This window comes from Acanthochromis polyacanthus, chromosome 2 (genome assembly GCF_021347895.1).
Source record: "Acanthochromis polyacanthus isolate Apoly-LR-REF ecotype Palm Island chromosome 2, KAUST_Apoly_ChrSc, whole genome shotgun sequence".
Taxonomy (NCBI): domain Eukaryota; kingdom Metazoa; phylum Chordata; class Actinopteri; family Pomacentridae; genus Acanthochromis; species Acanthochromis polyacanthus.
Window position 1 is genome coordinate 1,900,931 of NC_067114.1, and position 138,775 is coordinate 2,039,705.

The 138,775-nt window shown below is 40.1% G+C and overlaps 3 protein-coding genes across 3 annotated transcripts in view; 1 reads left to right on the forward strand and 2 right to left on the reverse strand.

Moving 5' to 3' along the window:
• Positions 1-32,667, reverse strand: part of LOC110956566 (A disintegrin and metalloproteinase with thrombospondin motifs 7) — a 147,151-nt gene extending 114,484 nt beyond the window's left edge. Inside the window, exons 1-5 of the mRNA XM_051936592.1 lie at positions 32,223-32,667; positions 27,530-27,897; positions 12,938-13,121; positions 9,607-9,806; positions 763-846 (exon numbers count right to left, since the gene is read on the reverse strand). Coding sequence (XP_051792552.1) covers positions 763-846; positions 9,607-9,806; positions 12,938-13,121; positions 27,530-27,897; positions 32,223-32,334 — 948 coding nt within the window. The 5' untranslated portion in view covers positions 32,335-32,667. The remainder of the gene's footprint in view (positions 1-762; positions 847-9,606; positions 9,807-12,937; positions 13,122-27,529; positions 27,898-32,222) is intronic.
• A 1,065-nt stretch (positions 32,668-33,732) lies between these two features.
• rxfp3.3a2 (relaxin family peptide receptor 3.3a2) lies at positions 33,733-35,435 on the forward strand. Its single transcript, XM_022217366.2, has one exon. The coding sequence runs from the start codon at positions 33,854-33,856 to the stop codon at positions 34,997-34,999; it is 1,146 nt and encodes a 381-aa protein (XP_022073058.1). The 5' UTR covers positions 33,733-33,853; the 3' UTR covers positions 35,000-35,435.
• A 6,569-nt stretch (positions 35,436-42,004) lies between these two features.
• Positions 42,005-119,614, reverse strand: itga11a (integrin, alpha 11a). The gene is made up of 30 exons (XM_051937005.1): positions 119,394-119,614; positions 110,456-110,570; positions 91,162-91,274; positions 89,448-89,539; positions 89,086-89,200; positions 88,854-88,981; positions 87,915-88,063; positions 87,689-87,833; positions 86,997-87,162; positions 85,749-85,819; positions 77,802-77,946; positions 76,774-76,922; positions 74,029-74,172; positions 67,455-67,658; positions 65,428-65,558; positions 64,871-65,037; positions 62,033-62,172; positions 58,782-58,892; positions 58,587-58,672; positions 56,263-56,473; positions 56,035-56,133; positions 50,978-51,054; positions 50,760-50,843; positions 50,425-50,515; positions 50,233-50,346; positions 46,097-46,180; positions 45,889-45,999; positions 45,647-45,742; positions 44,792-44,905; positions 42,005-43,244 (listed from the first exon to the last, which is right to left on the reverse strand). The coding sequence occupies exons 1-30, from the start codon at positions 119,464-119,466 to the stop codon at positions 43,167-43,169; spliced, it is 3,603 nt and encodes a 1,200-aa protein (XP_051792965.1). The 5' UTR covers positions 119,467-119,614; the 3' UTR covers positions 42,005-43,166.
• Between the last annotated feature and the right edge of the window lie 19,161 nt (positions 119,615-138,775).

Below are 138,775 nucleotides of genomic sequence, written 5' to 3' on the forward strand. Positions count from 1 at the left end.
TTTTTATGTGAAAGTTCTTAAAGAAAATTTTAGAAGATTTACTGATATATATGGAATCACTTTAGATATTTTTAGGTTTTTTTTGGAAGATTTTTACTCATTTTGCCAAATTTCGGGGATTTAAAAAATAAAAAAAATAAAACTTTAAAGGAATTATTGGAATTTTCTTCCCAAAAATTTCGCACATTTTCAGAAATTTGGGGAATTTTTTTGCTGAATTTTTGGATTTTTTCAGACAAGGAAATTATATTTTTTGGTGCCTGTTAATGAGGACAACTGGAGGGTTAACTAATTCTAGGTAACATCTCATATCTCCTGTGGTGGAATTAACACATCGTGCCTCATTTTACTGTGACGCCCCATTGGATGCATTCTGAGATGAAAAAGGCTTTCAGATGGAAACATTGTCTGTGCAGAATAAGAAAACTACCTCAACTTAAGATAAGGAAAAAAATGCCTTTAAAAACATTGTCTCAAGCAACAGTTCACACTCTTTCTCTCTCTCCTTTAATGAGTAAATGAAGGTGAAATACAGGCATTCTTTTATTGGTTTTCACGACAAGCAAAAAAAAAAAAAAAAAGATCACGATATTGACCGATATTACATCTTTATGTCAATATCAGGTTGATATTATTGGACATCCCAAATAATCTGTCAGTTTGAAACATTCATTTCAAGCTAAATTCACATTATTACTGCATCAGGAAATCAACCCTTTTCCTTTTTTAATCTCACGTAATTTAAAATCAAGCCCGTTTTACCTCGTCCTGCTCCAGTAGGATGAGTCGAACAACCACAATGTTGATTGCATTTCCAATACTGGCATCTCTGAACACCCCCGCCACCTGAAAGACAAATCCATCAATCCATTAAACCCTGTTCTGTGCAGATACGGTGTCATTTTACTGAAACAAAGCAAGGCCACGAGTCACAGGTGGTAAATACACCAGAAAACACACACTGTCCAAAAGCATTTAAAAAGACCATTAAAGCTGCATTTTTCAGCCACACTGTGAAGCTTAGAGGGTTTTTCTTTGTGTTTCTGGTGTCTAATCATTCTATTTTGAGCCTCCTCATCTCCTCTGTCCTCCATTCTCCCGCCTGCAAAATAAATCTTAATGATTCTCTCAGGTTTCATAATTCAAAAGATGTATCTGGAGGGGATCAGACGGAAGGGAGAACATGCAAACTCAAAGATCCCAGGTCCAGGACATGAACCGAGGAACTTCTAGCTGCAGGGCAACAGTGCTAACCACCGAGCCACTGGGCAACTGTCATCTGAAATAATAAAATACAGCAGTAGGCGGTAACAAAACAGTGAACGGGTGATGTAACACGTCGTATTTCACTCTCACTCTGCCAGCTCCCTGATTGCTGATCAGTCTGCACATTTGTTATTCATGTGTTTATGAGCTCAGTGGTATAATAACCTGAGTTCTTCATCCACTGATTTCCAGATTGCTGCGTAGATCACAATCCTTGCATTTTGCATTCCACATTATTATTTACAATTCTACAATTTCATTTAGCAGACGCTTTTGTCCAAAGCGACGTACAACACAAGCAAGAATTCAGACATAAGGAAAAACCTGTAGTAAGTGCAAAAGTGCTTCAAGTGTGATTGGTCAAAGGTGTTGCCATCAAGTTGCAGAAGAATTGCCATCCCCCCCCCCCCCCCCCCCGTCAGCATAACAGTGGTAGGAGAAGCCATGGGAGCGGATCACTGCACCAAGTGAGGTGGTGTACAGAGAGAAGAGTAAGGGACCAAGCACTGAGCCCTGAGGAACCCCAGTTGATAGGTCATGTGACCTTGACAGCTCCCCTCGCCATGACACTCTGAAGGATCTGCCTGTGAGGTAGGACTTGAACCACAACAGGACAGAACTTGAGAATTAATGCCTACTTGCTTCCTTGCTTGTTTTCCTGACTCCTAATAAGTCATTTTTCCACTGTGACAGTTTGTCTACCACCTCCTTCTCTCAAACAGTTTGCTCTTTGAACGGTTTATCACAAATGCATCGACTACTTTGGTATTTGACGTAAGTTACTTGACTGTTGGATTTTGATTCAAGGCCAGCACAAACATTTCAGCAGAACATTCATGAATAAATTCAAATATTATACAATGAAGGAAATATATTCCTGTTCAGAAACATCTTATCTCCGGTTTTGTATTTCAAATTCTTCCATTATTTTTTTCATACATCAGATCAGAAGTTATTCAGAGGATTAGACTCAAGTTTATTTAAGAATTTAACCTCTCAGCGTCAAAGCTTTTACAGCTTATTGTCAAATGTTCCGAGTGCCTCAGCAATAAAAATCTATGATTATAGTCTGTATATGAGTTTAAAATATAGCAGTTTTCTGTGCCAGTATATCGAATTTGCATCAGTAAAACATAACTATAAGTTTCTCGCTCATGAAATTGGCACCCTTACAAACTCCTTATTTCAAAAGACGGTGGCTTCCTTCAAATCTAATGCAGACGAGGGTGAATGGAGTGCAAAAATGAGCTGCTTTAAATAGGTCAATAGCTTTCACAGCAGCTTCTTGTCCTGATCCGAGGCGGCGTGTGAACGGGGAAAGATGGAGGTCGATTGATTTGAGAAATGAGAAGTGAGAACCGTGAAACAAAGGTTGGAGGTGAAAGGAGCTCAGACCGTTGAGACAGAAGCCTGTCAGCATCATTATCGACACGTTTGACCACAGAGCCACCAACAACCTTTGCTGCTGATCAGCTTTTATAGAGGTTGTAATATTTTCATCAGAAAGTATGCAGGGATTTAACTCTTTTTGCCAATACGATGTTGAGATACGGTACGATACGATAAGACTTTATAAATCCAACATTGGGGAAATTTAGTGTTGCAGCAGTAAAAGATGGTGCAGACATTTAGGAAATGTAGTACAAAAATAAAAATTAACCAAAGCAAACCAAAATATACATAAGTACCAATTACAGAAATAACAGTACTGCATATGTCAGTGGTATTGCACAGATTGTTTCATGAATAGAAATACTAACAGAAGTATTAACCCTTAAAAAGCCAGGACCGAGTATACTTGGTTCACGCTTACTCGTACACACAGCCGAAACTGAACATTCTCGGCTCAACACATGTGACTTGTTTATGATTGCTAACTAACATAAAATATGCACACACCCGTATGTTTGGTAAGATATAAGCATTGGCCCCAAATTTGCTTATTTCAAACGATAAAGCTGTATGACCCGTTATAACGAAGCTGCAATAACGAAGCTCTTATTGGGGCCGCGTACCGGCCGAAATTCAATATGGCGAACGTCTACGACAATGCGACCTCGCAAGACTTGATCGATATTTTTATGGATTAGGTGGTTTTAGTATATGTTTTAGTATATGCACTTCTCCAGAAACATGGCCTTGTAAGGGTTAAGATTGCAAATTTTTGTCTATACTGATCAGATTGGTTAGTCCCAAGTCCTCGCAGGCCTAACCATCAGTCTGAAGAAGGAGCAGAATACAGAGGAACCGCCAACCATCACCAGTGACGACTTTGAGCTCGACGTACTTCACCAGTTGACGTACCTTGGCTCCACCATCACCAACAGCCTCTCCTTGGACATTGAGATTGACAAGAGGATCGGGAAGGCGACTACAACACTTGCTCGTCTCACTTCACGAGTGTGGACCAACTCCAAGCTGACAGTGAAGACCAAGACGGCACCGTACAACGCCTGTGTCATCAGCACTCTGCTGTACGGCAGCGAGACATGGACCACATATACCACACAGAAGAGAAGACTCAACGCCTTCCATTTTAAAAAGCATCTGTTGTTTCCTGGGCAAACCCTGGTAAGACACAGTGTCTAACGCCGAGGTCCTACCCCGAGACAACCGGGCTTGGCCATGGAGGATGGTCGTATTCCAAAAGACATCCTCTATGGATCTAGGAGGAGAACCCAAGACCATCCTCTGCTGTGCTACAAGGACATCTGCAAGAGAGACATGAAGGCACTCGACATCAATGCCTAGTCCTGGGAGAACCTCGCAGCCAACTGTATGAGGTGGAGAACAACCCCGAATCAACACCTTAGGTCTGGAGAAGAGAAACTGACTAACGCAGAAGCAGAAAGGAGTGCAACAACCCAAACAGACCAGAGAACACACACAAATGCGACTTCTGCGACAGAGACTGTCATTCCCGTATCGGACTCCTTAACCACAAGCGACGCCGCAACAGCCGAACAGAAACCCATGATCAACCCTGATCGACGGAGGACGACTACCGATCAGATTGAAAAACACCCATTTAGCACATGTTCTACTGTATGTAGAAAAAACTGATACTGCACAGGATTTTAAAAGTACAGAATATTAATCATTCACAGAATTTGCCTGTATTGTATGGAGAGAAGCATGACAGTTTCCTGAGTTTTTTTGTTGCTGTACAGTCTACTGGAAGCAGTGCTGGTTGTAAAGTCTGTCGTTCTTTGTTTTTGTGACCCTTTTTACGACTTTTCATTCACCAAGTGCAACTTCACCGCCGGCTTTGAGAAAAGACTGTCCAAGAGCACCCTAATCCTCATTTGTACAAAAATCCAAGCGTGCCGCTGCCTACAAAGACCAATTTTTCACCCTGTCTTCGAGTTCAGCTGATTGGATCAACTAGAAACATGTCAGACCTTTCATATGAGATTATTGATTCCAAGTCTACTTTAATTCTGGCAGCAGAAAATGTAGAAATTACAACGCAGACTCGTGTTTGAAAACCACAGTCCAAAAAAACCCCACAATGGAACCCCAATATCTCAGCTGAAATGCACTTCTTGGACATGCTGTCACACTTATGGTATATTTTCTCTTCATCCTTCATTTCCTGTCATCTACAGGGGTGCTTTAAAGGCTGCAATCCCTTCAGAATTTTCCTAGTATCTGCAGAAATACGACCGAAGCATCATCATATTTCCAAACAAGTCCTACAAATAGATAAATGGAATACAATGTGCCAAAAACATTACACTTGGTCATCTATTTATTGAGGAAAATGATGATTTGTGAGTGTATAAATGCAGGTGAACCTCCCGGATAAACATTTAATTTAATTGATGGGAGGACAAACAGGTGTTTAAAGAACAGTAATCTAGCAAAGTCTGATCTTTACAACACGTTTGTCACAGTGTATGATGCCGCAAACACAGGAGATTTCTGAGGATATAAATCTGTTTGGACTGCACCAGTCCACAGCCAGACAGACGGAGTACAAACAGAGGAAACTCAAGACCTTTGTTATCCTCCCCAGGAGCAGTCGACCAACAAAGATCACCCCAAGAGCAAACAAGAGCAAACTCAGAGGAACTCCTGAACAACTAAATGTTAGCCGATGTTTGTGTCACAATCAGGAGAACACCAAAGAACAACGTTGAGCATCGCAGGACAGCAAGAAGAAAAACTGCTGTCCAAAAACATCTATTCTGTCTGGCAAAACATCACACGAGCAACAAAGAAGGGTTTGTTGAAAGCGTTTTCAGATGAGAAACGCTGTATCTGGAGCAATCAATACTGCATTCCAGCTTCAGAACCTCATCCCATCTGTGAAGCATGGTGGTGGTAGTATCATGCATAGGGACAGGCTGGTTTGGCATCACTGATGGAAGAATGAATTTTAAAGGAAAATGTCAGGCTGTCTGTCTGTGAACTGGCTCTCCAGAGAAAGTGGGTCACGTAGCAAGACCTGAAGCAAGAACACAAGTCCTTCTGCAGAAGTCGATGTTTTGGAAAGACCAAGTCAAAGAAGTCGACCTCAATCCAGCAAACGTTGCTGTCAGACCTGAAGAAAGGAAACCCACAACATCCCAGAGCTAAAGATAATACTTTAATGATCCTTCAAGGGTTAAAATAGACAGGAATAGGCAGGACTGATTTATTATAGTAGTTATTGTTACACAGCAGGTCACACCAGACACTGGAAGCAAAGGTTCATACTGTTTTTGTGTTGTATTGGTTTGAGTTGTCTCAAAAAAATCACTGAGTCTTCATCTGCTTTTAGGACTTGCTAGAAAAATGGATGCTGTTTACGGTCATATTAATACAGAAAAATATAACATTCACTATAAAATAAAATACCGTTTTATAGCTCGATTCCATACAACAAACAACAGGTCAAAGACTCTTATTTTCACAGTCATTCATGTGTTATGCACGTCTTGTTCAAGGCGCAAAACACATTTCACAGGCCAAAAAGTGAAAGTAATTGTTTAGAAAGTGACTATGAATTTCAAATATCCACTCAGAAAACTGCAGCAGTTTGATGGCGAGGAGGAAGAGAGAAAAGGCTTTTTCTGCAACACAAACAAGTGCATTTATAAACGACCGCCTGAGTCTGACGGCAGCAGAGTTACAGAAGCAGCAAATAACACTGAACTCTCTGTACAAACGATGAAACTGAGACACATCAGACACACAAAACAACTGTTCATAGCCTCATAGTCGTACTCATTCAGTAATATTATTACTGCAGATATGAAAATAAGACTGGAACAGTTTTGGGGGGAAAATGCATCTGTAACATCATCTACACTGTAAAAAAAACCCTTTAAGGGTGCCAGAAAAATAAAATAAAATAAGAGTATTTTTTCTTATATAGTTTAAAAGTAAATTAATACTTTTGGGTGATTTTACTAGATAGTATTTGTAATTAAACAAAACGATAAAAATCTGACAAATAACTTAAAAATTATTGACCGTTTTTCAAACCATAAAATACAAAATGCTTCTTTTAAATATGTCAAAAAAATCTGTAAAATAATATTTTAGCTGACTAGTTGTTTACTCTTTTTTTAATAGAACTGAGAAAATCTGTAAATGACAGTTTTTAAAAAATGATTTATCATTTTTAAGCCTAATATTTATTTCAAATAAGAACAGTGTGATAAAATAATGATATTTTTGCAGAATTAAATACGATTTGCACAAATGAATTATCATTTTTTTAAGGGATTTGATGCCATTTACAGTTCTGACCTGTTGTAATCTATTTTTCCTCAGATTTTACGAGTATCTGTATTAATGAAACTGAGAAAATCTGTAAAATGACAGTTTAAAAAAATTATTTATTATTTTCTAAGCCTAATAATTCTTTCAGATAAGGACTGTGCACAAAATAATGTTTTTTTTCGGAAATAAATACGATTTGTACAAATGAATTATCATTTTTGATGGATTTTTTTTTACCTTATTTACAGTTTTGACCCGTTGTATATGTCTACTTTTTTTCCTCAGTTATTAGTTACTATCTGTAATATTTCATTGAATGGAAAGATGAGCAAAGTAGCAGTAAATTGTTCAAAATAAGATGGTTAAAAGCTGTGTAAAAAGCAGGTATCTTATACGGTGTGTGTGTTTTGTCTGTCTTTATCCATTTTCCTCCATTGTTTAGGTTGTGAATGGAAACAGAGCTGCGGCTATTTAAAGCTGCTGAGGTTACATCCGCTGAAGCCACCGACTGAGCATCTGAGGTTAAACAGTGTTTACTGAAGTCCCACTGTTTCTGTCTTCACATTCTGTCTGTGTGATAATAAATACCCCAGAGAAGCTACAGTAATTCCCCATCAGATCCTGATGTGACAGGAAGCCGGGAGCTGTTTTGGTGGAAGTGAGTCCAGCTTCTTTCTGCTGAGTTTGGTCCTGGTTGCTGCATGTGTGTAAATCATTCCACTGTGTTCATACACAGCAGCAAAAACACGAAGCTCTTGTGAAGCCGACGACTTCAAGACCTCGTCGCCGATGAGACAATGGAGCGCCCGGCGGCTGAGGAAGATGAGGACATGGCTTATTGTTCGGACACGACTGAGAGGCTGCTTCCCTTGAAGCTCCGCAAGATTGTTTTCACCAAACCGACTTGTTTGGGGCTCTAAAGTTCAAAGCTGCAGCGTAAAGAAGCGAAAAAAAGAACCACGAGAGGATGTGGGGAATAATGGCTGCTTCCTCTGTGTATTATTGTCTGCTAAGTCGGTTAGTCCTTGTCCTACTCTGTCAGAGAATTTCCTTTCCTGATATTCTGTCCTCTGGTAGTAGTCGCAACCTTCTCTTATGTGCGAATCAATAACAGACGAGGAGTCAGTTTGCTTAACCTCCAGCTGGCAGTGAGTAATAACACTAATTGTGGAAGAAAAGAGAATCATGCTGGAAGAAAGGATAACAGATGACGAGAGGCTATCTGACACACAAGAAGATGGAAAAACTGAAAACTGTCATCCAAAACATCTGGAAAGTCGGGTCAACATCCTGCCTTCAAAACATCTAGAAGGATTCTTTTATTTGTGCGGTTTTAATGTGAAATTTTCAAACCGCTGTGTATTGTTAGCCTCATCTGTCAACAATTACGTAATTAAATGTAAGCCATAATAACAGACATTTAACAGATGATTTAAAAAAGGCTAAGAATATTGCGTTATAGAGCTATAATGAACATTTCTGACAAAATATTCTCAGCTCATACATTCATTTGTTCACTGTTTTGCTACACGGATTTCAAAGATCATTTTCTGAACACATCTACATGTCAATCATTCAGGTGCACTACCGGTCAAAAGTTTAGAACGCCACAATTTTTTTTAAGTGAAATTCAAGTATTTCAAGTCCAATTAAAAGCTTGAAATGGTCCAAAGGTAAGTGGTGAACTGTCAGAGGTTAAAAAACAAGGTAAGGTTACCCAAAACTGAAAATATGGCGACAATCCCACGCTGGCACAGCGGTAATGTTTCACATCAACCAGCAACAGATTGGTTTGCCAGAGCAGAAGAGAGAAGCTGCCGTAGCCACAGACAGAGGAGAGTATTTAGGAGAACAGTGGAGACTATGGGAAGCTTCCAAGAAAGGTTTTTGATGCTCCAGATTAGGGCTGGGCGATATGGCCAAAAAATAGAACCTTGATTTTTTAGTCATCTTGGACGATTACGATTTTAATTGTTGTTTCTTTGCGGTCTGTTAGCTATGGCTAGTGCTAGCCATGCCGCACTCCCGTAGCTGCAGCACTCTTCCCATTCTTTAGGATGCCTCTGCTGGAGGTGCTGAAAGAGGTTAGTTGTGCTGCTACTCTTCGTTTTCACAGTACTTTTGCAAACCTTGCACATGACTGTAGTTTGCTCTGTGTCAGTCTTGTCAAAGCCGAACCACTTCCATATAATCGATGTAACATGAGGCCCTTTTCTCGCCACCAACTCTTCGTCTGCTGTTCTGTCCGCCATGACGGGGGTGTGAGTGTTTTGGTGGAAGGAGATGAGAGGCGGAAGCAAACTCCAGTGTACAAGTCGTGAAAGGCAGAAGAAGAATCTGCATTGTTATATATTTAAGCTCACCTCGATTTTATGATTTGGCAAATTTTCAAATCGTCAGGTTTTAAAAAGGCGAATGAATCGAATTAATTCGATTTATCGCCCAGCCCTACTCCAGATAAAAAAAAGAAACTCAGCCTTTTAGAAAAGATCACAGGCTAAAACAGAAAGCGATCAAACAGCAAATCATCTGTCATAACCCTGCATCAGCTGTGTTTGTGTCATTACTCTCAGTGCCAGAAGGGGGAGACAAAAGCTCCACGCCGCAAGTTTAACGTCAAATACTTACAATGTTCATGACAGCCAGGACGTAGCTTTCCACAGCTTTGCTCCCGTGATGGTCGACCATTTTGGGGTCGGCCACCACCAGCGTTTCCACCCACTTCTCTTTGCTGATGGAGCGTTGGCGGATCCTCCTCCTCCTCCTCTGCTGCCGGAGCTCCCATCGCTCTCGCTGCCGCTCGACGTCTTCTAAACTTCGATGGGAGTCTGGAGACGCGAGAACAGAAATAGAGCCTTAAGACTCTAAACTCACTGAGGCACAGTGTGTGTCAACAAACCACAACTAAAAAAGACGTAAATGTGGTGCAAACATTCCATCTACAGCTGTGTCACCTGCTCGTGGCCACGCTGCTATTCCAATTGCTCTTCCAACGACAAATAAACCTGAATCTATTTGTTTGCTTATATTTTTTTTAATTACACACATTGTCTGTCACAACAACAGCAATCTCTTGGAACAATCTGCCTGAAAATCAAAGCACCATACTTTTTTTTTTGCAAATTATAGTGGCTATTACTTGATTTCAGCATGATATGTCTATTAATGTGATGAATTTTCTTGATTTCTGTAGCGTTTTTTTCATTGGATTAAACAAAAACAAGCTTAAACTGGTATTTGCTGCACAAACACACACATTTCTCACATTTTTAAACAAATATCTTTAGAGTTTCACTTGAGAAACGAAGAACAGATCTCTCTCAATGGCAATAACAAGGCTTTGACTGTCAAACTTGGACCAGTGATAATGTGATGACGCTACTCTGCTGCAACCACCTGAGTGAACTTAACTGACTTTAGACATTCAATACAAATTACACTGTGAGTGGTTAGCTTGGAGAAAAGCTAAAGCACAGTTTCTATTCTTCGGCTCATCGAAAAAGGCTCAATCTTCCACGTTTCACAGTCTGATAGATCGTCAAAAAGTTCATCCATGGAGGGTTGGTGACTGAAAGCAGAGCGTGAACATTCAGACCCAATGAGGCCGGCTGCAGATCGAACCACATAATTACGAGGAAAATCATTAAAGCAGAGACGCAGCAGCAAAATATCCTTTGGAGATCAATGACAATTACTAGATACAGCTCAGTTCACAGTCTGTTCCTGACAAAAAGTATTAATACAGAGGGAGACGGACAGCGAGGAAAGCATTCAAAACCCAAAGAATAAGACAGCTACGGTTACATTTATGAAAGAACAGAAGCACAGAGAGTCCAAATTCAACCTACATGGATGTGATGGAAGAAAGTCCACAATAGGGCTGGACCCGAATATCCGAATATTCGGTCGCTACGGCGGTAGTGCCCCCCCGTCGGACATTACCGGGCGGAACGAATATTCGGCGTCACCGTCTTCCCTCCGCCTTCGGCCCACATCGGCTCATCCCGCCATGTTCGGCTCATCTCGACTCTGACGTCACGCTTCACTTCGTTGCATAAACACAAGACAAGACGCTGAAGACCTCCGCTGTTTGGGAATTCTTCAGTTTAACTGAAGACACAACGAAGGCAAAATTTGGACCCGGGAGACCAGACGAACGGATCCGAATATTCGGGCCGTCTCCGCCACAAGCCCCCCGACTAGTCGGACGTTACGCTGCGGAACGAATATTTGGATATTCGTCTTTAATAGGCCCGAATATTCAGAGGCTAGAAACCACTATTCGGGCCAGCCCTAGTCCACAAGCAGAACTCCAAACAGAACACACTAAGAGGACAGCACAGCTTGTTTCTTCTATAGAGGTTTAGGTGAAAACTGTATTGAGGAATCCTGAATGCAAACTTAAAGAGCAGTTTCAGTAAAACTAGTCTCAAAAAGCCAGACTTATCTGAACAGTACCAGAGAATGGTCTGACTACACCCGTTAACAAAAATGCTTTATCTTGTTTGGTTGGACAGTCATAGTCTGGGATCGTTTTATTACTGTGATGTGAGTCAAACTGTGTTAACTAACTGAATAATGAAGTGTATAAAGGAATGCTGGATGCTAACCTAAAGAAATCGCCAGTTTTCGAACTTGAACCTCACATACTGTCCCAGGCAAACTTGCATTTTTGGAACATGTTTGGAAATTTGGACTTTTTCCATAACCTGTGGGCAAACATCTCCTGTCCCGGTTGTAAAGCCACACAAAGAACATGTTTACTTCAGTGTTTACCCTCCAAGTAAGCGCTGTAAACACTGTCTTTGTGTAGCTTTACAATGATCCAACAAAACAACCGAGCAGACCTGCTTCAATGCACAATTCAAACCTTTGTCAAAACTTGTCGCTTTCAACACAGATTGCTGCTCAGAGGTTCTTGTGGTTGTTGTTTCCCGCAGTAAAGGGGAAAACGGTAACATGGAGACAGTGGAAAGGAAAGTCACGGCCCATGACAGGCTTTTATCCACAGACTACCTCCGGTGAGTCACAACAATCCAAAACATGAACAGAGTGTGTTTTCTTCTGACTGCCCTCCCAGACTTAAATCACACATAACATCTATAGGATGCCATGGAGGCAGAAACAACAACTCAACTGGAGCTCACATGAAGAGGAACTGAAAGCTTTGTTGGCTGAAACTTTCTCCAGTTATTAAAGAAAGCAGTGAACTCTGTGTTCAGACCTTGTCAAGCTGTTCTGCTCACTAAAGAATAATAAACTGAAAAGTCAAACACTGCAGCTGTGAAGCCACTCGTGTGTTTCCTAATACATTTTTTTTCACTTCACTTTAAACTGTTTACTTCTTGTTTTACCATTCAAAACACAACTCAGACTTGTTTTGTTGAATATTTTGCTAGAGAAGTGTGTCCTTGTGCTGTCATTTTCAAAAATAAATGCCAAGAGCTTTGCCTTTTTGTAAATGCCAAAAAAAAAAAATCACAGCTCAAGTGTAGTTTTTATCTCTCCAGATAGAAACAAAAAGTGAGTCTGATCGACCATTTAAAAAGAGCTACAACTACCACGTAGTCACACACCAGTAGAACTGATGCCAGAAAAAGGTTTGTTTTTGTGTAGCTTCCTAATGATATACACTGTCTGCACAATTACTAGGCAAGTGATTATTTTGACCTTATCATCGTTTTCATGCATATTTTCTAACTACAAGCTATATACACCCCCTGTCAAAAGTTTTAGGACACTTTCACGTTCAAATAAAGTAGAACCTGTCCTACAACTTTTGGGTGAATGCAGACTCATGAGAGAGACGAGGAATTTTAACAAGTCATCGTCTTCTTTCTTATCACTCAGCGTCTTATTTTCGGGCAGTGGATAAATCTACTTGTGTGTCAGCTGACTGCACAGTTTCACCAAACAAATAAGAAGCTTTTCAGAATGTAAATGAAGAAGAGCGACTTACTTTGATTTCCACAAGTACCGTTGCGAGCTTGTTTCCCTGAGATGGGCTGCACGACTGGACTCCAGGGGGGAGGAGAGGCGTGGCGTTTGTAGACGGCGTGAGCCTGTGGAGCCGAGGTGTCGACGCTCTGCTTCTCCAGAGGCTGAATGAAGAACTCCTCGTCAGACAGCTTGAAGAGCCCCGTCTGCAGAAACAAAAGGATGAAGGTCACTTTTTCTTCGTCTCGTTAAACATTTAATCGTCTCTTTCAGTCAGACACAAATGATTTAATGTTTTGACACCGTTAGGATGCTGCTATGAGGCGACACATCAGGATAAAGCAGCAAAACGTAGTAAATTTATACATTTTCTTTTTGAAAGATAAATAATCTGGAACTATTTTGATCACCAGTGAAAATTTTAAGAATTTAGAATGGTAAAATGGAGCGCTCGCTGCTCGCTGGAGGTGAGGATTTTCCACTTTTACTCGCCGTAAATATGTCAGCTTGTGCTCCAGGATATTGTGATTGAAGCTGCTCTTTTTTAATGTCTTATCGTTTGCATTTCGCTGCACATAAATGAGCAATGTGACAAACACAACTCTGGAACTGAAATAAAATTAAACTTGATAAGATTTTCAGCATTAACAGGTTCTTTTTAATTAGTGATACAGAATTGTATTTTTTGCACATCAAGTTCCAGTTAAATATGTTTCCATGAGACTGCAGTGTGAAGAATATAATCACATTGTGCAAGTTCTGATTATTTTCAAGGCTGATTGATTTGTCAGTTTTTCTCTCGATAAACCGGTATTTTGTTGTGTCAATGAAATGTCAGAAAACGGTGCAGAATTGATTCGTGTTTCCAAAAGCCCAAAGACACTCAGTTTACTGTCCTAAAGGAGGCAAAAAACCTGAAAATATTCACATTTAAGAAGCTGCAATGAAGAGAATTTTCACTTATTATTCTGAACAAATCACTCAAACCGAGTAATTATCAGAAAAGGTGGCGTTTAATTTAATAGTTGACGGCTAAATGTTAAATCGCTGCAGCTCTTCCTGCACAGTTTGAAGCAAAGACAAACAGATTAGTGTTGAATCCATAGACTGTATATAAAGATGGACGTAGCATCTGGCTCCAGAATTGAAGCCAACCCGGAAGTGTCAAAAACTTGCAATATCACGCCGTCCGCTAGGGTTGGCTCCAAAAAGCTTTTTTCTCCATAGACCCCAGTTCATTTTTGGAAAAAATAAAATTTGATAGACTGATGTTCTACAGCTCAGGATTTTTTTCCCGTTAGTTTTCATGGTCAAAATGAGAGATCAGGTGGCCGATCTTAAAATAAATCAATACTGAATTTTAAATAAATCGTTAAAGTTGGCGGAGCCAGGGGGCGTGGCTATACTTGATAGACAGCAACAGAAGCCTCTGTGGTAAAATGTGGGCGGGATAAGAGAGTCCTCAGCCAATCCTGCCCCTAGTTTCTCTCCGGTCCAGTCTGTTTGATGACGCTTTTACGTCACTGGCTCCAAAAAAATCCAAAACGGCGACCAGGAAGTAGCAAAATCCGGGCTTCATTTTCAAAAAAAAAAATTAAACAATCCGGGCTTCATTTTCTCGGCGTTGAAACCAACGGGTGACGTCACGGTTAGTTCACGCCTGGTTGGATCGCTGCAGGCAGGGTTGAGTCCTCATTACTTCAGGAAGCTAAATGTTTGTTGGCATTAATGTAGAAAGTTTTATTTAGGCCTTTTTGTGTTTTTTAGGTAGATTTACATTCAGATAAACAAAAAGCTTTTCCATTCCGCAGCTGTCTTAGCAAAGAAACTTGAAATCTATTGTCCAGAGAGAAACTGAAAATGATACAAAAACTTTCCATTTTTTTGTTTCGAATAAGGGCTGCACAGTGGAGTAGCGGTTAGCACTTTCGCCTTGCAGCAAGAAGATCCCAGTGAGCCTGCAGTGAAGCAGCAGAAACAGGCCAGTGTCTCAGGTTTACCATGCAGGGCAACAGAGGGAAAGATCAAATGTCTGCTCAGTTACTGCACCCTAAATCATGCAGGCACCGTGCCAAAACCAGATTCCAGTAGCTGTAGCAGCACCCCTCCTCCTCCATCCCTGCCTTTATTTAATTCTTGTCCACCTTCTGCTCTGGTTCACTTTCCTTCAGCTGTTACAGAGTCTGAAGCTCAGACAGGATGGCTGAAGAAAGAGTTCCTCCCATCTGACAGGACCAAAGATCGATCGTGTTTAAAGAGCGGATGTTGCTGCGTCTGACATGAAGGATGTGTGTCAAAAAACAGACAGACTTCTGCTGATGTTTACAACTGACAAAGCCAAACTTTTAGGTAGCGCTTCTTTGTCTTTGCCTTTTCCTGAATCCAGCTGATTCAGTGCGTTCAGCCGGGTCCTTAACCAGATAAATGCTTGCAAATAAACCAAAAGTTTTGCCTCAAGCACAAAATATGGGGTCAGAAAGCAGGGCGAATAACTAATAAAGAACCTTAAAATATGAACTGAGTTAGAAAATAACAAGTACATAATATCTCATATTTAGCCTCCAGCAGAGTGTGTAGAAACAGACAACAGGCCTCTTAGATAATAAAGAACCTTAAAATGGAAGCTGAGCTGGACAATGACCCGCAGGATCGAATATTCAGCACCTCGTCATTTTATTTGGCATGTTTTGGATTCTTTTGTCGTTTGTCGTCGTAAATAAAACCACAGTTGAGTGAAAAACTGCATGAGCAGCAAGCGGATGAATGCAGCGAACCACCGAGGAATAAAATCAGCTGAACGAAGGAGATTTTTCTGTGTGCTCGTGTGGCATTTGGATTTCTGCACAATTTCACAATATCTGCAAAACCACATGCTTCAGCAATCTGACAATAGCTCTGACATAAAAACACAACAAAAGATGCAGATAAAACCCTATCATCACATCTCACAGCTACACATACATGAGTGTGATGTAGATCCAGTGTTTAAAGCGCATTAGAACAAAACTTTGCTCTCCGTTCTGTCCTCTCTGCTCTGTAAATAACATCAGGCTTGTTTATGTGTGCTGTGAATCTTTGCAAATGTCACGTCGTCTCTGCACCGCCGACAACAACATTTATTTTACCGGTGACACTGCATTTAGCTCTGAGATCATTGTATTTTTAGTGGGACCCACAGTTTGCATGAATCTGGCACCTCACCCTCTTTTCTAGGAATAAAGTCACATTTGCAGGCAGGAGGAAACAAAATATGGTTTATTTTTAAGGCGAAAGCTTCGACAGAGACGCTCACTTTCACTCTGTGGTTCAGGAATGTGAACACAGTAATAAAACCCTCCGGCTGACACTGAATGGAAACTTATTACTGCATGTTATTTTATTAACACTAAACCGTATCTGCAAGAAAAAGGTATTTTCTATTACACCAAAGGTGGCCAACATGCGGCCCACAGGCCCAAACCGGCCCACCAGAGGCTCCAATCTGGCCCGTGGGACGCTCTGTTGTTTTGTGTGTCGTTTCTGTCGTGGGTTTTTTTTTGGTCATTTTTTGTCTCATTTGTGTCATTTTATAATCTTGTTTTTGACCATTTTTTGTCGAGTTTAACTTTGTCTAATTTTTTTGTCTATTTTTTGATTAGTTTCGTTTCGTTTGTCTAATTTGTTGTCATTATGCGTCTCATTTTTGTCATTTTGTGTCTCATTTTGGTTATATTTTGTCTTGTTTTTTGTCATTTGTTGTCTTATTTTTGTCATTTGTCTCACGTTTTTGTTGTTTTGCGTTTCCTTTTTGTCTCACTTGTGTTGTTTATTTTGTGATATTGTGTTTTGCGTGTCGTTTTTGTCATTTTTTGTCTCATTTGTATCATATTTTGTCTTGTTTTTGACCATTTTTGTTGCTGTGTAACTTCTTTGTCAAATTTTTTGTCTACTTTTTGTTTTGTTTCATGTTGTTTGTCTAATTGTTTTGTCATTTTGCATCTCATTTGTCATATTTTGTCTCAGTTTTGTTGTTTTTGTCAGACTTTTGTCATATTGACTATAATATAAAACCCTCTGTGGTTCAGTTCCAGGTGACTAAATGTTGTGTTCCTTTGTAGACACTCTGTGGTCTGGAAGTTGTAATGTGGAAATGATAAACTGAGGATGAATGTGGATGAAACTGAACTTATTTTTCTTCATAAATTTCAAGTTGTTCACGATGTTTTGTAAAAAGACAAATCCTTAAATGTGATCATTTTCAGAATGTACTTTTTGCACTAAAACAAAGGAAACATTTGGAGTTGTGGTTATTTGCAGGTTATTATGTTGTGAGATCAGACTGGGCTGAATGTGGAACCTGAACTAAGATGACTTTGACAGCCCTGTATAACAGAAAATGTTATGCAACTGAGATCAACATGCTCTGTCTGGTCGGTGCAAGAAAGAATAACAACAGCAGCTGCAGTTTAACCAAATAAACCTGCACATGCACGCCTGAAAGCAAAAAGAGCCGCTGAGCATCCAAACAGGGTTCTGGACATTCATTCTCTGCTGCATAAAAACTGATTCTTGCTGTTCGCCATCGCTGAGGACACTTGAAATGTACTGACGATAATTACAGGTTGTTGAACATCAGGTAGTTCGCGCTTATTAAAATGAAGCAGTTTTGGCTTTGTTATAGCGGTATGCAAATTAGGAGAAAAGCACAACGATGCAAAACTATAACAAATAAAACACTAATTTGGTCATCAGGGGTTTATAATTTCGGTTTGTAGGTGGCTAATTACGAGAAATGCTCACAGCTAGATGGAAAAACTAATCAGTGTTTATCAATCCTCAGCTCCTCACGGTGAGGCCGAATGATGAGGTTGTGTGTCTGTGAAGCGGCAGCGAATCGCACATCGTGTCTGATAAGGAGACACGCAAACAACAGATGCTTCCATACACACTCTGATGTCAGGAGCGTCGATGCTGAAAAACTTTTTTTAAAGCAAGTAACTGTACGTTGACGCCATACACACGGGACACACCGAACAACAACATCTGGATCTGTACACTGAATTTAAGGTTGTAAATCTGCACTATGAAGCAGGATTTGTGATTAGTGAGGCGACTTCTGGTTTAACTCTGAGTTTTTATGGCTAGAATGGTGTTTCACCGGTTATGGAAGAAGCGTCTCCCTTTAAACAAATTGTTTCCTAAAGGTTATTTGGGTCTGTATATAACTGCTGTTGCTGTTTTCAGGCTTAAAACCAACATGGCCGCCTATAACCAAACACCACATGGTGTTTTAGAGAAAGATTCTTCTAAATATTATATATATATATATATATATATATATATATATATATATATATATATAATTGAGTAAACTTAAAATGTGAAGTTATTTCTCGAGATATTGTAGTAAACCTGTTGACTACTTTATATTAAATAAGTCAGAAAGCCTTGGAGTCTGAAATGATGCAGGGAACAACTGATTAAATTGTGGTGTGTTTCTGAGTCCCATCAATTCCTGCCATCCGCTACATATTTAGGTCACGTGATCCGGTATCAGTACACATGCAGAACACACGCCTGTGCTCAGGTCATTTTGTTTGTGTGTACATCTATATTAAATGGTGCCGTGATGTTTGATCATCCATAAAAATGCTGCATTTCTGACATAAGGGGGAATGAGCAGCCTTGGAGGAGGACTGCGCTCTCTGAGTGCTTTTCTTGTTTGTAGCATTTTCAAAGAATTTAAATTGGTAAAGGCCTCCTTATTTCTGGTATCATGACTGATGTAGTTTTGATCAAAAATACTAATCTGCGGGAAAAAACATGAGTGCTTTTAACTACATTTGAGCAATCTGAACAGATTAACAGAAACCTGTCAAATAATGTTAAACGTGTGCCGGATAAATCTGATTATTCTTCCACATACATGTTTAATAGGGTCTCCATTTATAGGAAACTAAACTGCTGGGCAAAGACCCTAAAAGGCTGAGTAATGGTGCTGTGGTCATAGTGGATGGATGGAACATAAAAGCAGAAAGCTTAAGATGATTTACTCGACATTAACCTTCATTTTTATACTCCAAGTAGAAAACATTACTCTGACTTTTTCCAACACTTATTCTTTGTGTGCGTTTTTACGCATGAAGCGGCAAACAGTTCAAGAAGAGCTGCTTGAAAATTAATTTAACACTCAACATGATCTTTAAGTACACAGACAGAGCTCTTTACGGTGCGCTCTCACGCTCAAGTGCTGCTTCAGAAGATGAAAGTAGGAATCGTCTTACATCACTCTGGAGAAGCAGAAGACGTGAGAATATAAGTACTTCTTGTTCTGGCTCCATAATAGCCACCTTTATTTCTTTTTGTTTGTTAAAATTTGTTCAGAGGGACTTTATTCGTTTTGTTGTGATGGTTTGACACTGTCCGGTTTATTTTGGTGTGACACCGGAAGTGATGCTGCCGACCACTTCCTGTCTAACGGCAGACAACGGCGAAGCTTCTTTTGTACCTGTCACTGTGTTTTAAGCCAGCACAGTCTGTAAGTTACTGGAATGATATGTTCTGCAAGCGTAAGCTTAGTACTAACTGCTAGGAGTGGTATAAGATGTTTCATGCCCGTAATTTATCCAAAATAATATGTTTTACAAGACGTTAGCATAGACGCTAATTAGCCGTTCGCTAGCGCTAGCCTGTTAGCCCATTAGCCTTTTTTTAGATGTACTCTGTTGTGTATAGTAGTCAGCAGACTTTATGATTTATTCTTTACATATCAGCTTATACACAATATTCTGTTTCTTGTTTACAGTTTTACCATTCACTCGTTCATCAAAAATCCATGCCATGCATCCAGCAAATAAATCAGCGACAAAAGAAACAACTGTGTGTTTTTTCTGAGGTGATGGTTATCTGCCTGCCCAGCAAAGTGCGAGGGCAGGACACTTCTGTTGTAATAGAAGAAAATGTCTTGAAGCGAGATAGTTGATAGAGATAGCTGCTTGTTGTGAAAACGCTGATTTTAAGGATAAAGCAGATGGAGATCGGTGCTGCTGTTTGATGGCACACACTGAAACACCTGCTTTAACGTCAGCCTGCAGCTCCACACAGGAACTACTGTCAAAGAAATACTTTCCAAGAACAGAAAAATCTGGGACATGTCGACAACAATACAAGAAATCTGCACCCGTCTCACTTTTCATCTGCCAAGAGCATGTATTACTCCTCCATCACAAAGTCCTATCAGCTCTAAAATGTCTAACATCAGCATCACATCTGCCAGAAGTTTACATCATTTCTGCTGCATGTTGGAAGAAAAAAATGGATTTGAAGCCAAAGTGCTGACGTTCCCTTTCTGGGGGTTGAAAATAATATCTTGGTTTTTTTTTATGTCACGGCTAAACATGGTCTTTGGGGAGAATCAGGAGGTTTGAGCAGCAGCTGGCAGTCTGAGCTCTGGCAGCAGAACAAGAGACAGAGTCAACAAACTTGGAGCTTACAAGTCATCGCCAGACTTTGGCCTGTTGGCACAGAGCGAGGACCACACCAGCATCCAAACACACCGAGGAGGAAATCTGCGAGTGTGTTTACGTGCTGTTTAATGTGCAGCAGCTGACCGGTAAAAGCAGCGCACTTTCTCCAAGGTGAATGTTCGTTTTAAGGCCTAATTAACACGATAAGGTGCAGAAAAAAAACACAAAGATTCTTTTAAGCAAGTGAGATAAGAACGAGACGGGGCAGGAAATATAACGTTTAAGTGATTTGACTGGCTGAGAGGACATTAGTTCTCTCTTCTCTTCATTGACGTATTCCAAAAAATGCCTGCAAAGGTACAAGGGACCATCAGAATACAAATACTGAACACATATGCGGTCAGTTAGGCCATTTTTTCCAGCTGGAATTCAAGAGTAATTGAGTAACATTGGTGAAAAGTGTAAATTTTATTACTCTGAAATGTCCCATAAATTAAGAACTATGTCAAGAAAAAGCCATCGAAGAGTCTTTCAGGGACAAACAGAAGATTGGTTGTAAGTGTCCACATCAGTCATCTGACCTCAATCCAGCTGATCATGTGTGTCACTCTGTGTAAACCGGACAAAAGGAGGAAAAAAACAAGCAAAGAGTGAAGCTGACTGCTTTTAGATCTGGCTGAGCAGCACCAATGTGGAAACCATGTGTCTGCTGATGTGTGCAGCTTTGAAGCCTTCAGAACGTCTGCAATGGATTAGCAATTAGTTATGAAATAAAATGCTGTTTCAGCTTCTCTTTGTGTGTCAGATTGCTTTTAGTATGTTCTAAAACTGAGACTAGAGTGTGGATTTGTGCTTAAGTAGTAGATTGCACAGTAATTACTAGACATAGATGGACAACATCTATATTCATCCACTTAGGGAAACTCAAGGCATCTCGATGCGTTTAAGGAGGGATGGTGAGGCTGAGGGAGGATGCATTTACAAAAAATAAGGAAACGACGCAGGCAAGAACGTGCAATTAAGATGCAAACCGTGCTGGTCGAAGAATAAAGGTTCAAAAATTGCTGGTATTTTCAAAAAAAAGGTGCATAATATCTGGTATTTACCATAGATATTATAAAGTCTATGTACAGTACACCTCTGGTTCTATCTGTCCCATCACCTCTGAAAGCTGCTGCACTAACTGATTCTCAAGAAACCTGGTTCAGACTCCAACAACTTCAATAACCTTCATCCCATTTCCAACTTGCAATTCCTGCACAAAACAATTGCATCTCTAATCCACTCTCACCTCTCCAATAACAATCTGTTATGGACAGTTCCAGTCTGGTTTCTGTCCATCACAACACAGAAACAGCTCTACTCAAAATAACCTAAAACCTCCTGATTCAGATTCATGGCTGCAGACTCCGGACTCTTATCCATCCTCATCCTTCTGGACCTGAGTGCAGCTTATGACACCATCTCCCACTCTGGCATCCATTGGTTTATCATGCACACCCTTGGACTGGTTCTCATCATATGTCTCTCACTGCACTCAGTACATTCAGTTAAACACTAGTGCTACTACCGCATCAACTGTCCATTTGTGCATGTGCGACCGTAAGTCTACTTGGATAAACTGCCCGAAATGCGTTGTCAGAGACGTTTCAGTGATTCGGAATCATTCTGTGCTGCAGATGGGTTAATTCCGTTAAAAATTTTTTTTTATCAGATTAATCATGACGACAGATTAATCCGCTTTAATGCGTTAATTTTGACAGCAATCTTAAAGACATTCACATCCCAGCCGTCTCCGTTCTAATACGGTGTTCCCCAAGGCTCTGTTCTCGGTCCCATCCTCTATTTATTTATCTTCTCCTATTTATCTTCTCTCTTCTGACTTTTTGTAAGTCAACAGAGAAATAAACATGGTGGATGTAAAAAAAACAAAACAAAAAACCTCTAAAAACAAATTTAGGAAATGTTTGGTGGACTTGAAGATATACGCAGCAACTTGTAGTGACTAAAACTGAATGTAAACGCTGCTTTAAAGACGTTCTGAAGCAATAAGACTTGAGATGTCATCGACTATTATGCCTTATTAGCAAATTATTAGTTTGCTTAGATAAAATACACAGATTTCATGCGATGAAGTTCTACTTGACAACAGGTTAAAATGGTCAAGAGCGTTCCAAAATCACAGTGCATTATATTTTTACACCCTGCTGCAGGGAATCAAGTCACAGCTGCTTCATTTAGTGGTATTTATGACATATCTGTGTACATGCTCAGGACATTCAGTTATTATCCAGCTAAACACCAGAGCTGGGAATGAGCAATCCAAGGCTCTATTTGGACACTAATGGGGCGAGATTGATGCAAAATGTTCCAGCAGCAGCTTTTGTTTTGAAATCTTTGCACATTACAATATTTACAGCTCACAGAGAAGGATCCAATGAGCAAATACATGCAGCCACTGATTCTGTTGCTCGGTGTGAAGCTGCCATGCACGTGGAAGCTCATATGAAGAGTGTTCCAGCAGTGGAGAGCTGAAGAGGCTCTCTGAGCATGTATGACCTGAAAGGAAAGCTGAATGAGCAGCAGGAGACAAAGATTCAATCAGCTCCTGACAGCTAAGATGGAAAAACGTGACAGCAGAAAAAGAAAGTGATGTGAAACCTCATGGACAGACGAGTGAGCCGACATGAATCCATGGATGATGTGAAGGTAGCAGCACGTGTCCTGCAGTGATGAAAGCTTTTTCACATCAAACTCCACTGAAAATGAAACTTCGCACTATTTGTTGGATGTATTTCTGCGACAAAAACTTTCCTATTGTCAAACCTTTTCTATTCTTCACATATTTATGAAGGAGAAAGTCATTTCTAATTTGGAAAACGGAATTCAGCTTGGAGGAATAAAAGCAAACTACTTCTGCCTTGGTGACGGCATTGTTTGTTCTCTTGATTTTGAGTGGATGGCATTAATTAAAATTCCCACCAGGTGAATGTGTTCCAGCACACAGATCACAAACAGGAGCTAAAACAGGTCTCTGAGGGAGCTGCAGAAAAGAAATGTTCTCCTGAAAAAGTTCTTGAATGGTTCCACTGCACATGTGGCAAAAGTTGTGCAAAATGTTTTCTGAAATCTGATAATCTGATGACTATAAAGTGCTACAAGATGCATTGTGGGTAACGTAGGCGTCTGGTTGGAGGTGGATACGAGCACACTGACTTTAAAAAAATAAAAATAAATACAATAAAAGAAAAAAAGAGATCTCTGTGTCTACTGAAACAATCCTATGCCTGCTTTTTTAAGGTCAGATAATGTTACAGGTATGGAGCCAAAACACTGACAATAAAGTTTGGCTTAAAATATACAATCTGGTATTGGAAAAAAAAAAAAAAAAACTGAACTGAAAAAGCAACAATAGGAATTGAAATATTTGAAATTAAACAAGTTGTTGTTGCATTAAAAAATGTCACTGAAGAAGTGTCACTCAAACTAAAATGCAGATTTTTCTGCTTTTAAATGAAAATTTTAAATTTTTTTTTCATGTCTTTGTTTTTGAAGTGAATATTCTTTTTTACACTCAGCTTCAATATTTTTAGTTTCAACTTTGTCTTCCAGTTGTGGCTTGGAGGGAAAGTGATGCAGATGAGGGCCAAAGAATGCCTGATTTACATAGAATTCACTGATTACATCTGCAGTCAGTCATTCTAATCCAACACACTTTGTGCCAAATCGTGGTCCTTTAGCGGTCTGTTCTGTGTGCTGAAAGAAAAACTATCATTCACAGTCCTGCTTCTGTAGATTGAAAAGCGGGGTCAGACCGAGCAATAAAACACGATGCAACGGTTCCCTGTGCATGGTTGTGTTCAAGTTAGGTGGGTCTGCACGGGTACGGCAACACAAATATCCACTGAAGTCAATGAGGCAGACATCTGTATGAAACCGAACATATGTGACCGCTTAGACTGTGTGATTTGGCCCTTAATCGATCTGACGTCTCTTCTCTCTTCTGCAATAAATTTGGGAAAAGTAACTGTTGCTGAACATTCGTTTGCTTTTTCTCCAACATGATCCGATCAGTTTCTGCCCTCACTTGTTCAAATATATGTAGAAACTTAACAGTGAATAGAAAAAAACACCAGTTATAATGTGACACAGACGCACAAATATAAATGTCTGCAACAGTTTACTAGACTGTGGGCTCTGTGGAGATTCATCGCAGAAGGATCGGTCAGGTTTTAGGCTAGACGGGTTGCACAAGTCAGAAGTCACCTTTTCTATCTTTAATAGAGAGTGCAAGTCAAGAAAAAGAGAGGAAATGAGCAAATATAGAGAAAGAGGGAGACAGGATGACATGCAACAAAGCTAAGTTATTCTCACAGCAGATATTCTGTTACTGAAAATGAAAAGTTGCTCTGTTGCATTCAAATGTCCCAGGAAAGCTGACAGTGTGTCAGGATGCACAACACCGAGGCTTTCCTACCGAAACATCTAAATGGAAATCAGTCATCTGTGGAAAAAGCCTACAGACCATCTTAAGCACGGCGTTAAACTGCTTCGAGCTTGTCCCATTAAATAAGCACTTTCCTTTAAATAAAAAAGAAACAATCAGAATAAACAAAATGACAGAGCAGGTTGTAATATGATGCATGAATCAAACAGCAGACACGTGTGTGTTCAGCAAATGCTTCACTGCTTGCAAAGCACTGTAGATGTGTTTTTAAATCATTCATCTTGCGTGCATCTGACAGAACAGATCAGCTTCCACGAAAAAACCCACACAAAGTGAAGCGCCACACGCATAATACAATTTAATCTATGCATTATATTTGTTGGGTATGTAGGTAGAGTATGTCAAAGTGTTTAAAAAGTAGCATTTGAAGTTAAAAGTGAGAAAAATGTGGTTTCAGCAAATTGTCAGACTGCTTCCATCTTTTACAGAGTTCAAAATGCAGATAACTTCAGACTAGTGATGACCTGATCAAGTTTTAATCCCCCAGTCCGATCAGATCATGAAATATTTAGCATCTGCCAATACCGAGTCCGAATCCGACATCATTTTAACACAAACTTCAAGTACTGTGAAATTATTAGAATCGATCCAGTGAATGTGCTGGACAGCTGGATCACTCTGCAGTGGATTAAGAAAACTGCTGACGTTTCAAAATAGTACAATCCTGGATTCTCATGCGTGACAGAACACATACTGTGGATCAGCTGTAGTACCTGGTTGCACCACCAGGTGGAGCCTCTTACTGTTACACACTGTAGTTTCACAGGATGTAAGGGGAGGGTAGAAGCACGTCATTGGCCGATCATTTCAGTCGGTTTATTCGTATCGATCCATTTATAAAATCCACTTCACTACAGGAAACAACTACAACCTGTGTGCAGAAACCTGCCGCACTGAAAACAGCAAATTCTGCCGAGGATTTGGATCACACAGGAAATGAGTCTTGCTGGTATTCCTCCCATTCTAATCACAGAACTTTTTATCCTACATGTAAGTGTACCTCTGAAACAATTCCACCCAAGACTGTTACTGAAGCTGCATCCTTTGCTTAGCTCCGCCCACAAAGACTGTAATTGGTCTTTGTGAGAAAGAAATACAAATGAGTGTTAACCGCTACAGGAGAATGAACCGAGGTGCAGCCAGACCCATATGCTCTGCAGAACTGTCTGGTTTAGTGAGACTAACGCTGTAGGAGGCGGCCACCCAGACTACGGGCAGCTCCATGTTGGCAAGCAGAGAGCATTGTGGGAGTTTGGCAGCGACAGGCGCCATGACAGAGACGTTTATGACACATCCGGCCGGAACTGTTGCGTTATTAATAATCCATCCCAATGCAGCTCTGGCTCTCCCATTCTGTGTGACGGAAGTTTGAAAGTAAAAATCTGGTTTAGAGAAGAGCTGATGTTGACAAATTAAAAACTGCTGTGATAGTGCTGAGCAGGGCTTTGATCAGAGAGCTTATTTCTTCATTTTATGTTCAGATTTTGTAACACTTTTACTCAAACTCTGTGCGGTTTGTCTCCAGCGGCCTCTAAGCTGGTGTGAATCTGCTCTCCCATATAAACTGTTGCTGCAGAAATGCTTCATCTTGTGATCCTGATCCCTGACATCAGCTCTGAACATCTACTTCACACACTTTAGACCAGGAGTGTCCAACATGAGGCCCGTGGTCCAAAAGTGGTCCTCCAGAGGGTCCAACATTAACTGCAGATTGTAAATTAGTAAAACTATAAATTTAAAATCATTTCTAGACCATGACAAGTTGTTTAGATCAGAAAGTAAAACACTAGATTGTTCTTTTGTCACTGTGCCTCTTTTTTGTAATATTTTGTCTTTATTTGTTGTTTTTTGTCATTTGTTTCTCGTTTTGGGTTTCCTTTTTGTCTAACTTGTGCATTTTGCCTCATATTTGTCATTTTGTGTTTTGCTTTATTCATTTTGTGTATCTTTTTTGACGTTTTGTTTCACACTTTTGTCATTTTTTGGCTCGTTTTTGTTGTTTGTCCATTTTTTTGTCACTTTGTAACTTTTTTGTCAAATTTGTGTCTCTTTTTTGTTTTGTTTCATGTAATTTTTTGTTATTTTGTGTCTCACTTTTGTCGTTTTGTCTCATTTTTGTAATATTTTGTCTGGTTTTATTGTTTTTTTGTCTTTTCTAAAGTACAATCCTCCATGGTTCAGGTCCAGGTGACTAAATGTTGTGTTCCTTTGTAGACTCTCTGTGATCTGGAAGTTGTAATGTGGAAATGATAAACTGAGGATGAATGTTGATGAAATGTAATTTTTCTTAATAATTTTCTGGTTGTTTATGATGTTTAGTAAAAAGATCATTCCTTAAACGTGAATATTTTCAGAAAGTCCTTTTTTGCACAAAGGAACCATGAGGAGTTGTGGTTATTTACAGGTTATTATTCTGTGGTTTTACTGGTCTGGATCACTGGAGATCAGATTGGGCTGAATGTGGAACCTGGACTAAGATGAGTTTGACAGCCGTGCTTTAGACATGTAGAAGTTGCTCCCCACTCACACAGGTTTGAGCTTTACCTCTTATCACACACACTGAACTCAGCTCTGAATCCAACCCTCCACTGCTGTCAGCATCTGTTAAAAGATTTGAATTCAACTTTCAAAATGACTCTAAACCATTTGCTCATCCACTCACCAGTCCGTCACAGGCGCTTATAGCTGCACTTCCTCTAACAACGGCCTCGTCCCACACCTCTCCTAAGAAATGGCACCGGAAGGCTCCAGGAGGAAGGATGTGGGCTCCGTCCAGGCCGCCGTACCTCCTCTCCGTCAGGAAGCCCGGGGCCAGCAGGTGTCTGTTCAGGGTGAGGTTAAAGTGCAAGATGTGGCCGCCGTGCCAGAACTGGTAGAAAACCCGGTCCACATCCGGCGGTTCCTCTGCGGCGTCCCGGCGCTGAACACGGCGAGCGTGGTGAGACAGGAAGTTGGACAGGAAGTGACCTCTGGCATCCACTCTGGTGGGGTGAACCACTTCATACTGAGGCAGGTCCTGCAGAGACCCGTCTGTGGTGGGAAGAGAGGACGGGCATTAAATCATGGGAAAGAGGAGGGCAATTACATAACTCAGCGGCTGCAAAGCTGTAAACAAAACTGAGGAAGTTTTAAACAAACCCATATGGCTGTCAAACGTATGTTGTATGTCTGAACACAGAAACAGTCCATGCATGTAGCACAGGGGAGTCAAACTCATCATCACTAAATATAAAATCACTTATTCCTACAGAACATCATCTTAATGTACAACAGTTGGATTATAACTGATGTATTTCAAACATCTTCATGTACAGTCAAAAACAAATGCAGACAGTCACCTTCCTGTTTTTATACACTCAGGTTTGTGCTCTCACATTTAGATGTGTGTGAAACAAAAGCCGGCAAACAGTGAAACACCAGCTGTGATGCAGAGCAATGAAGCTGCCGCTACATCCTGTGAGTTTCTCCATTTATTCTGAGCCATCTCCACCACAAGCATGAAAACATACACGCATGGCACAACACTACAGAGCAAATATCTAGAAACAGAAATCACTTATTATCCAGAAAATATCACCTTAATGTGCAACAGCTGGATTGTTACTGACGCATTTCGAACACGTCTTCATGTACACTTGAAAACAAAACAGTCATTTTAATTGACTCAGACTTCACTCACTAAACCTTCTGCTCCCAGATTTGTGCTTTCACACTCAGATCTTTGTCAAACCAGTCTGTGAAAAGGCCTCCACCAACAGAACTCCAGTAAAACTGTCGCTGCTTCCTGCAAGTTTCTCCACTTACTTGGAACTATCTCCACCACATGCATGAAAACATTCCTGCATCACAGAACATCATCTTCATGTGCAACAGGTGGATCGTCCCTGATGCTTCTTCATCACACCTCCGTGCAGGATAAGAACGTTTCTTTTCCATCTCTAAACACTCACACCGCTTCTGTGCTCACAAAAACCTCTGCTCTCACACTCAATCAGTTTTGACCGATTTGAGGTCCGTATTTTTTTACATCATTAGCTCCATATTATAGCAGCTTGATTGCACAATGGCTCACGGTCACGCCACTTTTGGAAAATATTAGGTCATTTCGGTTTTCTACAGCGGAATCTCTGGGCGATCTCTGCTAGCATGATTCACCCAAATCAAGTGAGATATTTATTTGAATAGTGACATAACCTTCTTCAGTTTTAATTGCTACAGGCATTTTTGTGCCATAGAAATGCACCCATGACAGTATCCGTGACTTGCAAGTGTGAATTAGGCTTAATAATGTGAACCCTAACTGTTACAAGACAACAATATGGACAGTGTCTCTTGTCCTGTCTCTGAAGCAAGAAGGCAGCAATGACTTCACTGATTGATTGCTGAGAGGGTTGTTTTACAAAGATGTGAGAACACAAAGAAGAGAGCAGAAGTGTTGAGAGCCCAGAGAAGCAGCCAGAGCAGAAGCACTCCAACTGAAGCACAGGACATTTGTGCAGCAGCAGATCTGCACCAAAGCAGAGGCTATTTGAGAGAAAGGGAAGGTTTTTCAGCAGCACAAAATTTGAATATAAAGTGCAGAAATGTTGCTTTCAAACTGAAAACCAGCGGAAGGACAGCGACTCGGATGCAGATGTGTCGAAAAAGCTTCAGGAATAATCCAACCACTGCGCATTCAGGTGATGTTCCGTGGATAAAAATATATTATTTCTGGACATGTGCACTACCAGGTTGTGTCATTTGTCGACTTTTTCATGAATGTGGTGGAGCTTGTTCCAAATAAAGACAGAAACCTGCAGAGTGTGGAGGAGGTTTGAACATAAAGCGTTAGATCTGCATCAACAGTAACATCCACGGTAACATGTGGACTTTGGAAGAGGAAGATACAGTGACAGCAAACAGGGGCGACATAACAAAGTTATCCGAGCACATTTTCCCAAGCAGAATGCAAGGAGAGCTGGAAACAGCAACGAGAAGAGACAATCTAAAGAAAACAAACACTTTGTCTACTGCTGCAGCTAATAATAGTAATTTTCCGTGTTCTGTTACATCATAATAACACATAATGGGGTTTATGAGCAGCTTCGAGTTAAGAGCAGGTACAGTACTAACAAATGTGGTTAATCTGCTTCAGTAAAAGAGGATCATCGTAATTATCGTTGTCACAGCAACACAATCTGCTCCACCGGGTTATTCTGTGCAGCTCGTAGTACAAATAAGGCTTCATACTTTTTGTACACACTGCTGCTGATGAATGTAGATCGTCTGTTGGGGGACAAAGATCTGCTACTGAACCTTCAAAAGTCAGCGATCGGCTTTGTGTCCTCCAGGTGAAACGAGCAGAATGCAAACGATGGTTCCACACAGCCTCGAGAAGAGTTCTCAGCGTCGCTTTGGATCATCAACACACATATTTGTAAGAATACATCAGCGCACACGGATCCAACTTACAAGGTTTTTGGCAACTAGCCGTTTGGAATGTCTCACTAAATGAGGAGTTCTTACTTTTTTCATGCCACTTGCAGTATTTACAGTATGTTTACTTCACTGAATGTGTTCTGTCTGTCAGCTACGCTCCTTTAAATCACACTTTGCTTCAAATTATGCAACATCAACCTCGTGCAAATATTCCTGCAAAGATTTTATCGCCGGTCGCCTTGAGCAATCAGCAGGACTGTCTCTCATTATGTGTCTTACTGATGAAAATCTGCACCAGATTTTCAAAATATTTGTTAAAGAAATGTCTCAGTCTCTGTGTTATCTGTGAAGGTCGGCAGTTCCCTGGATGACTTGAATGTGAAAACTCTTTTTTTTTTTTAAGTAGAATGAAGCAGATGAGGGATTTCCTCCTTTTTATGCAGCGTCTTAATTAAGAAAATATGCCCAATACAATTTGCAAATTTAAACGGCAGCTTTTCATCAAGCAGCTGTGGCCTCTGGACCGGCTCGACGAGCAATTATGGGCCATGAAAATAAGGAAGGGAAAATCAATTAAAAACTTTTTTGTAGTTATCCGTGGTGATCAGAAACAGACACACTGTTGAAATGAGGACACTGACTGTGGAGGCGGTTCTGCTGAAAATGAAGGGTGTGGGCGCAAGAGATGCTGATTTAACCCCAAGAACTGTTTTATGCAGGAAAATAAACCCTTCTAGACTTAAAAATAACTCTTGCTGCAGCTCGAGCACACCAGCTCCCCTAAAATCAACTCAAACACTGTGAAACTGCTTTAAACTACACAACGGCAACGTGTCATAATGGAGGAATTCAACTTTCTGTGTTGAAACTAAAATCTAATTCTAAAGAAGACTAATGATGCAGACATTTGGTTTTGAAAAAAACCAAATGTCACCAAACACACCAAAAAAGTGTGTTTTGGGATTTCCATCATTGTGCTGCAGCTCCAGGGTAGAAATGCTCCCTTGGTAGCTTATTTGGTCATAATTTGTCATCTAGAATTTAAAAAAAAAAAAACACCATATAGGCATGCTAACAAGACAAAAAACTTGCTTTTAACCAGAGGTCCTATCATGTTCCTTTTAATTCACTCTAAACCAAAATGAGTCTATTATGAGAATGACTCTTCCCTTTTACTACTTGACCCTCTGCAGCTATAACAAATACCATTATGCATTCATGTTCCAAGACAGAATAAAAACCGTCTCATTTAGAGGCGGACTGCGTCCCAGTGCTCCACTTTCAGGTTTTGTTAGACTTTAAAAATAAACTTTCGCCCCCCCAGAGCCAACAGCTAACACCTGAAATCGTTACTGTCTGAGAGTTTCTCCCCCTCAGCGACACATCAGCGTCTAGACTCCTGAACGGCTGACAGTAGTTGGCTTCTTCTCTCCGGGGCACACAGCCTGTTTGGACAGGATGAGGCACACTTCTGGTTGCTTTAATCTCAGGAGACTCTCGACTTTTAGCATCCAAACCACAAACTGGAGGAAGGGGGAGAGACTGAGGGGGATGAAAGTACTGGGAGAGGAGGGGGAGGATTAATTCTCTGATGTGATGATATCCAGTGGGGCAGCCAATACACTGAGTTTCCTGTGTGTTTTACTGGAGAGGTCAGAGGTTGGAGCTGCACTGGGCTTCTGTTTCTTTTTTTTTTTTAATAGATGGTGTGTAAAGCCTCCTACGATTCAGCTCTCTGTGCAGCTCCCACACTGAGCTGCTCTACCCTGGGCTTCATTGTCATGTTCAGCCCCAAACACTGCAAACACCACTCACAGCTGGCCTCCATCTGCCGCGAATCAGACGCACTAGTGGAACAAATGCGCACAAAAGCACCAGAGAACGCAGCGGGATCAGAAGTCAGTGCGTCTTTTCTTAGGGTGTACAGGCTCACTAACCTGGTTCATGTGACAGTCCCAGAGTTTTGCAGCTTTCCAGGACCATCAGCAGCGCGATGAAGCAGTGAATGGGAGCCGCTCTTTGTCCAAAAGCGTGAAGCCCGCAGCGCATGTTGTCAGGACGGTGGGAGCAAGTACTTCACAAACATTTACTGCCTTTCCTCACGGCGCGGTCGGCTGTCAATTCAAATGATTTCCATCTGGAGCTGCACTTTCGTTCGCTTTTGCTGCGACCCTGCTTTAATCTGTGACAGTCTCATAAAACTCCTCCGGCTCAGGCCTGGACATCGTCTGTCTCCACGGGGCGTTTTTGTTGCATTCTCTCCCTGTTTTTATTGTGTTTTCAGCGTGTTTGTGCGTCGCTCCCTGCTCCTTCTGTCCTCCATCAGCCTCCTCCCGACAGCCAGTGACAGCTTGAAACTTTTCCTGCAAACTTTCGCAGAGCCACCCCCACAGATGGGTGGACTTAAGACAATGGGCTATCTTTCAGGAGGGCTTAAAGGGGAATGCTACTCCAAGAAATCGGATACAGTGAAACAGGTCCAATTGGCAGTTAGTCCAAACAAAAAAAGTGAGGTCCTTCGGGTTCTCGGTGGGTCAGATGAGGACCGGTTTCCAGACGGTTGCTTTCACTTGTAATCAGACAAATAATTACAGATCAGGAGCTTCACTTTGTTATTTAAGAATAAACATTTTCCAGTGGGAACTCTTTCCCGAAACATCCATAAAATGATGAAGGGAAAGCAAAAAGTTCAGGGAGGATCCTGATCTGAAAAACCTTAACTCATGACTTAAACTTCGGATACATTTGAATTTATAGCGGAGAAAATGTCACGACGGGATTTTCATGCTGTGGATCAAATTTAGACACACATGGAAAGTTTATATTGAAACGAATTCATATGGCCTCTAAACTATGTGTCATTTAGTGGAAGTGTTCGTGTCTCCAAGCTTAGTGCGCCCTCTAGTGGACCAATAGAGGCACTATGGACCGCTGGAGCAGGGATGGTACTTCTGCATTTACAGTATGTTTGAAATGTTACACATGACTTCTGATGTTATTTTAAAACTTTTACATTAATCAAAATGCAGACATTTTAATGGATCACTGATGCACCAACGCTCACACTCAACCTGTGGATAACTCTGGGAAGGGCTGAACTTTGTGCATCAACAGGTGGCAATAGATGAAAATATAATTATGTCCCTATTTTGACATTTTAGTGCACACATTACTAATACTGCTTAAGCATTACAGTAGATTGTTCTTTTCCCATGGCTTCAACAGTTCGTGCCCATTTTACGCACGGGCCAGGCGCATTCCATCACAGGTCTAATGAGCTGACAGGAGTAGAAGATAAATTCCAAACAATAAAAACTCCCCCCTCGTTCTCTGCTGGATTCATGATGCTTTCTGCACATCTGCTACCAGCTCCTCTCGCATCCCAGTCGACCAATCGTGTCTGAGCAGCGCAGCGACACACCTGTATAAAAGCAGCGTCAGGCCAGCTGCCAGTCAGAGAGGTGAAGAAGACCAAAACACACTGAATGGAGAGGAGGAGGAGAGGGGATTCTTTCACATGGACTGTGCCTTAAAATCCGGCTGTGAGTCCTGAGTCCTGGTTTAAGACATGGATGAGATATTTAACCACAGCGGAGCTCCAAACCGGAGTTTCTCCGGTGATGAGAGGTTCGGCTTTGAAGACATCGATGTGAGCGCAGACGGGACTCCCATCCTGAGGATCCTCATCTCTGTGGTTTACTCTGTAGTTTGCGCGGTGGGTTTGGTGGGGAACCTGCTCGTGTTTTTCCTCATGAGGTTAAGACAAGGCAGAAAGAGGTCCACGATTAACTTCTTCATCATCAACTTGGCGGTGACGGACTTCCAGTTCGTCCTCACGCTGCCCTTCTGGGCCGTGGACACCGCGCTGGACTTCAGCTGGCCGTTTGGAGACGCCATGTGCAAAATCATCCTGTCGGTCACCGTCATGAACATGTACGCCAGCGTCTTCTTCCTCACCGCCATGAGCGTGACCCGCTACCTGGCCGTGGCCTCGGCCCTGAAGAAGAAAGCTCACCGGAGCCCCCGGTGCGTGAAGTGGGTGTGCGCGGTGCTGTGGGTGGCGGCGACGGCGGCGACGGCTCCGACAGCCATCTTCTCCACCGTGACCGTGGTGGCCGGAGAGAAACTCTGCCTCCTCAAGTTCCCCGAAGGATACGACTGGCTCGCCCTCTACCACATCCAGAAGATCCTCATAGCCTTCATCATCCCGATGCTCATCGTGTCCGTCAACTACCTGATGCTGCTGCGCTTCGTGAGGCAGCGGAGCATGGACGGCAGCAACCCCAAACGGAGGTCCAGAGTCACCAAATCAGTCGCTATCGTGGTTTTGTCTTTCTTCTTCTGCTGGATGCCAAACCACGCCATCACCTTCTGGGGCGTCTTGGTCAAATTCAACGCGGTCAACTGGGACACTTCCTACTACATGGTGCACACCTACGTGTTTCCGGTCACCGTGTGTCTGGCGCACGCAAACAGCTGCTTGAACCCGGTGCTTTACTGCCTGATGAGGCCGGAGATCAGGAAGATGCTCAGCGGGTTGTTCTGGAAAGTCTCCAGTCCGTCCGCCAGCAAAGTCTGTGCCACGCGCTCCGTTACGCAGGGCGAGCTCCAGGGAGTCGTTCCCCTCCAGATCATGGACAACGCGGAGTATTCGCTGCCCATCATCGACCGGAAAGGTTTATCCAGATCCAAAATCATCCCATACAGCCGCTGAGCGTCCTCCTCTGCTCTGGTGGATCAGCTGGAGCTGTCGTGCGTAATTCTCTCGCCTCTGTTCCAGTTTGAACATTTTACTGAGCAGGTTCACAGATCATCACGCGTTTTTATCCAGACTGAATGTGACAGGTGACTCATTCTCCAAAGTGCTCTCTGATTCCATTCATGGAAAAAAAAACAAATAAGCTTTGAATTTGTGTTTCTTCTTTGCACTCCATTAAAATGCAGCTTTTCTTATTGTGAGAAGAAAGACGAGAAAAGAGAGTCTGGGACAAACAGCCTGGAATGGAATCAAATGCTGGACATTGAGGGACACCAGAGTCTCAGCTCCATGGGATCCTATAAAATGATCTATAATGAACATGGCTATGGTTGCAGTGTTTTCCATTCATGTTGTAAAACCTGTCTGTAAATAAACGGCTTTTTCCATCTCAGGGAGTAGATGTTTGTTTTTCCCCCATTAAGTCCATTTGTTTCTGACTCCCTGCTGTTATTTGCAAAACCATGCAATGATCTCCAGCTCTGAGGTGGTCGAATCTGTCTTCCAGCCTCTATTATAGACTGTGAACATAAATAACATGCTGTGTTTTACCACAACAGAACAAAACAGAACATACAGTGTATTTTCTCACTGCAGGTTTCTCTCACATCATTTGTCCTGTAAATCAGAGCAGGTGCTTTTCTACAGGCAGATCCTCTTCTTTCATTATTAAAATAAATCAGTTGTTTTTTTTCTCTGAGAACAGCCCATACATGTTAGATTTAAGAAAAATAAGGAAAGTAATGTGCAAAGAAACATGCAAATAACATGCAAACGAGGCTGGTCAAAGAAGTAAGGTGTAAAAAAATGCTGACATTTACATTTTTTAAAAAAAGAGCATAAAGTGTCAATTTTGCACTCAAAAAATCTCTTTGACTGAATGTAAAAATGGAACATATTTCCACACATTTAAATGGCTTTAATCAGCATTAAGCATCTCTGTTGAACCAACCTGATGTATTTCAGTGAATCGGCTCCATATTTTAGAGTAAGTTTAAATATTCAAAGATTAGCTCAATCTGATTAAAACAAGTCAACCAAGTCCTTGAAAATAAGTTGAATTAAGTTCTGATGCACACATACAACTGTGGTAATATTTTGAAGATGCAGCTAAGGCAGCATCAATCAGCAGCATCATGGGACAACTTTTAAACATTAAGTTGGATCATCAGACTGTCTGAATGCCGTAAGAAAACTACTTTATGTGGAAATCCTTTAAATTTATGTTCATTCCAGAGTTACTTTTTGATCCTGGCATGAATGAATCCAGTGAATGTTTTGGGATTTTGTGCAAAATTAACCTCAGAAACATGAAGCTGTGCTGCAGAACGCCCATCAGTAAATGCATCAGGCAGCCATTCTCCTTCTTGATTGCTGGAAACGGCCACAGAACGGTTCAGAGAAGACGTTTCATGCATAATTCATGTTGGACAAACTCCTTCTCATCACGTGCAGCCTGTTTGCTGATTGTGGAGCATTCAGCAGACACACGGTGGAGATGTCAGCAGCAGCAGCTCCAGAGGTTCCAGCAGACACTTGGCATTCGACGGCGGCACGGATCCTACTCAGATCACTGATCAGACGAAACACAGGACGGCTCCGGGCGGAGGGAGTCTCCTGGCTGCAGGCGGCGTCCACTGCTGCCAGCTGTCTGGTTAGTGAGAGTCTGACCTTCCTCCATCCTCCTGCTGCTGCTTTGTTCTCTGTCCATGATGCTGCAGGGAGCTGAATGATCACAAAGGGTCCAAATTTTCTCCTGAAGCAACAAGTGGATCAGGCCACATTGTTTGTCTCTGATTCCTCCAGTCCAGTAGAACTAAAGTCATTTTAGCCCAAAGCACAAACGGCTCCTCAAAGGGTTTCACAACCTGCAGTCTGAGACCTTCAGCCCCATGAAAATAAAACACCTTTAACAGCAAAGAAAGAGAAGGAACCCCAGGAAGAAAAACACTGAGGATTATTTCAATACAGAACCATCACTAAAAGAGGAAATAGTTGATGCATGACCTATAGTTTCTCTAAATTCTGCTGATTTGAAAGTCCGATTACTTATTTTGACCCCCCAGAATTACAGGTTCTGAAAATAATCACTAGAAGAATTTAAGTTTTTCTTGTTTGATCCTAGACTCTACACTGTTACACGCAAATGAATGAATCGCTTGATATTGCAGCAGGTGAGGCACCAGAAAAATAGAGAAAATATATCACTACTATTATTATTAATAAAGCAATTTTCCAAAAATTAAGTAGAGTTTCTCATTTTAACTACACATGAAATCAGATGTATTTTTAGATGGTTAATTAAGCACATTCATATCTTGTGAAAAACTCTCAAATTCCCAATAAACACGGTTGAATAAAGTCACAATACAAATAATTAGGCGTAATTTTGTAGAAAAATGCTGCTATTAATTCACTTTTATTACATAATTCTATGTAAAAATAAATTAAAATGCTAAAAATGTCAAAAATACTTTTGTAAGATTAGTAAATCTGTTTCAAAGTGCAAGAATCTATGATAAATTATAGATCACATGAAGTGTAATCTGAGTTCTACATGTGGCGGACATAAAAATCTGAATTGAATGGATCTGTCACGTTAAAAATGTATTTCCAGCATTAAAATGAACCTTTAAGAGATCATCAGAGCGGTGGAAAAGAAATAACACAGATGGTCTGTTTGATTTTTCAAAATAAAAGCTAAAAATCTGACCTTTGTAACCTGCCCATGATGCATTATTCCCACCTTCAGTGCAGTGTTTTTTTTTTAAAAAACTTACTTTACTACCGTTAAGACACACACACAGTACATTTACAGCATGATATCTATAAAACACACACGCTGCATAACCTTCCATATACAGAAATCTTGTTTATTCAGTGATAATCTGACAAAATCCTTAACATTAATTCTGAGCGATTATGCTTACAGTCCATATAAATCAATACACAGCAGCTTTGCATCCTGAGTTTAAGTGTTTTATTTTCACTTTGGTCCCTGAGCCGGCAAGTTTGAAAAAAAAAAAACCTCCTCAGTTTAATTTTAAAGTCCAATTTATGTTTGATTCCACATTTTGCACGTATCTTTAGTCGCCATATTCACGCCAATTAAGTGACTTGTTTGTAAGAACACTGAGCAGATATGTCATTTCAGCTCCTCCATGTTTTCATACGTACAGCCTCTCAGTGGGAATGTAATCCACAGCTTTCTCACATACTCCAGGATTTAGCGCTTCTCTTCGATTCTCTCTGAATGGCAGCCCCCATCCTTCTTCTGCTGCATCGTATTCCACCTGCAGCTGCAACAATCTCTGCCCCCTCAGGGATCAATATGTTTCCACGCTGGCCGTCGGAGGCAGACGGTTTTCACGTGTCTCTGAATCAAACCTGCATCCATCCATATGAATGACTTCAGCGGAGGACAAAACCTCACAGGAGCCTGAGTTCATTTCAGTTTTAACTGAGAGAAAAAAACATTTACAGGGATTTTCCCCTCGCCAAGACTGGAGTTTATGTAGATTTTGCAGCCTGAATAAAAGTAGTGGATCTGAAATATCTGTGATTAGAGATGGAAGAAGCTCTCATAGATTAAGTAAAGGTAACAAATACCACAGTACAAAATATTAGCCTCGAAATGTGCTTAAATTACCAAACATTCTCATTGTGCAAAATGGCATATTTAAGAAGAATAAACACCGCTGAATTATTATTTTTGATATAAGGCCGTTTCTCTGCTTTTGAAATTATCCTCATGGATCAATTAAAGTTTTATCTAAAGCTCCAACATTACTTCATAATTTAGTTGTTGATTATATTTCTTGTTATTAACCAAATATGCAAAGTAACTAGTAAATATCTGAACAGATTTCAGGGTGAATGGAAGGAAAACATCCACCTCAGGATTTAGAACATCAAATCTTTCTGCAGGTAAAATGTTTTGTTTCTCTCCTTTCTAAGGAAAAAAAAACATGACTTATTTTATCTGCTGGTCAGAAAAGTGGATGTTTTCTGCCATAATACATATTTAATAAGCTCACACCTCATTTGTTTGTCATTTTCTCGCCATTGGTTTATTGAACATTTTACCCCAAAGAACAAGATGAAAATGAATTTCTCCAAGTTTCAATTCAATTCATTTCAAAGAACTTTATTTTTCTGATAAGAACTTCATTTGTGCCAGAGCATCTGTGTGTAAGTCGTACATGCAAAAAAATAGTATACATAATAAACACAAGCAGCATACTATACACACAAGACATCCAACATACCAGTAGATAAGAAGACTGATAAAAAAATATATAAAAAAACAACTTGCATGTTATCCTTACAAAAAGTGAAATACAAAATATATAAAAATAATTTAAAAGATTTTAAAAGGTGGTAACAAAATAGATAAAATGGCTCAATCATTCATAAGTCTGATGGAGTTTCATGGTGTATCTATAATATTACTGGAAAGTAACACCCAATTCACCTGTAGGAACTCCTATTTATGACTACCAATAGATATTTATAAGGATATTGACATAAGACAGGACTCCACTTTAATTTCTCTCTCATCATAAGACAAACACTGCCTCCTACTGGTGGATAAAGATAATAGAAATTTCTCTCAAACGTTTTGTTACTTAAGCTGATGCTCACAGATGGTATGTATTATATACTCATATGTACAGTATATAAACAGCAAATATGAGGAAACATTTCTAAAATCAGAGAAAATATTGTGTTAAAGACTTACCGAGCAGCGATGGGAACACACTGATAGAATTATTCCAACACTTTGATGGAGACAGAAAAAGATGGGATGCTGAAGTTAACTTACCATTTGGGAAAAATCAAGAGAGGGATACAGCAAGTGACCCTCTCTCTGTTTTTTTTCCACATTTCAAGAACGTAAAATTATAAAAAGATAAGATCATTCTGCGCCACTCGGACGCTGAACAACATGTACTGTTTTATGAGAAATTAAGAATACATCAGCGTTTAATCGGCAAAACTCCGGCCAATGATGATTATTTTGAAAAGGGCTATAATCGCCCGATTTAATCAAGTCGGAGACTAATCTTTCCCATCTCCCATTTAAGTTGCTTTGCTACTCCCGGATCAGCTGCCCATTTGCGAATGTGCGACGGCAAGTCTACTTGGACAAACTACTCCAAATGTGTTGCCAGACTGAGTCATTCTGCCTCAAAATCCCTGAAATTTTAATGCGTTAAATTATTAATGATGATGGATTAATCTGCGTTAACGTTTTAATTTTGACAGTCCTAGTCGTTTCCTCTCTAGCATGATATAGGACAGATTTATCCTGTCCATATATTTGGATCTGGACCTGCTCTAATGCGGTCTACATGGAAACAAAGCACAGAAATTTTGCAGTTCACCAAAACAGTGAAGGTTTCATGAATTCATAAGTGGTTTTCAGATAGCATTAAGGGTCCAGCATGGTTTAAAAAATGTAGAAATCAGTCACTCAGGGCTGTAACTTGTATTTGCCTCAACTTTTCCCTTAACTGCTGAATCATAAGCCAACTTCAGCACTGTGGCATCTAGGCAGAATATTAAAAAAACAGTTCAGCATTTAGGGAAATATCTGTCTGCTTCACCTTCTGGCAGAGATGAAAACAATAAATATGAAGATTGCAGCTGGTTATGTTCAATTAGTAATGATTGGAAACTGCCAAGAGCCAAGAAATAAACTATTTCCCTTCTTAAACAGAGATTAGTCATTTGTACAATGGAGGTTATTGCACTGAAAAGACAAATGAAGATATATTGACCTAATTATAGAGCTTTGAAGAGCCAACAGGCAGATTTTGTTTCCTTTTGACAAAAGCAGGTTAGAGCTGCTGGCTGCACAGAAAGTTATCAGGTAAACAGCTCTCTTTCCAGCTTCCATTTTGCTTTGAAAACATTCCAGATCTCCATTAAAAGCATGTTCATGGTGTTAGGGTTGGTGTGAGAAGAGGACCTGAATGCAGATCGGCAGGTAGCATGAACAAAGATCAAACTTACCTCTGAAGTGGCTGACATAAACTGGCATGGAAACAAGAGTTTACAAATTCAATTCCAAAGAAACAGATAGCTGGACGGACGAGGGACACGCATGTGGGAAACACAGGGAACTAATTAGACACAGGTGGAAGTCATGAAGGTCAGGAGAGTCATTTAAAAAAGGAGGGAAGACATACAAAGGTTAAAACTAACGACAGTGGTGCAGATAATAAAAAGGGAGGGAAACAACACAAACTAATAATGGTGGAGCAGACAATCAAAAAATAGAACACACAAAGGCAAAACTAATGACAGTGGAGCAGATAATAAAAAAATAGGGAAACACAATGGTAAAGCTAATGACAGTGGAGAAGACAATTAAAAAAGGAGGGAAAACACACAAAGGGGAAACTAATGACAGTGGAGTAGACAATTAAAAAGGAGGGAAAACACACAAAGATGAAGCGAATGACGGTGGAGTACACCACCAAACAAGGAGGGAAAACACTCAAAAGTAAAGCTAATGACAGTGGAGCAGAAAATCAAAAAAGGAGGGAAAACACACAAACTAATGATTGGTGGAGCCGACAATTAAAAGGGAGGAAAAAACACACCAAGGTAATAACTAATGACAGTGGAATAGACAATAAAAAAAAGGAGGGAAAACACACTCACAATGTTGGAGCAGATAATCCAAAAAGGAGGGACAACACACCATGGTAAAACCAATGACAGTGACATAGAGAATCACAAAAGGAGAGAAAACACACAAAGGTGAAGCTAATGACGGTGGAGGAGACCACCAGACAAGGAGGGAAAACACTCAAAAGTAAAGCTAATGACGGTAGAGCAGACAATCAAATGAGGGAAAACACACAAAGGGAATAAGTAAAATCATATGAGACACACAAAGAAAAGGATGCTTTCAAAGTGACCAACAAACGAAAGCAAAAAGCGCGACACATGGACATATACATTGTTTTATTTGTAGGCATATTACAGCTCTTCATCATCAAAACAGGACAAACTGACATTCCTCAGTAACACCAGGAGCAGTCTGCATTCACTGGACTCATCTGATCATCATTTAGCTACAGTTCCATTTAAAGTTACCTCTTGAAAGATTGCCAGCAGTATTTTCTGCACACCCTCTGGTCTGATGCAGTGCATGTTAAAGGCATGCAACCGTCTCATATTCTGACAGGTTCAGCAACACAAAGCTGACTTGTTGCTTAAGTTACAAACTAACGGCACAAACCGTGTGGAAAAATACTGTGTGAAAACCGTTATAGTATTGAAATGGTATAAAAAAAGCTACTTGACTATTTACAAAATTCAAGTTAATTTTGTACAAAGTAAAAAGTGCATCAAATATTAAAAGGCCACCCTGTGCGTTTTCCAGGATGTAAATATTAAAAGGAGTGGATGCATATTTAGAAGATTCTCCTCTGCAGTCTCTACAGGTTAGACATGGTGAATCTTCTGTGTGCTCTGGTGACTTTAGTTCAGTTTTGTTTCTTCATAAATTATTATGCAAGTCGACCGAACGTGTTGCAGATAAAATCTTTTAAACATCGAATTCAATATACAGTATAATAACTTTACATTTGCGGGTGTGCAAATCACCCTTGAGGTTTTTCACGTATTACAAAATTTACCATAAGAGTTAAATAAATACACATCAGGAAGAGACAAAAGAGCGATTGGCGACATCTGCCTCAAATGCAAATAGTGGCCTGAAACTCCTGGAACAGGTCGATGGAAGCTCGCTCTATTCTTCTCTACAAACAGCCAGAGGAAGCACCAGAGATCCAGCCTGAAGCCGAGACGACGAGAGCTCCAAGATCCGTGAAGGGACGACATCGAGGGCAGAGGGGCGCGAGGGCGGAGAGGCCCGGATGTCGTGACAGTGCAGGAATGCTAAGTGGGTGTGACAGTGCTGACTCTCGGGGGTCGGGGGTCGTGGCGAGGGGCGGGTCCAGTGCACTGATTAAGCCTTGCTTCAGCGATCATGCGGAGCGTCTATGTGGTGCCACTGTGGTGTTTGGGGAGCAGGGGGGAGGTGGGTTGGTCCCTGAGTGTCGGGTCCCCTGTGGAAAAGGCGTCTGCTGGGGGCCCTCAGCCTGCGTTACCGCTCCTCGGCCACTTTACCGTTGGCCTCCTGCTCGTCCTCGTCTCGCCGCTTCTGCCTCCGGAAGAAGCCGAGCTGGGCAGGATGAGCATCGATAGAAATTAGAAAAGAAATAAAGCTTCAGACACCAACGAGGGGTAAATACACCCCCTGTCAAAAGTTTTAGGACACTTTCTCATTCAAATAAAGTAGAACCTGTCCTACAACCTTTGACAGGGGGTGTATCTACCAAATTTGGTACACATATGCATCACATCAGGCTGAACAAAAAAGTCAGTGACAGCCACATTCCAAACCCAACAGGAAGTGAGCTATTTTGTGTTGAATGTCAGATTTTGCCCATTTTTCATTTTTTTTCTAGAGAGAACTCCTCCTAGGGGGAAACTTCAATTCACCTCAAATTGTCCCAGTACATACAGGAGGCCTTAATGATCCAAAGTTATTAAAATCTTTTTCCAAAGTCAAAGGGCGTGTCCGTGGCGGCCTCTGGAATTTTGATCCTTCTCCATGAAATTTCAAATGCTGTGTAAATGCCCTGAACATGCTCCAATCTGCCTGAAACTTTACATGTATGATCAGAGTCCTGCCCTGATCACATCCATGTGATGAAATACACCCCCTGTCAGAAGTTGTAGGACAGATTCTACTTTATTTGAATGAGACCGTGTCCTAAAACTTTTGACAGGGGGTGTATGTTTAGTTCCCAGGTCAATATATAATTAAGGGACTTTCTGTAACACAGTTGACAGGTATCATAGCTGACTTTGTTTTGCTGTTTTCGGGCCTAAAACCAACATGGCCGCCTATAACCAAACACCACGTCATTTTAGAGAAAGATTCTTCTACATATTATATATCCACAATTGAGCCAAACTGAAATGTAAAGTTATTTCTAAAGATATTGTAGTAAACTGATGACTACTTTATATTAAATAAGTCAGAAAGCCTTGGAGTCTAAAACCCAAACATGTCAAACTCACGGTGACGTCAGAGGAAATGTCAGTGTTTTAGTCTTTTGTTTTCTATTTTAGTTACAGTTCCATACAAACTTCAGGAGCCTTGCGTCAGGATCAAATCAGTATTAATGTGAAAGCTGACCTGCTCTATCAACCTGTAACACTCACAGATTTTACAATACATCATTACAACAACATTTTATTGTCACTGTAGGAGAAACAGAGGACATGGTTTTAAATGAGCACATCCCTTTAATCACTTAAACATCAAATGATTCCAAATTGTTTCACCTCTACATAATTAGATTATTTCTAGGTGGACAAGTGGAGTTTTTCCTCATGTAAAATAAAAAACTAACAGCTTAGATTTAAAAAAAACAAAAATGCAGGCTCCACGGTAGGAAATCAAATTAACAAAAGTCAGTTTAAGTAACTTTGAAGACAAGAAAAGATCTCTGTTTCCAGCCTCCTAAATGTGAATATTTTCTGTTTTCTTTCCTCCCCTATGACAGTAAACTGAATATTACCGGGTTGTGAACAAAACGAGACATGTAATGATGTTGTCTTGAGCTTTGGGAAACACTGATTTACATTTTTGTGAAGCTTTTGGCATTTTACAGACGAAACAACTGAAGGAAGACTGATTATTTGCAGCCACTAACTTACCTTCCACAGAGCGAGGCTGAGCAGGGCTAACAATAAGAGTCCTCCCAGTGTGCTGCCGACAATAATCCAAGTAGGAATTCTGTAATCTCCCTCCTTCCTGATCTCCAGTATTATCTGTCAGACAAAACGAGATGTTGTGAAATTATAGATTTTCATTCCTGTTTGAGACACAGGCTGAACTTAGTGCCATCCACTGTGTAGTCATACAACAGAGGGGTTTTTGTTGATTTTGTACTAAAAATAAAATATAATCAGTTTCATATAAACAGTGTGCTGTCGTGTGCATAGGATTGCCTGTGATGGCTTCAAACATGATAATTAAAGTGCAAGTCTGTTGTTGTGACTTAGATGAAGATCAGAACACTTTTTATGACCAATTTATGCAGAAATCCAAGTAATCCCTGTGAGTGTAGACGCTCTATGACTGCTTGCTTTGGCCAATAGATGGCAGCAGAGATCAGTGTTTGAGTCCAGACTTTAACATGTTGTGCCGCTGGTCCTTTCGGTCCCTGAGCACCACTCAGATCCAGTACCAACCTTTACAGTGTTTTTACAGTTCTGCACTGGAATACTGAAGCTGCTAATACTTTACAAAAAGAGGACACTTCTCACAATATAAGTTGTTTCTTAGTTTTACATGAATTCTACCATTACATGTGTGATACTTTTAGATGACTTGCAGTCTATTCAGTAAGTTTTAAGGCTGGACTTCAGAACAGACCGCTGTAGCCGAACATGCTGAGGATCAAAACCAGAGCGAGGCTAAATCTGATCAGAGCATGATGCGTTTTATGAACTCAGCCGGGTCAAAGCCGGGACAGACGCAGTTTACGGCACCGGTTGTTGTTGACTCACATGTCTGACAGGCCTCTCCTCGTGTAAAAACATGGGGCTGGAGGGGGGGAGCTCCACTGATGCGCTGGTCACCAGTTCCAGGATTTTAAACTTCAGCTGGAGAGAAAGTCAACACATGCAGCCAGTTTTCTCAAACACATCACACGGCTCAAATCACCACAAAGTCACAGCAGAAAAAAAGCATGATGAATGGAGGGACTGCATGCAATTTAATGCATGTGTGTTTTCGGTTTTATACTCACTGCGTGTAAGGTATCTATCCTCAGCGCTCCCGAGATTCCAACTGCTATTTCCCTGTAGGAAGCCACATTGACTGTGCACTGGATTGGCAGCGTTAGCGTGTTGGATCGGTTCTGTGTGAAGAGACGGCAGCTAAACAGTTAGAAGACATGACAAAGTGGAAAAATAAAGCTCTGACTGAGGAATGAAACTCGTTGCTTTGTGCTTTACCAAGCGGGAGAAGCGCGTCAGGTCTTCAGGTGATGATCTGCTCTGTGCCACATGTTGAGGCGGTAAACAGCGAGTTCCATCTCTCTGAGGCGGGACATGGCAATAAACATACATGTTAAAGTGTGACAACTTTGTATCTGCAGAGAAAAAAGTGAAATATTATTCTAGTCAGCTGAGGTTTGCCATTGTTGAATGAAAAATCAGAATTATTTACTTATTGTATTCTACTTTTCTGTAGTTAAAGTCGTACTTTAACATAGGGATGTGAGAAGATCGATGCAAATCTAAAGGTTTTACTTAAAGCCAAAATCAGGACATGGCTAGTCTAGTTTAGGGAGTCTGGCAGCCTGACTTTGTCCAAAGCTTAAACACAGTTGGTGTTTTTTTTTTTTATTTAGAATTGTCAATATCCCCCAGAGTATTTCCAAAGATGCAGAAAAAGAGTGAAATTATAATCTAATAGACTGAGGTTTGTCATCGTTGTAACTGATCATTTAACTGATCATTGTAATTCATGGCTTGTAAACAAACAGTACAGTCTGTAGCAGAGGCCAGGATGTAGTTTGTCTCATTTAGCAGAAAGTTTGGAAGCCTCACTCTGTGCACAGTTTTAAAAGGCCTATCAGCAGCACATGAAAAGCTAAAATATTTACAAACAGGCATATTTCTGAAAGTATTTCCAAAAATACATTTTTGTGATTTCACAAAACTGACAATACCCTGAAGTCCAGTCATGTGGCTCTAGCTGAACAACAGCAACTGTGGCTGTGATCAATAACTCACATAGAGATACACAAAAAACAGAAACTAACAGAAGCACAAGTGGTGAGAGGACTCTCAGCAGTAACTAAAACCCTCCTTTCAACAGCAATACTCCAATCACAGCTCAGCAACGCTAGATGGGCACTGCCGGACTGTCAGGCTTCGGATTTTTCCACATATTTGAGGCAGTGTCAGTTTGCAGCAAAGGGCAGGAGTTTCTCTCTTTTTATACTCTCTCCAAAACCAAAACTAGGAAACTAAAATAGTAAGGAATGGATGAAATAGTGCATCATAAACTGTGACTATCAACATGTCCTGCTGGTGGCTCTACAGTTAAAGTCGTGAGTTAATGATCAGCAGGTCAATCAATCAGTCAATCAATCAATCAATCAATCAGTCAATCAATCAATCAATCAATCAATCAATCAATCAATCAATCAATCAATCAATCAATCAATCAATCAATCAATCAATCAATCAATCAGTCAATCAATCAATCCATTAATTGTATTTAAAAGCAGATTCGAGAACAAATGGAACAAAACATGCAACAAGCAAATAAAATAATACAATTAAATAAAACACAATACAACCATCAGTGCTAAAGGGATGTTTGAAAAGCTGATGGACCCAACCGAGTTCTAACTTCTGGAGCAATATGTAATAAAGTAAAAACTCCAGATCTTCTGTCTTGATTTGAAGATTTCAGCTGAAAGTGTTTCTTAAACATGCAATGGCAGGCCATTCCAAAGACCAGCATCGAGAGACTGAACAGGCTGTACTAGTGTATACGGTATAACTACCTCCGATTAGTTAGATGGTGCAAGTCCATGCAATGCCTGATAAGTTAAAAGAACCTTAAGATCAAGTCTAAGTTGCACTGGTAGCCAGTGAAGACAGGCCAGAATGGTGTCGGATTACCAATTTTTGCTTAGTTTTGCAGCATTCTGAAGAAGCTCAAACTTCTAGTGGCACAACTGTAAAGGCTAAAGATGAGGGCATTACAGTAATCAAGTCTGGATTAGTTTCATGACCAGACAGTGAGAGAATAGACTGGATCTTAGCAGCATTACTGAGATGAAAAAATGTTGGATATGAGACTGGAATGTCTGGCGAGATTAAAATCACACTTCTGTATAACACTCTATCTATCTATCTATCTAGATTTTTTGGCACATATATTTGTATATCATCAGCATAGAAATGAATATTTAAACTGGATTTGCAAATGTATCCACCAAGAAGGAGCATATAGACAGAAAAAAGCAGAGGCCCAAGGACCACTCCATGAGGAACTCCAAACTTTATGTCACAGAATTCAGTGACTGTATTATTGCAACTTGTATGTTGAGTTTAATATTGGTCGATGGGACTGAAACCATGAATGCATTGTTCAACAGTGTCAAAAGCTGCACTTAAGTCACAAACACTATTTAGCAGATCACTGAATATTCCGTCAAGGCAGTGGAATTTATCGAAAATATTGCTGTTCGATAAGTAGGCAGCAGGCTGATCAGAGACAGAACTTTTAGAGTAATTTTGACATAAAAGAAGGATTGGAAATTAGACGATGACTGTTCAGAATATGTGGATCAATATTAGGTTTCATAAGCAGCAGTTTAATAACGGCAGTTTCCAAAGCTAAGGGAACAGAGGCCATGGAAAGAGACTCACTGATAATTCCAAGAATAGCATTATTTAAAACAGGCAGCAGGTCCTTCAGAAGATCAGATAGTATAGGTTTGAATATGCAGGTTGTCGGCTTGGAAGTAAAAGGGCTCCGGGGAAATTATTTTCAAACTGGGAAAGAGTGCAGTTGGTCTGAGTCGCAGTGCCGGCGTCGATCCAAGCACTGGAGAGTTTATGGCCATCATTCCGGGACGAGTGTGGAACAGTGATTTTATCTCTAATTGAGTCAATCTTATTTGTTAGGAAATTCAATTCAGATAACCATCAGCAGTGGATGAAGAGCTTTTGGCAGGGAGGTTCTGTGTCAGTTTAACAGCAGCATTGAGCAGAAGCCGTGGATTCTTTTTACTGACGCTACTCATACGAGCTGTCCAACAAGCTGAGAGTGCACAATTATACTTCCAAGAGCCCTTAACCCATGTCCAAGATCTTTTGTTTTGTCTGTTCGAGTGCACGGGTGTCTGAGAACCACAGAGCTGATTTCACCCGAGGGCTTTTTCTGGTTGGAAAATGAGAAACAGAGTAAAATATTTGAAATGAGACACTATTCAGATTGTCTGTGAGATTATTAAGGGAATCAGAAACTGCACTGCAGGACCCAAATTTATCAGGTAAATAGTAAACCTGTGTAGACCTAGCATTGCTGTCAATATGATTATAAGTAAATGCTGCATGATAGTATTGGTAGTTTGGCCTTCTTTTTGCTTCTTCTCTACAGGTCTTAATCCTACCTCAACAAGGGATTGGAGTTTCTTAACTGGGAGTTTATAAAAATGATTTAATCCCAACATGTCCCTTTATTACCTGGAAGGCTGATACTCTTCTGGCACCCAACTCAGGTTCATTTGGTTTTATTGTGTTCAGGTTCAACATTTTTTATGCCGCCTGTAGTGTTAGGTTCTCATCTGTTCATTTTCTACTTAAACGACCGTTCAAAAGTTTGGGGTCATCCAGAAAATTCCATGTTTTCCACAAAACTCCCACTTTTATCCATGTGCTAACATAACTGAACAAGGGTTTTCTAATCATCAATGAGCCTTTCAACACCATTAGCTAACACAATGTAGCATTAGAACACAGGAGTGATGGTTGCTGGAAATGTTCCTCTGTACCCCTATGGAGATATTCCATTAAAAATCAGCCGTTTACAGCTACAATAGTCATTTAACACATTAACTATGTCTACACTGGATTTATCATTCATTTAATGTCATCTTCATTGGATAAAAACAGTTTTTCTTTCAAAAATAAGTACATTTGTAAGTGACACCAGACTTTTGAATGTTGTATGTCTGAGAATCAATTAATCCAAATCTTAGCTCAGTTAAACCATCACTTTGTGGATCTTTCTCCTCTCTTATGTCTTCAACTAGTCAGGAAAAACAGCATGAAGCTCTGAACTTTAACTTGGTAGAGAAATGCAGAGAAGATATAAGACACCAGAACCTCTAAAATCAGGGCAAAGATGGGGATTCAAACCCAAGCAAGGCATTACTGACATCATGGCTCTGACACAAACGTCCCAACAAATCTGGATGAAGAACTTCACTGTGCTGTACTGTATTAAATAATGCAGACTTACAGGAGGGACCAGATGTTAGTTCCTTTGTGAGAGAAATGTTCTTTCAAATGTTACATATTCTCATTTTACTCCACTGAGACCAACTCTGAGGCTCCACACTCACCTGGTCGATGTGAAAGTCGGAGATCTGCAGGAGTTGGTTCCCATTTTTTGTCATTTCTGGGATCTCGATGTTCAGCTGCAGATCCTTTACTGGGAAGTATCCAAGGTTCTGGATCTGAGAGACAAGTAAAGCTTGATTATTTCCCCTGTGCAGCAAACTGAACTCCAGAGTGATGAAACATTTGCTTCATACCTGGAAAGTGAAGTTAAAAGGCGGGCCGATGACGCCGGGCTCCTCCAGCGACAGCTCCGATTTGATTTCATACCGAGTCGGGTTTGAATCTCTTTCAAAGCAAATAAACAATTAGCACATTTTATGAAGTCTAATACATGATGACAAAATCCACAATCCAGCTACAGGATCTGCAACTTATTTTCCCCTCAATGATACTCAGTATTTTCCAGATGAGATCAAATCACTTCAAATCGCTCCAGCTAATTGCACTTCCAAGTTCACGGCTTCCAAAACTGGCCTCAAGAGTTTCAACAACACGCTCTGTTGGAAAGGAAACTGAGAACTTGACAAACCTTGTGAAGAGGAGGTCTGCCTCGTATTTCAGGGAGTAATAGATATCGTTGAAATTATCAGCTGTGCTCCTTTCCTCGCCATCACTGCAGAGAGAACGAAAATATGAAAAGAATGTGAGCCGGCTGGAATATTTATCCTTATCTCGAGTTCTGCGGTTGTTATTTAAAATAAGAAAATCGAATTATTTTTAGATGTGGGTTTGAACTGATGTTCACACCTGCTGGCTTCAAGGATGACCCTGAGGTGATCTAAGAAGACGGTACGACTGAACTCGAACTCCAGACGAAACGATACCTGCACGCGAAAGAAAATAAAGATTAGAAGGTTGTATTGCACTTTGTAAAGTATCGTTTAGAAAAAAATAAGATATAAGAAAAGAGAATATAAACTTTAGTTGTTTACGTGTTAGAGCAGCAAGAAACAGATGAGGCCCTGAAGACGTAAGACAAGAAATATAAAATATGATACGCTGTGATGAATTTACGTATGGATATGTAGAGGTATGGCATGACTTCTGTCTTCAAAGTTTATCATTCTATTTTTTATAACAGATGCATTAAAAGCACAGCTCAGAAATGTCGTCTGACTCCAGATGCTGCTGTATACAGGCTCTCTGCAGCAGTAAAGGCCCTGCATTATGGATTAAGGAGTAAAGTCTGCAATAACCTGCTGTAATTCCCAGGCTCAGACCCTGAGGCAGCTGGTTGCACAGTTGGTACTGCTTAAAGAGAGCCAGGGAATTTCCCCTTAGCTGAGGACAAGGCCGACAACACACACGCAAACTACCAGCGAGTCGAACTCAGGGGGAAAATACAAGCAGAAAAGAGACAGTCAGAGACAGAGGAGGCGATGGGTGTGTGAAGAAATGGAGAGCGATGGAGGAATCCTGAACAAAAACAGAGGGAGAACCCGAGTCTGGAGAGTGAGGTTTGATTGGCAGCAGAAAGCAGAGAGCTGAGCGGAGCATTGTTTACAGTCCTCCATGCCGTAATGAAATCCTGACGGATCCCGTCTGACCAGAGAGGAATGCATAACGAGGTTTACTGTAGCTTCCCTCTTCTATGGAGAAGGACTGACTGTTGACAAACCACAGATAGAGCACAGAAATAATGAAGTCTTTGCAGAGAATCACAGAACTCGACCCCTGCCCTCGTTTGTTATGAGCATCCTAGAAAAGAATCTTTATTGCAGCCTGTTTTCAAAGTAACGGACTGATGTTTCTGGAGAAAAACGTAGCAGAAACACACACATGTATGCAATTGTCCGTGGCTGGAGGATGTTGGTGCAGCAGCAGAGGCGAACATTCAGACGGCTCATACTGTCTGTCCTTAAACCACATTCACCGTCAGTCCTCAAACAACTAATAGCAATAATTAGCAGTCACTCTCGTCTGTACAAAACAACACATATGTCATCACTAATATGACTTTTCGACGTCCCGTTGCTGCAGCGGTAGTAAACTCTGCAGTACATGCTTGTTCTACACAGGTCAAAGGCAGAAACAAGAGTGATAAGTGGATATTTTAAAAGGTTTGCTACTAAAAGCTCCTACTTCCCTTCAGCTACACAGCGGTTTCGGCTGGTTTGGCAGCGGCCCTGGTGCACAATCAGTCTTGTTTAACTCTTTGCCACATTTTTAAAAGGCTCTCGACCGGAGCAGCTCGGCCTTGTGGCTCTGGATGCTGTTCAGGCTGAATGAGTGGGTATGAATCACTCAGTGAGTTTTTCAAAGGGTGACCGGGTCCTCCTGGTTCAGCATTACCGAGAAATGCGGTGATATTTCCGTTGCTCCGGGAGAAGAGCATTGTTTGCGATAATGACAAAATGTGGTTAGGACATTTTAAGGGCTCTTTCAGTCACCTTTCTCCTCTCAGTGCTCCTCTATCTATCAGCGTCATCGCAGGCAGACCGCTGTTCTGACATCAATGGAAAACATGGCTCATTAAAAAAAAACCTCTCTGATAGCTTTTAATTGTGATGTACGATCAGTGTCATCCCTACCAAAGATGCTTCAAACATCACCCTCTTAAACATAAAACGTAAGGCCTTGCTGTAAAATACACTGGAGAGTGCAGAGTCTCATAAATATCGCTGACATTACAAGCAGAACTGAACGTGGGAATCAGGAACAGATGAGAGAGGAGTCGGTCTCACCTGGAGCATCAGGATGAAACCGACAGAAGAAGAAGGTTTCTCTGTTCTGTTTACCCTGTTGCTAAGATGCATCTTCTCAAAAACGCAATAACAACTAAATGGAGGTTTTTATAGAGCAGTAAAAGAGAAGGTATTGCTTGACTGAATGTATTTTCAAATTGGAGATATTTACTTTAAAAACAATGCTTTCAAAAACATGAAAAGTTACAGTTTGAGTGTGAGTGGGTGACGGAAAAAGCTCACATATGGGTCATTCCGTATAAAATCAACCAAATTTAAGAAAACTTCCCACCTGACCCTCTCAGATTTTGCTACGTTTTTACATACATTTAGTACATTATATATGATGGGAAAATCCAAAATTTGAATGCTTTATTGTCATTAGTTTCAAAATTATGAAAAGTTTGAAGTTGGTAGGGGGTACCCTATTATTGCAGCCAAAATTAAGACTTGAAATTTTCGACCATTTTCAGACTTCTATAACTTCTGAACAACAAAAGGTAGAGATCTGAAATTTTCAGAATCATTTCACAGTGACCTATAGTCCTCAGAAATGTGAAAATATTTACTTTATATTTATAATTGCATGTTACAGAGAATGACAAAGATGCGATTTTATCCATCACAAACTTCTAAACTGCTACATTTGGCCACCCATTACACAAAAACTAATCATCATATCCATTAGAGATTTTATGTGGTATAATGTGGCTATCTAAGGATTGGATCTGTATAAAATGAAAGTGCTATGGGATGTAATGCATGAAATATGAACAGCTAAAAATCAAAAATATCTGTCCGACCTTCGGATTCAAAGGTCAACATCAGCATGTGGGATAGGTGGTATCAAAGAATAAAAGACATCATGTGAAATTACAGGAATCTCCCTAAATTTAGACACCAAGCACAACTTGCTTCTATAAACCCTTCTATGTTTAATGTTGACCTTTGAATCCGAATTGGATTTTCCCATCATATATAATGTACTAAATGTATGTAAAAACTTAGCAAAATCTGAGAGGGTCAGGTGGGGACCACTGGTTGAAATGATATGGAATGACCCATATGTATAATAATGTAGGTTTCCACAGCGTGTCCTCTTTCTTACACTGAATACTAAAAGGTGTCCTCACATAGTCGAGGATCACAACGAGTGAAAATGTGCAGTTATCCTCACTGAAGTAACACAGAAGTTAATGTTTCCATCTTTAAAGCTTGTTAGATTTAAATACATGTTAAAATCTCCCATTTTCTCTCTGGCACAATGCAAAAAGTTTCCACTATTTTGCTGGCTGGGCGATGTGTTATTTTGAAATAGAAGCATATTTCAGCCCCTAAATTTAGAGACTGGATCAAGGAGGCATTGAACTGCATCAGAAAATGTGGCACCGAGGCTTTCTAAAATGTGCCGATTCCTGATCTGCTTTTAAAAGGAACTATGGATGGATTCTGAATACTTCTAAATTAAGTTTGTAAAAGAAACTACTAGGTCAAAGTGAACGTGCATCCTTTCTGATTTCTGTGACAAACTAAACCAACATAGACCCTTTTTGTTTAAAAACACGACAACTTGAGCTTTAAAGTCTTCAGATTTACGAGCTTGTGACTGGTCTGGGAATCTATGCAAAGTCTTCTGTTTCAGCATCATAATGTGTTTGCTGGGAGCCATCCTCCACTATAGAACTATAAATAATGTTTAGTCACAGCTGAAACCTCAGAGGGTAGAAATGAAGACAAAGGCTGAGATATTATTTCAAGAAAGAATTGTTCTGTCTTGAGAAGCTGTCTAAACTTTTGTACTATTAAGAAAATGTTGCATTACAGTTGGTTCATATTTACATTTGCTATAAAAATAGTTACGAAGGCAAAAACAGAAGAGGAGTTTCGTGTCAAAACGTCAACCACCACTAAACTGGGATCTCCTGGTTGGTTTGAGGTTCTTTCGTTAACCGCTGTGGTCCGTCACGGTCTTCTAAAACCTGCATCACGCGTTCTGGACCCAGTTTTTAATATGATTCATGTCAAACTATTATTTTTTAACCCCTGAGTTGCACCACACAGATGATCTAATATTGCTCAGACGGGGCTGCAGACATGAATCCTGATTTCTATTTTTGTCAAAACTGCAACCATCCCATCTGCTCTGTATCATATCTAGGAATCAGCATGAAAACTGCAATAAGACCTGCTTTTATATCTGATTTCCACACAGTCAGACAAATATATTAATAATGATTCTCAACTAAAACATATCAATTTTAAAAATATGAAACATAAACGACCGAAACTGAGACATAATTCAGGAAAATGTTCTGGATTTAAACCGCATCCAACAAACATCAGCAAAACTTATGCCTAATCTAATTATGTTGGGACTTTTTTTAGTTAGCTATTAGTACAAGTTATAACCCCATAGTCACACACTGTAAACAAACAAATACACCCCCTGTCAAAAGTTTTGAGACGGGTTCTAATTTAATTGAATGAGAAAGTGTCTCAAAACTTTTGACAGGGGGTGTACATGTTTTTTAAATATCCTGGCAGCTGAAGATGTCAGAAAAAATACTGTAAAATAAAAGGAAATAACCATCTTGTCTTCCATAATCAAAACCCATTTTCTGGATGTAATTTTAAATGAGATCATGTGTACGTTTATGGAATCTTAGCGTTCAAGAAAAGATATTTATGTAAAAACAATGGCATCAAATGTAAAATATAGTAAGTGTTCTCCTCTGTCATTTAACAAACAAATCTACGTAAAACATCAGAACCAATATTTTTCTGCTAGTTCTCGCTAAATGGATCTAATTTAAAAGATACTCACAGTTTTAAACTTGAATTTGACGATTTCATCCATGAAACAAAAACTAAATATTTGTATAAAAAGAGGGCATGTGTACAATAATGTGTGTAAAGAAAATCCAACTTCTTTAAAAGATTCATGGTTAATCAAAATTAAAGGTTTTATTGCTATTTTGTGAGTGGATTTTAAAAATATGGGGGAAAAAATCTGTAAAATATTTTCCTCGTAATTACTGATTTCAGAAGTGAGTTAAAACATGTGGTTGTGTTCATTTCTTAAGCCAGATCTGAGTGTAAAGCAGAAGATGCTCCTCTCACCTGAGTCTTGGCCCTCATAAACGGTGCGCTGACGTTACAGAGCTTCTCATTCCTCAGCTTGTCCTCCACGTAGCACTCGATTTGGATATCAGAGTTATCCTGAATCAAAAATAATATTTCTGTGTGGGTGCAGTAAATGTAGAATTTATCTCATCTGCTGGTTAAATGTTTCAGAATATCTTCAACATTTTGAGTAAATCTGTCCTCGCCCACCGCATGCTAACGTACCTTAACGATGAGGCTGGAGAAGCGTAGGTTGGGCGTGTAGGTGATGTTGAGGCGAGCACGGTAGGCGTTCTCTCCTTTGTTCTCCAGTCGGACGTCCACCACCATCCTCCTCCTGTTTGCCTCCAGAACCCGCTGAGACGCCTCCGTCCCGCCTTCACTTTGATGGCGACAGAAAACACCGCGAGACTGAACAGGATGTGAACAGAAGTGACTGGAGGGAAGACAAAGCAGAAAGAAATCATGAAGAACAGAGCAGCAAAGGACCGGGTTTAGGTGTAGGTGTAAAACTACAGCGTGTCCATTTGTTCCTGAGGTGAACACTGCAAAAACTCAAAATCTTACCAAGTCTGTTTGTCTTATTTTTAGTCAAAATGTCTCATCCCACTTGATTTAAGGTAAATTCACTTAACAAGAGACATTTCAGCAGATGGAGGGACTTGTTTTAACCCTCCTGTTGTTCTCATTTACAGGCACAAAAAAAATATTGTTTCTTCGTCTGAAAACAAAAAAAAATTCAGCAAAAAATTCGCCAAATTTATGAAAATGTCCAAAACCTTCAGGAAGAAATTTTCAATAATTCCTTAAACGTTTCCCTTAAAAAAAAATAATAAAAAAAGAAATCCCCCAAATTTGGAAAAAAAAAATTGTAAATATTTCCAAAAAATTAGTTAAACATCTTAAAAAAAATCCTAAAAATATCTAAAGTGATTACATATATATCTGTAAAACATCTAATATTTTCTTTAAGAAAATTCACACAAAAAAAATCAACCAAAATCCAGCGAATATCGCTGGATTTTGGTTGATTTTTTTGTGTGAATTTTCTTAAAAAACATTTTGAACATTTTTTCCCAAAAAAATGTTCAAAGATTTCCCAAAAAATGTTGAAAATGTGGACATCAGAAGTTTCCCTGTGAAAATACTTTTTTTTTCACACATTTTCTAACTTTAAAACGGTTCATTTTGACCTGCAGGACAACAGGAGGGTTAAGACAATGCATCGTAAAAATCTTGTTAAAGCTGCTGTCCGGAGTTTGAATCGCAGCGTCTCCCAAAACGTTGTTGGTCCCTCCCTCTGATTTCGCCCCTTTATTTGTGCACGTGTGCAGTACATGAGAGAAGTGCCCGGAGTGCTGCAGCATCTCGCCTGTTTTGCTGTTTTCCCCTCTTCTGCATTTAGTACATTTAGTAAATAATAAAGGAATTACGTTAGAATGCTGTATTGAGTCTAACTTGTCCTAATACCAAAATAACATGAATCTGCTCGGACGAACGAGTAAAGTTTCAATATGTGATTACACTCGTGTATCCCTCTGGATGACGTTGTTTATCAAACTTAGAGCATTTACGCGTGTATATGTGTTAGATTGTTTATTTATTTCTATCTAGAGTTCAGAATTGCATGACTCCTCTGATGAAGAGTATGTCCCAGACGCCCCAACATCTTCCTCCAGAGGTCGGGCATCTAAACGAAGCCGTCAGGCGGGCTATGGAGGCCGTGGTCGGGGAGCGACGCGAGCACCCCGAGCCAAAAAACGTCCTGCAGTCTCTTGGCCTGACAAGCCGTGGGATTGGTAACTTTTCTGGAAGTTGCTGAGCCCTGATGCTCTCTCCTCCACAAGCAAAACAAATGTGCGCGCGGTTGCGTAGTGCGTAGCTCGCCCACCTCTGCATGGGTTTGCTTGCTGTGCGCGTAACCGTTGATTGACAGCATGACAAAGCTGAAGCTGGAACTTGATTGGTCGGCAGCGACCGGCGCTTTTTGGAATAACATGGGGGTCTATGAGAGGAAGGCGGAGCTCAGGAATAAATTTTCATATCGCGTTATACTAACTTTATATTATAGTATCGAACTAGACTAACACATTTAAGCTTTGTTAAAAAATGATACATAAATTGAAAACAAACAGAAACTCCGGACAGCAGCTTTAAGTCAAACGATCTTGAAATTATCTTGTTTTGAGTTGTATTTGACAAGAAAACTCAAAACAAGTTTAATACGTCTCAGATTAGAAGGTTAGATGAAAGCAAAAATCTATTTTGGAGTGTAAAAACTGCTATTTTTTTTAGCATATGTGGCTTATTTTAAGACACCTAAGCTTGACAATCCTGGTAAAATACAGCTTAAAATAAGTTTTCCCAGCTAATTTTACGATCTTAATATTCTAAATATCTTCTCTTATTTCAAGAAATCTTAAAAAGCCATTCTCCACTTGTTCTATTGGCAGATTTTTCCACTTATTTCAAAGTACAAGTTCCTTGAAATAAGTTTTTTTTCTTGTTTTGAGAGGGGCATTTTTTCCAGTGAATATGTGTGGACCTACTTTCGAGTCATCAGGTCGGTCATGCTCTGCAGTGCCAGGTCGGGTATACAGCGGTCGTCCTCATCGCAGCCGTTCCAGAAGGGCAGCTTTCCAAAAAGACAAGACTTTTGTCAGTCAAGAAACTACTAATCCTTTCCTTTTGTACCTTAATCGCTTGTATTTGAAGACAGGACGAGCCGTCGCAGCGTCTCTCACCTCCGTCCTCACAACAGTCGGCCAGCTTTCATCCAGAACCGGTTCGTTGTCTGGATCCTGAAGCCCCACTTGAACAGCGAACACTATGGGCCTCGCGTAGTCTGTGGTCTCCTGTTGTAAAACATCACGTTCAAAGATTATCCTGCGTGTTTCCTCTATCATATCACTTTATCTATGGCACTCAAACCATGTTTTGAGACTGAACAAGCTGACTGAGGTAGTTTTTGGTACAATTCAACTGACTGTTTCTTTACCAAGAATTATCAATACACAGCTACTATGTTGGAACTAAACTGAAGAAAGCAGAAACAAATCCGAAAGAGTAAACGTTCACGGACTGGATGGATGGATGGATAGATGGATAGAGATAGATGGATGGATGGATGGATAGACGGATAGAGATGGATGGATGGATGGATGGATGGATGGATGGATGGATGGATGGATGGATGGATGGATGGATAGATGGATAGAGATAGATGGATGGATGGATGGATAGAGATAGATGGATGGATGGATGGATGGATGGATGGATGGATGGATGGATAGAGATGGATGGATGGATAGAGATGGATGGATGGATAGAGATGGATGGATGGATGGATGGATGGATGGATGGATGGATAGATGGATAGAGATAGATGGATGGATGGATGGATGGATGGATGGATGGATGGATGGATGGATGATAGATGGATGGATGGATGGATGGATGGATAGAGATGGATGGATGGATAGAGATAGATGGATGGATGGATGGATGGATGGATGGATGGATAGAGATGGATGGATGGATGGATAGAGATAGATGGATGGATGGATGGATGGATGGATAGATGGATAGATAGATAGATAGATAGATAGATAGATAGATAGATGGATGGATGGATGGATGGATAGATGGATAGAGATGGATGGATGGATGGATGGATGGATGGATGGATGGATGAATAGATAGATAGATAGATAGATAGATAGAGCCCATACATAATAAGTTCAAAAGAAACAACAAATAAATATTAAAAACCATAAAACAAAAATAAAAAAGTCATTTTTGTGCATTTTAAAATCTTACAGCAGCAGGAATAAAAGACTTTCTTAATCTCTCACATTTGCACATTGGTGCAATCAGCTGAACTGTGTCGCACTTCATTTTGCTTCTTCAAGGTGAATCAAATGAAAAATGTAATGGAAAAAAGATTTTATAACTTCCAAACCCAGTTTTATGATAATTTTTTGGATTACTTTACAAATAGTCTTTAATAGCCAGACCTATCCGGCTGTGTCAGTGCTGGAGAATGGTCTGACTGCACCTCCTCATCACTGTGCTAAAAAACCCTGTAACTTATTTGTAGTTCTTTAAACCAACCATAATCATTCTCAGCGGTGCTAAACCCAGGAACCAGTGATGGTGCACCTGCAAAACAGTGATGAGATGAACTGTTTTGATGAGACATTTGCATGCAGGGAGATGAGGACTGTCATCAAAATGGCTAATCCAACAAAAGAAGTAGGGAGGCCCGTCTTATTGAATGATCCAAATCCTCTGCATTAATTACCGTCTTCAGCATGGAGGTAGCTGTTGTCGCTGACAGTGTAGGAGAAGAGAAAGCTGACATTATTGCGTCCAAAATCCCTGAGTTACAAGACAGAAGTTTGTAAGTACTGTAATGGAATGAGACCCCGGGAGGAAAATTCGATCTTGGAAAAAGTTTTGCGTCCAAGTAGACATGTTGAGTGTGGTTTAACCTCCTTATATACAGTCAATGGCTTTAACAGTCAGGCTGCTTGTTGTAGGTCAGATGTCTGGTTTATTACACCTAAAGAACTTAACCGGCTGATTAGAGTTTCTAAACAGAGGTAATGAGGGGATGAGTTGTAATTTTCATACAAAATATTTTCTGTACTTAGTTATGTGGTCCTGTGCACTGAACACACGACAAACCACGACGTCTGAAAGGTTAGCGCCATCGCCTTGTAGCTAGAAGATCCCCGGTTCGTGTCCCAGCCTTCTTGGGATCTACCTGCATGGAGTCTCCATGTTCTTCTGTACATGCGTGGCTTTTCTCCAGGTTCTCCGGCTTCCTCCCACAGTCCAGAAACATGCTGAGGTTAACTGGTGATTCTAAACTGTCTGTAGGTGGGAATGTGATTGTTTGTCTCTATGTGTAGCCCTGTGATAGGCTGTTGCCTGTCCAGGTGTCCCCTGCCTTCACTCTAAGTCAGCTGGGATAGGAGGATTAAGCACTATATAGACAATGGATGGATGAATGTTTGGGTTGTTGCTTCACAATTCAATATCTTAATGAAAGCAAACCAAAAGTAAAATGATTGAGTGTTTCTGTATATTTTCATGCAGTAAACGGACTGTACCATTAGCTCTGGGGGGAATCTGCTGCCATCTACAGACCAGTGTAGCCTCTGTAGCACTTCTAAATATACTAGTAATTTATCAGCTACCCTATTTTGGGAGAGTTTGGAGACATATGTGAACAGAATAAACAGAGTAGCAGCGTTAAAACATCTTCTATCTAATAAACCTCATCCATACATCTTATATTTACACGGATATATCTGCCATCGAAATAAACGAGTGACTTCATGACTATAAATGAATAAATAAAAGACTGCAGCATTTTATTAATGCTCAACACTGTACCCATTAATAATGCTCTGTTCATTCGTATTTGCACTAGCATGCTACTGAGCTGTGTTTCTTGTCTTATTTCTCTCTTTTTTATTTTTATTGTTATATTACTTGCTCTAGATTTGTATATATATTTATCCCTATTTCTTTATTACGTCATTGTTGCACTTCCTGCTCTACGTGCCTTTTTAATTGCCCCCTGAGGACAAATAAAGTTTTCTGAATCTGAATGTGTAGTTTATAACAGGATTGTGCTGCTAGCTCCCTGGCTGGCCGTAAGCTGCTCCCCCTGGTGCAAATGGTACGGTCCAACCACAAACGCAAAACATTTACATGGAAAATGAAGCGGAGAGACAACTTTCCATTTGTGAAGTCAATGAAAACATGGAATAATTAAAGTTCCAAACATATTTGGGAACAAACAACTGCAGAGTGTTGCACGGACCCATCCATCTTCAGATGATTTGTTGACAAGTAAACACCAGGCAATTAAACCAACAAACACAAGCTGAAACCAATTCTCTCACGACAAGTTACCGCCGTCTTTGGAAACACTTGTCTCTCCCTCATATGTGACTTTTTTACCCCTGATCTGGAGCCTCACCATGACGTGGAAGTAGATGTGCTCACAGGTCTCTTCTCCAGGAAGCAGCGTCAGGTTCTGAGGCTGCAGCTTGCTGGGGTTGTCCAGGACGGCCCGAGGGTTGAAGCGCCTCTCCACGATCGAAACATTGTACTTGATCCCTGGTAGGGCGTGGAAAGAATTCAGAGATTACACTTCTAAGGTGAAACTGTGAGAAATCCTGCTTGTGTTAGAATCTGTCTCAGATAGATGTGCTTCTGTTCCTACTTGGGTTCGTGCAGACTAATTGACAAATGGCAGCGACGGGCCATGGCGAATGACATCACCGTAGCAGCGCGAGGCAATATTAGCTTTACTCTGAACATATGATGAATGTGTGACCAACATATACAAGAATCCAAACCCTCTGGATCGGAACTGAGTCATTTCCAAACCACACTGTTTCAGAGGCTTTCCATTTATTGCCTTGAGTTTTCACGAGGAAAAATCTGGTAAGACTGAACTTATGGGGTCAACTAGAGAATTAGCAGAGCTGGGCAGAAACATTTCTCTACGTTTCATCTCTTTGTAATCATCAGTATTACAGGTAAAAGCAGTTTGTAACTCACAGCTGTTCAATACTTTTCGTGTTGAAGCTCTAACTTGGACTGGGGGAACACTTGATGAAACTAAAATAGCTTAAATTCCAGAAAATAGTTGGATGAGCGGCTGGCTTCTGTTTAAAAACACCACTGTCAAACACTGGAAATTGATATTTGCATGAATAAGATTAACTTGGGAAAAAAAGATCCATTTTATGCAACAGACCACAGTGATCTCACAAACACCAGCACATCTGCCCCGCATTAGCAGCCAGACACGGCAACGAGAGGAAAATCAAATAAACGTGTTCCACTGTATGCGACCGAGGGAGACAAGAGAACTCCCTCCGTTCGTCCTCATCGGATAGATCTGATAAAGATGTCAGAGGGTCAGGAGGTTAACTCAGAACACGCTCCCATGCACCTCTGCTTCCTGCCCCCAACATACCCCATGAAACTGGACCCTGACATGACAGCTCTTAAAACAAACTGCGAGCAGAGAATCCCTGCATGTAGACCAGGGCTGTCCAACATGAGGCCCGTGGGCCAAAAGTGGTCCTCCAGAGGGTCCAATCCGGCCCTCAAAGTGTAAAAATTACAGAGAAGACATTAACTGCAGATTGTAAATTAGTAAAACTATAAATTTAAAATCATTTCTAGACCATGACAAGCTGTTTGGATCAGAAAGTAAAATACTAGATTGTTCTTTGTTCTTTGTCTCATTTTTGTAATATTTTGTCGTGTTTTTGTTGTTTTTTGTCGTTTGTCTCATGTTTTTATCCTGTTGTGGTTCCTTTTTGCCTCGCTTGTGTTTTTTGTCTTATTTTCATCATATTGTGTTTTGCTTTGTGTATCGTTTTAGTTTTTTTGTCTTGCTTGTGTTGTTAGTCCATTTTTTGTAATTTTTTGACTCGTTTTTGTTATTTGTGCATTTTTTTGGCACTTTGTAACTTTTTTCTTTTTTGTTTTGTGTCGTTTGTCACATTTTTTGTCATTTTGTTTTTCGCTTTTGTTGTTTTTTGTCTCATTTTTGTAATTATTTTGTCTTATTTTTGTCGTTTTTTTTGTCTTTTTTGTCTGACATTTGTCATTTGTCTCATGTTTTTGTTGTCTTGTTTCTTGTTTTTGTCATTTTGTGTTTTGCTTTATTCGTTGTTTTGTGGATCGTTTTTGTCATTTTGTGGGGGGGGGTTTGTCTCGCCTGTGTTTTTTGTCATTTTGTTTGTCGATGTTGTCATGTCTTGTCTTGTTTGTGTCATTTTTTGTCTGTTTTGTTACTTTGTAACTTTTTTGTCTCCTTTTTGTTTTGTTTTGTGTCGTTTGTCGCATTTTTGGTCTTTTTGTTTCTCGCTTTTGTCATTTTGTGTCTCATTTTTTTATTACTTTTGTAGTTTTTTCTTTTTTATCTGACTTTTGTCATTTGATTATAAAGTAAAATACTAAATAGACACTTTTGTATCTTGAAAATGTGGAGTTGTGGTTATTTATGGGTTATATTATGTTGTGATTTTACTGGTGCGGCCCAGTTGAGGTCAAATTGTGCAGAATGTGGAACCCGAACTAAAATGAGTTTGACATCCCAACATTACTTTTGGTGGCACAATCTGCAAGCCTGACCCTCTCTCATTGGAGGAAGATGCATAAATCAGAAATAGATTGTGAAACCTTTGCAGCAGCAGCAGCGTGGTTCAGACGTACCAGTTCTGAAGGCAGCAGCATTAGCTTTGGCAGAGGAACAACAGTGAGATCAGAACCTCTCACTGCTAGTAAAGAAACATTTTGCTTTGGCGCCACTTCGAATGGAAGGAGCCGTCACAGTTTTTACGGGCAGCTGCATGCTGAAAAGTCCGCCGGAGCCAGGACATGAAGGATATATATTCAGAAGGACGAATGCCTTTTCTTACTTGAAACCAGTCGCATTTCATCCTGTCAAACAGCTGAACGACACTGGAACTATGGATCCAAAGGAGAAAAGCTCACTACTCCAGAGTATCAGTAAAAATGGTCTGTTAAAGACGAGGCAGCTGGCAGGGCGAGCATCTTTTCCTCTCAAAATATAAATGAGATCGGTGTCCCACATTTAAAAGGCAGATTTTTTCTCTCAAATATCCGCAGATTTGACATCTTGCGCAATAAGTAGACTGCTTTCATTTACTAATAGATTAATCTGGGTATTATTAACCTCGGAGAGACAAAAACATCGAGCAAAGACACTGGGAGGTGGTAGGAAACTTCCCTGAGATGCTTCCACAGCAGTGGATTATTTTTGCTGGCTTACCAATTTCCTGTGTGGGAGGGATGGCTGTCCTGGCGGTGATGTTGAAACATACGATGGCTGACATGCAGGTCACGTCTTTGCCAGCTCTCTGACAGTCTTTCACAAAGATGTTGATCTTACTGGGCTCAAACCTGACTGTGGCATATATCCGGACAACGCTCTGTGACCTGTGAGGGCATGAAAGACGTGACAGATGAGGAAAAAAACAGGATTTTTTTCACATGATGTCCAGTAGAGTCTCTTTGGCCAAAATCTTTTACTTTAGCAATTCTTCTGCAATTTGATGGCAACACCTTTGACCAATCGCACTTGAAGCACTTTTTGCACTTACTACAGATTTTTCCTTATGTCTGAATTCTTGCTTGTGTTGTACGTCGCTTTGGACAAAAGCGTCTGCTAAATGAAATTGCAGAATTGTAGAATTGTAGACTTTAAGATGTAAATCACAGCTGGGATTAGGGGAAATATCTCTGATGAAATTCATTTATAGCGTTGAGCCTGCCAAACGGCCTTTTGTGTTCTTGACAACAGCATTATTTACTGGGTGAAATACTAACCAAAGCAGAACTGCAGCCCCGAGGGAACCTACTGCCAGGTCCACTAAACCGTCATCATTCATGTCCATTGTGCCATGGATGCTGCGGCCAAAGTACTGCAGGCCGGGAGCTAAATCTGCTGCCGCTATCCTCTGAAAAACAGACAGGAGAGGTCATCTGAGTGCACAAGCATCACCGTAACAGCCAGACATCGTTGCTACTAACTCATACGTGCAATTACACCGTGCAGGCTGCAAAATGAATGCCATAAAAGTACATTTAAAACCACTTTTTCAAGACAAAAAAAAAAAGTCCAAAAATGAACTGCTGATCACTCAGTAGTGCTGTAGGTTCATCTTATGTTTTAAAAATAGATGTGGAAGTGCTATAAACAATATTCAATTTTGGGAAAAAATGTGTCTGTAAAGTTTGTGTGGTCTGTTTTTGTATTTTTATTGCAAATATTATACTTTACACGTCTGCCAATCAATCTCCGATGCATTCCATAAGCTTAAGCCCCACAGCTGCCTTCACAGTCTGTCTCAGATTTATTTATTTTGCACAGTCTATCCATTTCTGATGCCTGACAGGCAGAGTTTCTGAATCCAGGCTCACTCCACTGGAGATTTGAGCTGATTTATCCTTATTTCACCCCTACTGACAATCAGAGCAGAAATCTGGTCTGGAGCTGATATTTGGCCCAAATCATCCGGTAATGTGAGGGTTTTACAGATGCAGCGTTAAACCTCCCCAACTGGGAGGGTATTTAGGAGGATTTTTAGCATACTGTATTTACATTCCAGCCCTTTTCTTTTCCAGACTTGCTTTTGTTTTTTCAGGTGAGTGTCACAGAAAGCTGTTGCCCCACACTCACCATTCTGTTTACATCTGTTTCCCCATCAGATTTAATGAAGCAGCGCACTGCTCCGTGACCGCTAATAACAATAAAATCCTGTAGAATGTGAGGTGCCATTATGCCCAGATGTTTTTGTGTGTGCAAGGCTGAGCTGAGACTAAAGAATATCTGTGATGTTTCCCACTTTGTACGAGATTCATCCCAAAATCTGTTCTGGTTTAAAACTCCTCTGAGCCCGGCTTTATCGTCAACCTGTGCAGCGTTTCTCCTCGGCGTGTTCCAGTCGTTGCAGCAGGTCACGTTTCCCACACTCACCTGCACACCTGCCTTTTATGACCTCCTTAGTTGCATTAGTGTGGCAGTATTTTGCACCACTTTGCGCTGCCTGCTCTTTGTTTCTACCTGCCCTCCTGCACCTGGTCGGGTTTTGTTGGAGCTCACCGGGACTTTCTACCTGCTGCTGACCTCGGCCTCGATTCATCAGCAAATAAACCCCTCAAACATCGACTAGAAATGGGCTGTCCTCGAGTGTTTGCAAGATTTGTCTTTACTCTACTAAAATACACAACAATAAATACACATAACTCTAGTCTGGGCACAATTCCATCAGCTTTCCATTCATTACAGAATTCAGTTTAAGATTCTGTTGATTATTTTTAAATTGCTATACGGCTACTCTCTACATCCATGATCCTTTCTACAGGCTATTCTGCACTTTGACGCCTAAGATGATGAGAATTAATTGCTGATAAAAGTCCCACAGTTTAAGCTTTAATAAAGTGGCACTGTGCTGTTACAGTTTTCGTCCAATGGTCTGGAATCAGTGTCACAGTGCAAAAATCTTTTAAAAACCCAGACAGACATTTGTAGAGCATCTTCTTCCTTCTCTGATGCTCAGTTGTTGCTCTTCATAGGGTTTCACTGCCTTTACCATTGTTTTATTGTCTTCTTTTATTGTTTTGTTGATTTTTTCTGATGCTTTGTGTAACTTTATGTCCACTTTTGAAAGGTGCTATGGAAATAAAGTTCATTAGTACAAATCAGAGCCTGCATAGACGTTCTTATATCATATAAAAAACATATTGTATGCTTTAGAAAATGATCCGTAGCAACATGTACGTATTTAGTCAGTAGACAAAACCACTCAAATGTCCTGTCCTTGTCATTTAACTGTACAGTTTGTACATCCTACCTGCTTATATTTCCGTAGTATTCTGTTGTGCTGGCTAAAGAAGACATAAATGGCTCCTTTGTGGTCATCTTCCAGCGGGGCACCAACCACCAAGTCGTTGAAGCCATCGCCGTTGAGATCTGGGACAGGAGCGAGCGACGAGCCAAAGCGAGCGTTCTGGCCACCGTTATGGATTTCCAACACTCCTTCAAGGACGAAACGATTCTGAGGGATGAAGGGAAAAGCAAACACATCCGATGCAGGTCATACATCTCACACCAAACGTCACAGTCTCGCTACTTTCAGAATGCTTTCAGTTCTCACTTCATAAATATCTGAAGCCAGTCGTCCCCAGAGAACAGTTTAGATCGTTTCAGACACCAGCGTTTGCGACTACATTCTTTGGCGCTGATGTTGATGAATAGACATGAGCTTTAGCTGTGATTCTCAGAGAGGGAGAACTGGCTGCTCATCTCAAAAACTGAAGTACAACAAACAGGGTCAGTGAACAAAAACTCTGTTCAGCCACAACAACAGACAGAAAAAAAAACTTTCATTCATTTTCAAAGCTTGTTTCTCCTCCCAGACATCAAGACATGAGAGGGTGACGGGGATAACTGCTGCATCATGGGAGAAAGTTTAGAGTCTCTGTCGTTGTTTTGTGGCCAATCAGTCATTACACTGCAGTCACATGATCACTTAATCAGAAGCACACTGGAGACAAGAAAAAGAAAACACGAGCAGCTCCAAGGTTTGTTCAGTTTATCACTCGCTTCATCCATCTACCGATCGAACGCAAATAAAACAGCAGTGGGCATCCTGGACGCTACATCTGTGTAATAACCCTAAAAGTTGACCTCTGAGTCTCCCAAATGGTTTTCAGATTTTCGCTGAGGCTTGTTTTTGTTTGGTTTCATTAGCCCCTAATGTAGAACTATTTTGTTCTGACACCACTAGAGTACTCTGCTATAAATGTTTATATACCGAATAACAGACATTATAGTTGATATACTGGCAGAGTTTTAGGAAACTGGTCTTTGGGCACATTTTAACCAGTCAATGTCCAGTTTACATTCATGTCTTTCCTTTGACCTTTTGGACAGAAAATAATCATGCAATCACTTCACCTTATTAGAAATTTACGTGAAATGTTGTTGTAGTTAGTGTAAAAATTCATGGGCTATGGTAAAAAATTAGGGATGCCCGATAATATCGGCCGGTCAACATCGTTATCGGGTTTTATTTGCTTTTCATGAAAGCCGATAAAATAATGTCTGGATTTAGCGGACTCATAGAAGGAAGGAGAGAGTGAAGCGTTGATTGAGACAATTAAAAAAAATTTTAAAATGGCATTTTTTTCCGTATCTTAAGTAGTTTTCTTATTTTGCACAGATGATGTTTACAACTGAAAGCCTTGTTGCATCTGAGAATGCATCCAATGAGGCATCATAATAAAATGAGGCATGATGTGTTTATTCCACCACAGTAAATATGTGATGTTACCTAAAATTAAACAGCCCACATATATCGGTATCGGTTGATATCGATTAAGTTGGACAATATCGGCATATCGGTTATCGGCAAAAAAGCCAGTATCGGACATCCCTAGTAAAAATGTGTTTTGTGAAGTCACAGTGAGCTTTTATTGCCAAATTCTAATCGATTCATCCTTGAGTCTTAGTGGACGCTGGTGCCAGATGTGATGAAAGCCTCTCCAGGCATTTCTGATTTCAGAAGAAAGGGACGAACGTGGAGATGCAGTGACCTCTGATCACCAAAATCTAATCAGTTCATCCTTGAATTTAAACAACCATTTGTGTCAAATTTGAAGAAATTTCCTCAAAGCATTTCAGAGATATTGTGTTCACGGGAACTGGTTTGATGCAGAATCCAGAAACTTCTTTATGGAGGCATAACGACGCTTTAAACTCAACTGAAACAAAAACAGAATGCCCTACTTTTGTCCATGTAGCTGCTATTTTCTTCTTACACCCATATGATTCAGGGAGAACATCTGGATGGATCTGAGTGTCTCAACTAATGTCAGTTTACCACCAAGCAGCAAGTAACTCAGCATCTTATGACCGAAAATGCTAGATTATCGCTGAAGGGGTTAATGTCACAGAGAACGCCTGGTCTTCCAGACACTTTAAACATAACGTGATGTGCACATGTATAAGTCTTGACACTATGCATGTGTTGTTCATATAGTGTAAATACATACATGTCTCTCTACATACAAGCTGGGAGGCACAAAAGCTTTCTTTGAAAAAGAAGCCAAATGGCACATACACCATTTGTTAAAAAGTCCTACTGTACTCTATGTCCTATTTAGCAGAGATATCCATGCCTTCTGACACAGCTTAGTTTTCCAGTAAAAGGACTGATCTCTTCATTATATGGTCTGCCATCCATTTATTTCTACATCTTGTAACAAGACCAAGGAAGTTGTTGTCCTCTCTTCCCTTCCGCCAGCTGGGTTTGTTGTTTCAATTATCTCAAAGCCATCTTTAGATAACTAATCATGTTGTAAATTACACTGGAAAAAGCAACAAACAAGATTTTTCATCTGTCTTCCAGTCAAACAAAAGATTACTTTTGGATCAGCCGCTTTGTTTTCCATAGAATTCTTTAATTCTTCTTGTTTGAAGTCAAATATTTTAAACATCTGGCAACAACAAAAGTGAGGATTTGACCTCCGGTGGTAAAAGTTCCAAAGAATGCCATATAGCTTTACTATATTTATTTGAAGTTCTATTCTTAGTGGGTGCTAAGTCAGATGGAAGATATCCACGTCTGTCTTTGAAAGCAAGAACCCGACTGGAAATTTTCTTTTAAAGAAAGCAATCTTACTAAGCTGAGCCAAAAACTCCAGGTCCATCAGTAGTCATGCATATCATTGCTCCATTTGGCATCAAAGTTCCTAATATAATTTAGGGCTGGCAGACGAAACATGAGATCACTTGTTTTCCCAGTTGAATAAAAGGGAAAGGAGTTGATTTAGGAAGGTAGCTTTTACTTCTCGGCTACCTGACGTGTGCATGTGTGTCAAAGGGGGAGACTGATGAAGAAACAGGGAAAAATATATTCAGCGCAGTTTAAATGTGAAACATATGGTCTGAGAGAAGGCCACGCAGGGTCACGACCAGTCTGCAGCCGCCCAGGAGTGAGCTAAAAGTGCAACTACTGGATGTCTGGATGGAGTTATATTTCTGACCAGGTGCCAGACTTTAGGTAACTTTGTTTAGCTTTGGACATACTATAGCTTCTGTCCTTTCACATGTGGGACCTCAGTGCTGCATGTATCCTGTTTCATAAAAAATACATAACAATAAAATAATTTTCTGAACTTTTTCAGAGAACATTCCATTTGCAGCACTTTTTAAGGAAAAATGTTCTCATATGAAGCTAAAATGATAAAAAAAAAAGAGACTATCTTTGATAAATAAACAAGAAAAAAGCGTAGCAGCATCAACACAACGATGATTAACCTGCAATGATTCATTTTAGCAGAAACAAGACGTCAATACAGGATTAATATGTTGTTTCTTTACTTTTACTTCTGTTTTGGTTTCCACCTTTTGTGCGGAACATTTTAACCATGTTCACCATTCAGTTAGAAAGCCATCCTACTCCTCAGAATAAGACTGAGCAGTCTGTTTGGATCTGGGTCAGTACATAATTGAGGGACTTTTGAAGTCTATGGGATATATCCTGCACATAAACTTATGTTTTTTATGTTCATTATGATCACGTCTTCACAAATTCCCTAAATATTTATTATGGAAACAATCAGTTAATAAAAATAACTGGATATCATTAAAATATCAACTAAATAACGTCTGAATTTAACACCAACCACCTTCTAATGAGCTAAACAATAATAAAATGAGTTTATTCAGAAATAGTTTGGACTGTGTTCTTTGTACTAAGTGGAGATAATCATGACAGATATTTCTTTATTGGCAATATATCACATTTTATATGGAAAATAACAAATTAAATCACTTTCCACTAAGTTTCCCGTTCCAAAAACACCTCTGAAGGAAGTGTGTTAATTCCAGATCACATGACCTGCTCCACATGATGTCATTTCCTCCTGAAGAAAAGATTGGCCAGACTCCAAGGCTTTCTGACTTATTCAATATAAAGTAGTCAACAGGTTTACTACAAGATCTTTAGAAATAATCTAGAATTTCAGTTTTACTCAAATGTACTGTATATATAATATTTAGAAGAATGTTTCTGTAAAAATGCCATGTAGTGTTTTGTTATAGGCGGCCATGTTGGTTTTAGGCCTGAAAACAGCAAAAAATGTCAACTATGATACAAAAAAATCCTGTAATTATATACTGACCCATCTAAAAGATAAGGGACACTGGTTTGATGGGAGCACGTGGCACATTCTGGACAGAGAAAAGAGATGGCATCAAGTTGGAGTGGGAGGAGAGGTTATGGAAGCTACACCACTTATCAGGTATTTATAATGCTGTCCTGAAGTCCCTCTCCTGGCAGGTTCAGAGCAAAGCCACTTGGATAGGGGGTGAAAAATCTTCAAGAATGATAAAGAAGTCCAGCTGCCTTCTACAAAAGCGCTTACGATTACGAAAACGCTTGAATTTCCCTCAGGATTAATAAAGTATGTCTCTCTCTATCACACTCTGACCTAGATCACTGAGAATTTACACAGATATGGTGAGAGTGAACTCTATAAAGCACCACAGAGCTAAGGGGAACCACAGAATGTGGTGAAAATAGCTTTTCACAGCCAAGAAAGCCATATAAAAATATTGATTAGAATCAGTTGAACATATAAATTGCACAACACTTGAAAGCAATTCCTTAAAAAATGACACAGAAATAAAAAAAGAGAGAGACCTGATATGAAAGGCACGTCTCTTCCAGTGTATCTGCTAATAGCACGGCTGAAAACTGGCAGAACAATGTGTGCACAGCGTCAGTGAAAATGAATTTCTGCACTTTTTTACAGCATGCTAAGTCTGCAGTATCACATTATGGATTTCAAATATTCATTGTGACCACAGCGGCACATTTTTGAACCAGAGAGCACAAACCTAAGTAGTTTTCCAGACCATCATCATCATCACGGAGCAGCATCTCAAGCAACACCTGAATCAACCACATCATGATTATTAATCGTCCAGAACAAATGTGCCGCTCCTGTCCTGATGATGACAGACAGCCTTAAAAGAAGGATTTCTGTTTGTGTTTTGCTGCCACCTGTGATGCGGTTTGGGCCACACCAGATATTCAAATACCTCCTCTATTCCTGTTCCGTGGTTTTAAAACAGCTCGAGACGTTCATTATTCCAATGAGCAAGACAGACCTGGAACACCGGGAAATTTCCTTCTATTAAAGAAACTTGTCGCCTCCAAATGGTTTTCTGGAAATGGGTTTAGAGGAGGCAGAATATTTTCCTCCTGAGTTCATTCTACACATCTAATAAAGTCTGCACGCTGGCACGGCACAGATCTGATCTGCACATTTGATCTAGACCGGGTCATGTCAAACGCCTGCCTGCAGCCTGTCAGGTTGTTAACTGTGGCGCTCTGGTTTGGTGTGTTACCGGACACTTCTGGTGAGGGGTTGTGGGAATACTGGTAGGTCTGGAGTTTGAACAGGTGTTGACCCAGTTTGGTGCAGCGGGTTGTGAGGCCAGAAGCAGATTAGTACACGTATGTAGGCAGCCTCTGTGTGTTTATTTAAGGTTCTAGAGCAGGGGTGTCCAACATGAGGCCCAAAAGTGGTCCTCCAGAGGGTCCAATCCGGCCCTCAAAGTGTAAAAATTACAGAGAAGACATTAACTGCAGATTGTAAATTAGTAAAACTATAAATTTAAAATCATTTCTAGACCATGACAAGTTGTTTGAGCATAAATTAAAGTACTAGATTGTTCATTGTTCTTTAGTCGTTTTGTGTCTCATTTTTGTAATATTTTATGTTGTTTTTGTTTTTTTATCTAAATTTTGTCATTTTGTGTTTTGCTTTATTCGTTGTTTTGTGTATTTTTTGTCATTTTGTGTTGTTTTTTTTGTCTGGCTTGTGTTGTTTGTCTACTTTTTATTTACGCTTTTGTCATTTTTGGTCTCGTTTGTGTTTTTTTCGTTTGTGAATTTTTTAGTCGCTTTGTAACTTTTTTATCTAATTTTTTGTCTCTGTTTTGTTTTATTTCATGTCGTTTGTCTCATTTTTTGTCATTTTGCGTCTCATTTTTGTAATATTTGTAATCTTGTTTTTGTTTTATGACTTTTTCTGTTTGACTTCTGTCGCTTTGAAGAAAAATCATTCGGTTACTAAATGTTTTGTGCCTTTGTAGACAATCTGTGATCTATAAATTGTAACGTGTAAATGATAAAGTGAGGCATAATATTGCTAAAACGGAACTTATTTTTCTTAGAAAATTTCAGGTTGTTCATGATTGCAGTAAAACAGAGGAAAAACTGGAGTTGTGGTTCTTTATCGGTTGTTATGCTGTAGTTTTACTGGTCTGGTCCACTGGAGATCATACTGGGCTGAATGTGGAACCTGGACTAAGATGAGTTTGACATCCCTGTTTTAGCGTTTTCTACCTACCAGCTCTGTTACTCTGTAGATGTAGACTTTTCCTTTCTCCAAGCCTGCGTTGAAGAACATCGGTGCTGCTACAAGTAGGTTGTCAGTTATACCGTCTCCATCGATATCCACAGGTGCAATTTCACTGCCGTAGTAGGAGCCAATCTGAAAGAAACACCATTCATTTTATCAGTTAAACACATTAGAAATGGTTTCTTGTTTCCTGGAAAAAGTCATTTAGTTAATGAATTTTAACCCCATGATGAATGTCACAGTTATACTTTGAAATCTTTGTTGCTGTTTGCTGAAACACACATGAGCAAACTGGCTGTGTTTGGTGCTCAAAGTCCTGATATTTTTGCTGATGCTCAGGCTGTCGGAGCTTCACAGAGAGAGTCTGGAGTCACCGGAGTGGATGGAACATCATCTGTTGGTTTTCAGATTAGAAACATCTGCCTCTTTGCTCAAAAGCTGTGAGATCAAGAAAGTTTTCTGCAGAAAAACATCTGCCATTCTGGATGAGCTGCTGCTGACAAGGTACAATGTAAGCTGCTGCGAGATCACTTCAGGCTCTCGGTCTGTGAAGAGAAGCCAGTTCTGAGCATAGTGGTCGTTAACGCACAGAGCCACATCCTCCTGAAATGATGACCATCTATAAAATTAATGTGGCACAGACAGTGGGATGAAGTCCCAACAGATGATTTGTTGTGTACTCAAAGTCGTAAAGGTAAAATGATGTCGCAACAAAAATTATTTTTAGTTCAAAATTAAAAAAGAAAGTTAAATGTAAACAGTAACAGAGACATACGTTGATGCTGTTTTTATGTCAACCTGGACCATCAGTGTCGTCTGTTATGTTTATGTCATTTGGACGGAAACAGTGGAGCATTTTACTGAGCTCCAATTTCAAAACGAAAATCCATTTAGCTATTGGCCTTTTCCGCAGAAAAATACCCTGTGCCTCAATGATTTTTCCGGCCATTTCATCTAATTTTAAATGTTCATGATTAGGAATTATTCTGATGCTTTCCAAAGTTAAACTACCAGGATAAACTGGGTATCAAAATCCCTAAAACAGAGAGACAGACAGCAGATCAAACCCCAAATCTGGCAGAAATACAGCCCTACACCACCGGGTTTTAACGTGATCATTTTAAGATGCTCCTTCAGGATATTTTCCTTTCTGCTCTAAATAAACTACTGTACCTATCTGCAATGACACGAACATACCTAGTTGGCAGTTTTGGTATCGTGGTAATCGGTCATTCTGAGACAAATCCTGCCAGGCTGAAGCATCTGTGTATCATCAGTTAAAATGAAAAAATCCATTAAGATTTTATCCTCCCTTATCGCATGTGCCGCAGCCCTCTCTGTGTGCTACAGCTTGTGTTGCATACATGTTTGTCAAATGACAGCCGCTGGAGAGCTTAAAGGAGGAATGAAGCTAGCGAGGAAAACCTGAAAACTGCAGTTCCTCAAATGGCCACTTGAGGCTGAATCAAAAAGCCAGTCGATTGCTGTTAAAATGCCCAAGAGAAATATACAAGAGCCTATATAACAAGAGAAATGAGCATGTTTGCAATCTGGAACGAAAAACACTTTGAGTCTCTACAGCTAATTTACCCTTTTATGACAACTGAACAGGCACTGGATTTCTAGATAACTCCTCGAGATAACATCAAATCCAGCATAGTTAAGAGTGTGGCCACAGTGAGTCAATGGTCCATCTCAGCTCCACTTACTCTCCACCTCTTTGCTCATTTTTAGATTAGAAAGAGTCAGGTACTACCAAGATGTCAACAACCAGAGCAAATTGCTGTTAAGAAAACCTATAGGTGACATTTTCAATAAAGACTATGGTGAACTTTATCAACCCCATCTGAGCGGCAGCATCAAAAAAGATACTACAGCAGACCTCAGTGCATGATGTTATAGGGATGAAAAGAAGTGGCTGTGTCCTCTGGCATTGTCTCACAAAAAACATCACATAATTAACCACGCCTGACGTACGTCAGCGGGGTTACTGCATTCGCTTGGGTATCTGGCTGGGTAAGTATGTATGTGGGTGGCGGTGTGGGTGGGTATGTCCGGTCAGATATCTCTGCAAGTGCTGAAGTCAGGATAATCAAACTTGGCACTGAAGATCAGTCTAAGGTGCCCTGCTCAGTTGTGGAGTTACAGGTCAGCAGATCAAGTAGGAAGGGATATACGTAGGATGATCAAAATTGAAAGCTACATGTGTGACGGTACGGGCTGCACAGTGGCAGCCAGTAGATGGCGGGGTTCTGTGAACTACTGAGGGCTTGTCTAGTTAAAGCTGCAAGCAGTGCTGAACAGGTCCTCGCATCCTTGCTGGTCAGCGAATCCAAGCATGTCCACTAATTGGCGCTGCAATTGAGAGTGTATTTTGGCGAGTGAATGTGATGAAGGCTGGACTCTGATCATACATGTAAAGTTTCAGGCAGATTGGAGCGTGTAAGGGCTAGTTAGAGAGCACTTCCTGTTTCATGGCGTTTTCAAATATTTGTAGGCCACCAAATTTGAGTCTACAAAAATGGGAAATTAATTCACGATCAGGTTTCAATAGGGTCCCACTCGATGCTTGGACCCTGGTAACAACCTGTAAGATGTCACTGAAGTTCTTCCAACTAACTCAGCTGCTCTTATTCAGCTGCAGTGTCGTGTAGAATTTTTAGGACATTACTTGTTGGTGTTTCCAAAGCAGACATGAGGCCTGAATCAGCAGACATACAGCTGATAGACTACCTGTTGGCCTTTGAGGGAGTGCAGGATGGTGAGGTTTCCTGAGTTCTTCAGAGTGAAAATGATGACTTTGCCGGTGTGGTTGAAGCGTGGAGCTCCGGCTACAAGCAGACGACCGTTTCTGGCTGATACCACAGACGTCACAGTGTAACCTGGAGATGGAAAACACATACGTTACGTCTGGGAGCAAACTAGTCAAGTATGCAGATTTAAAGATTCATTTTACCCATCCTCACATAAGGAAGTGCATCTGTTGCTTCAGTTAACTTACCGCTTGGCAATAGAAATGTAATTTGAATATCACTCTTTGTGTATGTGTGAAGAGGAATAGGTCTGATCTTTAGGGTGAATTTTATAGTAGTGATCTGCATGACTCAAGGAAAAATTATAAACTGCTGCAATCTGAGGGGCTAAAACTCAGCAAACTGCATCCAGTTACGCAGAACTGGATGTTCTAGTTTCTCAGGTTTCTCATATTTCGTCTTCTATTTCTTTTATTTCTTCTTTTCCCACTAAAGATTCCATTTACTCCCTGTATACTTTTCCACCTTCATCTCTCATCTTCATAGCTCTTTTTTTATTCCCAGCATTAACTTTCTCCCTGCCTGTCCAAAACTATGCTTCCACCTCATATTACTATTGAGCCTAGAACGGCTTCCATTGGCAGCCTGGTGGATCAGCTCACAGACAGACCGCTGATGGTAAAAGCAGAGGGCTGTGGTGGTGCAGTGAGATGGGGTTGGATGTGATGGGAAGCAGTCAAGCGGTGGGTACACTTTACAGAGATGGGCTGCAGCTCGGACAACGGGTGCTAAACCGCCGGTCTTTAACTCAAGCAGTCATGCATCCATTCATAACAAAACAAGGATGTAAACAGAAACTAAATGCTGATGATAATGAGACTGAATGCCTCATTGGGTTGCGAAGCTTAAAATAACATTTTCCTTTCCCTGCATCTCTTTTTACTTGTATTAGTTAAAACTCAGGCCTGATTTTTGAACTCTTTTGAAGTTCTTTACGGTGCTGCTTACCCAAGTAGGCACCGTGGTTTTTGAGCTCTTCGGGAAACTCTTCAGTGTAGGACGACTTCGGAGGGACGACCTTCCCCTGCCGAGTTTCCTTCAGCACTGCTCCGTTCCAATCGTACGCTCCGACAGCACCAACCAGAATCCCATCCTGTAGGTCAGGGGCATCATAGTTACTTGTAGCGTTTGAAATGCGTATATAACGCACACAGGAGAGCACTAGAGAACGATCTGTCTTCACTGTCTGTCCTGCAGACACACACAGGATGGTAATTACTGTATATGATGGCACTCATGGAGCATAATACCCTCTAACCGCCGTTTTGGAGCTCAGCCTGTGTGTTTGGCTCACCTTGGTTTCAGTCAGATTAATGGTGGAGTTTCTCCACTTGTGGTCAAATGTGTTCCTGGCAACAGCAATCAACACAAACTCTGAGGGGGTTCAAATGAAATGTTTTCATTACTTTAAAAGGATATGAGGAAAATCGAGTCAGTTTACACGCCTTTCTGTGTCCAGCAGCACATCAGATCTCTTTCATACTGCTACAACAAGAACATGTACAGGTTTCACCAAATCACATCTGACATGATGATGATGACAGAGAATTTTATTCATCTCATGGTCCTTTCCTAACAGAGATAATAAGACACCTTTAATTAACATTTGTAGAGTTACAGTGGAATGTTTCAGCCATCTTACACTTCTCTTCCTGCTCAAAACTTTTATCAGACAAGGGCTTTGTAAAATGTGTCTGTGAGTGATGAAGTGCAAGAAGCCGTTGGTATACAAAAGACCGAATCGAAACTAAATTTAAGACTAAACTCAAAATGTGTATGAGGGTTGATGCAACAGCTTCTGGGGCTTTTTGTGACGCAAAAACCTCCAGAATGAAATTTAGGTTGAAGTGTCGATGTTTTGACACAATTAAAGAGATTCAGGCCTCTTGGTGTCGACATATTTACGTAACGGAGCTTCCAAGGAGCGTTCCAAGTATGAAGGAAACGCTGCTGTACTGCACAAAGAGACCACTGCAATGGGGAGGACTGGCAAATCAAAATCAGTTACAGTTTCTGATTTTTAAAGGCAGCTATTTGGTCAACCAATAGCATGTATGCACGGATGGCTGAATCATGAATGAAATGAGCTACACAAATTCAACTGATTTGACCAACATTAAGGCAGTCACTCCAGGAAATTGTGATGTTGCGATTGCAACAATTAACGCAAATTCAACCAATCTCCGTGAATTCTGTTCAATCACCGCAACTTTTCCATAATTTTGCCCCGCCTCCCGTGAGTTCCACCAATCACAGCGGTCCCAAATGTAACACATGTACGTCACTAAATTCACTTCCTTGTTTCGGGTCTGAAGATGCAGACATGTCCCATGTTATTAATGTCTCTCATTTACCAACAAAAATTACTGCTAAAGACGTGAGAAACAATTCCCTGATCTTCTTCACCAAAGTGGAGCTAAACTGTTTTACACCCGTGAAATATTTAGCTGGAATACAAACAAAAACCATCGACTGACAAACATTTTTCTACCTCCAAACATATCAGGAGAACGTCTGAAAGGAGCGGAAACAGAGCAGACAGATCCGTGATGGAAGCTGTTGATCCAGATCAGACAGAAATGTCCAAACATGATTCATTCAACATAAATGATCATTTAGTGTCTAAAATCTACCAACCACTTCATGTTAAACCAGGATCTGGCTGCTAGTTTCCCACTGTGGTGTTCCAGTTTGTGGAAATGAGTTGGAGCATTAAAGAATTAGTTTAGGAAGAAATATGGTCCATTAAAATGTTTAAACATGTTCTAAAAGCTGAAAAAAATGCTACTTTTTAGCAGTTGCCACCGTCTCCTGTAATTTCATGGCGACAAATACACGTAAAAGATCACAACTTACATTTTTTTAGAAACGCTCTCACGAATTTTGGCATTTTAGGATGCAACAATCTCGAAAAAAAAAAACAATTCTGGAGGGGCGAAGCTTGCAAACATGGAGGACAGAATCAGTGAAGATCTAAAGGTCAATGACACCTTTCTTCACATCATTAAGCTGCAGTTAAATCATTTGTTTATTCCCAATCATGCACAGGTTGAGTGTTATACTCCATAGAAGCTGTAAAGTTATTCATTTACTATTTCAGATCAGTTAAGTAGAGCCTAAACATTCTTCTGTTACATTATCTTTGCTTTATTACGGATATTTTTTAGTCTCGCGGCTGGAAATCTGCAGTAAAATCCAGATTGCATGGATATGTTTCCATAAACTACATATAAGGTATTTATATGGAAAGTGACTTTGCCAATCAGAACCACACTGCTTGTCGAATCTGCTGGTCCATCTGGTCATGTGACTGGAATGTAGAAGTTCAGAGTTTTGCTGTGTTGAAATTACCAGGTCCAGTAAGATTACCATCAGGTTTTCAAAAGAATCCCTCAGAGTTCTCATTCGGACAAGAAGCTGACAAACAGAAAGTAGTGAATGTCTGGAAGGGGCTTAAGTTGCCATTTTAAAGGTTTCTCCTTTTGAAAACCGCTTTATACGATCTGAATCTATATTCAAAAAATCAGTCAGCTAAACACAAATAAAAATCACAACATTTCCAGTGAAATGACTCTCCCAGATCATTTAAGGGTTCAAAAGGAAAATCAGATGTTTCGCTCATTTCCATAAGAAGGGCTCTAATCTGAGCACTAAGAGGCCTTTTTTTATTTATCTTTGATAGAACATGAGCTGGGGTAGGCAGTATTTTTGGCATGTTTGGACAAAAATGACCCGACTAACCTTTCAGCATGTTATCATTGAAATGGTCTGAGAGGAAACGTGACTCTGCACAATGCCGTCTTGGTTAGTTTTTCACGGTTTTAGAAAATCCAGTCTGTGATAAGTGATTTTAGCCAATCATGAGACTATTGTAAAACTAGGATGTTGTGGTGCAATAGGTTAGACGGATGGCTGTAACTTGGAAGAAAGAGGAGTAAATCCTGAGTAAAGCCTTGATCTGATGTTGTTGTTTTTTAGCTTGTCTGTCTTTGCTGGCTCTAAGCTCTTGCTTGTCTGGTGGGAGAGGCTTAGATCAGAGAGAAAAGAGCTGCAGGAGGAGCTGTTTTAGTTTTTGTCTTTTACAGATTTCTGCCGACGCCGGATTGAATTTTAAAAAAACTTGGCTCAACTTAGTTCATGATAGAACTTGCATGCTCTTCTTTTTAGACTGTAAACTATTTTTTGAACCTTTGAGCTACAATACCAGCTTCCCAAGATCAAAAATTCCCCCATATTTACAGTACATATTTGGCGCTTTTCCACCAGCACCTATTCAGCTTGACTTGACTCAGTTTGTGAGGTTTTCCATCAGGACGTAGTTCCTGGTACCAGCTACACTGCGAAAAATCAAAACCTTACCAAGTCTGTTTGTCTTTTTTTTAGTCAAAATGTCTCATCCCACTTGATTTAAGATAAATTCACTTCAGTGACATTTCAGCAAGTCAAACAATCTTGAAATGATCTTGTTTTCAGTTGTATTTTACAAGAAAATTCAAATTAAGTTTAATACATCTCAAATTAGGAGGTTATATGAAAGCAAAAATCTATTTTTGAGTGAAAAACTGCTATTTTTTTAGCATGTCTGGCTTATTTTAAGATACCTAAGGTTGACAATCCTGTTAAAAAAAGAAGCTTAAAATAAATTTTCCCAGCTAATTTTAAGATGTCAATATTCTAAATATCATATCTTTTTTCAAGAAGTCTTACCTAGCCATTTTTCACTTGTTCTATTGGCAGATTTTTTCACTTTTTTTAAGGTAAAAGTTCCTTGGAATATTTTTTTTCTTGTTTCGAAAGGGGCATTTTTTCCAGTGTACTGTTTTAGTTCCTACTGGGCCGGGGTTCCCAGTGAGCTGATTGGAGCCGATAATGTGACGTCTACAGAGTGCAGGACACGGATTGGACAGGGAGTGACGACACACCAGACCTGTACCGTGGACAAATGAAGACTTTTCTGTCTTTGGTGGTGGACCAAAGAATACAGAGGGAGCTGGACGGTGCGAATCACAACGAGAAAGTTTATCAGGAAGTCTCCAAGCAGATGGTCACCAACGGATACAGCAGGACAACGAAGCAGTGTCGAGGGAAGAAAAAGCTCAAACCACCAAAGACCACAACGATTGGAGTGGGTCAAACTGGAGGTGTTGGACGTGGACCACTGCACTATTGGAGACCATGTTGGAGGACGGGGAGTGTTTTGTGACTCCACCCATGATGAGGTGGTACTAAACTGTAATGGAAACCAAGTCGAGCCGAGTAGAGTGGATGCTCATGGAAAGGCGCCTTACGAGTTCCTCCTCCATGGCCCCTTTAGTGGTTTATTCTTTTGGACGGTCTGACATCACCCATATTTATTGTTTAAACCTGACAGCAATCGATCTCTTGTTCTTGCAAAAGTCTGAAACTAAGCAACAAGTGAGAGATTAAAACATAACGAAAAACCGCAGCACACAAAGAAAACAAAACCTACTCTCAAGTCGATTATCAAGTCACTGCAAACTCTCAATTGGTGTATCTTTAAGTCGTCATTACAACAAAGGAAACAAACCAGCAAGTGCAATTAGCTGTAGACACGAGGAGGGATAAAGGAGGGATTTTCTGTATTCCATGGTTCACCATACTTTGTATCACTGACACTGTAATTACAGGGTTCCTCTGCTTAATGAGCTCAGGGCTTTTTTTCTTGCTGTACACAATATGCCGACAACACACTTTCCAGCGTTTGAGCGTGTGCTGGAAGGCTCGCAGTTCCTTCCCCAAAAGATGGAATTGTGTGCTCACCACGCTTCAACGACGTCACCATCTCACAGCAGCGTTGTGCCAGTGTGGTTATCTGTTTTGGTCCGAATGGTTTCCATGGCAAAGGAATGAAACCCCAGAACAGTTCAACCTTATAATACAGTGACCTATTTCTGCAGCAGCTGCATGTATGGACATGCACCTCGCCTTAGGTAAGATATCTTAACTGTACTGTACTGGACACGGCCAGAGCTGTGGTTCTACATCCATATATATATATACACCAGTGTCTACATATAGCAGCTCATCAAACAGTAATGCATCCTCTGCACTGAGATGGAAACAGAAACCAACCTTGCAAAAAAGCTACAAGCTGCAGAATTTTACAAATGCAGCGACTTGATATTATTTTTCACCATTGTTTAGTTAAAGTAAACACACAACAGATGGAGAAATTGCTCTAAATGCATGAGACGCCTGTAAAGTACATGACATAAGCAGCCTCCAAAATTGGAACCTATCACATTCAGCAAAACCATCTGGGCCTTCACGACTGTTTTTCTCCTCTAAAGTCTCGGCGTTCTTTCCAATAAATTACCCTACTCTCAGCACTCAGGTTGGTGTTGTTGAGCATCTCTGGAATCCTTCCCTGTGGACAGAATTTCCAGCCGTCGCTGCCACCCAGCTGCAAACTCTCCAATATATTTATTTTCATCATAAATTGGGTTCATTTATTCCTCCCATGACAAATCACACTGTGAAGGGCAACTGGAAAATGAAAGCAGTTGCATCAGCAAAGAGCAACACTGTAAAAACTCAAAATCTTACCAAGTCTGTTTGTCTTATTTTTAGTAAAAATGTCTCATCCCATTTGATTTAAGATAAATTCACTTAATAAGTGACATTTCAGCAAGATGGAGGGGCTTATTTTAAGACAATGCATCTTAAATATCTTGTTAAGTCAAGCAATCTTGAAATGATCTTGTTTTGAGTTGTATTTTACAAAAAAAATCAAAATAAGTTTGACCCTCGTGTCATCCTGCGGGTCAGATTGATCCATTATAAAGTTTGAAAATGTGGAAAGAAAATATATTTTCACACTGAACCTTCTGATGTCCACATTTTTAACATTTTTAGGAAATTTTTTAACATTTTTGGGTGGAAAAAAGAAATGTTAAAATTTTTTTTAGGAACATTCACATAAAAATCAACCAAAATCCAGCAAATTTTGGTTGATTTTTTTTAATGTTCTTAAAGAAAATATTAGAAGTTTTACTGATATATATGGAATCACTTTAGATATATATTTTTTTTAAAATTGAAGATTTTTACAAATTTTTTGAAAATATTTACTAGAATTTTGTTGCCAAAATTGGGGGATATATATATAAAAAACTTTTAAGGAATTATTGGAGTTTTCTTCCTGAAGGTTTTTGCAAATTTTCAGAAATTTGGGGATTTTTTGCATATTTTTGATTTTTTTCAGAAAGGGAAATAATATTTTTGGTGCCTGTAAACGAAGACAACAGGAGGGTTAATAAATCTCAAATTAGGAGGTTACATGAAAGCGAAAATCTATTTTTGAGTGAACTTTTTTTTTTTTTTAGCATATCTGGCTTATGTTAAGACACCTAAGGTTGACAATCCTGGTAAAAAATTTAGCTTAAAATAAGTTTTCCCAGCTAATTTTCAGATCTCAGTATTCTAAATATCATATCTTATTTCAAGAAATCTTACCAACACATTTCACTTGTTCTATTGGCAGATTTTGTCACTTATTTCAAGGTAAAAGTTCCTTGAAATAAGTTTTTTTTCTCATTTTGAGAGGGGCATTTTTTCCAGTGTAGAAAGTGAGGAATGAAAATCGATGAGACGGTATGAAGGTCAGGTACAGTAGAGGAGATGTGCCTTATCTTCCTCTTCCAGCTGGGAAAAGACGCCTGCAGTCGTCTGCTCCCAGATACGAGCTAAAACCTCAAGGTGGCCAAAGAAAGACACAAAGCTGAACTGTCTCGGTTTCTCACTGATGCGTGGTGTCATGTGTCCCACGGCTGAAGTGGAAAAACGTCTGTCTGCTTTGTCAGTGTCTCCTAAATCAGGATGAGCTAAACCAGCGGGGCCACACAGCAGACACCCCAGGGGGGAGCGTGAGTTATGATGCAGCACAAACTGAGACGATGTATGTTGTTCCACGTGTTGCTGACAGACGGTACACTGCAAAAACGCCAAATCTTACCAAGTCTGTTTGTCTTATTTTTAGTCAAAATGTTTCATCCAACTTCATTTATGATAAATTCACTTAACAAATGACATTTCAGGAAGATGAAGGGATTTGTTTTAAGTCAAACAATCTTGAAATTATCTTGTTTTAACCCTCGAGTTGTCCTGCAGGTCAAATTGACCCGTTTCAAAGTTTAAAAATGTGGAAAAAAATATATATTTCCACAGTGAAAACTTCCACATTTTCACATTTTTTTGGGAAAATGTTTGAAACTTTTCTTAGTGGAAAAAATAAATGTTTAAAAAATGTTTCTTTGAGAACATTCAGAAAAAATCAACCAAAATCCAGCAATTCTCGCTGGATTTTGGTTGATTTTTTTCTGAATGGTCTTAAAGAAAATATTAGAACCTTTACTGATATATATATATGAAACCACTATACATGTTTTAAGGATTTTTTTGGAACATTTTCATTGATTTTTTGAAAATATTTACAACTTTTAGATTTTTAAAAAATTTTTCCATTTTTATTTCTTGCCAAATTTGGGGATTTTTTTAAATAAAACTTTTAAGGGAAACTTTTTGTTTCTAATTTGGGGAATTTTTTTCTGAATTTTTGGATTTATTTCAGGCAAGGCAACAATATTTTTTGCCGTAAATGAGGACAAAAGGAGGGTTAAGACACCTCAGCTTGACAATCCTGGTTAAAAAAAGAAGCTTAAAATAAGTTTTCCCTGCTAATTTTCAGATCTAAATATTCTAAATATCACATCTTATTTCAATAAATCGTACCAAGACATTTTTCACTCGTTCTATTGGCAGATTTTTTCACTTATTTCAAGGTGAAAGTTCCTTGAAATAAGTTTTTTTGTCTTGTTTTGAGAGGGGCATTTTTTCCAGTGTACGAGGCAGTGTGGTCGCAAAGTCCAAACCCACCTCGACGTTGTGCGCAGAAAACCCAGCCTGAGACATCTGGAGACCAAACGCTGTCCCGTTCTTACTGGTTCCTGTGTAAACAAGTCAGTCTTTTAGAGTTTTGAACCATCAGACAACTTTCATCTTTTAGTCACAGCTGTAATCTCAGAGGAATGGCATTTCACATTTTCAGATGGCCTGCAGGGAAAGATCTGTTTGCTTTTGCCCTGTTAACATGTTCATGTGGTTGGTTTTCATATGTTGGAAGGCATGTCATGAGGTAAACAGGCAGTCACGGCCAAGCATTTCCACCTTAAAAACTGCAGATGATGGAGTCAGAAACAAGGATTCTGACTTTTCAGACACAACAAACCTCATTTATCTAAAGAACTAAAGAACTTCTGCTGTCAGTTTGCAGGGTGGAGTCTGCAGCACGAATCCTTCAGAATCGCTTTCAGAATTCTGACATATCTGGCTGAATTGCTCCAATTTTACAACTTATTATTTAACTCTGATACATAAAGAGATGAGTTGTAGGAGTTTAATCAATGAGTAGAAAGGAAACTTTGGCAAAAGCTGATGATTTGTCATGAACTGACATGGTTAAATTTAAGTTTTTAGGTGTTAAATCAATGACCACAGAGGGACCTTAAGAAATTTCAACTATTTTCAGATGCTACTGTTACATGATCACTATAGCTGCAGCTAATTTATTCATTTATTTTACCTTTATTTTAGCAGGTAAACCTGTTTGAGAATTAGTTTTCAATTGCAGCTTGTGCATGTGAGTGAAAATAATGTGCATGAAGTGCAATAAAGTGTGTGTGTGTGTGTGTGTGTGTGTGTGTGTGTGTGTATAACTATGCATGAAAATAAAGTAGAAAGTGGTCAGCAGGAGCAACAGTCAACTACAATCTGTTGGAGTTTAAGATATTACTAACATTACTTTTACTTTCATCTATTAATTTGATTCATCCTTTATACATACCACACATTTATAGGAAAAAACAATCACAATGCACAAGGAAGCTAGTTCAGATAGCTGATGTTAACGAGCAATTTGACTGAATTTACAGCTATATGAGAGATAAATGTACTAGCATTAGAAACCTTGAGCAACATGTTGATTAATAACAAAAAAGAATACGTTTCGATCCACCAACTAGTAGATGAATCAATCTTTTCATAATATATTATCTTTTATGAGTTTTGAGTTAGAAGCTGCAGCTGTTATTATCTGAGCTCAGTAAAATGAATCATTGGAAAAACCTTCCAAACTGAAGATTCGCTCTCCAAGTGCATCCACGATATCCTTCAGCGCCGACTCGTCTGTCACATTAAAGAAGTGTTTGTCATCTGGGTCGCTGGCGATGTACTTGATCTCATTGAGGAAGGCCTCAGGATTGATTCCTCTACGGTTGTAGTAGCCAAGAACCTGTGGAGATAAGAATAAAGAACCCGTCACTGAAAGCATAAAGCACCAGACTGTCATCAGGCAAAATGAATCCGTCACATTTTAATGGCCTTATGAGAGACTAGCATTAGCACTCTCCGAAAAGCTTTCAAAGACTTGTAGTTTTGTGCTGCCACCAATTCCAGTTGGTTTTCAACCAAATGACTTCAGAGCTTTTTGCTCAGATGCCCGACTGAACCGTGGGATGAATCAAGTGTGCCATTAGCTGTACCAGCAGTGGCACAAAGCAGGGAGCTCTGTGGGCTGGAGGAGATCATTTACACCTTTAACTGCACTTCCACTGAGCGTATATGTGGAGCTTTCAGAGCGTTCTGAGTGTTTTGGCTCCATTCTGGCTCTTAGGAGACCTGCTATAACTGAACCCAATGAGGTCACCTCATTAATGTTTATGGTGCTGCAGAGCTGCACAGGAAATTTATTAGCCAGCAGAAAGTTAAAACTAACTAAGCCATCTATTCCAGGTGAGTAACAGATGAAGGAGACTCACGGCGATGGCGTAACGGGTGATGCCGTCCTTCTCGCTGTCCTCAATGGCCTGCTGGAGGTCGGCGCTGTCATGTGACTCTCCGTCCGTTATCACGATCATCACCTTCTTGGCACCACGTCGGCCTCCGTGCTTGAAAGCTTGAGAGCTGCGAGAACGTGTTTGAGCTGTTCAGTAAAACGAACGAATGGAACGCTGCTGCTCGTTTGCATGAGTGGAGGTTCTGTACCGCGCTATGTTGATGCCCAGAGCTGTGTTGGTCTCCTCTCCGCCCCGCTGGTGGATGCTGCGAGCCCTCTTCACCACTTCCTCCACGGATTTGTAGTCGCTGAGTTTGAATTCGTGGACGACCTTCTCGCCGTACTGAACAACTCCAACCTGTCCAGAGAAACGCAACGACAGCCAAGAAGCGCAGTGAGAAATGTCAAAATTACACCATTTTTCAGAAGCAGAAACGCAAAGATTGATTTTCAACTTTTCCACAGTCCTTTAAGTGCTCATCTGAGGCGTGCCCTTCCTTCAGGAAACTTTAGTAAATTTAAGCTTATTATTGTGATATTTCAACAGAATCACTTTAAACTACATACTATTTAAAATTTTCCCAAATGGAGCATTTACTTGACCCAACTTCTATGAAAACAGCACATCTGAGAGACTGTTGGTGGCTCAGCTGTGACCAAGCAACGTTTTGGCTGAACTGCTGGTTGTGTTTGATCAGAAGAAAACTAGTATGGAAATTAAAAAGCACTAAAGCATGTACAGTAATGCAGAGCCAACACTACAACAACAAAAATGTTGTACATGTTCATTCCAGGTTTCTTTAATTCTTCCTTTCTTACAAGTTATGCACAAATTACTGCACAAAATGTATTCTTGAGTTCTCTCTGCTTTTAACTGAGGTTTCACTGTTTTCATAGAGGTGTAGGACTTTTTATTGCAGTGAAAAACGAGCCCGCAGTGAGGAAAAATGTGGCTAAAACCACCCAGAACGTGCTTGGAGTTCAGAGGGTTAACTTACCATTGATGCAAAAAACTTAAAACAGAATTTGCTGAATTAAAGAAAAGGCTTTTGCATAAATGATTAACATGATTTGGATCTATCCAGCAGGGAACACTACCAACATGTGGCATGTAATCGTCTTTTCGTATTATTTTCCGTCTTACACACCTGTATTTGACCAGGTCCAATATAGAACTTCTGAAGAATGTTGATGAGAAAAGCCTGCACTTCATACCAGGGGTAGATGGAGTTTGAACCATCGAGAACAATCACGATGTCCATGTAGGTTTCACATCCTGGTTTGAAAAGAAAACACATGAGCAGAAGGGAAGGAACGCTGCGCTGTTCCTCAGAATGCATCAATGGATCTCCTACAAACACAACGTATTTTAAAACTCACTCTGAAAGGCTGGTGCGATCGTTCTGGAGAACTTAAAGCTCGCATTGACTCTGGAGCAGATGCCAGTGCTGTAGTAAGAGCTGCCGCACTCATACGACCACAACGGCCCACAGGCCTGAAACAAAAGAAACCATTTATACAAGCAGCATCATCAACCTCAGCGCTGCACAAAAAAGACAGGCTGAGGATTTCTGCAGGGAAAGCAGTGGTATGACAACTGTGTAATCAAAGGAAAATCTTGTGGGAATGTCCTTTTTTGGTCTTTTTGATGGCTTCTACTTACTCTAAAAGTTCTGCCCCAACAGACCATTACGCTACACGATGATGAGGATAATTCTAAGCGGCTCTTAAGTCGTTCTTACCACAAAGCTGTTGTCTTTGGGGTTCGATGCGAGCGTCATTCCCAGCCTCATCTTGTCCTTTCTCTCTGATACGTTGGTCAAAGATATCCTTCCTTGAGGAAAAATGAATTTCACTGAGAGGATCCCAGATGCACACTTTCACGTACACATAAACACGTGCGCTATCCCTCAGGAGAACAAACAGGAGCTCCACCATCTGGTACTCTGGTTTGTTATTGCTGTCTGGCCGGCTCGGAGCAGCGTCTACGTCCTGAGATCTAAATGTTTACTCGACAAAACTTCATGTGAGTACCTAACCAGGACAACACGTGCACATAAGGAGGCGTGTGGTAGAATGTGTGGTAAAACACACATGTGGAAATGTACATAAACCATTTCAGAAAAAAATAATAAAAAGTGGAATGGTAGGTATGGTCCCACACTTCTGTCTCACACATGTCACCGTGATGCTTACTGACAAGCAAGCAGGCATAGAAACACGTATATAATACACGCATACACTCTATCCAGATGTAGTACATGCATGCACTGCAAAAACTCAAAATCTTACCAAGTCTATTCGTCTTATTTTAGTCAAAATGTCTTATCCCCCTTGAGTTAAGATATATTCACTTAACAAGTGTCATTTCTATCTTGTTCAGTCAAACGATCTTGAAATTATCTTGTTTTGAGTTGAATTTTACGAGAAAACTCAAAATAAGTTTAACCCCCGTGTCGTCCTGAGGGTCAAACTGACCCGTCTTAAAGTTTGAAAATGTGAAAAAATATATGTTCACAGTGAAACTTCTGATGTCCACATTTTCAACATTTCTGGAAAATAAAACAACAAAAACACGAGACAAATGACAAAAGTCAGACCAAAAACAACACAAATGAGACACAAAATGACAAAAATCAGACAAATGACACAAAACAACAACAAAGAGACATATCTTTGAATATTTTTTGGTGTAAAAAAAGAAAAGTCTTAAAAAATGTTTCTTTAAGAACATTCACAATCTTTTTTTGTGAATAATCTTAAAGAAAATATTAGAAATTTTACTGATATATATGTAATCACCTTAGATATTTTTAGGATGTTTTCATAGATTTTTACTCATTTTTTGAAAATATTTACAAGAATTTTCCTGCCAAATTTGAGAGACTTTTTTTTAAATAAAATTTTCAGGAATTATTGGAATTTTCTTCCTGAAGGTTTTGCAAATTTTCAGAAATTTGAGGGCTTTTTTTGCTGATTTTTTGGGGATTTTTTTCAGACAAGGAAACAATATTTTTGGTGCCTGTAAGTGAGGACAACAGGAGGGTTAATACATCTCAAATTAGGAGGTTACATGAAAGCAAAAATCTATTTTTGAGTGAGCTTTGTTTTTTATTTTTTAGCATATCTGGCTTTTGTTAAGACACCTAAAGTTGACAGTCCTGGTAAAACAGAGCTTAAAATAAGTTTTCCCAGCTAATTTTAAACTCTCAATATTCTAAATATCACATCTTATTTCAAGAAATCTCACCAAGCCATTCTTCACTTGTTCTATTGGCAGATTATTTCACTTCTTTCAAGGTAAAGTTCCTTGAAATAAGTTTTTTCTTGTTTTGAGAAGGGCATTTTTTCCAGTGTAATACATGCATACACTCTGTCCAGACATAGTACGTGTATGGTTGTACTTCATCTTGTGATGCTTTGCTCAGAATAGAGGGGCGTTTGTCAATACTGTACCTAAGTTGAGCTTGGAGCAGCCATTCCCGTTGGTTCGTTTGCTCAGTGAACATTTATAAACGTCTCCCGTCTGGTAGGGGCCGTTCATTTCATACGGAGCGCCCACTAATAACCTGCAAAAACACAGAATGCAAAGGTTAGAACAGCTCAAACTGCTAGCAGTGCTTTCAGAACAACTCTTTCTCATATCTAAGTGAACTTCCTGTCTGGTATCTAACCCTCTGAAGCGACTGTTAACATCAATGACCCGCACAAAACAGATGGGCCGACCCAAGACGATCTCAAACCTTTGTTTTTCCAGGGAAGTAACCTGCGTTTAATCACATCCAGAAGCACTAGCCTCATATTCATAAACAGCTTCTCTCCGTCACACCCGGTAGCCGGCCAGTAAAACCAGCAGGCCTCTGGTGAGTCACAGCGCTGCCGTACGACCGTATCTCCTGAGAAAGTTCACAGAAAGTGCTGAATATCTGATCACAAAAAAGGAGTCAAGCATCTGCAGACTGAAGTCGTGGCAGGTGTGCTGAAGCTGCTTTTCAATCAGTTACAGTGTGGAGGAGTTTTCTCATTTATATTCAGGTTTCAGGCTCTCTCAAATTTTCCACTTGGAAAACCTGCCTTTGCTATGTCATTGTGAAGTATTGTGTGATGTGAAAAAAATGAAGTGAAACCAGGTCTGAGAACTTTCTGCGTGCGCTCCGTCTGATCATAGAGCTGAAGATGTCATCAGACGGCATGCAGCGCTGCTACTATCTCAACTGTTTTTCACATAAACACTTTGTCAGATGTGCTACCGAAGTCAACGGCAAAGAGAGTAGGGCTGGCCTGAATAGTGGTTTCTGTTCCCCGGATATTCGGCCCTATTAAAGACGAATATCCGAATATTTGTTCCGCCCCGTAACGTTCAGGGGGGGGCGAATATTCGGATCCATTGGTCTGGTCTCCCAGACGCAACTTTTGCACACTTCCTTCTTTTTGTGTTCTGTTAAACTGAAGAATTCCCAAACAGCGGAGGTCTTCGGCATCTTGTCTTGTGTTTATGCAACGAAGTGAAGCGTGACGTCAGAGTCGGCAGCAACCCGGCCATTCGGGTGGTGGTAAGAAACACGAACGGAGGAGCCGAGATGAGCCGAACACGACGGGATGAGCCGAAGTGGGCCGAAGGCGAAGAGAAGAGACGAGCTCCAAATATTCCTATTTTCGTCTGGGGGGAGGAGGGGGTGATCACATAGACATATGTGTATATGTTTATGTGATCACACGACGGGAAGAGCCGATATGAGTCGATGTGGGCCGAAGGCGAAGGGAAGACAGTAACGCCGAATATTCGTTCCGCCCGGTAACGTCCGACCGGAGGGGATGGGGGCGGGCCGAATATTCGGATACCAAAATTAATATCCGGATACCGCCGTAGCGAACGAATATTCAGATATTTGAGATATTCGGGTCCAGCCCTCAAAGAGGGGGAGGGTATTTAGTTATGTGCTGCTGGATTCAGATTTTATGACGGTTCTTCAGCTTGGCATCACGGCTCAATGTGAAGAAACTACAGAAACCATGTGGGCATAGGCGTCAGTTTAGGGGGGGACGGTGGGGATGTATCCCCCCCCACTTTTTTTTTAGGGGTCATTTGGTCTCCAACACATTCAAATTCTTCACATGTAAGCCGTTGTAAACCCAGTTATTTTCAGCAGTATAGAAAATTCCGACGCTCTAAGAACGCACCATCCGCACTCGGCCGAGAGTTGCACAGACACGCAGCACACCTTCGTGAGGTTAAAAAAAAAAATGTGCGGATGCTAAATTTGCACCCGTGCCAAGTGGAAGCTCCGACCAGAGGCATGCAGGGGCAAAATTTCGGCCCGGGAGAATTAGTACTATAGCGGCCCACAGACCCCTCTAACAGCATGTACCGATAGCTCAACAGGATGAGCCTCTGCCTTTGGTGCAGTGGTTGTGAGTTCAAGCCTAATTTATGGCATTCTGCCGACGTTCTTTGACATTTTCTCAAAGTGCTGTCTTACCAACGACACAGAAGCATATGAGAAAAGCAGGCGTGCCGCACCAATGCTAAACTTTGATCTCAAGTAGAGGGCCACAAAATATCGTCCCACGGGCCGCAGTTGGCCCGCGAGTTTGAGACCCATGATTTAAAGCATTATTATTATTATTATTATTATTATTATTATTATTATTATTATTTTATGACTGGAGCGGCCCAACAATAAAGCGGCCCACCGGGGATATCCCCGGTGTTCCCGATTACCCAGCACGCCACCCAGGGTGTGCATTTCCATCTGACAATGGCTGTGGTCTCCATCTCCCCCCACTTTTAAAAACAAACTGACGCCCTTGCATGTGGGGAAACATAGGATCTAATTTTAAGAGTGTCCGACTTATCTAGGTTAAATATCCACTACATTTTTATTCCTTATCCCGTTCTGGGTGCAAAATCTGATGATATTAGATGGACAGCAACAGTCTGTAATGGACATGTACAAGCTGTAAGATCAAAGGAGGTGCCCTGCTGTCACCAGTTCAAAACAGAATTGACTGTCAGTATTGATTATTAGTAATCAAGAAAGGCCAGCAGTCAATATGTGGAACAGATTTGCATTAAATCTTATATATTAACAGTAGGGATGTCCAATATTATTGACCCGATATCGGCATTAAAATGTAATATCGGTTTTTATCGTTATCATTTTTTTGTCTATCATGACAACCGATAAAAAAATACCTGCATTTTGTCAACAGTTTTCAAAATTGTACAGTATAGTTGCCACATTGTAATAGACTCATAGAGGGAGGGAGAGTGTGAACTGCTGTTTGAGACAATAAAAAAAGGTATTTTTTCCATATCTTAAGTTGAAGTAGTTTACTTATTTTGCACAGAAATGTTTACATTTGAAAGCCTTGTTGCATCTGAGAATGCATCCAATGGGGCATCACGATAAAATGAGGCATGATGTGTTAATTCCACTACAGGAGATATGAGATGTTACCTGAAATTAAGATAAATAGCCCACGTATATTGGTATCGGTTGATATCAGAATCGGAAATTGAGAGTTAGACGATATCGGCATATTAGTTATCGGCAAAAAAGCCAATATCACAGCATGTGATAGCAGCGAACCTGTCATTCACGACCAGGCTTCTTCGTTAATAAGGACTGCAGATTACCTACAAATAGTCACAATCGGCTACGTCAAAGCCAAAGCAGCACATTTATTATATTTAATGAGAAACAGAGAAAAGAAAAACCAGGGTACTGATAATCGGAAATTGAAGATAATCGATTGAAATCTTAAGCTGCCGGATGTGAACCAGCCTGAAACTGAAAAAAAAAAATCTAATTTAGAGATTCATCTAAGTTAATATTACAGTTTAGATAACATCAATTCCATGTCAGCCTCATGGTGGCGCTGCAGAAAAATCAACATCTACTCAATGTCTTAACCAAAATGACTTCATGTCTGTGAATCCAATTATTGTTTTAACTACAGATTCAAACTAAAAACATGTAAAAATATAAACCTTGTCATCAGGGAAAAATTAGTTGAAGATAGTTTGGTCCTCTGGGGACAACAGATGTCTTAATATTTCTAGGAAAACTAAATAATCCTTGAGATATTTTAGTCCGTGCTTTAGAACAGGAATGTACGTCTGCAATAATACACAATAGTTGAATGTCTAGGTAAGTGTTTACTGCAGAAGAACTTGAAATGTTAAGGTCTCTAAACTTGCCAGTCAACACTGTAGCAATGCTTTCACTGAGGAGTCTAAAGGGAAAGAAATGTCGAACCTCATGGGGGCCGGCGGATTAATAAAATGAAATCAGAGGAATCGTGCCGTCGTAGACCACCACAGGATTGAGACGTCGTCAAAGAGCAGTACTGAAAGCTGGATGTTCCTCCCACATTAGTGAGGAATCTGTTCTGCACAGCGAGTTTCCTGTGTGGGGTCAGCGCGGTCTTATAAACGTCACTGATAGGTTTTGATGAGATGGAGATTGTAAGTCATCTGGCGTGTATAATGGAGAGCATAAAGGCCTTAAGACGGGCTATAACTCAAATGTAATACAGAGATAAGAGGGAAAAAAGTGGGTTAAGGTCTTTTATTTGTTCCTGAGGATCTCCTGAGGTCCAGCCCTAAAAGGTCCTTTGGGGTTTCATGCCGTATCTTGTGATGCATGTTTGTTTATCATGTGATGTCTTTAGATTCAGGGATTCAACATTCATGCAGTCACAAGTTGGCCAATCCAGCTGCCTCAGGCTTTAACCCTTACCAGGCCATGTTTCTGGAGAATTACATATACTAAAACATATACTAAAACCACCTAATCCTTAAAAATAGCGATCAAGTCTTGCGAGGTCGCATTGTCGTAGACGTTGGCCATATTGAATTTTGGCCGTGTTATTGCGGTACACGGCCCGATGAAAGGTTCGTAATTGCGGCTTCGTTATACAGCTTTATTGTTTGAAATTTGGGGCCAATGTTTATATCTTACCATTGGTCGACTTAAACATACGAGTGTGTGCATATTTTCCATAATAAATAATTATAGAATTTGTAAAGACATGAGCATAATGAACATAAAAACATTAGTTTTTTTATTTTTAATAAAAATGTATGCAGATATATCCCATGGACTTCAGAAGTCCCTCAGTTATAGATTGAACCAGCATCAAAGGCGTAAAATGTTCTTATAGTGCTTTTAATAATACTACCACAAACTGCAGCCCCACTCAGTCTTTTGAGGTCGTAGTCTGACATTGTGTAATATTTAGTATTGCACACTTTAAAAAAGAAAACACATAAAAATGTGAAAATTTGCCAGCAATATTGCAATAAAAGATGATAAAATAAAATTATGTAATACCGTAATGTTGAAAACAAAAAATATGGTAATAATCGGGCAAAATTTTGTAAAATAATGCAATTTTTAGCTCATTCACAGACAATAAAATGGTGAATTCTACACATTGTAAAGGAGCAAATTTTTAAAAATTTGAATGACAGTTTGGAGCTTTTTCAGTCAACATTTAAATTAAACATGTAAATGTCTTATTAATAATACATTATTATTATTATTATTATTATTATTATTATTATTACTATTATCTTTTTTCTGTAATTTTACTAGATATTATCTGCAATCTAACAAAACAGAGAAATCTGTAAAATAACTGTAAAATGTATTTATTATTTTCTAATTTTAATATATATACATTTTATTTAGAACAATGGCAAATATATCTATGTATTTACTGTCATTTTCCAGGCAAATGTCATAAAACAGGAACATACCATTTATAAAAATACAAATTTTTGCCATTTTTTGGTCTGTGATTACACTAGTTATGATCTGTACACTAATGTACTCTAATCTGTAAAATAACAGTACATTTTTCCAAAAATTACGGTCAAAAACTGTCAAAAATGTTCATTTTTGTAGTGTAGCACAGTTTGTCCGATTCAAGTGCATGAATTTTGGGTATTGTTTTTGAACATCCCGAGCTTTAAAATGCAGAATATGGAGACTTAATTAGTATTTACAGCCTTCTCATGCTAAACTAAGCTGTGGCTTGGCAGGTACCATCATTTCATCTCCATTTTTCATCAATATTTTTTTTTACTGTGACAACGAACTCAAACAAAATACTGTACTAGTACCATTAATCAGTGCTAGAACTGGCAGTTAACAGTGATTTTAGGCATTCTGGCAACAATAATAATAATAATTGTTCTCTCTGGCTTCTCAACTCCACACAGTCTTCCCAAATGTTTTTCTTTTATGTGAAAAACTCGAGTTTAACCAGTTCAAGCACCGAACGGCGAGCTGTGTCCTAAACTAATCACATTCCTGGAAAAGCTTCAGTAAATGCAGCGGGTCAGCGAGGAATTTAAACAACTGAGCAGTCCAAAAGAAAATCACAGGGAATGCAGCCGGCAAAGGAGCAACTCCCGCTTCAGCGGTGCCCCAAAGGAAAGACACTCGACACCGCTTTATGGCAAAAGCAGACCGAGAACCAAACCTCCAGCGAGGACTTCTAGGTCAACGTCTGACAATTAGAGACAGACAGATCTTCAGGTTAATGGATTTCTATGTCAGGAATTTCCAACATGCTCCAATAGTTAGCAATGAAAGCATGCATGCAGAAGCTCCTGGATAACTGTGTGAGGTTTGGATGACGTAATACGATGTGCCTGATTTCACTGGAGATAAGAAAGTCACTGACATGCACTCATTAGCAATACTAATGTAGCACTCTGACTGTATCTGTCAGAAGTGAAAGCTGGTAGAGACAGTGCACTGGAAAAAATGTCCCTCTCAAAACAAGAAAAAAAAACTAATAATTTCAAGGAACTTTTACCTTGAAATAAGTGAAAAAATCTGCCAATAGAACAAGTGAAAAATGGCTTGAAATAAGATGTGATATTTAGGAAACTGAGATCTTAAAATTAGCTGGGAAAACATATTGTTATCTGTATTTTACAAGGACTGTCAAGATTAGGTGTCTTAACCCTCTCATTTACAGCACCCAAAAATATTGTTTCATTTTCTGTAAAAAATCCAAAAATTTATTTAAAAACAATTGCAAAATCTTCAGGAAGAAAATTCCTTTAAAGTTTCCTTGAAAAGTTTTATTTAAAAAACTAAAAATTGTAAATATGTTCAAAAAATTTATAAAAATCTTCCCAAAAAAATCCTAAAAATAAGAACATTCAGAAAAAAATCAACCAAAATCCAGCGAACTTCGCTGGATTTCGGTTGATTTTTTTCTGAATGTTCTTAAAGAAACTTTTTTTAACATTTCTTTTTTTTCCACCAAAACATGTTCAAAAATTTCCCAAAAATGTCGAGAATGTGGACATCAGAAGTTTCACAGTGAAAATATTTTTTTCCACATTTGTAAACTTTAAAACGGGTCAATTTGATCTTCAGGACAACACGAGGGTTAAAACAAGATAATTTCCAGATTGTTTGACTTAAGATATTTAAGATGCGTTGTCTTAAAACAAGTCCCTCCATCTGCTGAAATGTCACTTGTTAAGTGAATTTATCTTAAATCTAGTGGGATGAGACACTGACTAAAAATAAGATCAATAGACTTGGTAAGATTTGGAGTTGTTGCAGTGTGGAGCCTTGTCCAAAAAATGTTTTCTGTCTTTCTACAAGTCAGTCTCATGAGAGCTGCCTAGAAAGGCATTTAGACTAACAAACACTTCTAAACGATTCAGCTCAAATGACAAACAGATTTATCTGCCTGTGCTGTAAAAGCATCAAATCCTGCAAAGCACTGTAAAAGAAAATTGTTTATTTGAATTCGGACGCCGGATTAAGTTCCCATAATCATCTCTGATCACCGCAGGCTTCCACATCATCACGTAAATATTCCTAGATTTAGTACACCGCGGTATAAAAATACAAGTCCTTGAAGTTCTCAGAGAGATTCAAACTTGGACGTTTATTTTTCAGCTCTTTTTATAGGAATCTATATTTTATGTGCTTTTCTGTTTGTAGTTGCTGAGCTGGGTGGAAAGCTGCTGCATGCGACTGTCTCTGCAGAGATACATGAAGCTTCTCAGCAGAAGCGGACGTCGTGGTGGGATTTTCTTCTATAGGAGCTGGACGTGTGAAGTGTTGGGATTTGACGTTTTACAGCAGCAGCTGAGGACAAGGGGAAATGTTGCTGCAATGGTCCATCGCTGCACATCAATGAGCCACTCATATGGAAGCAAGCTCCAGTGTTATTGCTCCTGAAGCCAACATTTAAAGTCTCACAGACTCTGGAAGTCATTTCGCTGCAGTGGCTCCAGCAAACACTCATATTTTCATAGCTATTAATACCATGACTATTACCTCAGTTATTGCTGTCCCTTGGCAGGAGGAGACAGTGCAGTCCAGGTTCAGGTCGGGATACAGCTACCTTGATGAAAAGGGACCATTGTTGCCTCTGACTTGGACGTCTGCCTCAGGACCTCCTGAGTTTCACCAGAAGCTGTTCAAACAATCATGTTCTCCAGCTCATTAGGGTCAAACGCGAGCCTCGGTGCATCATCACTGCAAGTATGGTAATGACACTGGAAGAAGTATCTGGACTTAAAATGAATGCCTGGACATTTTCTACCATGGTTACCAAGAAATACAGGATTCTGGGGTTTGGATGGAGCGCCATCCCCAAGCCCAGGCTGTCATTAATGTGGTAATGTTTTTCATATTTGGAAGGGGGAGATGTATACGCTGTGAAACCACATCCCTGCCCCAAACATGAGTGAGCTACTCCAATGACACGCTTGCTCATCACATTTCATACGTCTGTATTAACAGGATATGTGTTCTTTTGTTAATGCTGCCTCATAAATCGAGGGAATTGTAATGGTCACATAATCATTTTCCAAAGACATTCATTTTGTGTGTCTACTTCGCCTGGAAGCGTCGAGCAGACAGTGACAGGATAATTCAGAAGACTTATGAGGAATTTCCAAGCACACAGTAGTTGCTATAATTCTTTCCTCCTGAAGCATTTTTCAGCTTCAACAATGAGCGTTCTATTTGTCATTTAAGATATTGATATATTTAGTCCTGCTAGTGGTATAGCTCTAGGAAAGGTACCAACAGTTTGGGTTCAAGAATCTCAACAACTATTGGATCGATTGGCCCGGATAAAACTGATAAAGACAATTTATGATCCATACAGGATGAACCTTCGGTGATCACTCGTCTTCGACTTAAGGAGGTCAAATACTTCACTCATTCAGTAAACTACCTTGAGATCTGCAGCTGGGTGACAAATTACAGGAAAAACCTGAACCTCAGATCCCACTAGTGAGAGTCAGAGGGATGGTTTGGTTCAGTGCAAATCAGTCCAAAGGTTCTAGGATGACAGTGCACCAGGTGTCGCTTGATGAGGGTGAAAATGAGTGCCTTAAAAGCGATGCCATTCACAGTCACCAGATCTTAAATCAGTCGAACACTTCTTCAAGATTTTTGGACTGATGCGTCAGAAACGTTCTGCACCACCGTCATTAAAACACCACATGATGGAAAGTCTTTGGGAAGAAATGCAATCCATCCCTCCAGTAAAGTTCCAGAAATTTCTACCAAATACCAAAGTGAACGTGGTGGTCCAACACCTGACTAAGACAATTTATGTTGTTTTTCCTTTAATTTATCACATATTTGCACACGACATCCAAACCAAAACGTCCTCAGACTCGAGTCAAACCATGAGCTCTTATTCTATCATCTCTTTCCATAATAAATCTTAAAAATGACCCAAAATATACATAATATACTTAAACATCTACATGAAATTCCACATATTTGTGTAGAGATGTTTTTAGCTTCCATGCAATGAACCACAATCATTTTGGTGTTTTCTTCTAGCATCACCATGTGTTTGACTTTTGCTGCATTCGACTCAAACATTATTGGATGTCTCAACATTTGGTATAGTCATGTTGTGCTCTGGACGGAATGGAATATTTCTGATGAGACATAAATTTCTATTTATGGTACAACTCCTGCAATACTTTTATTTGTGAACAAACACTCTCTTAACTGAAGACGTTCCCATGTGCCTCATTACTTTGTGTTCACTGCATGTTATCAGATATAAACACACCAGCATCCCAAACTAAAGCATTGCTAACGCTACCTGACAGACATTAGCATGGTGATAATCAGAATGTTGATTATGTTGAACAACTTGTCAGTCACAAGGTGGCCGTATCCCAAAACAGACCCAGCTTTATCTTCTATTTCACATACAATTTTTCATTACATTAACAAAATAAACACCATGCTGTATTCAAAAAGTCATGAAACTAGCAACTGAGACCATGAACGCTTTAGGAGAATGTTTACTGTGGCAATGGATGAAATCTGAAGTAGGGTCATTTTCCTCATCGACTTCTTTTCTACTGGACTTTTACCTTGTAACCAGGGGAGTCGCCCCCTGCAGGCTGCTAGAAATAATGCTGATTTAAGGTATTTCCATTTTTCAGACCTAGAGTCTATACACACCTATGGTCAAACCTCACAGAGCTGTTAGCATGGCTATATACTCTTCATTCATTCATTCACGACTGTGTTTATGACACTCACTATTTCACCTCATGAGCAATGAAGTCAGATTTCATACACTCAGTTTCTGTCATTTTGTATAATCATAGTCAGCTGTTGAGTGTTGCAGTAGTCATTACGGCATCTATAAAATCTGCTGCTCTGCCTTGAGGGATTGTTAAAGACAGTAGTGTTCATGTGCACCAGTGATCATTCCGCTGTCATTTTTTACAGTGGAATGAATTGAGGGGATGAATTGACACGTTTGGACACTCAATAAGACTAAGGAAGTGACTCTGGACACTGCCAAGGTCCGTTTTTTCTGTAATTCTGATGTATTTCCGATTTTCAAAACTGAACTTAAACAGAACAGTATAGACATAATTACATCACAATTGCAGTTACATGCTAGTGTTGTGTCTCAACTCAAAGTCAATAGATTGAACTCTGTTTTATGACCTCGCCTGGGAGGTGTAAAAACACTTTTCCCTGCAGCTCTGAAAACAAGCCAAATAAAGGGAACACTATTTAAGGCCGGTGCTGAACGACTTCACAGACTCCCTGCAGTTCTTTGTGGTGTGCAAGTTGTAACTGAGCTCAGGAGTAAAGGTCAGGTCTCAGCTGAGGAGACCTGGTACAACTGTGGAAAAATAAACAGCGGAATAGAGAGTGGGAGGATTCTGTGGCGTTCGGCTCGAGCATGCAGGTCCGTGGAAGCCATCAGCTTTAAAGACCCCGGCTCTTTGCCAATTGGGGGTGATGTGGCCTCCTGTCTGCTCTCTGGCAGAGTGTTTAGAGCTCCATAATGCTGCTGAGACACGTGAGGAAATGGCACATTCTTGACATGATGGCCTTTCCTCAACTTGGTGGCTCCACCAGCAGTCATGGACAGAAACCGTCAACAGAATCAAGATGTCTCAACTTCTTGGCGTCTCAAGAACGGTGGAAAATGTTCACTTAACACTCGTGTCGTCCTGCCGGTCAAAACTGACCCGTTTCAAAGTTTGAAAATGTGGGAAAAAAGTATAGTCCACATTGAAACTTCTGATGTCCACATTTTCAATATTTTTGGGAAATCTCTGAACATTTGTTGTTGGGGGGAAAAAAGAAAGGTTAAAAAAAAGCTTCTTAAGAGCATTCACCAAAAAAAAACCCAACCAAAATCCAGTGAATTTTGGTGGATTTTGGTGGATTCTTTTTGTGAATGCTCTCAAAGAAAATATTAGAATCGTTACTACTATATATGTAATCACTTAAGATATTTTTAGGATTTTTTTGGAAGATTTTTACTTCTCATTTGAAAATATTTGCAAAAATGTTCTTGCCACATTTGGGGAATTTTTTAAAAATAAACTTAAGGGAACCTTTTAAGGAATTATTGGAATTTTCTTCCTGAACGTTTTGCAAATTTTCTGAAATTTGGGGAATTTTTTCGTTGCAGATTTTTGGGATTTTTTTCAGACAAGGAAACTATATTTTTTGGTGCCCGTAAATGAGGACAACAGGAGGGTTAAACGTTGATCAGCAAAATATTGCACTTCACAGCAAAGAACTCAAGTAAGTCTCAGTTAGATGAAAGCTCCTGCACAAAACTTGGCCAAGCATACAGAATCAACAAATATCTACTTTCTTATTTGGTCCTCGATGAAAACCGTTCGGGTTGAGCTGCATGCCTGCCTTCCTTCAGGTTCAGGTCATAAAAAGATTTTTTTAATTTTTTTTTACAGAGTCACTTTCCAGCTGTGAACCGTTCCTATCCAAACACACGCAGCTGAGGGTTTTCAGGAATCAGTCAACCCTGGAAAAGCTGACAGCGCTACAGTTTGGCGGCACACATGCTCTCAGGCGACGTCAGTAATTGTAACAATTTAAATTCTCCCAAAAGCTCCGCTAAAGTGAAACCACTTGAGGGGAAAGTGGAGGTTAGAAAGTCAAAAGGCATAAATTGCCAGGGGCAGCTCAGACGGTCCACTGCGATCTAGACTGTGCCTCCACACCGGAAAAAATGCTCCTCTCAAAACAAGGGGAAAAAAAATTATTTCAAGGAGCTTTTACCTTGAAATAAGTGAAAAAAATCTGCCAATAGAACAAGTGAAAAATGACTTGGTAAGAATTCTTGAAATAAGATATAATATTTAGAATATTGAGATCTTAAAATTAGCTGGTAAAACTTATTTTAAGCTCTATTTTACCAGGATTGTCAAGCTTAGGTGTCTTAAAATAAGCCAGATATGCTTTAAAAATAGCAGTTTTTCACTCAAAAATAGATTTTTGCTTTAAAGTAACCTCCTAATCTGAGCTGTATTAAAGTTATTGTGAGTTATCTTGTAAAATACAACTCAAAACAAGATCATTTCAAAATTGTTTGACTTAACAAGATATTTAAGATGAATTGTCTTAACACTTGTGTCGTTCTGCTGGTCAAAACTGACCCGTTTTAAAGCTTAAAAATGTGGGAAAAAAATATATTTTCACAGTGAAACTTCTGATGTCCACATTTTCAACATTTTTTGGAAATCTTTGAACATTTTTGGTGGAAAAAAAAAAGAAATGTTAAAAATGTTCCTTAAAAACATTCACAAAAAATCAACCAAAATCCAGAGAAATTTGCAAAATTTTATCCAAAAATTCGCTGCATTGTGGTTGATTTTTTTTGTGAATGTTCTTAAAGAAGACATTAGACGTTTTACTGATATATATGTAATCACTTTGGATAGATTTAGGATTTTTTGGAAGATTTTTACTCATTTTTTAAAAAATATTTACAAGAATTGTCTTGCAAAATTTGAAGGATTTTTTTAAATAAAACTTTTAAGGGAAACTTTTAAGGAATTATTTGAAATTTCTTCCTGAAGGTTTCATAAATTTTCAGAAATTTGGGGATTTTTTTTGCTGAATTTTTAGATTTTTTTTCAGAAAAGGAAACAATATTTCTTGGTGCCTGTAAATGAGGACAACAGGAAGGTTAAAACAAGTGCCTCTATCTTGCTGAAATGTCTCTTGTTAAGTGAATTTCTCTTAAATCAAGTAGGATGAGACATTTCGACTAAAAATAAGACAAATAGACTTGGTAAGATTCTGAGTTTTCTGGCTAATCTCAGTATGGCGTCACAGTGAATAAAAGCAGTTATCAAATAAGCACACAAACCCACAGAAAGAGCAGAAATGAACCCGCTGAAGTAAAACACTCAACAAACACATGTTGAGCTGTGAAAATCCATCGTCATTCACTTAGAACAAACTTTGACAGATCTTGTGTTAATCTGCAGAAATATTTGCCTCATGAACACATTCATAATGGGGAAAATACACAGAACAAATCCCTCACAAATCTTTTAGCTGACACACGGAGTTGAGTCGTCACTGCCAGGCGAGGCTTTAGGAGAAGCACTGATCTGGTACAAATAATGGAAAACAGCAAAGTACCCAAGAACTGTGTCCAAATATTATTTAGAGTATGTCCACTGGTTGCTACTGCATAGTTCTACTTCAGCTTAACTCCACACATACACCAGGGTACTTCAAAGAGTTCTCAAGGAGTGTAGCTCCCATTTTGGGCAAAGCTGTTTACACTAAAATCTTGTATCTGTCCACAAAAATTCAAATGTTTGAAGAAATCAAAGAAAAAATGGGAGTAAGGCTTCAAGCTGCTGCTGCTCCATGTGTTCAGCCACACGTTACAGGTGGCAGAAGCAGTGAATGTGGCTTTAAACGTTTGCCCCGTGAACTTTACTCACCCGACTCACATCTGTTTCCAAAACTAAAAGCCCGGTTACGTGGTCCATTGTCAGAGACGATCAAGTCATTCATGCTGCTGAGAGAATCTGGAGGTTTAAAGTGTGACCTTTTTCCATGAAGTGACAGTGAAGCTTCACATCAGTGGACCAAGTTAAAGTTAAAAAACAGTGCAAGAGCAATCTTTGTGATGTGACGAGAACTTTTTGAAGTACCCTAGTATTCCTCAACTACAGTCACTTCTTGCTCTGCGGATTAACATCTGACTCAGAAAATAAGAATCCAAAACAAGCGCTGATAGCACCTAGCAGATGTACATTTTCTTGCTGTCTGTACAGCTATTAATCAATAATAGCTTCTTTGTTTTGCTTGAGTGCAGAGTATCCAGCACCATTGTGAACAGCAATATAATCTGTCTAGAGCATTAGTAGAGTGAGGAGAAAGTCTGCGGGGATGAAACATATCACAATAACCTTATTTTTACCCATTTTAACCCTCGTGTCGTCCTGCGGGTCAAATTGACCCATTTTAAAGCCTGAAAATGTGTGAAAAATATATATATTTTCACAGTGAAACGACTGTTTGTTCCACATTTTTGAACATTTTTGGTGAAAAAAAGACATTCTTCCATCCATTCTCTATCCACCGCTTTATCCTCATTAGGGTCATGGGGGGTGCTGGAGTCTATCCCAGCTGACTCAGGTGAAGGCAGGGGACACCCTGGACAGGTCACCAGTCTGTCACAGGGCTACATATACAGACACACAATCACACTCACATTCACACCTACGGACAAATTAGAGTAACCAATTAACCTCAGCATGTTTTTGGACTGTGGGAGGAAGCCGGAGTACCCGGAGAAAACCCACGCATGCTCAGGGAGAACATGCAAACTCCATGCAGAAAGATCCCAGGCCGGGATTTGAACCGGGGATCTTCTTGCTACAAGGCGAAAGTGCTAACCACTACAGCACTGTGCAGCCCGGAAAAAAGACATGTCAAAAAAATATTTCTTTCAGAACATTCACAAAAAAATCAACCAAAAATTACATTTTTTGTAAATGTTCTAAAAGAAAATATTGGCTTTACTGATATATATGTAATCACTTTAGATATTTTTAGGATTTTTTGGAAGATTTTTACTCATTTTTTTGAAAATATTTACAAGAAATTTCTTGCCATTTTTTAAAGAAAACTTTTCAGGGAAATTTTTAAGAAATTATTGGAATTTTCTTCCTGAAGGTTTTGCAAAATTAAAGTTTAAAAATGTGGAAATAAATATAATTTTAGCTATTTTTAGGACTTTTTTGGAAGATTTTTACTCATTTTTTGAAAATATTTACAAGAATTTTCTCGCCAAATTTGGAGCATTTTTCTAATAAACTTATTAAGGGAAACTTTTAAGGGATTATTGGAATTTTCTCCCTGAAGGCAAATTTTGAGAAATTGAGGAATTTTTTTTGCAATATTTTTGGCTGTAAATGAAGACAACAGGGGGGTTAATGATCCTTTTACTCTCGGTACTATCACACAGCATTCCTTCCTCCAGCTGAGAACCGTCAGGCTATGAGCTGCACACACACTCCCACAGACAGACACACAAACACACCGACAGTCCTGCATGCGTGTGAGTGCAGCTGTTAACTCACATGCCAACACCTACGTAGCCTGCTGCACCAACCAAACAGTCTTTTTAAAGCTGAAATCCCCGGGATGACTCAGTCGTCTGCCGGGGAGACAGACGAGCCATAACCGAGGTGTGAAACAAGTGGGAGACTCAGGTCACAGCTGGTTCAGCTAGACGGTACACTTAAAAGTAACATGAACAAACACCATCAAAGATATGGGCAGAAATCTGCAGGCTTTCAACATGTTAGTGCTCCTCCACATCATTTTATTGCTTATGAGCAAAGATGCTTTTTATTAGGTGCATGAATACCTAATAAAGATGCCAAAATCCCAATCCCTCCAGCTTGGTGCTGCACTGTTCTTCCACTGCTCATGTTTCCACCTCGTTCTCAGACTTTTACCTCAGCTGAGTCGCTGTCTCTGGTGACCTTTATTCCACACATGTCAGCCTCATCAGACCTCTCCAGCTCTGGTAGACACGACCGGCTGAGAACGGTAAAGAAGCTGGATTTTACAGAGTAACGACGTCGCTCACATGTGCATGCATTCCCAGGCCTCCAGCTGAACCTGAACCACCACAAGCCTTACACTGTATCCGATCCTTTAAACCATTGGTGTCAAACATGAGGCCCGTGGGCCAAAAGTGGTCCTCCAGAGGGTCCAATCCGGTCCTCAAAGTGTAAAAATTACAGAGAAGACATTAACTGCAGATTGTAATTTAGTAAAACTATAAATTTAAAATCATTTCTAGACCATGACAAGCTGTTTTGATCATGAAGTAAAAAACTGGATTGTTCTTTGTTCTTCTTTCATTTGTATCTCATTTTTGTAATGTTTTGTCTTTGTCTGACTTTTGTTGTTTGTCTCATGTTTTTGTTGTTTTGTGTTCCCTTTTTGTCTTGCTTGAGTCGTTTGTCTATTTTTTTTGTCGGTTTGTAACTTTTTTGTCCAGTTCTTTGTCTCCTTTTTGCTTTGTTTCGTTCCCTTGGATGCATTTTTTGGCATATCGCATCTCATTTTTGTAATATTTTGTCTTGTTTTTGTAGATTTGGTCTTTTTTTTTAATCTGACTTTTGTCGTTTTGATCATGCAGTAAAAATCCTCTGTGGTTCAGTTCCAGGTGACTAAATGTTGTGTTCCTTTGTAGACACTCTGTGATCTGGAAGTTGTAATGTGGAAATGATAAACTGAGGATGAATGCTGATGAAACTGAACTTATTTTCTTCAGAAATTTCAGGCTGTTCATGATGTTTTGTAGAAAGATAATTCCTTAAATGCAAACATTTTCAGAATGAACTTTTTTGCACTAAAACAAAGGAAAAAATTGGAGTTGTGGTTATTTATATGTTGTTTTTCTGTGATTTTACTAGTCTGGCCCACTGGAGATCAAACTGGGCTGAATGTGGAACCTGAACTAAGATGAGTTTGACATTCCTGCTTTAAACCAATGAAAAATAAAAAAAATAAAAAACACTAATCTGTTGTCACAAAGATACTCACAAGAGCACATCCACTCAACAAACACAGTGAAAAGTGCTCCATCGACTTCTTGCTTCTCTGACTTTGAGGCTAAAAGCAGATACTGTGATCTGTGATGCTGTTGGGGATTTGATTTTATCAGTGAGCAGAGCGTAGTGATTGTGTTTACTATTGCAATATTCAAAAGCCGCTTTATATGAACACAATCTCCAAGGCCGCCCGAGGACGATGGAAGGTGGATAACTTGCCAAGAGGAACAATAAAAACTATCAGCATGGCACAGTAAGCCCGGTACGGTATTTACTGCATACACTGGTGCCCTTGTATGAGCAAAGCGTTGGTATTCAACCACAAGTTCACGCTTTGATGAAATGAATAATCTACTAATGAGTTGTACCACACTGTTGTTGGAGCAGCAATTAGATTAGGTACAAATAATTCAGCTTATGTTTCGCTTATGCTATGGATAAGCCTCTGAGTAGTGACAATGATTTGTAAAATGCATTTATTAAAAGGACTGAACACACAACTGCCAGACAACTCTGCTGTCAGCATAGAATCTATATGGAAGCTGAATGAAATCACAAAGATGCCTTGAGTTTGGAACTGGGCCATCAACATCTTCTCTTGAAACTGGATGTGATGAAGTGAGATGTGGATCCAAAGGAGAACTCATAGAGACGACTCATGATAATACAGTAGCAACCCTTCCATCACAAGGTAACCCAGCACTAGAAAATACTCTATCTGAGCACTGATTTAACTCCAAATGGAACCATAATCTAGAAAATGTAACCCATGGTGTATTTAAAAGTCTTGAAACATAAACTCATTAGGAAATTGTTTACCAAGGCAACAAATAAAGTGAGAAAAAGAGTCATTTTCTCATAGACTTCTATGTAGCTGGACTTATTTTACAACCAGAGGATTTGCCCCCTGCTGGTCAGTGGAAAAAATGCATTTGTAAAAATGTAAAGAAGCTCCATCCATATTTATATATATGGTCTATGGCTGCCAATTAGCCTCAGTAGCTAACTGTGCTGCTACAAAAAGAGCCCCTTGCAGCCCCAAAAAACAGATTTGTGCACCAATAAATCTGCACAGAAGAAAAGAGAAACTGTTGACAGGACAACTCCTAAATGCAAAAAAAAAAAAAGGTCAATCAGTATTCACTGTTTGACAAAAAAAATGTTCCAAAGCCCAGAGAAGCCGCTTTTAAGTGTGCCATGTCATCCCAATGTGAAGTCTATGAACAGACCACGACTGGCAGAAGAATGTACTGAGCAAAGAAAGTCTTTTTGGCTCATGCACTGGCTGAAAAATGGTCTTCCATGTAAAGGATCATCATTATAGAATGCAGTGTTAAGTATTAGAGTACACAGAATTAAGAAACTAAAGCTATGTAGGTAAAGTCATGGAAGATCTTGGTTAACGTAGAACTGCAGGAAGGAGACGAAATGCAAAAGGTCAAACTGTGGGTTCTGGTGTAAAAGTCACATAGTTTGTAGACATCCACCTTAACCTCCTCTTTACAGGTTTCCAGGATTACAACAATGAATGCTGCTGTCATAATTTCTACAACTAGATGAGGTTACTGGTCAAAAAACTACAAACAAAGGTTGTTTTCAAACATTTAAACTCATGTGGAACTCATTTTTTTCTGGTCTGGAAGTCATTGAAGTCAGAGAAAGTTAAAAAAAAAGACATAACTAATATATACATGCATATGAAAAAGATTAATGAGTTAAATACACAGACAAACACGGAGACGAAACTGGAACTTGGCATGATGCCCGCACACTGCCTGCCAACAGACATTTTGGGGACGCCAGAACCTAATTTTGGCCACCACACGGTGCCAGTTGGCCTAATAATAGCAGCATCAGGAGTCTGTTTGTGCTATGAGGTAATATGACGAATGGGAAGCATTCAGCTCATGACTGCAGTTTGTTTTGCCTGCACAAATTAACGGGAGGAAACTTTGCACACCACAGGAGATGTACAGTAGATCACTATCCTTCCTGTTGGAAAAAAAATGAGACATCTCATGTCTGTCTGCCAAGTAAAACAGTCTGTCAGCGTTACAGCCTGTCAACATGTGTTTTACACCCACTATGCTTTTGACCTCTTGATCTTGGATATGGTAGACTGTCACTGCTTAACAGAAGGTAAAAATATACATCACAGAAGGAGATACTGATATTTTATGTAATAAAACAGAGACGATAAAACTTTGACGCTGTTATTGAAGTAGTTTTGACATCGACTTAAATGTATATGACATAAAAATAAAACTTTCAAGTCGAGTAATGAGCAAAACATGAGCAAGCTATAATGTTTTCATCATCAGCAGAGGACGGATCACATGAGTCTCTTACCATTTTTCCCCCCCGGCTGCCACATGTTGCTGGACCGTGTATCCAAACTGAGCTTGTTTGGGGCCTTTGATGATCCTGTGTCTCTTTGTGTCGATGTTAAAGCAGTCGAGGAATCCTAGAAGAAGAAAAGACAACTTTCATTAGCAGTGGCATCAAAAGTACCTCGAACTTCCGGCATTAATGCCCTGAATTGTAGCGACCAGTTATAGGATTCAGGATTCAGATTTATCCCCGAGGGGCAATTCAGTTTGCAGACATGGGTCGCAGCAGGACAGGACATTATACACACATTCCACATAAATTTGACTTGGATCTGTCACTTATATTCAAGTGAGTCAGCGCTGAATAGCAGCATCTCAGCAGTTTTACGAGATGCCTGTGTTGGATTAAATGTCAGCATCTGGTCCTCAGTGCAACAAAGAGCAGCAAAGTCGACCTTTCTCATCCTTTAAAATAATCCCTCAACTGTCTCCGCTCGTCCTCCTGCTCCAGCCTAAACACAGACTTCCTTCAGGAGGAAACAAATAATAATCAGATAAACTGAGCTGTCGGTCGCGTTCATTTTTCCATCAGGCATCTGCAGACCCAGAGGAGTTTTGGTTAAACAGCCTAACATCAACACGACCACCTACACGGCCTCTGGTAGTCCTCAGTTCCAACACAAGAGTTTAAGTCAAAGGTGTGAAACGTGTTACTGATGAGGGAGCTGAAAAGACAAGACAACAAAATCAGTGTGTGCTCTGAACATTTGGCAGCAGTCAATTCTGCTTTGATGCTAAAGTGTGACCTAATGTAGTAAGAGGGGAAGAACTTAAAACAGCAAATCTGTTTTCCCGATTGTGTTGTCTTCATTTACAGAAACCAAAAAATATTGTTTCCTTGCCAGAAAAAAATCCCCAAAAATTCAGCAAAAAAAAAATTCCCAAAATTTCTGAAAATTTGCAAAACCTTTAGGAAGAAAATTTCAATAATTCCTGAAAAGTTTGATGAAAAAAAACCCCAAATTTGGCAAGAAAATTCTTGTAAATATTTTCAAAAAATGAGTAAAAATCTTCCAAAAAAAATCCTAAAATATCTAAGGTGATTAGTTATATATCAGTAAAACTTCTATTTTCTTTAAGAACATTCACAAAAAATCAACCAAAATCCCGTGAAATTCGCTGGATTTTGGTTGATTTTTATGTGAATGTTCTTAAGAAACATTTTTAACATTTCTTATTTTCCACCAAAAAAAAGTTCAAAAATTTTCCCAAAAATGTTGAAAATGTGGACATCAGAAGATTCACTGTGATTTTTTTTTTCTTTCACATTTTCAAACCAAAACGGGTCAATTTTGCCCCGTAGGACGACACGAGGGTTAAATTTCTCTCACATCTTTAGACATCTTACAGAGGTGTCTGTTTTCAGTTAAAATACCAACCAGAGGGGGTATTCTTCTGTATCTGCGTGTCACCGGCTTGGCTATGGTGGCTTATTAATGCTGACAGCATCATTTGGCTTTTAAATTACCATCAGGAGGAGGACCTTTGTGTGAGGACACAGAGGTGATGAAATCCCACTCCTGGCAGTGAAGAAGGGGAAAAACTGAATTGGTCTCCCAGTCTGACTTCCTCTCGCTTCGTGTCTCTCCGTTCATCTGTCTTCTACATAATCTCCTGCTGATGTCTGTTTCGCTGGCCGCCAGACCTAGCCAGAGTGTGTGATTTGCGTCGCTCCGTCGGTGTTTCAGCTACTGCACGTTCATGATAATCTTTAAACTACAGCTTACTGATATTAAAAATCCCCAAACACATCAACTCACACTTAAAACGAACGCAGTAAAGAAAGCAGGAGGGAAATTAACACTTGCTGCTTAATGAGACATAGAGGTTTATTTTGCAGGATTTGAACATTATTGCTTATAATTAGCGTATTTTCTCACAGTTTGAGCTGCACGGCTGAGCTGAGAGCGCAGTAGCTTCTGCTTTAAACCGCCGCAGACTCGCCCACTTCTTACATCTCTGCGGCTCCGGTCCACACACTGCTTGGGAAAACTGAATCCCACACTAAATAATCCCACTAATATGTCCCTCTACCGTCTGTGAAACTCTAGAGGAAAACTGGTTGAATGTATGCCATGAGGTGAACAAATGCTCAGAGATGGACAGATGTTAAATTCTAATGAATCCACAGCAGCCGAGTGTAAATTCAAGCCAGGTGATCGGTGAATTCTCATTGGTTTGCAGTGGTTATGGTTTTTATCGGCAAGGAAGTGATTCTGCAAACCTCCAGAGCAACATTATGTGATTGTGCAGGAGAAAACTTGTGCTATTACCTATTTTTATGCAGAGAAAACATCGAAAGGAAACATAAACCAACCAACTGTGAGTATAACATCTCAGTAAAATACTCAAAATTTCTAGCAAAGTGAGTAAAAGATGGCCTGATTTCCAAAATGCATAAAGTTTTTATTCCCATTATTTACAGTTTAAAGCGAGAATAAAGAAAAAAGAGGAATGGAGTAAAGGTTTGGGCACCCTGCATGGCCAGTGCTCAGTCACACCCCTTTGGCAAGTACCACAGCTTGTAAATGCTTTCTGTAGCCAGCTCAGAGGCTTTCCATTCTTGCTTGGAGAATATTTGCATTCTTCCTCACAAAAAAAAAAAAAAAAAAGAGGTTCTAGTTCTGTCAGATTCTTGGGCAGTCTTGATCGTGCTGCTCTTTGGAGGTCCGTCCACAGATTTCTGATGATGTTGAAGTTGGTGGTACCCAGCTGTTGAAGCCATCCTTTTCGCATCGTGTTTTTTTCAATGTGACATTTGCAAGCGTATAATTTAATCCATTCTTCTTTCCCCGTGCCCCTGGCTACAACTAAAGCACAAAGGAGAGGCTTTCTTTTTCTTTGAAATTCAGCACCCCTTTTTCCACAAACACACCTTTTCTAACTTTTCTTTTAGCTTCATCAATCCACAAACTTGTCTCCAGACTACATCAGGATCGTCCATTTGCAAACTGAAGCAACATCTACCTACAACCACTGTCCTACCGCCTCAAAGCCTTCTGCTCTTTTGGGAATCCAGTATTTTATGTTTTGAAGCTCTGGACAGCTGCTTAGAGGAGCCTTTAGCTGCAGGTCGTTGGGAATTTATAAGGCTTTAAAATTGACATCACTCGGTCCTTCCTAATGATGGCTGTGAGCAAACCACAAACCTAACAAGCCAGTGAAGGCCTCAGACCTTAGGAGTAAAAGTTAGGTTTAAATCTCCCAAACATTGGCAGAGTGCTCCCAGGTTCCACAAAGCAACAATAACACATTAAAAAGAACTTTTAATCTTTGACCTCACACCTTTTGGAGACCTGTTTATCTTCACATAACTTTTTCAAGCCACTGGAACAGTCCTGCTGATAATAAGGATTTCAAGAAACCGATCAGATGTTATAATATGTGCCAGTCTCTGTTTGTGTAAATCTACAGTTGAGTCTTTTCAATACACCTCAGAGAAAGTGTTTGCTGTTCTTCTTGCCTGATGGTACAGGTACAGTAGTGAATTAGATCTGATGTTTTCAGAAATTACAGATTTTTCTGATGAATGTTAATGTCTTGGTTTAGAGCTGAAACAAACACATGAGTTTGTGTTTTTTATTTAGTCATTCCAGGGCAACATCAGCTGTTTTCTGGCCTCGAGCAACATTCGGTCTTCAAGAATCTCAAATATTTCTCCACCTTTACAAAAGTGTTTACAGTAAATCACTGATTTTATTACCTTGTGATTATAAAGCCCTGCTGACATCATCCCACCTTCCTGCTGACCTACAGCAGTGAGCCGACATCTCTGCTGACCACAGATCAGTTTAAAATCATAGACTGTATATAAAGATGGACGTAGCATCAGGCTCCAAAAATGAAGCCCACCCGGAAGTGTCAAAAACTTGCAATATCACGCCGTCTGCTAGGGTTGGCTCCAAAAAGCTTTTGCTCCATAGACCCCAATTCATCACCAGAAAAAATAAAATTTGATAGACTGATGTTCTACAGCTCAGGATTTTTTAGTTAGTTTTCATGGTCAAAATGAGAGATCAGGGGGCCGATCTTAAAATAAATCAATTCTGAATTTTAAATAAATCCTTAAAGTTGGCGGAGCCAGGGGGCGTGGCTATACTTGATAGACAGTGTAGTATCTGACCTGATGTGCTGTTAGACATGTGATTCTCATGACTTGAGACAAGTGATGTTGGTGTTGCTAGGCATGTGCTATATGTCAGAATGGAGTGTATCTTCTTCTTGAAAGAACTCAGTGTTGTATTAGTAGTTCCTGTGTCTAGGGAATTATCCTATGGATTTTGCCACAGGGTTTATCAATGAGGCGCTTGTTTTTTGGTCTTCTGATACAAATCACATGTTGTGACAATGGTTCCACTTGTTTAAAACATATAAAAGTGACCTCCGTATACTGTTCGGGGAGATTCATTCGGCCAGATCCTCCCAGACAGTCTCTCTGTCTGATCGATGCTGTTCTTCCTTATAATAAACTTATTATTAAGCAAGTCAGTGTACCGGACTTTTCTCCTTCACCTGCACATCACGGACATCAGAGAGAAACCACGACAAAAGTTTTGTCTGGAATGATTGACAGATCCTTTAGGGCGAGGCTTTCAGCAGTCTGGCTTTTCTCGGCGTTGAAACCAACGGGTGACATCACGGTGAGTTCACGCCTGTTTAAAACAGCCAATAAATATTACTGATCAATGACTTCTTTTGTTATCTATGATCATGGTTAAACTCTGCCACTCTGTGATAGAATAACTTCCAGCTAACTAGTTCCAGACATTACTTGTGTTTTTCTGGAGAATAAATAAACATGTTTGGGGTTCAGAGACTGTGCGGTCTTGCTGAGTATGCTGTGCTTTAATTCCTTAATTCTTCTGAGTTGTGAAACAGCGTAGCTAGTTGTGAAATTGAAAATTGTGTTTTGCAGCATTGAAACTGAACCAGGCTAACTTGTAGCATCATACGTATCTTACAGAAGTATGTCGTGCCCTTTTAATCCTAAATACTGCAGAAATAGACAAAAGTGTCTGCTAAATGAAATTGTAGAATTGTAGAAATTGTAAATACTGAGTGGAGTTTTGACCCCGCAGACCAGATTTATTTGTTTGTGCGTGCAACTGTTTGTGCTCTAAGATGCAGAGCAGAGGTTCCACACTGAGCAGCTGTTTCCTTGAAGAAAAATGGCTTCTCAAGAGAAATGTCAAGTTGTCTGCATTCTTTAGATAGAGAATATTTAGGAGTGTTAATGCGTGGCCTAAACAAACAGCAAACCAAACATCAACTCCCACTGTTCCTCAGCAAGCATTTAAAAAACCTGGAACAAAAACTGAGGCTTTTGTGACATCAAAATCATCAAGACCACAACTTTACCACAGACGTTATGAGACTGGATTGTCCGCTACAGAATGAATGTCATTCATTTTAGTTGATCACACCTTGATTGGCACGACCATAGACCACTTGTTCTGTTCCATGAAAACCTCCATTAAAGTAAAAGGCCGTATCTGCCGGGCAGACTCTTCATGTAAATATTGACCCATTCTCCACGTTGCTCATTTCCTGTCGTATGAATGGTTCACATGTTCCGCTGGCCTTTCATCCTGCACCCAAACATCCTCCTAAAGTTTCTGTTTATGTCGAAGCATAAAAGGGTTGACTGAAAATAGATTGTTGGAAACAGAGAGGTGTATGAAAAATAAATACAAATCAGCAGGGAACTCTTAAATCACTTTACAAAAGGAGGGCAGCGGGCAGCATCACTTTGACGTCTGTCCTTTGTTCATGTAGAGGTTTGATCGCCTTTTTAAGCACTGAAAATAAACAGCCCAGTGGTACAAAGGCTCAAGTGTGACCAACAAATGAGAAAACACCGCAAGAGTAATGATTGGTTTTGCAGGACAGTGACAGGGAAGAAGTGTCGGTGTGAAAGCCTGAGGATGGAGGTTATCCAGTTTCCATCTCGAGCTACTAATGTGGCAGAGCGATTTAATATTCTCAGTAATATCAGCAGCTTCTATGCAAGGTCGGAGCCTTGCTGGGTTTCCTGTGTACCGGCCTCCATGCCCAGATAAATAAACCTCAGTCCGGTGGTTGCCGGTGAAACCCACATTAGTCCGATGCTGCCTTTGGCCCGACACCAAGCCGCTGGAGCGCCACCGCAGACCCACTGACATAGAGCAGCAGTGCTGGCCCACAGACATCCTCATATCAGAGATCCATAGAGTTTAAGAAGGTTTAGCATTCAGGATACCACGTGCACGGCCGTGCTTCCTCTCCTTTACTTCTTTACAGTTTGCTATCACTTCTGACATGAGCATGTGTAGATGTGGCTGGTGTTGCTGGCCCAGTAGCTTTAACAAACACAGCTCTACATCCCAGAAGCACCAGAATGTAATGATTTTCCATTGATCCATTTCGGGTTTCCATTCCAATGATTCTCTCTGGAAAGACACAGCGTTTCACAGTGGACAATATACTTTCAAACATTTTGGCACCTCATATCACTATTCCCCGATGCCAAAGTAAATTCTCTGGGAGGCACGGGATATCTAAAACCAGATGTTCCCAGTGCACGGCGGCCAACTGGGCACTGCTTAACAAGCTGTTAACCCTCTGAGCCAACACAAAGCCCTCCGGGGATTCAAACTAAGTCTCCGTGGCAGCACAATGCAGCAGCATCTATCACACACATCCACGTGACGCCGTCAGAGTTAGCAAGCCCCAAGTCTGTCATTTCAGAAATAACATAGTAATGACTTATTCAGACGGACAGCCTTATTTGCTTTTGGTCGGTGTAACATTAACTAACTGTATGACTAACACTTTACCAGCCCGTAAACAGAGTACCACAGAATTACGCTTGATGAATGAGTGGGCATTTTAGAGCAATCACTTGTTTTAACTGTTTTGAGCTGCTAAGCTGCATGCCTGGCTAAATACTGGAGCTATGTCGAAAATTCATTTCTCCATCACTCACATGTATGAAATGACATATGAAAACAGACCCCAGGTTGAAAAAAAACGAAGTTCCCCTTTAATGGCCAGTGCTGTGTAACTGCAATGTCCGAATGTAGACTCTCTTGCATTTTAAAGTGTCAACATTAAGAGTGTCTGTCTGGGTCTTCTGGCTCCTAGTGGCCAAAACTGTAACTGCACTTTTAATTGTGATTAAATCAGGTAGTACTTTAATCAGTAGTACAATAAACTCATACCTGTACTGTGGCGTGGCATGCAAAGCTTCAAAGAAAAGTGTCTCAGTGATGAAACTGAGTGAAGCCTGACCACAAAAAAACCTTAGATTAGGATGCTGATGATGCAAACCCAGCCTCCCAGTGAGCATGATCGCTTCCATTCACTTTGAATTTCACCCAGAAAGACAATAATGTTCTTGGCCTCTACATTCTGTATCAGGACACCTCTTAGACTGCTTATTTAATCCAGTCAGAATCTGGAAAGCTGTAATTTTGTGACCTAATTGACCGTACATTTTGTCTTTGGAGGGTCTCCAGTAGTAGTTAATTTGCTGCAAAAATGCCAGTAGTTGATTATTTTTGTCATTCTTGAGTGCACTCTTCACCTTCAGCGCTGATATGGAACTCAGAGGAGGAACTTTCCACTAAGGCTTGATTGGGAAAACAAAATTCACATGAGAAAAAAAGAGAGAGCAGACATATCCTGATGGAATAGTGCTCATGAGAACATGAGTGTTTATGAGGGAAATGACACCCGCTGTTTCCATTTCTTACAGACATGGCCTCACTCAAAGTTATCTGGATGGGATCACTGGTCCAAAACTCCCAGGAGTCCACAGACAGCAAACTAAAACGCAGCCTCCTCCTTATGTGTTTGCCAAAACATCTCCCACCACAGCCAGCATCGAGTCATTTCTCCACAGCTTCAAGGTCACAGTCGTCCTCACTGTGGCATCAGTCCAGAAGTTTGCTCCAACAAATTCCAAAATAAAACCAAATATTTACAATGAAGATTCCCTCTCTTCCATGCCTTGGTTCTGTATTATTTACCCAACGTCTGAAATTGAAGATTTATTAATTTCTTCAGTCTGCTAGGCGTCAAAGAAGCTAATTCAGTGCTGCCAGTCGATAATAAGCCATGTTGACAACATGCATGGAATTTTATGGAAATTTCTCCCAGCACACAGTGGATTTAAACACTGTGGTTGCAGTTCATGGAATACTGAGCTCCAAACCATGCAGCGATCTCTGCTGTGTGTGAGATTTAATGAGCCTTTCTTGAATTTGTGGCAACTGCATATGAATTTATGCGACTTAAAATAAGGCTTTCGGTGCCTTTTATTCGCCCCCCGTCACTCTGCTCCTCCGGTCCGGTCTGGATGTGTTACTGCTAGAGTGATTTCACTGGTAATTGACCACATTTCTGGCCGAGCACCAGCAAGCCTCCAGCCGCTGGAAACTTGACTGTGAGGAGATCGCATCGGCTTTCATTTGAGAGAACATGAGACATGAAGCACCTCTGTGGACCTTCGGGGGACAGCATATCTTTCGGTAAAGCCACTGAGCTCTGCCTTCCTGCCGCTTACCGTGATACCGGGTCAAGATGTCAGGTTATGGTCACACAAACAGCCATTCACTCACCACTGCTCTAATGTGGAATACATTTGCAGGTTTGGACTTAAAATACCAGCGACAAAGTGATTTAATGTAGGTCATTTAAACCCTTTTGAAGCAGCAGTCTCAAATTTTCCAGTTGTTGTTGGAACGACTCAAAGTATAACTAACAATTAGAGCACCGTTATTCTACTGCAAAGTTACAGGAGGAACGAAAGAAGGTCTTATTTACGCATTAGTACGACACAAGCATTTGAAGATGCACACACACACTTAAACAACACCACACACACACACACACGGATATAAACACCTCTGGCTCACCTAACTGCTGGCTGCAGATCCAGAGCAGGAGGAAGCAGTAGTACTCCATATGTTTGCCGGTGCAAGCGTGCATGTGATTTTGTGTGATGACTGCAGCGAGTGTTGTGTGTGTGCGGCAGGCGCAGTTAAAGATCCCACTCTGATTGACTCCGAGTCCCAGTTAAAGTGCTGCCTATATCTTAGGGGGAGTAGGAGGGGACTGAAGGAGAAGAAGGAGGTCCAGTCCGTCACAGCAGGCAGGAATACTCCGTCTGCCACACGCTCATTCAGCTCAGCTCCACCGGCTAAGGAGAATGAAATCAAAGTCTTCTCTAGTAGACACGGACATTTAAAGTTCAAAAGAGGAAAGGAGTTAAATATATACACTTTTACAACAGAAAAGGAAAAAAGAATTGGATGAAAAATAAGCATTAGGTGACGTAACAACACCAAAAGTTTAATTACATTGTCTTTAGTCTAAATAGAGAACATTAAACAGACGTATAAATGGACCCAGCATATGCAACACATTAGTCATCACCAGGGTCGCCATCGTTTCAAAAGATGTTTGGAAAAGCCTAATAGTAATCTAAAAAGAAAAAAAAAATCCCATACAGCAAACCGTCTTCCTTCAGACTCCAGCTATGCACCACAAAATGCTATCATCATGGCACGACCACAAACTAACCGGAGTATTAACGGTGGAACGCAAATGGGCGGTTTGCATGTTACCTCATATCCTCGCAGCCGAACCATCCAGCCCCGACTGCAGAATGTATAATGATCCCATTTACGTAATAGGACATACTTTGTGTACATTAGCTCTCCTGAAATCAATCTGCGGTCACCTGGTAGGTCTCCAGTTCTCTGCTTAACCGCTGCGTGTCACATAAATGAACATCTTTTCTTTACGTAGGCCACATTTTCACTTTGGTTTGGAAAATGGTTTTCCCACTGGCAGCGACTTTAGACTGTGCTATGAACAGAATATATCAACACCTGTTTTTGGGATAATGAGCCACTTATACAGGAGCTTTATGAAGAAATGTGCAGATGGCATTTAAGAAACACATGTGGAGCACATATTCCACTAATACAAAAAAGTATTATTTTTCATGCTCATATCAGCATTAATATTACCAAACAGCAACCTCCAAAGCTAAAAAATAAAGACAGAAATGCCAAAAATTGCACTTCCTCACATGTCTACTTGAGGCTGCTCCAAAAGTGAGTCCATTCCCATAGACCACCATGTTAAAATTCCCAACTTTACAGCAGAAATAAACACGTTTACAGCCTGTTAATACCGTATGAACGAGCCACTACGTCATGCAGATCAGGTATTTTGATATAAAACTTTTGTGAGGAGATGAATAAAATTACAGGAAGGTTTGTTAGATGCGTTCAAATCTTGTTAAATAATAACTTTACAAGAAGTCATGATTGAATGTTTTATTGAAGTAACCTTTTACTTCATCCGTTTTCCGAGGTATAAACGGTTTTATTAGCATATGGAAAAACTGTCACTGTATTATTTTCATTTAATGATTCATAAAATATTGATTATTAAGTTGGTGAACTGCTAGTTAAAGATATTGTTTCAAACTGGCAGACCCACTTTAGACACTGTTAACTAGAAAGGAGGAACATCTGGAATAACCTGCTTCATCTGCTGCTGGAAGACGATGGATGGATGGATGGATGGATGGATGGATGGATGGATGGACGGACGGATGGACGGACGGACGGATGGACGGACGGACGGACGGATGGACGGATGGATGGATGTACGGACAGATGGACGGATGGATGGAGGGACAGATGAATGGATGGATGCACAGATAGATGGATGGCCCGATGGATGGATGGATGGCTGGATGGAGGGACAGATGGATGGATGGATGGAGGGACAGATGGATGGATGGATGGATGGATGGACAGATGGATGGATGGATGCACAGATGGATGGATTCACAGATAGATGGATGGAGGGACAGATGGATGGAGGGACAGATGGATGGAGGGACAGATGGATGGGTGGACGCACAGATGGATGGATGGCTAGATGGATGGATGGATGGACGGACAGATGGATGGATGTTGGCTGGATGGATGGATGGATGGACGGACAGATGGATGGATGGACGGACAGATGGATGGATGGACGGACAGATGGATGGATGGATGAATGGATGGACAGATGGATGGATGGCGGGACAGATGAATGGATGGATGGACCAATGGATGGATGGATGCACAGATGGATGGATTCACAGATAGATGGATGGAGGGACAGATGGATGGAGGGACAGATGGATGGGTGGACGCACAGATGGATGGATGGCTAGATGGATGGATGGATGGACGGACAGATGGATGGATGTTGGCTGGATGGATGGATGGATGGACGGACAGATGGATGGATGGACGGACAGATGGATGGATGGATTATTTTGCAACTGTTATTACCTCCTGTTTGCTAATAAATCTGTTGGTGTTTGTTGTGTTTACAGCTTGTTCTTCGGTGTCCACATGTGGTCAAAAAATCAACTATTGCAGGTTTAGGGTGCCACAGTTTCACAAATGAAGACATAACTAATTTTAATTTGGTGAGACTACTCTATGTACATAGAGCGAATCACTGTTGATGTTCCACTGATTATATTTGGATGATGTTTCCACTAAAAGATTAGCAGCATAATCAGTCAAACATGGAATTACCAGGCTGGTGGAGTCGGCATCAGAAATGCTTAAGAGTGTTGGTAGAAGGGGAAAGTAGGAAAAGAGAGCTAAGAAGGTCAAGTTAAGTTAAGGAGTCACAAATGAAGCATGGAATGAAAACAAAACGCCTTGAGAAGTATCTTCCCACAGTGAGCGGAGGTCAAACAGCACATGAGGCTGAGAAACTCATCATGAAGTTAACAATGACGAGTTTGTCACATTTCCAGATCTGATACAGGCTTTTTGCTTGCATAAAGGAATTTTTGGCACCTCCCAAAAAGGTTTGTTTAAACCAAAGGAAAATGACCAGCGGCCATGTCATCATTGAAAGCAAAAAGTCTGGATTCTTAAGCTGTTGTGTTAATTGGGGTTTCATTTGCTCAAGTAATAATAAACATTTCTGTCTGTCAGAAATAACAGATTTCTACCAAATGAGATAACACAGACTCACTGCCTTTACATTACGAGGGTCGATCATGCACGCCGTCATGTGTCCCGGTTCTGAGCCAGGAAAAACCGAACTCGTACGTATCGTCTGAGCAGCTGCCGTGTATCCGAAAATCTGTCAAACATACGTCTTTGGCTCAACAAAGACACTTCCTCCGAGTTTGCAGTCACGGTCCCTTTTCATTTCAACACAGAGCGACCACAGATCACACAAATCAAGCCAGTATGTGCGCTGAAACCACTTAGGTTAACCGAGCCTTCCAAAAAAAAAAGAAAAATCAAGACTTGCTTTCATTAAGGGTGCTTAAAAGCTCATTGGATTTAGTCCTTCATCACTGCTCCTCAGTAGACTGCTGGCCCCTTGTTTCTACTTTTAAATCAGGAAATTCATCCCCGTGCCTGCTGTGGTGCTGCCTGTACGGACTGTTTATGCACATAGTACTGCTGATGCACATCTCAGCTACTATTGCATTCGGTGAGTGAAGCTAAGTGATATTCCATGGTCAGATACAGCACGTCTGCATTTCACATTAAGACGTTTCCCTCATCTTAAACAGGGGTGTCCAACATGAGGCCCGTGGTCCAAAAGTGGTCCTCCAGAGGGTCCAATTCGGCCCTCAAAGTGTAAAAATTACAGAGAAGACATTAACTGCAGATTGTAAATTAGTAAAACTATAAATTTAAAATCATTTCTAGACCATGACAAGTTGTTTAGATCATAAAGTAAAATACTAGATTGTTCTTTCGTCATATTGTGTCTCATTTTTGCAATATTTTGTCTTGTTTTTGTTGTTTTTTTTGTCTTTTTCTGTTTGAATTTTATCGTTTGTCTTACGCTTTTGTTGTTTTGTGTCTCGTTTTTGTCATTTTTTGTCTTGTGTGTGTCCATTTTATTATTGTTTTGCAACTTTTTTGTCTCATTTTATTGTTTCATGTCGTTTGTTTAATTTTAATAGTTTGTCATTTTGTTTCTTGCTTTTGTCGTTATGTGTCTCATTTTTGCAATATTTTGTCTTGCTTTTTGTTGTTTTTCATCTTTTTCTGTCTGACTTTTATCGTTTGTCTCACGTCTTTGTCATTTTGTGTTTCTTTTTGGTGTCGCTTGTGTTTTGTCATTTTGTGTATTGTTTTATTCATTGTTTTGGGTATTGTATTTGTTGTTTTGTTTCTTGCTTTTGCCATTTTTTTGTCTCATTTGTGCCCATTTTTTATCACTTTGTAACTTTTTTGTCACTTTTTTAAATTGTTTCTTTTTATTTGTCTCATTTTTTTTGTCATTTTGTTTCTCCCTTTTGTCGTTACGTCTCATTTTTGCAATATTTTGTCTTGTTTTTAGTGTTGTTTTTCTTTTTAAAAGTAAAATACGATATTGTTCGGTTCCAGATGTGCGTGACTAAATGTTGTGTTCCTTTGTAGACACTCTGTGATCTGGAAGTTGTAATGTGGAAATGATGAACTGAGGATGAATGCTGATGAAACTGAACTTATTTTTCTTCACAAATTTGAGTTTGTTCATGATGTTTTGTAAAAGGATAATTCCTTAAATGTGAACATTTTCAGAATGTAATTTTTGCGCTACAACAACGGAAACATTTGGAGTTGTGGTTATTTATAGGTTATTTTTACTGGTCCGGTCCACTGGAGACCAAAGTGGGCTGAATGTGGAACTAACCTGAACTAAAATGAGACTGACACTCCTGTCCTCAACTATAAAAACATCAACGTGACTCTGACATTACGTTGTGGGTCTGCCTGGTTACATTCTGAGCATACATTGAGTTCCTCAGGCAGACTAACAATAAATGCTTTAAAAGGCAGCGTTCTTTGCCCATCAATGGGAATATAACATTCCCAAATTGGAGAGGAAAAAAATACAGAATTTATGGGGGTTTGGCAGTCATTCTAACATCAAAAACTTCTCCATAAACATGAAAAGTTTCACAACAGGAATTGTTTCAGTCAGTATTGTGGGTCCACTGTCAGCTTGTAAGACGAATGATAGATCAGAGAGGAACCTGCAATTAAGATTAAGGCCTGCTTCTCTGAATGGAGGCAGTGTGCCAGCGCCGTTTAAAGACTCTTTCTGTCAGAGTTTCAAGACCGAGGGGGGGCGGTGAGAAGTTCTCCCCGATGCTTTGCTGCTAACCAAAATTACCATGTAGATATGTGGCTCTGTGAGGGGGTCCTGGGGCTCGGAGGGGGGACCAGCGGCGAGCTAAACGGAGTGTGAAAAATTAGGTTTTGAAGCTCCAACTTTTCTCCCTCCTCCACAGCACATAGAATTCGTACAGAGACCCACTGTGAAGCGAAATCAATCCTGAACAGGAGCTGCACTTACCTCACCTTTCCAGGGCCCTCCTCAACACCACACCACAACTGCAAGCAATTACCCCAATCACCCCTGGATTATCTGTTTGTGTGCGATATACGCCCGTCTCCTTGGGCCAGAGAGGAACAAGTCCTCCAGGGTCAGGCATAAAGAGGCGAATATCCAGCCGTTGTCAGGCTGCAGGCGTGCCTCATGCTGAGACCCGGCATCTATCAGCCATCATAATGTTGTCAAGTTTGAGACCTCCAAGGCCGCTTTTTGGGGCTTTAGTTCAGCTGCTTCTGTCTGACGCATCATCACTTAAATTGGACATCCAAGGTCAGAGTGGAATGAGGCACATTTTTCAACTCAAATATGACTGTTTTCACGAAGTGTGAGTCAGTGTTTCAGGAATTACAGAGTCGGAAAGAAACCATTCATCACTGGGAAATGCTCTTCAAAGGCAAGTCACCTGCACTTTAAGGCTTCATTAATTGATTTTTGACCGCAAGGGGGCGAAAAAAAAAGCATAAATCCAAGCTGACAGATATACAGCCGCCACATTTCCAGCTTCTGAAGGTGCTATGGGTCATGTGTTCACAAACAACGGGGTACTTTTAAATCCAGATCATTATCCCAACTCAGCAAAATGCAAAACTAAACACCACCTGCTAACACATTCAAGTAGCGTTGTCCTCTATTTGCTCTAAACCTGCCAATACTTACTAATAGACCAGAGACTCTGATGTTAACGCAAGACAAAGTTTTTTTTTTCTTGTGAAATAGGGAAACCATATCCCTGTGTGTCTCAGAAAACAGACTTCAACACAGAGAAATGGATCTAAAGAAGCAAGGCAATAAGAAGGAGCGTCTCAAAAAGAGAAACCAACTGGGAGGACAGCTTCAGACTTTCAGATCTGAGCATGAGACCTCTGACATCTACTGATACTAGAAGTTCCACATGCAGTCTCCATGCACACACTCTCATATCCTGTGTTCAGAAGTCAGCTCCAGTTCTCTGTTACTGCCTGAGATATTTCTTGGAAATAGTTCTTCAAACATTCGGCCGTACATGCTGAGGGTTATTGCCCGTGGAGACGTTACTTTCCATAAATCACAGCCAAGTAAGGAGAGTCAGACTGAAACAATGAATGGTTTTATGCAATACGGGGCTCACTCAAAGTCCTCCGAGGAGCTGTTTGAAGCATGTTGCTGGTCCAGCAGCTCGTTTCTGGCCCCATATCTTCTGCTGCAAGGACGGCAGGGAGACATTACAGCAAGTAGCCCCTGCATAAAGCATTAACCTGGAGAACGTGTTGGGAAGAGCACTCTGTCAGCATTATGGGCTGGAAGATACCTGAACCAAATGAGACCTCCATGTACTATCCTCACAGAAGGTTTGTCCGTTTAAAACCACTGGTTCACTGTCATGTACAAACAATTTCATTAAGTTGAAAAACAGCACTAAAATGTCAAAGAAAGTCTTGAACAGGAGGATAAACATTATGGCAAATACAACAACTGAAGAGTTACTATAAATGATTAACTGTTAGTCAGTGAGCATCAATCAGATTTTATAGAAAGCACACATGGAGTATCTTTTTACATTGTTAAGAATATTAAATATTAAATGATGTGTTGATCATTAACCAAAAATATATTATACTACAAAAATACAGGTCTCAAAATCATTAGCTTATCATATCTTACAAATATGTCTTCTAAACAAACACGTGCATTAAAGATCATTTAAAGACATCAAAAAAATTCATCAAAAAAGTTTTACCCTAAATATGCCAGTGCAATGTGGAATTGAATAATAAACTGTTTTTGATTATTTTTAATTAAAAAAATGCACTTTAAATAATTTTTTTTCACCCAAATATATATCTAATGCCCTATATTTTCATGCAGAAAAGTAATTTATGCGGTTCTTTTTCTCATTCAAGCCATTTGCCATGGTTCTGTAATGTTTGCAGACATTATCAGGTATTAGGGATGTTCAATGTTGGCTGTTTTACCAATAACCGAAATATCTGATACCGATATCTGGGGGCTATTTAACTAATTTTAGATAACATCACATACCTTGTTACGACTGCGACTGGTTCTGTTTTTCCTGCGCTGTGAGTCCTGTGTATTTCACCACTTCCATATGTAAATAGGACTGTGCCATACCACTGACAGGACTGGACAGGCTCGGTCTGCTTGGAGGGCGCACATAAAAAGCGGAAAGATGGCGTCGTTTCCGGGGGTCAGAGAGAGAGGACCAGATGGGTGGGTCATCCTGCGAAACGTCCCAACCAGCACCCAGCAGCACAGTCCATCCTTCCATTTATTTGTTTAACACCCAGCTTCTTTGTAAGAGGAAGAGATCGAGCTGATACTTTTTATTCCATTCGTTCCCCCTTGTGTTCGAGAAGTTTTGCGGTTTTGTTTAGTGATTTTGGATCAGGCTCATCCGTACTTTTTGTTTCGTTTAAAACAACCTTTGTTTATATTCGTTACTGGAAATAAATTATTACTTTCGTTTGAAAAGCTGTGGTGTGTGCTGCTTGAGGCCTCAACAGGATGATAGTTTCATGTTGCCTTCAGTGACCCCGAGGCTGGTCGTAACAAGAATTGGGGGCTCGTCCGTTGCTTTCTTCGCTTAGTGTTGTGCTTAGTTTGGTGAGTATTTTGTGCAGTTGGCATTTTTCTTCGTGTGGGAGGAACTGAGACGGAGAATGGCGGATTTTTCCACTGAGGAGTTTGCTGTCAATCCCTCATGGGAAAAATTTGACAGCTGTAGGAAGACAGACTTATTAATCATTGCTGGCCACTTTAATCTTGGTGTGTCTGCTAATGCCTGCAAAGCAGAGATGCAAACTGTTCTGGCTCAACAGCTGGTGGACACCGGTGTAGGGGAATTAACAAATAATGTCTCATTTTTTTGTGATGCCTCATTGGATGCATTCTCAGATGCGACAAGGATGTCCAGTGCATTATTTTATTGGTTTTCATAATAGGCAAAAAAAGATAATGATATTGGCTGATATTGCATTTGTATGCCAATATCAGGCGACAATATCAGTGGACCAATATTATTGAACATCCCTATTAGGTATTAAATATAGATTTGTTAAATCAGGATGAAATATGCCTATAATTGCAAAAGGAAATCTCCTGGAGTGGCCAACCAGTAAACCAGTAGCCACAGTTCTCATATAAAAGTTTTAAACAAAAAGAAGTCTGTTCCCGTTTCAAATGTTGTGAAATAAAACCGTAAAGTTGCCCAACATGGTGCTGAAGATGATCCTAAAGGGAAAATCAAGTTGTACCTAAATTAAGAGCACTGCTATAAATGTTAAACATGCTGTCGCACAAATAAAAACATGTCAAATCGTGTCCTTATCCCAGTAACTTCTGGTTAAAGTCTTTTGTTCCACCAGATATGTAAATCAAACCATCTGCTGAGCGGAGGGAGGAGACGGTCGAACAGTGAAGAAGTAAAAAATGGAAGCGATGTGAGGCGAAATGGACGAGGAGGACCTGAGTGACAGAATGCAGGCTGGCAGAAATTCAGTGGGTTCTTTGAGGCCACAATGCAGAATTCTGTTACTCTCCAGAACACAAGCTGTTGCTGAATGATTCTGGGGGCTTACAGTGTATCTTCAAACCTCTCTTCATGTTACTGTATGTTTTAAGGATGTGCGGACTCCACATATGAGCAACATTATACCGTGATGAGTAAAAAAGCATTTCTGCATGTAGAGTAACCAATTAACCTCAGCATATTTTTGGACTGTGGGAGGAAGCCGGAGTACCCGGAGAAAACCCATGCATGCACAGGGAGAACATGCAAACTCCATGCAGAAAGATCCCAGGCCGGGATTTGAACCGGGGATGTTCTTGCTGCAAGGCGAAAGTGCTAACCACTAGCCCACTGTGCATGGCTCACTGTAATGATGGAAATACTAATTAGATTACCCGTTACTGAAAAAAAAAACGCCATTTGTTTTAACCACGTTATTCCCATCACTGTTTACTACTGAGGTAAAACCTATGTTGTAAAATCTACACACTTCATTATTTTTAGAGCAAACTAAAAAACTGATATTTTCACAGTGCAACTTCTGATGTCCACATTTATGTCAGGGTTCCTGCTCCAGCCCCGGCCTTTTCTCCTTTTTGTCATCTGTTTCTCTCTCATGTCTCTCCCTCACTCGTCCCATGTCTTCTCTATCTCCTTGTCTGGTACCTCTGGCTCCCTCTGTCTTCTCTGCTCCCTGAATCTTCCACCTCCCTGCAGTCTGATTGCAGTAATGAGAATCAGCTGTCAGAATTACTCACACCAGTCACCTGTTTCCATTTCCACCTCCCTGAATATAAGCCAGCTCTGTCATTTACTGTCCTTTGGACCATACACTCATATCCTGTGCTCTTTTTGGATCTGCTTCCCCACCTTTTGGATTTCCTTTCCCCCCATGGATTACCTCTCATGGACCCTGATCTTCTCCTTGATTCTTGCCAGCCTTGCCTCAGTCTCCAGCCTGTGTAGTCCTGTTGTTTCTCTGTCTGCCCCTGGATTCTCTCAGCTTGTCTTTCCTCTCTGTGTTCAGTTTTCCCCATCTTGAGAGTACCCCTCCTAATCTTAGTGTCATAAATTCAGTTTAGTTTGGTAGACTTCTGTTTCTGTATTCATAGTGCTGGTTTGTAGTGTTTTGAGTAGTAGAGTTTAGTTCTATCCCCCCAGTTCAGTTCTCCCTTTATGTATTAGTTAAGTGATCAGGCAGGCCTTTCCAGATCTCAGGCTGAGTTGTGCCAGTAGCAATAGTGGGGAAACAGACTAATGTGGAAATTAAAGCCACAAGATGGACGACAATGGAACGCTGCAAAGCTCACACAGCCAGGTTTGGGGCAAAGCCATGTCTCTTTACACCCAGCTTAAACACAAAGCCTTGCTGCCCGTATGAAGTTACCTCCACGGATGCAGTAATGTGCTACATGTCAGGAAGGATTTTCCCCTGGTCTGCTTCTTAATAATGTCTACTATATAGTTCTGGGTGAGAGACATTCATATATACAGCATCGCATAAGCCACATTCTTGTAGTGTTACCTACCAGGAGAGATGCACAAAAACTGAAAATCTGGTCCAAAAGTGGTCCTCCAGAGGGTCCAATCCGGCCCTCAAAGTGGAAAAATTACAGAGAAGACATTAACTGCAGATTGTAAATTAGTAAAACTATAAATTTAAAATCATTTCTAGACCATGACAAGTTGTTTGGATCAGAAGGTAAAATACTAGATTGTTCTTTTGTCACTTTGTGTCTTGTTTGTAATTTTTTTTGTCATTTTGTGTTTTCCTTTATTGTTTTGTGCAGTGTTGTTTTTTTTTTTTGTCTCGACTGTATTTGTCCGTTTTTGTTATTTTGTTTCTCACTTTTGTCTTGTCATTTTTTTTTGTTGACTTGCAACTTTTTTCGTCTGTTTTTTTTTGTCTCTGTTTAATTTTGTTTCTCGTTTTTTGTCATTTTGTGTCTCACGTTTGTAATATTTTGTCTTCTTTTTGTTATTTTTTGTCAGAATTTCAGTCACTCACTGCATTCCTATGTCCAGTCAAGCAATTCGCATCTCCCACAGATTCTTAGGTCACTCTGACTTGTGGCCTAAAATAAACTCCTGCCTCCGTCATGTCTTCATCCCGGGAGAACGCACACTCGTGTTTCATTGCGCTTGGATTTACATTCATTGTGAGGCAGATGGAAAAAGTGTAGCAGGCTTTCTTCTCCTCTTGGATCTCGGTGGAAAACCAAACCGTCTACGATTTTCTGCTTGTAATTATTAGGTTTCACGAAGCTTATGTGCAATTATCTGCTGCAGGTTGACCGCTCAAACACCAAGTTAAGCCCTTCTCACAGCCCTTTTAAATGCAATCCTTATGACAACACATCAACGGTTAATTCAACACATCTTGTGGCGCGGCGTTTCCAAAGGGAAAGTCTACGTGTGACGATATTTTCTGTTGTTTTACACCCTGGCAGCTACTGTTGAGACCTTCTGTTTATTATCGTACCAGGCTTGGCAGCTGGTTTGCTCTGGAGAAGACGGATTCAGTTTCACTAACTATGTTTGTATTTTTCAAAGAACTATTTAATTTGGCAAGCAAAAGGTGTCTGCCCAAAACGGAGCTCTGATTTAGTTATACTTTGTGCTGTACGTTGTGTTTGAAAACATCTGTGGAGACTGATAGCGGATAGACAACCTGCACTTATTGTAAAATATGATTACCTCTGCATAAATTTAACTGCTCACCGTGCACACATAGAAACAGAAGTAAAAGGTATTTGTGATTATAATGTAAATAGAACAATCTAGATCTAATCCCAGCTGACATGCTGAAAGTCATTCCCACGGCTGACAACCCTTTACACACATTACAGTTCAGAGCTGCCAGTTTGCTTCTGTGACTCTGGAGAAAGACCGCTCATAGTTAGCTTTTTAGCATTTTTAGCTCAATAGCATGGAAAACTAGTAAAACTATACATTTAGAACGACAAGTTCTTTTCGTTGTTTTGTGTCTCGTTTTTGGTTTCGCTTGTCCATTTTTTTGTCACTGTGTCTCGCTTTTATAATATTTTGTCGTGTTTTTGTTGTTCTTTCAATTTTTGTTTGACTTTTTGTGTTTGTCTCATTTTTGTTGTTTTGTTTCTCATTTATGTCGTTTCGCGTTTTCCTTTTGGCTCGCTTGTGTTTTTTGTTTCCTTTTCGTCATTTTGTGTTTAGCTTTATGCATTGTTTTATGCAATGTTTTGTGGGGTTGTTTTTGTCTTGCTTGTGTTGTTTCTCTATTTTTTTGTCATTTTGTTTCTCACTTCTCATTTTTTGTCTGTCATTTGTCCTGTTTCTGTCACTTTGTAACTTTTCGTCGAATTTTTTGTCATTTCGTTTCTCGTTTTTGCAATTTTGTGTCTCACTTTTTAAATATTTTGTCTTCCTTTTGTTATTTTTTTGGTCTTTTGTTGTCTGACTTTTGTTGTTTTGATCACAAAGCTAAACATTTGATAAACTGTGCCACCTTTAGAACGGGTTTAAAATTAAATTACAAGATTACAGGTGATGCTCTGGTTGGAACCTGGACTCTTTAACATCCAACAGTCTGCATACACAAACACCACAGCCCCGCCATTTACAGCAGACACATTAAAGACAGAACAGACATCTCGTACCCTCAACAGCAATGTCTGAAGAGCGAGCCGTTGACAGAAGCCACAGCAGAGCTACCTTCACCACAAACCCACCGCAGATGTACGGCCTCATTCCTGCTCTGCCAAACAGCTGGTGTCCAGGAATGAGATGTTTTGCTGGAAATACCAACACGGATGTTTAATCTTTTTCAACGACCCCTACCGCTCCGTGATTTACTGTAAGAGGACGGCGCGATTCCTGGAGCAGGGTCCAGAGCTGCAGCAGGTCACCGCATGCTGAGCCCTTTCCTCTGCCAGGCTCAGGTAAATACGCCCCCCGTGGATGCCGACGGCTGGAAACCCCCGTACGATTACACAGTTTATGAGCACTGAGTCAATTCCGTGCCTGAAGACTTCTGGTGGCAAACATGGCTTCAGTTCAGTTCCATGATAGCTCCTTGTGCTTTTATATCGCCGGCCACATGCCTTCAGATGTCTGGAGGACAACACTTTTATCATTGTTTACAGTTTATCAGCATCTGATCAAAGACGCCCAACCAGGAACACTCAGACTCAGACAATTAGATTATTGTTTTTGGTCTTCAACCCAGGAAAAAGGCCTTTCACCTAATTAGTGAGGCTGTAATCTCCCTCACAGCTTCAAATACTTGCTGCTAACACCAGCTGTTTCCACACAGATGTGACCGTGCATGGGTGCCATTAACGGCTCCACGATGAAGCATCAGACAGACAAAAACACCCCAATAAATAAACCTGGGACTCATTCAACTTCACTTCCTGTTTTGATTTAAAAACCATAAACTCGTATGATAACAAGGTACTTGTGCCACATTTAGTTTTGCAATGATGCACTTCATTTTTCTCGTTATGACCCCAGAGGTTCCCTTTTCTTCAGTCTGCACCAGTGAGCTTTGGCACCTTGTAAATATTCACCCACTAATAAGGAATGTGAGCTGGGTTAGACTACCGGGAGACAGGTTGGTTTCTCCCTACTACTGATGTGTTGTTAAAGTTTTAACCTGCTCCAAAAGGAACCACAAGTTCAGACATTTTATGTGTCTGGAAAGCTGAAAATGTTGCTTCAATGTTTCATTTCAGTCAGTAGTGATGAATAATGATCATTTTGATGAGCTAGTTTTACTAAACATTCGAGCCCGACTGATTTATCGAAATAATCATCACCAGCCGGAGTTTCGCCAATTAACCCTCCTGTTGTCCTCATTTACAGACACCAAAAATATTGTTTCCTTGTCTGAAACAAATGCAAAAAATTAGCAAAAAAATTCTTCAAATTTCTGAAAATTTGCAAAACCTTCAGAAAGAAAATTCCAATAATTCTTTAAAAGTTTTTAAAAAAAAAAAATCCCCCAAATTGGCAAGAAAATTCTTATTTTTTATTTTAAAAACGAGTAAAAATCTTCCAAAAAATCCTAAAAATATCTAAAGTGATTCCATCTATATCAGTAAAACTTCTAATATTTTCTTTAAGAACATTCACATAAAAAAAATCAAACAAAATCCAGCAAATTTTTCGGTGGATTTTGGTTGATTTTGGATGATTTTTATGTGAATGTTCTTAAAGTAACATTTTTAACATTTCTTGTTAACATATTGTGTGTTTTATTTCGTTATTCTTAATGCTTCGGTTGTGGAACAGGTGCAGAAAGCATTTCACTGCACATTATACGATGTATATTCGTGTTCGTGACAAACAAACGTCTTGAACCTTGAATCTAACGCTTCCCAGACAAGCTGAAGCAGAGCTGTGCTGAGGCTGGATGATTTGTTCAGGAGCTGCTATTAATTCACCTGCTAGATTCGTATTTAAGTTTAATGAACGCATGTTTCCAAAGTCAAGGAGCAATGGTAGTATTTTTGTCTTTCCTACTCATGAGGCACATCAGAGTGCAGCCGGATCCTTTTAGTCATAAAGACCAAACACGCTTTTTTAATCTGTTTTTCTAATAAAACATGCCCTGTGGTTGTTGGACACCAACAGATTCTCCAAAATATTTGCATAAGTTTCTCATTTGTCAGTCTAGAAGCTCTCAGCCACTTGTTTTAGTCATTAACTGACTCACGTTCTGAAAAGGCGCGTTCTCCTGTGTGAATACAAAACAAACATGTTCCTAATAATGTACTCGAGCAGCACACTGCCTGCAGTAAGGTTTTTATCGTGTCATATCTTGCAGTCTTCCCTGGAGTTTTTTTTAACGTGATCTGAAACCCCCGTTGGAAGGAAATTGCACCTAAATTGCTCGGTGTCGTAATGAATCGAGGTAAACGCCCAGACCCAACTACACTGTGTCACTTGTTCCATGTGGCAGAAACATGCGACCATATGAGGCGGCTGGCACTAATCAGACTTTGCATGCGCTCAGAGCCTGATTAGTGGCTCAATCAAACACAATCAAGAAGAACGCTGGGATGGAATCAATCCCTCGCAGTTAGGAATGGCGTTTGGCTGAGATAAACAATGCAACAACACACCAGAAAACAGACATTTGCATAATCACAGCCTCACTTTTTCACGTAGACAGATTCTGTGATTCCAGAGCCACATGCAGTTCTGTCAGAAACTATTATTCTTTCGTTGGGAATATTTTTCAAGTGTCTGACCCAACTTTTTGACCCTAAAGTGTGTGCAAGCATGATTCAATAGTCTTTGTTTTCACTGCTGGCAGCTCGCTGGAAGAGATGCAGGCTTGTGCAGAAGGTTCAATAGCATTCCTCTGCTTTCATGATAAGCCGCAGCCTGTTAGCGCTGAGCCTGGGAGAGAAGACCGGCCAACAGGCTGTGAAAGAAATGACGGGAGCTTCACTAATTGAAGAAAGAGCCTCTGACTTAGCGCCGGACTATCGGAGGGAGCCGGTCTGTCCTCGCTGCTCCTGAGATAAGAAGACCACACAGCCATGCCCACGCCACTTGTTGAGGTATTATCTCAACAGAGGATCAGAACAACAAAGAAAAAAAGAAGAAAGAAAGAAGTTTTGTTTTTGTATTGATGGAGGATTTGATCCATCTTACGGTTTGGACATTTTATGTTTTTTACAATAAACAACTGAAATAATGAAGGCACTGGCAAATCATGCAGTTATTCAAAAATGGAAACCAAACTTTGGTGTTTCATTTTTACTTCTTTAAGATTTCCTTTAGCACAGGGGTGTCCAACATGAGGCCCGTGGTCCAAAAGTGGTCCTCCAGAGGGTCCAATCCGGCCCTCAAAGTGGAAAAATTACAGAGAAGACATTAACTGCAGATTGTAAATTAGTAAAACTATAAATTTAAAATCATTTCTAGAACATGACAAGTTGTTTGGATCAGAAATTAAAATGCTAGATTGCTCTTTTGTCATTTTGTGTCTCATTTTTGTCATATTTGGTCTTGTTTTTGTTGTTTTTCTGTCTGACTTTTGTGGAAGCAGGACTGACTTTCTGCAAAACCGTACCAAAACATTACACCTGTACTTTAACACACTAAACAAAATAGTGCTTTATTTAATGTAATTCAATAATAAAACACTACTCACCGAAAATCTGTCGCAGTCCAGCGTATACCGCAAAACTCCAGTTGATTTAGCGATCGTTTTTAACAGCGCTTCCGAGAGGCGGCCGAAACAGGGACCCGATTGGATAGAATCAGAAGTCTGCGATTGGCTGGTTTTGTGGGAGATTCGTAACGCTGTGCGGAGTCGAGCGAGCGTGAAGGCAGAGTTGAGCGCGTGCAGAGAGTAGATGTTGAGCGAGGGAGACGTAGTGAGGACGTAGAGCAGAGATCCACAGTAGAGCAGAGTGAAAAACCGAGTGAAAAACACTGAGATTGTGTGTGTATGTGGATAGTTGCAAATATAAAAATGTAGCGCAGAATAGATTTTTGTTTGCTCAGATTAAGTTTATCTTTGCTCAAAATTTTTTTCTGTGCTCAAAATTTCACACTGTGCGCTCAGGATTGTGGCACCAGTATAATTCCATATCAAAAAACAGACCAAAACTGTAAGTAATGTAGACATCAATATGTTAATTAATTCTTTTACTATGTGTGGCCATAAAATTACCCTGTTTTACTGTATTTAAATTCACTAAAATATTTATTTCCAGGTGTTCCAACATGTCCTTGCTGCTTCCTTGTATTTGTAGTGTATTTAAATCGGCAAAAAAAGATGTTCTTTTACAGATATTTGAAAGAAAGTGTATGCATATTAAGGATTTAAGCTGGAAAGAGCAGCTATAGTGGAACTAACATGATTTTTTAAAATATATATTCTGGTTTTTCTCATGAACCTTTACTCCACCACAAAATTGTGATTTACTTTATCACTGACACATTAATCATGAGTGATTATTACACACATCATTTTTTTATATTTTTGTCATTTCAAGCCTTTACATTAAGATTTATGCAACATCTAAATTGCCTTTGGAACTCCTACACGCCTGCCTCAGCACCTCTGTGTCACAGCGAGGCTTTAAAACTTAAAGTCAGAAATTTGTCAAGTGCCAGCGTGGTATATCCTTCAACGTGGCCCCAAATGGAAACCAAATGAACATAAAACGCATTTCAGAATCATTGGTGGGGGCAGAGCTGACCAAAGGAGTATTTAAATGTGCATCATGTGCCAAACTGACTCACGCAATCAGCTCGGTGAACGATCTTCAGGGAATTATAAACTCTGAAAGTGCTTTCCCTTTGCTTACCGGATTTCAAGCCAACCAAATATATATTCTTTGGCTGTTACAAAGACAAAATTAGGGAATTAGAGAAGCAGTTTTTATGTCTCTACTAATCTCATATGCTAAAGAAAACATTTATATTACAACCTGATAAAGCATGCACGGCAAAAGGTATGTCTTTCTGCTGTCTGATTTAAATATGACAGCAAGCTGTGAGCCAGTCATTTTTCTTTACTTTAGGTCTACTGGATTGCAACGGTCTGCTTAACTGCTACCACATGTCAAGTCTTTGTACTGCTGTCATTGACTTAATGTGAGTGTGTTGTTTTCCAGACTTTGTGTGTGGTGAATGTGAGGGGAGGCAGATACACAATGACAAAGAGAGAAAAATTTAAAAAAAAAAGAATGTCTATGTGCGCCTGGTGACTCAGTTTGGGTCTTTTTTCCAACGCTAAACCCCTAAATCACTGATTAAACCTCATTCCGTAAAGCGTCTCTGTTGCATCGTCTTGATAAATCTAACCTCCCATAATTCAACATCAGGGTTGCCGAGGTCATTTAAAGATTGGGAAAAGAGGTTATGCAAAGTTTTAAAAATTAGAACAACATTGTAACAGGAGAAGAAACATCTCCCGTTGACACTGACATGAATCACGGTGGAGGAAGTGCTGGAAGGCATGGGGGGCGTTTTCCATTAGACGAATCTGTAAGTCTGCCCCGATGACCGGCAGGTGAAAAAATAGAGCAAAAAATGAGAGGCTCTGGGAAGGGAAACGTATCTGGCTGGGAGGACTTAGATGAATTAAAAAACAGCCACTTTATGATCAAAACGACAAAAGCCAGGTAAAAAAAGACAAAAAAACAACAAAAACAAGACCAAATATGACAAAAATGAGACACAAAATGACAAAAGAACAATCTAGTATTTTACTTTCTGATCCAAACAACTTGTCATGTTCTAGAAATGATTTTAAATTTATAGTTTTACTAATTTACAATCTGCAGTTAATGTCTTCTCTGTAATTTTTACACTCTGAGGGCCGGATTGGACCCTCTGGAGGACCACTTTTGGACCACGGGCCTCATGTTGGACACCCCTGGTTTAGCGGACTCTGTGATTCTGCCCCGATGATCAGCAGGTGAAAAAATAGAGCAAAAAATGAGAGGTTCTGGGAAGGGAAACGTATCTGGCTGGGAGGACTTCAAAAACAGTGGAAAATGACTGAAAGAGAAGCGAGACTGGAGCAATACGTCGAGTGACTAAACTGTCTGCTCGTGGTGAAGCTACGCATCACTGGTGTGCTTCTTCACCACAACTGTTGATCTTAACTTTCTCCCTTGCACCTCTATCAGCTGCTTTGCTCTACTTTTCTTCATGGTCCTTCACATGCCCTCCCCTCTTCTTCTTCTTCACTTTGTCTCAGATAGAGGAAGTGGTTTGTGTGCAGACTCCGGCTGGCTGGAACACTGCGCTGTGCACCGGGGAAGGAGAAATCTGAGCCCCTGTGCATTAAATGTTCCACTAGAGCAACAATTTCTGTGAGGGGAAATCATGCGGTGGGCCAGTGTTAGAGGATCCGAAGGCAGGAGGGGTGGGGGGGGCTCAGTCGGGGTATAAAGGAGACAAAGTCGGGGTAATGGGGGGGATCGTTCATTACTAAAAATAAGAACTTGGCCACTCTGCTCATTCATGTTGGTTTTGGTGCACGCCATGCGCTGTAGATGAGGATGAAAATCTGACCACATACCTTTGCTGCATCTCGTCATCATCTTTCTCTTGCTTCATTCTTATCTCTCTCTCTCCCTCTGCTGTCAGCCGGCCAGCAAAGCAGGAAAAAAACACAGAAAATAGTTACAAAGCATCTGTATTTCATGACACAGAAGCAGTCACAGCACCACCTCTAGTTGGGTCAACCTACACACGTGGACAAAATTGTTGGTACCCCTCAGTTAAAGAAGGAAAAACCCACAATTCTCACTGAAATCACTTGAAACTCACAAAAGTAACAATAAATAAAAATTTATTGAAAATTAAATAATCAAAAACAGCCATCACTTTTGAATTGTT

Bases quoted from the DNA above. Each gene is read 5' to 3' on its own strand.
- rxfp3.3a2 (XM_022217366.2), top strand. From the start codon at position 33,854: ATGGATGAGATATTTAACCACAGCGGAGCTCCAAACCGGAGTTTCTCC.
- itga11a (XM_051937005.1), bottom strand. From the start codon at position 119,466: ATGCACGCTTGCACCGGCAAACATATGGAGTACTACTGCTTCCTCCTG. The intron at 51,055-56,034 runs GTGAGAGGAGCA...TTTCGCGTGCAG, and splicing joins TTATGAGGGCCAAGACTCAG to GTATCGTTTCGTCTGGAGTT. The intron at 44,906-45,646 runs GTGAGTCAACAA...TTTGTCTGACAG, and splicing joins AGGAGAGGCCTGTCAGACAT to ATAATACTGGAGATCAGGAA.